The sequence below is a fragment of the Natrix helvetica genome (assembly GCF_964273705.1).
Source record: "Natrix helvetica genome assembly, chromosome: 9".
Taxonomy (NCBI): domain Eukaryota; kingdom Metazoa; phylum Chordata; class Lepidosauria; order Squamata; family Natricidae; genus Natrix; species Natrix helvetica.
Window position 1 is genome coordinate 5,050,955 of NC_138560.1, and position 143,538 is coordinate 5,194,492.

The 143,538-nt window shown below is 44.2% G+C and overlaps 5 protein-coding genes across 7 annotated transcripts; all 5 read left to right on the forward strand.

Moving 5' to 3' along the window:
* Positions 1 to 1,298: 1,298 nt before the first annotated feature.
* On the forward strand, positions 1,299 to 59,098 carry LOC309396865 (guanylate-binding protein 1-like). 3 transcript variants are annotated; one of them, XM_081962371.1, is made up of 11 exons: positions 1,299 to 1,503; positions 3,323 to 3,450; positions 3,921 to 4,030; positions 5,465 to 5,661; positions 6,346 to 6,588; positions 7,808 to 8,088; positions 9,170 to 9,382; positions 9,548 to 9,650; positions 11,040 to 11,233; positions 12,368 to 12,538; positions 58,900 to 59,098. In XM_081962371.1, the coding sequence occupies exons 1-11, from the start codon at positions 1,332 to 1,334 to the stop codon at positions 58,975 to 58,977; spliced, it is 1,890 nt and encodes a 629-aa protein (XP_081818497.1). In that variant the 5' UTR covers positions 1,299 to 1,331; the 3' UTR covers positions 58,978 to 59,098. The 3 variants fall into 3 exon arrangements, with proteins under 3 accessions (XP_081818497.1, XP_081818498.1, XP_081818499.1); XM_081962372.1 differs by lacking the exon at positions 58,900 to 59,098 and adding an exon at positions 13,245 to 13,443; XM_081962373.1 differs by lacking the exons at positions 12,368 to 12,538; positions 58,900 to 59,098 and adding an exon at positions 57,701 to 58,374.
* LOC309396866 (guanylate-binding protein 1-like) lies at positions 16,721 to 29,211 on the forward strand. Its single transcript, XM_081962374.1, has 11 exons — positions 16,721 to 16,737; positions 17,406 to 17,602; positions 18,808 to 18,935; positions 19,447 to 19,556; positions 20,116 to 20,312; positions 21,648 to 21,890; positions 23,190 to 23,470; positions 24,305 to 24,517; positions 26,018 to 26,120; positions 27,083 to 27,276; positions 28,525 to 29,211. The coding sequence occupies exons 2-11, from the start codon at positions 17,431 to 17,433 to the stop codon at positions 28,759 to 28,761; spliced, it is 1,878 nt and encodes a 625-aa protein (XP_081818500.1). The 5' UTR covers positions 16,721 to 16,737; positions 17,406 to 17,430; the 3' UTR covers positions 28,762 to 29,211.
* Positions 31,353 to 34,686, forward strand: LOC309396472 (guanylate-binding protein 3-like; the record flags this gene model as incomplete). The annotated part of the gene is made up of 4 exons (XM_081961632.1): positions 31,353 to 31,434; positions 32,224 to 32,420; positions 33,904 to 34,031; positions 34,558 to 34,686. Exons 1-4 carry the CDS (start codon positions 31,415 to 31,417, stop codon positions 34,684 to 34,686), a joined length of 474 nt encoding a protein of 157 aa, XP_081817758.1. The 5' UTR covers positions 31,353 to 31,414.
* A 6,258-nt stretch (positions 59,099 to 65,356) lies between the features above and the next one.
* Positions 65,357 to 68,504, forward strand: LOC309396497 (adenosine receptor A1-like; the record flags this gene model as incomplete). Its single annotated transcript, XM_081961657.1, has 2 exons — positions 65,357 to 65,676; positions 67,751 to 68,504. 2 exons carry the CDS (start codon positions 65,357 to 65,359, stop codon positions 68,502 to 68,504), a joined length of 1,074 nt encoding a protein of 357 aa, XP_081817783.1.
* A 4,861-nt stretch (positions 68,505 to 73,365) lies between these two features.
* Positions 73,366 to 84,011, forward strand: RPS19 (ribosomal protein S19). Its single transcript, XM_081962584.1, has 6 exons — positions 73,366 to 73,452; positions 75,083 to 75,153; positions 76,700 to 76,800; positions 79,833 to 80,016; positions 80,769 to 80,823; positions 83,947 to 84,011. The coding sequence occupies exons 2-6, from the start codon at positions 75,083 to 75,085 to the stop codon at positions 83,971 to 83,973; spliced, it is 438 nt and encodes a 145-aa protein (XP_081818710.1). The 5' UTR covers positions 73,366 to 73,452; the 3' UTR covers positions 83,974 to 84,011.
* Positions 84,012 to 143,538: the final 59,527 nt, after the last annotated feature.

Here is a 143,538-nt window from a genome sequence, read left to right on the forward strand (position 1 = left end):
AGTTTTAATGATTATCTATTTTAATGATAGTCTTAGATAAAATATGCCTATGTCAATGGAGACTCTCAGTCATCCAGGTCATGGTGGTACTTTTTTTTCAGGTTAAAATACCTATAAATCCTTCCATTTCCCCACCATCCAGCCAGAGCTGAAGAAGTTTCTTGGGATGAGAAGCGAAACGTCTTTCAAGGAAAATACCAGAAAGACCAGTTACCTGTTGGAAAAAAAAAACACCTATGCAGGGGTGTCCAAACTTGGGAACTTTAAAACTTGTGGACTTCAACTCCCAGAATTCCCCAGCTGGGGAATTCTGGGAGTTGAAGTCCACAAGTCTTAAAGTTCCCAAGTTTGGACACCCCTGACCTATGGGATATGGGAGCCCATGCATCCCTCCGTCAAGTGCTCCTGTCGATTATATTCGCACAAAATAAAGGGATGGCAATTCTGTAGAAGCCCGGACTCCCCTCGGCATGCAAAGCACAGAGCTAAAAAAATCGGATTCGGGGTTGCCAAGATATCTCCATCCTGCAGCTTGCCGGTGGCCCATCCTGGCAGGGAATCCCCCCTTCGGAGATGCTTAACTGCCGAGAAATAAGCCCATTTCGGGGAAGCGAAGGGAGCCGCCACGGCCAGCCTTTGCTTTCGCTTTCGGTGGCTGCTTCATAAAAAACTTCCCAGGCGAGCCCAGGAGCGGAGAGAGACCGCTGCAGGCTGCGAAGAGAATCGGAGGGCGACCCCCTGATTTCCTTTTCGAAGACGGTAAAGTGGGGGGAGTGGGCGACGCTTTTCCCCAGCTTCCCTTCCCTTCCCCTGCCGTAGCGGGGCTTTCTGGACTTGGGGGTCCCCCTTGCTGGCTCTAGCCGAGCAGTGACAGGAGATCCAAGAAGCAGAGACGCCCCCCCCCCCGAAACTGGGGTGGGTTGGTGGGAGGGTCTGTTGTGGTCCAGAAGAGGTTTTTTGCCATCGGACAAGGACGGGCAAGAAGGTTGGGGGGCTTCTGAGCAGAAATGCTTCTGGGAAAACTGCGGGGTAGGTGGTCCTCTTTGGCCCATCCCTGCCTTCTGACAGGTGTGCCACCAGAGGCTGGGTTGGGTCTGGAGACCCCCTTTCCCTTCGGCTGAGTGGCTTCTGGAGGTCTGGGAGGAAGGGACGGCTTGAGAAAGGATCTGGGATTACAAAGCCCATGTGCTCATTGACCTGGGATGGGCTTGATGTCACTGTGATGAACATGGGGGGCGGGGAGGAGGGTCTTTTATAGTTCTTCTTTGGGAAGAAAGTTCCTGAAGCTGCCACATCTTCTCTGCAGCTGCATCTTCTCCTCCAAAGCCAGGATGGAGGCTCCCGTGTGCCTGATTGAGAACAGGAGAAATCGTCTCCATGTTTCTCCGGAGGCCCTTCGGTTGCTCTCGGAAATCCGGAATCCGGTGGTGGTGGTGTCCATCGTGGGACTGTATCGCACGGGCAAGTCCTACCTGATGAACAAGCTGGCTGGCAAAAATTCAGGTGAGAAGGACTGAGATGAGCCAGGGCGATATCCACAAGGTGAAACCCCTGGGTGATAATAGGAACACCCTCAATTCCGGGGTTTTCTGCTCTGATGGGCAAGTGTGGAGTCCAGGACTGTAACTTTCCCAAATGGTCACTATGAATGATGATCATCTGGTGACAAGGAACTCTTTGGACCAATGTTAATTTGCAAAGTCTTATCATAGTTTTTAAGATTACTATTGGCTCCATGGGGGAAACCGGACCAGAAACCCAATCTGCTAATCTACTGTATTGTAAAGCTGCCTTGACAGAATCTTGCCGGTATGAAAGTACAATTCTTCACTCTTCTTCTTTACCGCTGGAGAAACTGGGGAGGGTCTCTTCTGAGCCTCTTGCTTCTCCCACTATCCATCTGCAGGTCGAGCTGCCTCTTATTCAACCATTTTTTAGGCGGTGCCTCCAGACCTAGATGCCCAAGGCCTTTCCCACATACCGTTACACAAACTTTAAAATGGAGATTTAATCAATGCATATTCATACTTTTGCTCCTGAGGGGTTGAGTTTTTTTTAGCTTCTGAGAAATGTAGTCTCTTCCCCCTTTCTTTGAGCATTCTTTCTTTGAGCATTTCCACTCAAGCCAGTAATACTATTATCAAATTTAGAGGTGATACATCAGTGGTGAGACTCCTCTCTGGGGGAGCGGGGGATGAGTCTGCCTATCAAGATGAGATGGATCAGTTGCTTTCATAGTGTGGAGACAATAACTTGGTCCTTAACGCCAATAAGACTAAGGAGATTATAGTGGAGTATAGAAGGAATAGGGACGCTGTGGCTCAGTGGCTAAGACACTGCACTTGTCAATCAGAAAGGTTGGCATTTCGGCGGTTTGATTCCCTAGTGCTGCATAATGGAGTGAGCTCCCGCGACTTGTCCCAGCTTCTGCCAACCTAGCAGTTCGAAAGCATGTAAAAAATGCAAGTAGAAAAATAGAAACTATATAAAATAGGTAAAAGCGTTTCCTGCTCCTTCAGTGTTTAGTCATGTCGGTCACATGACCACGGAAATGTCTCCTGGCAGCGCTGGCTCTTCGGCTTTGAAACAGAATTGAGCACCGTCCCCTAGAGTCGGGAACAACTAGCACATATGTGCAAGGGGAACCTTTACCTTTACCTATAGAAGGAATACATCAGGCATCCAGCCCTTGCTTATGGTTTGCCAATTGCACAGTGGCAGATGGGACAGCGCTCCAGAGGGTCAACGTCATTGCCCAGAGGATCATGGGTTGCCCTCTCCCCTCTTTGGAAGAGGGTTGTAGCCCCCACTGCCTTAAGAAAGTTCAAAACATTCTTAAAGATCCATCTCATCCTGGACACCCTTATTTTGAACTATTACCATCTGGCAGACGGTACAGGACAATAAAAACAATGACAAATAGGCTGAAAAACAGCTTCTATCCCAGGGCAGTAACTGTATTGAATTTTACTGTATGGTGCAATATTAATGCAATATCAGAGGTTTTCAATTCAATTGTTTAGAATGTGAAGGATGTGTGTTTTGTCTTATTTTTTATGTATATTGTACACTGAAGATGGCATTTAACTTCGTTGTATGAGTGCAATGATAATAAAGTAACTGAACTAACTAAACTTCTGTTCAACGTGATATATATTGGATTATTTTCATCTGGGAAACCGCACCCTTGCATAACTTCCTGCTTCAAGGAGTAAAGACAATGAACAACCAGAAAAATTAGTGCTGAAAACCTGTATCTTATTATTAACTGTTGCTCACATATTACAAGATCTAAACCGTATCAATTTTTTTCCATTTGTAGGTTTCTGTTTGGGCTCCACAGTGGAAGCAAAAACAAAAGGAATCTGGATGTGGTGCGTTCCTTATCCGGACAGGCCTAAACAAACCCTTGTCCTGCTGGATACCGAAGGGTTAGGTGATGTGCAAAAGGTGAGTTTGTGTTTGTGTATTCCCTTTTACAAAAGAATGACATTACATGTATTAATCGTCCACCTGTGGCCTTACTCGCAAGTCCACCCCTATTCTTTAGCTGTTCCCTAAAGGGTGTGGCTTGCTGAGCATGGTGTGGCTTGCTGAGCATGGCATGGTGGGCATGGCAGGGGAAGGATACTGCAAAATCCCCATTTCCTCCTGATCAGCTGGTACTCGGGAGGCAGAGAATAGATGGGGTGAGGCCAGTCAGAGGTGGTATTTGCCGGTTCTCCAAACTACTCAAAATTTCCGCTACTGGTTCTCCAGAACTGGTCAGAACCTGCTGAATACCACCTCTGGTATAAGGTTTCCTGCTTGAGCAGGGGGTTAGACTAGAAGATCTCCAAGGTCCCTTCCAACTCCGTTATTTTGCCATATACTCACAAGAAGTCAGAAACGGATGATAACTTTTTTTTGTCCCTCTTTAGGGCAGTCCTCAAAATGATACCGAGATCTTCACTTTGGCCGTGTTGCTAAGCAGCACCCTCGTCTACAACAGTATTGGGACCATTGATCAGACTGCCCTGGACAAGCTTCAGTATCCTTCTCAAGAATAGCTCTGTTGTTCTATGCCAGAAGTGGGGAAGTGTAGCTGGCCCAGGAATTCTGGAAGTTGAAGTCCACAAGTCATAAAAGGGCCACAGTGACTCACCCGTTTTTTTCAAAATTATTATTATATAAAATATAAAATCCAGGAAGGAAAAGAAAAGAAAAAAAATAAGGACGTGAAAGGGAACAGAAAAAGGGGGTGGGGAATACAAGGGGGAAGAGAAAGAGAAAGAAAAGGGGATATGAACTTCCAACTCTTCCTAGCTTAGTACAAGACAAACATACTCTGACCTCAACTTTTTGCTTTTACTCATTAATATATAATTAGCCATTTCTATAACACCAAATCTTTCTAATCAACAAAACCACGATCAAAGTTTTTTTTTCTTCAAGAGCACAAATCCCAGTAGTGGCATCCAGATAAGAACATATTTTCCTCTTTAAATAAAATAATCAAGTTAACCATTCCTGTTTATCTTCCTTGCTATGGAAATAACGTATATTTCTATTTGCACCTAGTAATCTTTATAAACTCTCACCATTTTTTCACAAAGTTTATTATATTCTTTCAAATTCTTTGGCCTAAAAAAAAAGGGGGGGGGCGGGAGGAATCTTTTTTCCCCCCTCTCCCTTTTACCCGCTTTTTTTCCTTCAAGGTCGTAAACTTTTTTTAAAGTAAAAAAGACACTTTTTTTTCTTTTAAGTCAAAACTTTCTAATACAACTTATTGTTTAACTTTAACATAAACTTTAAACTTCAATGTTATATTTAGCTCCCTACCTCCAAACTAGCCTTATAGAATAATTATTTTTTTCTTTATAAATATCCTTTTTAACATACAGAGTTTTTCTTTAAACTGACATTAATACAGGTACTCTCAAATACATTTTCACTAGCTTTTGCCAACTTTAAGAGTGGTTTAACATTATATCTATATCTATATCTATCTGTCTATCTATCTATCTATCTATCTATCTATCTATCTATCTATCTATCTATCTATCTATCTATCATCTATCATCTATATAAAATAATATAACTCTGAAATTCCCCATCCCTATTCTATGCAATCAGATTTGGAGTGAGGCAGCTTTCAGGAACATTCTTGCCTAAGTCATTTCCAAATTCATCTGCTTGCATTTTCCCAACATGCTAAACTTGATTGATTGAATGAATGTTGACTGGTTTGGGATATTGTGTAGAGGCAGAAAATGGGTTGAGGCAACGAATAAGCAAAGCCTGTTATTAGAACCGCATTGCTCTTCAACTGGGATAATTTCACTTTCATTTTGAGAGCTATATAATGTTGTTTCATTTATTTGACAATTGCCTGGGTAGCAGATCTTCTGTTTACCCTTCCAGGCCACCCTCTTTATTCACTGCACTTTATATACATGTATGGATTCCTAAACTGGCCCAACAGTTTTGTGACAGAGCTGTCTGAACATATCAAGACCAAGTCTTCCTCCATTCCTGGAGATACAAATGATACCTCTGAATTCGTTGGCTTCTTCCCAACGTTTGTCTGGACGGTGCGAGATTTCACACTGCAGCTGGAACAGAATGGGAAACCCATCACGGAGGATGAATATCTCGAACATGCTCTGGAATTAAAAAAAGGTACCGATGACAGATGCATTGTGAAGATCTCCGTGGTCGTTTGGATAAGGGATAGGAGCCATTGGGCCTAAATTTTCCTTCTTCAGGGAGAAACAAAATGGTCCTCGGTTATTAGTGAAAAGAGTCTCTTGAGCCAGTTTCATTTTTCTCTTTGATCTCTCTCTTTGAAGTCACCAGGATAGAAACCAGGAGATGGTGAGTTCTAGTCCCACTTTAGTCATGAAACCTGGCTGGTTGATTTTGGCCAATCACCAGAAGACTGTGAGTTCTAGTCCCACATTAGCCATTAAAGCTGGCTGGGTGACTTTGGGTCAATCACCAGGAGACTGTGAGTTCTAGTCCCACCTTAGCCATGAAAGTTGGCTGGGTGACTTTGGGCCAATTACCAGGCGATGGTGAGTTCTAGTCCCACCTTAGCTTTGAAAGCTGATTGGGTGACTTTGGGCCAATTACCAGGAGATGGTGAGTTCTAGTCCCACCTTAGCTTTGAAAGCTGATTGGGTGACTTTGGGCCAATTACCAGGAGATGGTGAGTTCTAGTCCTACCTTAGCCATGGAAGTTAGCTGGGTGACTTTGGGCCAATCCCCGAGAGACTGTGAGTTCTAGTCCCGCCTTCTCCAATGAAATGTCCACTAGCAGATGCAATTCAAACTCACCTTGAAGATGGACATGTTGTTTTCTAGGGAACACCGAAACGGAGCAGACATTCAATCTGCCACGCAAATGCATCCGTTTTTTCTTCCCCACCCGGAAGTGTTTCATCTTTGATTGTCCTACTACAAGGAAGAAGTTACCTTTCCTAGAACAGATGGAGGACAGTGAGCTGGACCCTGAATTTGTGGAACAAGCGAAGATGTTCTGTCATTACGTCTATTGGAGTTCTCGAGAGAAGACCCTTCCAGGCGGGCACGTTGTCACTGGCAACTGTAAGTGCCTCTAGTTCTACTTTTACTACAGATAGTCCTCCACCGATTGAGCCCAGAATTTCCATTTCTAAGTGAGACCTTTGTTAAGTGAGCTTTGCTCCATTTTATGACCTTCCTTGCCACGGTTCTTAAGTGAATCGCTGCAGTATAGTGAATTTGGCTTTCCCACTGACTATAGAATAGAATAGAATAACAGATTTGGAAGGGACCTTGGAGGTCTTCTAGTCCAACGCCCTGCTCAGGCAGGAAACCCTAGACCACTTCAGACAAAGGGTTATCCAACATCTTCTTAAAAACTTCCAGTGTTGGGGCATTCCAACTTCTGGTGGAGGCAAGCTGTTCCACTGATTAATTGTTCTAACTGTCAGGAAATTTCTCCTTTGTTCTAAATTGCTTCTCTCCTTGATTAGTTTCCACCCATTGTTTCTTTCCTGCCTTCAGGTGCCTTGGAGAATAGTTTGACTCCCTCTTCTTTGTGGCAGCCCCTGAGATATTGGAACACTGCTATCATGTCTCCCCTGGTCCTTCTTTTCATTAAACTAGACATACCCAGTTCCTGCAACCGTTCTTCATATGTTTTAGCCTCCAGTCCCCTAATCATCATTGTTGCTTTTCTCTGCACTCTTTCTAGAGTCTCCAAATCTTTTTTACATTTTACATCTTTTTACTCTTTGCTTGTCAGAAGGTCACAAAAAGATGATTACATGACCCTGGGACTCTGCAACCGTCATGAAAACATGCCAGTTGCCAAGCATTTACTCACTATAAACCAGACTCAAGAAACTAAGGCATTCTACTGCAGGTTGCTTGGATGGATGGTGACTGCCATATTTTCCGAACCTGAGTGGCTTTCTGGAGGATGCTTCATTCAAGAGAATGAGGGATAAGGAGTTCAAATCTTCCAACTGTCCCTGACTAATAATAATAACAATAACAACAACAACAATACAAGTCGTTCTCAATTTCCACCATTTATTTAGCGACCTTCTCACAATGGGGAAGCCAGATTCACTTAGCAACCGTGTTATTAACTTAACAACTCCAATGATTCACTTAGCAACCAAGACAAGACAGATCATAAATTGGGGCAAACCACTCACTTAACCAGCGTTTTGCTTAGCAACAGAATTTTTGCACTCAATTGTGGTTGTAAGTCTAGACTATCTACACCCATATACGCAGCTGATGCTCCAATAATCTATTATGTTTGTCTATGCAGTGTTGGCAAAGTTAGCCAAGGGCTATGTGGATACTATCTCTAGTGGGAACGTTCCCTGCCTGGAGAATGAAGTCTTGGCCTTGGCTGAGATTGAGAACAGGGCAGCCGTGCAGGAAGCTGTTGCTCACTATGCGCAACTGATGGAGCAAAGGGTGGAGCTACCCACTGAGACTCTCCAGGAACTTCTGGATGTACACAAAAAATGTGAGGAACAAGCCCTCAAGAAGTTCATGGCTCGTGCTTTTAAGGATGATACACATAAATTCCAGGCTGAATTCATGGTAGGTAATAATAAGACACCAACCTTCATAGAGGATGTTTCTTTATTTGTCTCAGAAGCATCACAATTAAAATAAGGCATACTATACCACATATAAATTAAAAAATACGATACAAGATTAAAATATGTGCAAATTAAATAGAACTTGCCCAGAAACTAGCAACATGTTCTGTCACACTGCCGTGAGGTCCTGAAGTGTATACTGATGAGGACACTAAGGGCAGGTATACATCTGTGTGGCTGTCTGCATGTCACCACAATCGCAAAGGGCAAAGGCCAATGGATAGCCCCATTTGTCCAGAGTGTTTCTGGATCTTGTTGGATCTGTGTGAAGTTTATTTCAGATTTCCATCCTGCTCAACTTTCTCCAGACCCAGGTGCCAGATCCAACCATCCTTTGTTGGTTCTTTGTAGCTTTCCATAGGTCCTCTATTCATAGACAGTACTTAAAGCTTATGGGTCCTTGGGATCTGGTATCCTGGCCTCCATATCTTCTGTATAAGAATGGGTATGTAGACAGTATTTAAGGCCCGTGGCTCCTGATGGTTGGCCTCCAGTAGTTTCTCTATTTATATGAATGCAGAGCATAGTATTCTTGTTATAGTTTCAGACAGATTGTGTACATTTTCTTCATCAATTGGAGGATGGCTGCCCCAAGATATTTTTAGAAACATTCTTGATTGCCCAGAAAGATACAAGATGGATGCGGTTAGAAACAGCCAGTAAGATTGACAGGATGTCAAGCAATGTCATCATTAAGCCTTTATGGACAATTATGTTCCTTCTCTAAGGATTAAATATCCTTTTGTTCAGTGTTTCTCAACCTTGGGGGCTTTAAGATCAATGGACTTTAATTCCCAGAATTCTGGCTGGGAAATTCTGGGAGTTGAAGTCCACACATCTTAAAGCTCCCAAGGTTGAGAAACACTGTTCTAGTTAAATTGAAGGACGAGAATGAGTCATTTCAAATTGTGATGAAGCTCTGTTTAATCACGGGAGATCACTCAAATTTAGACAGTGTACAAACATGGATTTCTTTGTCAAGTCTCAGCTCTTGCTTTGTTTTGTTTTATTCCTAACAGAAAACTGTGGTTAGCAAAAAGGAAGAGTACTGCAGCAAAAATGAGCTGAAATCTTCTGAAATCTGTTCAGCTTTATTGCACTCACTCTCTGAGAATCTGGAGCAGAACATCAAGAACGGAAGCTACTCCCGACCTGGTGGCCACCAGGAATTTGTAAATGACCTCCAAAAAGTGGAGAAACAATTCTTGGAGACACCTAAGAAAGGAATAATGGTACAAAATGATGAGGGTGCTAAATTAATACTCATTTTGTGGTCCACTTCAGAGCCATGTTATTTTCCAGGGAGATTGTTCAGTGGTTTACTTTGGCAAAGCTTCTTTCTCATTGTTGGCAATTCTATATAACTCTAGATTATTCTCTTTTCCCCCTTCAATCAGGCAAGGAAAATCCTGAAAGAATTCCTCCACAGCAAGGAAAACATCAGCAAAACCATCCTTCAAAGTGATGTGAGCCTTCAAGAGAAGGAGAAGGAAATAGCAGGTAAAGGTGTGAACAAGTTGTCAAATGATGCTGGGATATTGGTTCTGCTTTGAAGGTGGGAAAAGACCTGTTTATCCTTAAACCCATCACTAATTGGGAAAATGCTTTCCTCTCCATTTAACTTGGTGATAGAGAGGTTTTCTTTTTCTGCCTTATTATCCAATATTTGCAAATATACTCATATTCTCAGGTAGTCCTCAATTTACAACCATTATTTGGAAATCATTCAAAGTTACAACAACACTGAAAAAAGTGATTTGCAACTGTTGTTCCTCTCACTTAAGACTGTCTTAGCACCTTCACAGTCATGTGATCAAAATTGGCAACTGGCATGTATTTATGACTGTTGCATCAACCTGAGTTGTCATGAGCCGTGGTGGCGCAGTGGTTAAAGTGCAGTACTGCAGGCTATTTCTGCTGCCTGCTGGCTGCCTGCAATTTGACAGTTCAAATCTCACCAGGCTCAAGGTTAACTCAGCCTTCCATCCTTCCAAGCTGGGTAAAATGAGGAATTGTTAGGGGCAATAGGCTGACTCTGTAAACCACTTAAAGAGGGCTGTAAAGCACTGTAAAGCAGTATATAAGTCTAAGTGCTAGTGCTATCTCAATTTGTGACTGTCCCAACTGGCTTCCAACAAGCAAAGTCAAAAGGGGAATCTGGATTCACCTAACAACTGGGATGATTCACTCAACAACCACGTCAGAAAAGGTCAGGTGGTCAGGTGATCACCATCTGTGATCTTCAATACTGGCTTCCAACAAGCAAAGTCAATGGGGAAGCCTATAGGAGGTTTCAAGTGGGGATTATGTGACATCATACCTAATGATGGAACTCTGTAGAGATTCTCAGTCATTCCAAGTCATGGTTTTCCCCAAAGGTGCTTTTTTCAGGAAGCAACTGGACTTTCTTGTTTTTTTCTTTTGAAGACGTTTCGCTTCTCATCCAAGAAGCTTTTTTAGCTCTCGACAGGATAGTGGGGAATGGAAGGATTTATATTCCTTGCAGATTCAGGGGGATGTGCTGTGAAGCAGCAAGGAAGAACAAAACTAGACACTACAGTTCTGCATCCATTCAGAGGGTTGTTGAAGCCCTTGGAGGTTTATCTGTGTCCTGAGGGTCACCAGAGTAGTGTTCCTGGTTCTTGGAGTCAAAGGGTGTTCATCCCAAATTGTATAGCTAAAGTACCTAATGATGTGATGCCAGAACTGGTGTCGATAAGCATCCCAGTCACATGATGCTGTGGCTTATTCCGGTCTCAATTACTACAGTTGAGCAAGGACTGCCTGTATGCCAAATCTATTCACTTATCACAGTATTTGCATACTACCAAATCCAGCCACCTTGCACACCACCTGCAGATGTTTGTCCTTCTTTTATTCCTGGTTTAGATGAAAAAATGAAGGCCAAAGCCAAAGAACTAGAGGATGAGGTCCTGAAGCAGGAAATGAAAATGCTCCAACAGAAAATGGAGGATCAGAAACAGAGCGAGGAGATGAACCTTCAGAAGCTAAAGGAGAAGATGGAGGAAGAAAGGAAACAGATGAAGGAAGAGTATGAGAGGATGGCCCAAAGCAAACTTAAGGTAGCACTATTATCTCAGCAGTGGTTTGTTGTAATTAGGCAGTTGGGTATAAACAGATATGTAGACTTTCAAAACAGAAAAGCAATGGATTTAGAACAAGTTTGTGTATCACAAGTGCTTCTTCCTTTTTTTGTCACATTCTCTTCACTTTATGTCATTTTGATCACATTGGAATACATTTATTTGCATGGGGTACATTTTAAAAGCCAGTGGGACCATATTAAAGAAAGGAAATTGTACAATCAGTGGAAGAGGGAGCATCCAAAAGCTTTCCAGTGCTCAGGGGGATGTGCTGTGAAAAAGCAAAGAAGAACAAAACTAGTCACTACAGTTCATAGCACGTACAGAGTTACACTAGTAGTAAAGAAAGTCAAGGAACAGAAAGTCAAGGAAATGTTGAGCTCAATTATGATCGTAAGTCGAGGACTAATTGTATTGACGGTGAAGATATTGAAGCGGTGCATAGCTTCTGCCTTTTAGGGATCAACCATCAACAATAAAAAACCCCAGCAATCAAGAAACATGCCGTAATGCAGGGGTGTCAAACTTAATGTCATTAATGGCTGCATCAGAGCTGTGGTTGACCTCTGGGGGCCGGGCGGGTATGGCTCAATGGGTGGGCATGGCCAGCTTGGTGCCACTCACTGGGTGTGGCTGACTGGGTGGGCATCACCACTCCCTAAACTGCTGGCAAATTTCCTCTTTGCGTTGGGTAGACTGGACCGAAGCCATGCTGGCCTGATCTTTCCTCTTTGCATTGGGTTGATCAGGCCGAAGGGAGGCGGGTTGGCTCCTTCCATTTTCCAGGACGACCCTGTGGGCCAAATCTGACCACATCGCAGGCCAAATCTGGCCTGCAGGCCTTGTATTTGACACCCCTGCCATAATGGGTCAGCACATGGAAGGGGAACAGCAAAGACCTTGGAAAATATGTGTCTGTACCTACAAAATTCAAAATTGTGTATTTAGTTTCATTTGATGCCTAATTTCCATTGACCTCACACAGGCCTCTAAAGGACTGGATGTGGCCCAGGGGGGAGGTGGGTAAAATGGCCAAGTCTATTGTTGAACTGGTCTGCAAAGCTAGTTGCATGTCTCCTTTCACTCTAATAATGATGCTTGCTCTGCCTGCAGGAACAGAAGGCTTTATTGGAAGAGGGTTTCTGCAAGGAAGCGAACCAACTGACCAAGGAAATTGAGCAGCTCAAAACCAGAAAGGAAGCTGTGGAAGGACCAAGTTGGATCGACTCAGCTCTTGACTTATTTAAAACGGCACTCAATATTGCAGGGCCCATACTTGCTACGGTATTTTTAAAATCGACTAAGCGTTTCTAATCCAGAACTTCTGCATAGATTTTTAAAAAAGATGTCCCCGCTTTAAAAGTTGGATAACCTTTCAGGGGTCGGGGTTTTTTTTTAAAAAGAAGTGAGAAACTCAAAGTGGTCTGGAAGAAGAAAAACAAGATAATTAGGACAATAAATAGTTATTTTGTAAATCGATTTTCTAATCCAGATAATTTTATTTCAAGTGAAATTTCTCTCCCAGGAAGTGCCTCTACTTCCTAGAAAGGACCTGGCTGCACTCATGCGACAGTTATTTTAGATTCATTACGTAGATTTAAATTCATGGCGTGCAAAATCATTCTCGGACCCTTAGGGATTTCTTTAAGAAGCCTGAGATTTGATTTCAAAGCGTCATGAATGGTTTCATAAGTTGAATTCAGGCTTCATGTTTAATCTCCTCTTACGATCTTGATCGAATCAAGATGCCACTTTATATTGCCCTGGTAAGGCCACACTTGGAATACGGCATCCAGTTTTGGTCGCCACACTGTAAAAAAGGTGTTGAGACTCTGGAAAGAGTGCAGAGAAGAGCAACAAAGAGGATTAGGGGAGTGGAGGCTAAAGCATACAAAGATCAGCGCCTTGAATTGGGTATGTGTCAACTCTGAAACTGGCCTGGCCAAAGCCATGTTGGAGCTTCAGGGTGCTGTCACACTTGTGAACCAAGGTCCTTCTCACACCTGACCCCAAAAAAGAGGAGTCTGGTCGCAAGGCAACTGGACAACATGATGATTGGACCCTGTGACAGGTTGTTTGGGGTGGAGAGAAAATGTTGACTTTTAATTAGGTGAAAAACCGCAGGAAACTTCAGGGCTGTTTTTCACCAGGTCTGTGCCAATATGATATATCCAATAAAGCTACTCTTTGAGGAATTCATCTGCCTCGGAGTTTTGCTTGGTACAGGTCTATTACTTGGAACTCTGACAGTATGTCTACTTAACGTAAAGAAGGAGTAGAGCAGGAGTGGGTTCCGGCAGGCATTACTGCCGGTTCGCTCATGTCCATGCTACATGCGCGTACGCATGCTCAGTGCAATTAAAATTGCTCTGCACATGCGCAGAACTGAAAAGCAAGATGGCGGCACCGTAGGCGCTGCTTGAGAACTGGTCACTGCTGGTGCCAGCAACCCAGGTCGCCAGACTACTACCGGTTCAGTCAAACCAGTCCAAACCGGTAGGACTGGACCACTGGAGTAGAGGTGACATGATAGCAGTGTTCCAATATCTTGGGGGTTGCCACAAAGAAGAGGGGTTGACTATTCTCCAAAGCACCTGAGGGCAGGACAAGAAACAATGGATGGAAACTAATGAAGGAGAGAAGCAACCTAGAACTAAGGTGAAAATACCTGACAGTTAGAACAATTAATCAGTGGAACAACTTGTCTCCAGAAGTTGTAAATGCTCTGTTGAGTGAGAAGCCTATTTACACTAGTTCACGATGGATGAATGGCTGCTAAAGTTGATAGAGTTAGCAGAGATGGCTAAACTGACTGTTTTGGTCAAAGAAAAAAATACAAATACTTTTATGTCTACTTGGAAACCACTTCTGGACTTTGTGCTTGAGATGGGGAAAAAATGAAACTTTGATCTTGGGTTTTGCCGATTAGCTAGATTCGTAGTTATAGAAATAGGTAGTTTATTATGTAAAGGTAAAAAGTTGAGGTTTGATGTTAATGCCTTATTCGACTGCACCAAAGGGAGTCGGAAATCAATGCCTTCTTTTTCTTATTTCCCCTTGCTTTCCCCCCACTTTTTTCTTCCCCTTCCCTAACTTTTGTATTTTCTTTGTATGCTATATTATAAAGGAATAAAATATTATTTTAAAAAACCAGTTCCCATGTTGGTTAAACCATAAATTGACTCAGTCAAATGCCCGATTTGTTGTTTCCTGATGTGAGGTAGCCAATTATCACACAAGGGAGGAAACTGCAACCTGTCCATTCTGTACATGGCAAAGAGCTTGCTGTCGGGATTAAATCACAAAAACGAGAGAGCCCCAATTGGCATAGCTTTAAACCCTTTTTTTAAAGTGGTACTTTAAATCACTAAAAACCAAGGAACGTGATCATTAGCAAGCAAGTGGCAACAAGCAATAAAGTATTGTCATATTGAGGGTGACCCTCCCAAAAGTGGGGTCAATATTAAAATTTTACAGCCCTTGCTCTCTACAGTGTGAAGTCCACCTAAGTTGGTTTCCTTAGTTTTTAAATTCCTGCTCTGCATTATGGAGCAGGGTGGAAGGAAAACACCCATTTCAAAAGTGATTCAGTTATTTATCAAAGCAAGCCAGGCTTTTTCAGGCTTCTGCATGGAATTTTTTTAAAAAAGATATCCCCTCTTTAAGAGTTGTATAACCTTTCAGGAGTCAGGTTTTTTTAAAAAAAAACAAATCAGAAACTCAAAGTGGGCTGGCAAAGCAAAACAAGATAATTAGGACAAAGTCCCAGAGATTTGCAATAAACTCATAAATCATCTTGGGTTGGGTTGCCCAAGACTCATTTAGAATATAGATAAGAGATAGAACATGCTCCGATGATGATTGAGCCCCAGATTCCCCCCCCCCAAAGAGGTTTATATTTTCTGGCCATAACTCTGAATCAAGTTGTTCCTTTTAGCAGAGGTGGGAAGCCTCCAGATTTGGGGGTCACCAACATGTAGCGGTTCATTTCTTGGAGGCTGGGTGGGGAATATTATATTTATAATGAATAACTATATTATCGATATTGAGAGAGTGGAATTTGCTCCTTGTTTATATACTAGTGGCTGGCTTTGTCAGTGATGGTGGCTCCACTCCTTTCTAACACGGATGCTGTTACCTAGTTGGGTAATGAAACGTCTGCAAGAAAATCAAGCTTGGAGAGCACCAAGGACCACACAAGTGGTAGATTGTTGGTGCGAACCCCATTGAGCTCCTGGCTTTCAACGAGAACAGAACACTGTACCAATGACACACTTAAAACATCTAATGAGGTTCAATAAGTCAAATCATCTCCTTTCCTCCAAGTTATGGGGTGACAAGCAAGTGGCACCTGCTGGCCAACTCTCAGAAAAAAATTAAAGCATTATATTTATTCACATACTTATCGGCTTTTCACCCACGTAAACTAGGGAGTGACCCTAACAGTTTGAGAACATGTATATTCTTAACAGGGATGTTATTATCCACTATTAATGTCCGTACTATTTTTTTAATATTATGACCGTAATAAAATTCTATTCTATTCTATTCAAGATTCTTTATTCTATTCTATTCCATTCCATTTTCTATTCTATTCTATTCTGTTCTATTCTATTCAAGATTCTTTATTCTGTTCTGTTCTATTCTATTCAAGATTCTCTATTCTATTCTATTCTATTCTATTCTATTCTATTCAAGATTCTCCTATTCTATTCTATTCTATTCTATTCTATTCTATTCTATTCTATTCTATTCTATTCTATTCTATTCTATTCTATTCTGCTCTACTCTACTCCATTCCATTCCATTTTCTGTTCTGTTCTATTCTATTCAATATTCTTTATTCTATTCTATTCTATTCTATTCCAACTCTCAGAAAATGTCAGGTTGGTGCTGCTGAACCCACCTTCCCTCCTTGCGGCTTCAAGCTGTGCCCCTTTGAAAAGTATAGACGGCTTAGGTGCAATATTGGAGGGGATCCCTAAAATATCTGGTGCAAGTAATGCACGACGAAGCAACGCAAGCGACTCCATGCATCTCTCTCTCTCTCTCTCTCTCTCTCTCTCTCTCTCCCTCCCTCCCTCCCTCCCTCCCTCCCTCCCTCCCCCCCTCTCTCAAATTGCTCGTGTCTATTATATTCACACATACGAATGGCACAGGCATGCATGCAAACCCCCCATAAAAACCCCTAGCCGTGCAAACCAGAGTGAGAAAAAAAAGATGACGGGGTTGGGGACGGAGAGGTCTTCAGCCGACCCTCCCCCTCCTCTCTGCACCCTTCCCCTCCCCAGCCGGAACTCTCTCGCCGTAGTTCGCACGCGGAGAGGTTTTCGGGCTGGGTCCCGCCTGCCCCTTTGACCCGCCTGCCCGAGAAAGCGGCTGCTTTTGATTTCGGCCGCCGCTTCTTGAGAAGAGCGCCGAAGCGAGCGCAGGTGGAGCGAAGAGAGCCGGCGGGCGATCCTCGGATTTCCTTTGCAAAGGCGGTATAAAAGGGGGGGGCAGGCAGGGAGGAGAGGGGGAGACGCTTTCCCCCTCCCAGCTCCAGTCCTTCGCCCAGCGCTTTCTGGCTTTGCGGGTCTTCCGGAGGGGCTGCGAGGGTCCCCCTTGCTGGTTTCTAGCCGATCAATTGCGGGGGATCCAGGAAATAAGGACGCCCCCTGGAAATTGGGGTGGGGGGAGTGAAGGGCTGGTGGGAGGGTCCGTTGGGGGCCAGAAGGTTGCTGTCCATTAGGGGAGAAGGCGGTGGGGGGCTCCTGGGCAGAAATGCTTTTGGGAAGCTGCTAGGAAGGTGGTCCGGGGAGTTGGGGGACAGAGAGGGTTTCTACCCATCGGGCAGTCGGAGGCGGTGCGGGGCTCTCCGGGGAAGCTGGTCCCGTTTGCCCGTGGGAACCTGGGGACCCATCACTCCCTTCGGACAGGGTGTGCCGCCAGTATCTGCCTTGAAAACCCCTCTGCCCTTCAGCTGAGTGGCTTCTGGAGTTCTGGGGGGGGGGGGAGATGGCTTGAGAAGGGATCCAGGATTACAAAGCCCATGTGCTCACTGACCTGGGGTGGGCTTGATGTCACCTGGAGGCCCTGAACTTGGGGGAAGGGTCATTTATAGTTCTTCTTTGGGAAGAAAGTTCCTGCAGCTGCCACATCTTCTCTGCAGCTGCATCTCCTCCTCCAAAGCCAGGATGGAGGCTCCCTTGTGCCTGATTGAGAACAGGAGAAATCGCCTCCATGTTTCTCAGGAGGCCCTTCAGTTGCTCTCGGAAATCCGGAATCCAGTGGTGGTGGTGTCCATCGTGGGACTGTATCGCACGGGCAAGTCCTACCTGATGAACAGGCTGGCTGGCAAAAATTCAGGTGAGAAGGACTGAGATGAGCCAGGGCGATATCCACAAGGTGAAACCCCTGGGTGGGGAAAGGAACAGCCCCAATTCCGGGGTTCTCTGCTCCAGTAGAGAGGTTGTAGATGGAGCCCAGGACTTTCATTTTCCAAAATGCCCAATGTGAATGTTCCAGTGATAAGCAATCCCTTGGAATAATGTGATCTTGCAGAAGATTATCATCCTTTATGATATTAGGATTGACAGTAAGTAAGAAAGCACCAGAAGGCAAGGGGAGAAGCAATGGACGGGAACTAATCAAGGAGAGAAACTCTAAGGAGAAATTTCCTAATGTTGAAAACAATTAACCAGTGGAAACGTTTGCCTTCAGAGGTTGTGGCTCCTCCATCACTGGAGGCTTTTAAGAAAAGACTGGACAGCCACTTGTCTGGAATGATAGGGTCTCCTGCTTGAACAGGGGGTTAGACTAGAAGACCTCCAAGGTCCCTTTCAGCTCTGTTATTCTGTTTTGTTATTATTACATGATAGCAATAGCACTTAGACTTATGTATCATTTCATAGTGCTTTACAGCCCCCTCTAAGCGGTTTACAAAGTCATAATATTGCCCTCAACAATCTGGCTCCTCATTTTACCAACTTCAGACGGTTGGAAGGATGTTGGCCTCATGGAACAAACCAGTCAGAAAACATGACCCAATGAGTCCATTTTCTTTATTGTAAAGCTACCTTGACAGACTCTGAAAGTACAATTCCCCACTCATCCCCTTTGTCACCAGAGAAACTAGGGAGGGTCTGAGCCTCTTGCCCCTCCCACTATCCATTAGCAGGCTGTGCTGTCTCTTATCTGATCCTTTTCTAGGAAGTGACTCCTTGCCCTTCTCCCAAGGTCTTTCCCACACACCATTGCAGGTTTCGATTGCTGTTTTAATCAATGCATATTTATAGTTCTTCTTCTGGCTTTTTTTTAACTTCGTAGAATGTTCCGCCCCTTATCATTTGAGGGTTCTTTTTCTTTTTCTTATATTGCAAAATGAAATATTTTTGATAAACTTTTTCATCTGGGAAACGGCACCCTTGCATAACTTCCTGTTTCAAGGGGTAAAAGACAGTTTACCATAAAAACTGGCCGTGAAAACCTGTGTCTTATTATTAACCATAGCTCAGATATTACAAGATGACTGATTGGGATCTGAACCATAACACATTTTTTTCTATTTGTAGGTTTCTCTTTGGGCTCCACAGTGCAAGCAAAAACGAAAGGAATCTGGATGTGGTGCGTTCCCTATCCAGATAGGCCTAACCAAACTCTTGTCCTGCTGGATACTGAGGGATTAGGTGACGTGGAAAAGGTGATTTTGTGTTTGTATATTTCTTTGTATAAAATAATGCAATTACTTCTGTTTTCTCTTTGCTGGTTCTCATATGATTAGTCTGGCATTCTTGACTGTAAGATGTTGTTGCCATTTCTTAGCTATACTTGCTATCAATTCCTGATCATCTGCAAAGAGAAGTTCATTGGTATTATTTCCATTCTTGGGTTTTACTTCTTTGCTTATCCTGTCAATATTTGTGATAAAACAATAGTAGTGATAGTTTTACTCCAGATGTTATTGTGAAGGGTTGTGATGTTTCTTAGTTCTGTTTGGACTTCTGCAGTCAATATGTAAGCTTTTGCATAATCTAATAAGATGTTCTCTTACTTCTATTGAGTCAACATTTGCAATCAACTCTTCCAGTCAACTCTATCGAATGCTTTCTCTTGGTCTACAAATGTGAGAAAGAGATTCTTATTGTGTTCCATATTCTTTTCTATTAGTTGTTTAAGCACAAAAATTGCAATGTATTCTTGTCTCCCTTTAGGGTAGTTCTCAAAATGATACCTGGATCTTCGCTTTGGCTGTGTTGCTGAGCAGCACCCTAGTCTACAACAGTGTGGGGACCATTGATCAGACTGCTCTGGACAAGCTTCAGTATCCTTCTCAAGAATACCGCCTGCAATTTGGCAGTTCAAATCTCACCAGGCTCAAGGTTGACTCGGCCTTCCATCCTTCCGAGGTGGATAAAATAAGGACCCAAATTGTTGGGGGCAATATGCTGACTCTGTAAACTGCTTAGAGAGGGCTGTGAAAGCACTGTAAAGCAGTGTAAAGCATTTCCCCAGCATGCTAAACTTGATTAGATTGAACATTGACTGGCTTACATTTCAACATATTGTGGAGACATAGAAAGTGGGTTGAGGCAATGAATAGGCGAGGTCTGTTATTAGAACCACATTACTTTTCAATGGGGATAACTAAATATTAGACTAAAAATTAAGAAGAGAATGTTGGCAAATAAATATAAATATGAAAACTGTCATTTCAAATCAGTAGTTTTTAGGACCCAACCAATTGATGTGCTTCTCCTTACTTGATCGACCATGTCTGGCTCTGTTATAGAGGCAGAACTGGGCTTTTCACAGGTATGTTTTCAATCAATCAATCTTCTTTATTCACTGTACGTTGCTTGATTCCTAAACGAGGCCAACAGTTTTGTGACGGAGCTGTCTGAACATATCAAGGCAAAGGCTTCCTCCAGTCCTGAAGATACAGATGATTCTTCTGAATTTGTTGGCTTCTTCCCAACATTTGTCTGGTCCGTGCGAGATTTCTCACTGCAGCTGGAACGGGATGGGAAACCCATCACGGAGGATGAATATCTCGAACATGCTCTGGAATTAAAAAAAGGTACTGATGACAGATGCAGGGTGAACATCCAGATGGCTGTTTGGATAAGAAATAGGAGCCATTTTGCCTAAATTTTCCTTCTTTAGGGAGGCCCAGAATAGACCTCAAGAGATATAAAGAGTCACCCAAGCTAGTTTAGTATAGAGATGAAGACACCAGCATAAAAACCAGGAAATTATAGGTTCTACTAGGGTAATTTAGGCATGAAAGCCACCTGGGTGACAGAGAATTGTAAAATAAGACTCAGCTGATAGGACACAATAAAAATAATTGAACTTTGAAACAGGCTAAATAGACAACAAAAATACCCAATAGGAATTTGTTCTTCTTAGGAAACCCATTTCAGTACCAATAGTCATTGCACTGAAATAAAAACTGATTTGTCTTCCACAGTTGTTCCTTAACCACATTACCTGTTGGAAAATAAGCAACGGTATTATTTCTTCAATGCTCCGTTTTCTCAGTTAATTCAAATCAGGGTTGCAATTGCAGAAGGCACCGCTTGGAATTTCAGATGGCAATTTTCATATACGTCATTGGCTGAGTCAACACTTTAAAAGACTCAATCACCCTTAAATTTGTACATTGCCTTTCCACAAAATCCTTCTGGATAAATCACAGGGCAGTGTGATAAATAGAAATTATCCAAAATCATAGATTTGAGAACAAGGAAAACTCACTTTACAGGTAGTTCGTTTTGTGACCGTTTGAAGTTACAACATCACTGAAAAAAGGCGACTTATGGCCGTTTCACACTTACAACCATTGCAGCATACCCCATGGACATACGTATGACCAACATTTGGACGCTTGGCAACTGGCATGTATTTAGGATGATTGCAGCATCCTGGGGTCATGTGACCCCCTTTTGCGACCTTCTGATAAGCAAAATCAATAGGGAAGCCAGATTCATTTAACAACCATGTTAATAACTCAACAATTGCAGTGATTCATTTCACAAATGTGGCAAGAAAAGTCGTAAAATGGGGCAAAACTCATTTAAATGTGTCACTTAGCAACAGAAAGTTTGGGCTCAATTGTGGTCATAAGTCGAGGACTATCTGTATAGATTTGTGGCCTCTGTAAGAGAGGAAGGGTAGACAAAATAAGAGATGGACAAAGCAAGAGGAGACACCTGCAGTTTGCAAGGGCAACCATTAGATGGCACTAAATAATAGCTATGAGAAAGAGGAGATGGACAAAGTAAGAGGAGACACCTGCAATTGGTAAGGATAACAACTAGATGGCGCTAAATAATAGGTATGAGAACTTTCCCCAGTGAAATGCCCAGATGCAATTCAGACTTACCTGTACCATGGACATGTTGCTTTCTAGGTAACAGTAAGAAGAAGCAGATGTTCAATCTGCCCCGGAAATGCATCCGACTGTTCTTCCCCACCCGGAAGTGCTTTGTCTTTGATTGCCCTACTAAAAGTAGGAACTTACCCTACCTGGAAACGATGATGGATAATCAGCTGGAGCCTGAATTTGTGGAACAAGCAAAGAAATTCTGTTTTTATATCTTTGCGATGTCTCAAGAAAAGACTCTACCAGGCGGGCACGTTGTCACTGGCAACTGTGAGTCCTTCTAACTCTGTTGTTATTATTCTTATGTTTGGTTGTATACATATAGACCTCCACTTACAAAAAATCATGTAGTGACCATTCCAGGTTACAATGTTGTTGAAAAAAGTGACTTATAACCCTTTCCCCACACTTATGACCGTTGCAGCCTCCTTGTAGTCAGGAGATCAAAATTCAGACGCTTGGCAACTGGCTCATATTTATGATGTTTGCATGTGATCTCCTTCTGATAAGCAAAGTCAATGGGGAAGCCAAATTCACTTCACAATCGTGTTACCGACTTAACAACCGTAGCAAGAAAGGTTGTAAAATGGAGCAAAAGTCACTCAGTAGGTGTCTCACTTAGCAACAAAAAATAGGCTCCATGTGGTTGTAAGTCGAGGAATACCTGCACTCTGCCAGATGTTTACATTGGATTTGGCATTTTTGTACACCTATTGAGTCTTTCCTGAGAACCTGGGATAGGCAGATGTGCATATTTGATGATGTTAAAGATATTGTCACAGGATGTAAGCTGTTCCAAGCAAAGCTGCCTTTTGCAATTGACTGATGAAGATTTTGTCAATGCTGATGGTGCTCAAGTGGTGCTCCAGTTTTGAGTTTGCACCCCAGGTGCCTATTACTATTGGTTCCATCTTGGCTTTCTTTTGCTATAGTCATTCTATTTCTATTTACAGGTCTTTGTATTTTGTTATCTTTTCCAGTTCTTTCTCTTCTCTTCTGCTGCTTCCAGGTATTGCCTCATCCACTATTCAGACTTTTTAAAAAACTTTCTTATCAACAATTGTTAAGTTAATATTATAAGCCAGGGACAGCTGGAAGATCTGCATGCATTATGCCTCATTCTCTTGAATGAAGTGTCTTCCATAAAGCCACACAGGCTGGAATAATATGGCAGTGACCCTCCATCCCAGCTAGCAAGCATGTCCCAAAGGTGCTTTTGCAATTGAACTTTCTTGGTTTTTCCTTGAAGATATTTTGTTTCTTCCGTTCTAACTGAATAATGGGGAATGGAAGGATTTATATTCCTTGCCATCATCTGATCATTGGTACTCTTCCTGAGAGCTGTTGAGTCAGGACTGAAGAAGCTTCTTGGATGAGAAGTAAAAAAACAAGAAAGTCCAATTGCCTTTTGAAAAAGCACCTTTGGGACAACCTTGACCTGGATGGCTGAGAAGCTCCATAGATGGCAAGCAAATGCCTTACATTCTTGAGTCTGCTCCACAATGAGCAATGATAGCTGAAGATGTCTGTCTGACTGTCCAACAACCTGTATTATTTTTCTCTACGCAGTGTTGGCAAAGTTGGTTGAGACCTATGTGGATACTATTTCCAGTGGGAACGTTCCCTGCCTGGAGAACACAGTCTTGGCCTTGGCGGAGATTGAGAACAGGGCAGCCGTGCAGGAAGCTGTTGCTCGCTATGCACAACTGATGGAGCAAAGCTTGGAGCTACCCACTGATAGTTTCCAGGAACTTCTGGACATACACAAAAAATGTGAGGAACAAGCCCTCCAGATGTTCATGGCTCGTGCTTTCAAGGATGATACACGTCAGTTCCAGCTTGAACTCATGGTAGGTAATCTTGTATGATACTAGCCTACATAGACAATATTGAAAACTTGTGGTCCTCTGTTCTGGTACCTTATACTCCAGTATTTTCTGAATTTATAAGAATATAGAAAATATGGAATTGACGGAAATGGCAAAACGGTTTTAATTAAAGAGAAGGACTTTTCTCGTTTTGTTTCTACCTGGAAAATTCTTCTGGACTCTGGGCTCAAACTGAAAAAATAATGAAACTTTGCTTTCAAATGTTGATGATGAGGGCATTTGTGGTTTTCGAAATGGCTTGACATTTCTAGAAACGTGAAGCAAAAGATATTTTATTTATATTTTACTGCACTGAAAAAAATTGGAAGTCACTTTCTCTTTGCACTTTTCTCCTTTAACTTTTTAAACTTTGGCTTCTTTTTGCACTTTTACCTCATGATAAAGGTTAATCAACCTTAGATTGACAGGATGGCAAGGAATGTCATCATCTGCCTCTTTGGATAATTATGTGCCTGTTCTAAGAATTAATTATCCTCTACTTCAGTGTTTCTCAGACTTGGTGGCTTTAAGATGTGTGGACTTCAGCTCCCAAATTTCCATAGTCATCAATGATGGCTGGGGAATTCTGGGAGTTGAAATCCATACCTCTTAAAGTCCGATTGCCGTGAAGAAACACTGCTCTAGTTAAATTGAAGAAAGAGCACCTGCCATTTCAAATTGTGGTGAAGTTCTGTTTGATCATGAGAGACCACCTACATCTGTATATACAGTTTACAAACCACCTACATCTATACAGTGTACAAACATGCATTTATTTGTCAAATCTTTTGCTTTGTTATCTTTTATTGCTACCAGAAAACTGTGGAAAGCAAGAAGGAGGAGTACTGCCAGAAAAATAAGGAGATATCTTCTGAAATCTGTTCAGTTTTATTAGACAAACTATCTGAGGGCTTGGAGGAGAACATCAACAAAGGAAGCTACTCCCGAGCTGGTGGCCACCAGGAATTTCTTAATGACCTCCAAAAAGTGGAGAAACAATTCTTTGAGACACCCAAGAAAGGAATAATGGTACAAAATGATGAGGGTTGCTGAATGAATAATCGCGGAGGCTTTTGTAATTCTCTCAGGCCAGGATCTGTAACATTTGAGAGAGCTGTTGGGAGAATGAGGCCGGTAACATATAAGTGGGAGTGGTGGCTCAGTGGTTCAAAATGTCAGCTGGAAAAGTTTGAGACCTGCGCTCCGCACTACGGGTGAGCTCCCATTCCTTGCTCCAGCTCCTGTCCACCTAGCTGTTCGAAAGCATGTAATGCAAGCAGATAAATAGGTACCACTTAGGTGGGAAAATAACAGCCTTCCCTGCCCCTTGACTATATGATCATGAAAATGACAATGCTGGCTCCCTGGGTTAAGAAACGGAGATAAGCACTGCCCCCTAGAGTCAGACACTATTATTATTATTATTATTATTATTATTATTATTATTATTATTATTATTATTATTATTATTGCATCAACAGAATTGTATCACAGCGGCCAGTTGTTTCGCCGGATTTGGCATTAATTACTAGTCGGGCTCCACCCAGGGGCCTAGGTGGTCGTAACGTATTTTCGTAATATGTGTGTGGATCCAAGCAGTGCGGCCTTTTGCATTTGACTGATGGTGATTTTGTCAATTTTTAACTGTTTTAAATGTAATTCCAGTGCTTTTGGAATAGCACCCAGTGTGCCGATTACCACTGGAATTACCACTGCTGGTTTGTGCCATAATCGTTGGATTTCGATTTATTATTATTATTATTATTATTATTATTATTATTATTATTATTATTATTATTATTATGTTAATTTTGGTGAGATTCACAGCCTTTGGGGCTGGCTGGTAGCTCAACAGCGCGAGTCCTAACCAAGGACCTAGGAACTGTTAAGGTAACATTGAAGGATATTTTATTCATTAAACATGAAACTCAGTCAACTGAACATTTAAAAATGTATCACAAACACCACTGACTGGTGCTGATGCTGATGGTTGATATAGGTTGCTGCCAGCAATTTAGGTATCAACATTTAAGTATCTTCTTAAAATGTACAATGTTCCTAGTAGCACAGTCTTTTGCAGTTCCGCTGGTGTTATTGCCGGAAGCTGCAATTTCTTGATGTATTTTGTAAAATTCCTGGACGTGGTACCAAGTACCCCGATGACAATGGGTATCACTGTCACATGCTTCATCCATAATCACGTAGTTTCGACAGACGTTTACAATAAGATAACAGACGTTTGAAGAGAAGAAAATGTTTTTCTTTTTTTGGTGATTTTTGGTGAAATTCCCATCATTTGCACACCTCACTGGCACTAAGACTGAGCTTTTGCATTTCAAATGTCCTTTTGAAGAGCTCCAGAAAGCCAAATTTCCCCCATTCGGCGTGAGAGTTCACTTTGTCAACCATCTCACAGCTGTGGTATCGCCCTCCAGGGAGATCTTTCAGTGTCTTGCATTAACAAGGGTCCCACCTCATCACTGATGTCTCTGCATCGCTCCAGATCACTCTTTCTTTTCCTTCAACCAGGCATGGAGGATCCTGAGAGGATTCCACCGGGGCAAGGAAAGCATTAGCAAAACCATCCTTCAAAATGACGTAACCCTTCAAATGAAAGAGAAGGAAATAGCAGGTAAAAGTGTGAACAAGCTGTCGGATGATACTGGGATGTTGGTTCTGCTTTGAAGGTGGGAAAAGACTTGTTTATCCCTTAAAGCCATCCCTCATCGGGAAAAGGCTTTCGTCTTTATTTAAACACTTGATAATGAAAGAGAGAGAGGTTTCCTTTTTCTGCAGCATCATCCAATATTTGTAACTATATTCATTTATATTCCAATACATAGATTGCAAAATGCTGAGCAGAGAGCCCAGGACCTTAGGAAGGAGCTGATCCAAGGATATCACACCCATATTTGAAAGATTTTTTTTTTAGAAAAAAGGATTCTAGGGGAAATTATTCTCTTTCCTAAAATGTTCATGTACTGGTCATTCTTTTCGTGCCTCTTTGGACAATATTCTTGTAATTCCCCTATAGCAGTTTTTAGTCTTCTCTTGTCCAAATTCCGAACACTATGGTGAGGTTGGAAATGTATACAGATAGTCCTCGACTTAGAGCAGTTCCTTTAGTGACCGTTCAAAGTTACAATGGCACTGAAAAGGTGACTTATAACTGTTTTTTAAATTTATGACTATTGCAGCACCCCCCCCTGGTCACGAGATCAAAATTCAGACGCTTGGCAACTGATTCATACTTATGACGGTTGCAGCATTCCGGGGTCCTTTTGTGAGCTTCTGACAAACAAAGTCAATGGGGAAGCCAGACTCACTTAACAACTGCGTCACTAACTTGACAACTGCAGTGTTTCACTTAACACATATGTGCAAGAAAAGTCGTAAAATTGGGCAAAATTCACTTATCAAATGTCTCGCTTAGCAGCAGAAATCTGGGGCTCAATTGTGGTCATAAGTCTAGGACGACCTGCATTGTACTTTATGACTGAATGGCTTAGCGATGGACATTTCGACCCCAGTTGCCATCACTAAGCCAGGGTTGCCTGTCTTCAGGTGTTTGTCTCCCCCCCCCCCCCGGTTTAGATGAAAAGATGAAGGCCAAAGCCAAAGAATTAGAGAAGGAAGTTCAGAAGCAGGACAAAGAAATGTTGAAACAGAAGTTGGAGGACCACAGACAGAGTCAGGACATGAACCTTCAGAAGCTAAAGGAGAAGATGGTGGAAGAAAAGCAGCAGATGCTGGAAGAGTATGAGAAGATGATCGAAAGCAAACTCAGGGTAACGCTATAATCTCAGCAAGGGTTTGCTGTGGTTGGAGGGGGGGGGGTAGGGTGTTAACAAACGTGCAGACTTCCAAAACTGAAAAGCAATTAAGATTTAGGACAAGTGTACCATAAGCATCTCTTCCACGAACGAAGGCGAATACATGTGTCCCAGGATAATGCTGAAGGATGCAATCTGAGTTGGTCGCCAGGACCAGAGGTTTTGTCTTCCAAGCTTTTGGACTTGTGCTGGATCCCATCCTCAGGTAACTTCTCTCTAGCTAGAACTTCTCTCTTTTGGATTTGTGCTGGAGCCCATCCTCAGAGAATTTCTCTCTAGCTAGAACTTCTCTCTTTTGGACTCGTGCTGGAGCCCATCCTCAGGTAACTTCTCTCTAGCTAGAACTTCTCTCTTTTGGATTTGTGCTGGAGCCCATCCTCAGAGAATTTCTCTCTAGCTAGAACTTCTCTCTTTTGGATTCGTGCTGGAGTCCATCTTCAGGTAACTTCTCTTTAGCTAGAACTACGTATCTCTAGGTCTAGTTAGAGAGAATTTCCCTGAAGATGGGCTCCAGCATGAGTCCGAAACAGAGAAGTTCTAGCTAGAGAGAAGTTCACCATTTGCAACCTTCACTGCTGGCTTTCAACAAGTAAAGTCATTGGGGAAGCCAGCAGAACTTCGTTAGTTCTAGCTAGAGAGAACTTCCTTGAAGATGGGCTCCAGCATGAATCTGAAAGCTCGGTAGACAAAACCTCTCATCCCAGTGACCGACAAGTATCTCTTTCTTATTTTGTCACAGTAATAAGTGAGACAGCACATGACTATACTGTACTGACTTATGATATCAGCTTTGGCTGCAGTCTGTTAGCAGTAACAGAAGAAGAATTAAAAAGAGGATCTTCTCTACCCCCTTAAAGTGCAAATCATCTTCCATGATTTGGAGAATGAAGGTTTCTGACAAAAACAGCCTATAATTCCCATTTCCTATGCAACTTTATATGCCAACTGGTCCAGAAGCCACATGAACTGATCACTGTGGGACACAGAGTTTAACTGAGCTGAACTGCAGGGATCTAATGGGATGCAGTTGATATGAGGTGATTTCCTGCTTTTCCCCTTTACACAATTAGAGTTTGATAGGAATTATCCAAATAGATCTTGAATCTTCCTTCTTTATGGGGTACATTCTTGAACATGGTCTGCAACAACAATTATGTTATGTTGCTTTCAGTCTAATAATGTTGATGTTTGCTCTTCCTGCAGGAACAAAAGGCTTTATTGGAAGAGGGTTTCGAGAAGGAAGCGAGCCAGCTGAACGAGAAGATCGAGGAGCTCAGAAAGAAAAAAGACGAAATGGAAAAACCGAGTTGGTTTTCCTCAGCTTTGGAAAGCCTGAGAACTGCGATCTGTGAAAAATTAGCAATAATTCATGATGAGGTTGTTGAACCGGTTGTAGATGGGTTCAAAAATCTCATCAAGAATATAACTTCAAAGGCCTGAGTTTCCATCCTAAAAATGACCTGGCTGCATTCTTAGTAGAGTTATTTTAGATACGTTCTGTAAATTTAAATTCACAGCAGGCAAAATCATTCCCAGACTTTAGGGACATTATTAAAAGAAATTTGAGATTTAGCATTTCAAGGCTTTGTAGGCTTCATCGGGTGTCACAAATTTAGTTCAGGCCTTGGGTTAAACTCCTGTTGTTCTAATCTTGATATATCAAGTCATGTTTGGGAGGGTTTATAGATGACATGAAGGCCAATCACTTAAAAACTCTTTGCATAACTCTCTTTCCCATACTTGACAATATAGTTCAGTGTATCTCAACCTTGGTAACTTTAAGATATGTGGGCTTCAACTGCCAGAATTGCACGGATACAAATTTTTACATATTTTCTTTAGTAATAGTGTTTTTGTGTTGCCTGATGAGCCCATTTAAACTGCAGAAATTTCATAAACCAGAACTCTAAAAGTCTACTTCAGATTCAAAGTTCTATTTTTTTTCCGCTTTTAAAATTGGCCTTTTAACCTTGTTCTTAATTCTCCTTTGAACTTGTGCTTTTCTCACTCCCTCACTGGATAACCATATCCATTGTTTTTGCATTGCAAGCAAACCCCACAAAGAAAGAACCTGCTTTAGGACTACATTTCCATCACACATTTGAAAGACAAACGTGTTTGATCATCCATTTTGACATTTTCAACACCTGCTCAACATCCTGGTTTGCAGTCAGACAGAAAACGGAAAGGTGTACCCCACTGATTGAAGGGGATCATAATACCATAGAGGGACCTCCTTGTTGAAGTCAATAGCCCCCATGTTGGTCAAAACATGAACTGACCCAGCCAAATACTACCTTTGTTTTTTCCTGGTGTGATGTAACCAATTATTACCCAAGGATGAAATTGCATCCTGCTTATTCTGAACAGTGCAAAGAGCTGTGTCTTGGGATTAAATCACAAATTGAGAGAGCCCCCAATACACAAATTGGCATAACTTTTGGAAACTTAAGAAGCATGATCATTAGCAAGCAATTGACAACAAGTAATAATATATTAATATCCCTGATATAGAGTGGCCCTACCAGAAGTGAGTTGATTACTAAAATATTTCAGTATTCCAATATTGCTCTTTTGCCCTTAACTAATAAGGCTGGTAATTACAGTAAGTGTGCAGACCTTTCCAGCTAATTTAACTGCAACAATAGAAGGGGAAATGGGGAATTTCCATTGCTGTCTTTCTTCGTTTGGTAGATGGTTTTTTTTTTTTATTATAAGGCTACATAGCATGTGGTTTTCAAGTTATTTCAGGGTCAGGATGTAAGCTGCAAGATTCAGAGGCCCCAAAGAAAGAAAGGGAAAAAAACCTCTATAAAAATAGAAGTGAGCAACAAAATGGGTTTCTCTGGCTAAAACTAGTGACACCAGTCCTACAGTTAATCTCTTGACTGCTCTTCCAAAGAGATGTTTGTGATCAGCTGAAGCCCAGGATAGCTTACATCTACATTATCTATCATAATACCCAATGGGGACATTCAGAAAATGTGACTTATGGATGTTCAAATTTTATTTGAAGTTTAATGGAAGAGGGAGACATCTCCTCATTCTTTGGGCCCTGATGTCAAATGAGTGAATGACTGTGGTACCTTTGTTGGTGGTCCTGTCACTCAAACAATGATCCAACACTAAGCTGAGATGGACTTTCTGGATTGAGTGCTTTGAACCCCTTCACCCAGAAGCAGAGCTGAAGAAAGTTCTTGGGTAGAGGAGTGAAAAGTCTTCCTTGAGGAAAAAACATCCAGTTGCCTTTTGAAAAAGGGCCTTTGAGTCTTCGCCCAGAGAAATACTTTGGGCATCTTGATTCAGAAGGAGCCCTTTGCCTTATACAAAGGAGAACTCTGGCTTGACCTGGATAAACTGAGTGAGTTTTATTATCAAATGTGTGAAGAAACACTTTTGGGAGATCATGTACATAAACAGAACAAATCCCACTCAAACACTGATGATGTTACCTAATTTGGTAATGAAAAATCTGCAAGAAAACCACCAAGCTCAGAGAGCACCAAAGACCACAGTCTTCCTCCTCCTCCTCCCTTCTAGCACTGATGATGTTACCTAATTTGGTAATGAAAAATCTGCAAGAAAACCACCAAGCTCAGAGAACCCCAAGGCCCCGAGTGTCTGCAGAGTTTTAGTCCGAGCCCCATTTAGCCCATGGCTTTCCACAAGAGTACCACTAACAGGCTTAAACCTTCAATTCGCCTCCTTTCCAGCCTTTCTCCAAACTCTCGGAAAACCCCAGAAGTTGTTCCAGGCGGGTGGGTTTTAGGGCTTGGATTCACCTGTCGAGAAATTGGGCCGTTTTCCTGGAATCGAAGCGATGGCTTTCACTTTCGACCGCGGCTGCTGTATAAAAGCTCCCAGCCAGCGCCGGAAGGGCGAGATCGCGGGGGGCTGCGAAGAGAGCCGGCGGCCGATCCACTGATTTCTTTTGCAAAGACGGTAAAAGTGGGACGGCGGGCGAACGGAGCGACTGCTTTCCCCCAGCTTCCCCTCCGGTCCTTCCCCGTAACGGCAAGGAGTTTCTGGACTGGGGTGTGTGTGTGTGTGTCGTCCGGACGGGGCTGGGTCGGAGGGGATCCGGGAATCAGAGATGCCCCCCTCGAAAGCAAGGTGGGGGGGAATGACGGGGTGGCGGGAGGTTCCGTTATTAGGGGCCAGAGGGTCTCTCCCCATCGGACACGTACGGGCGGGGGTCGGAAGCTGTGCGGGGCTACTCGGGAGAATTTTTTTTCTGGCTGCGGGGAAGGTGGTCCCGTCCAACTAAGAAGTCTCTAGAGATTCTCGGTTTGTCCCAAAGACGCAACTTGGACTTGTTTTTTTCTTTTGAAAACTTTTCGCTTCTCATCCCAGAAGCTTCTGCAGCTCTGACTGGATGGAAGGATTTATCTTCCTTGCAGGCAGCTGGTCATTTGCATCCTTTTTAGAGGGTCTTAGAAGCCCCTGGAGGTTTATCTGTGTCCTCGGGGTCACCCGAGTGGTGCTCCTGGTTCAAGGAGCCTCTAAAAGGATTCCAATGACCAGCTGTCTGCAAGGAATCCCTTCCATTCCCCACCATCCTGTCAGAGCTGAAGAAGTTTCTCGGAAACGTCTTCAAAAGGAAAACAAAAAAAGTCCAGTTGCCAGGTGCTGAAAAAGCACCTTTGGGGCATCCCGTTTGGCTAGTCCCTCCCTTCAGACCGGATCTGCCACCTGGGGTTGGCTTGACTTGGAAGAGCCTCTGCCCTTCAGCTGGGTACCTTCTGGCGAGCCAGCTGAAGATGGCTAGAGAAGACATCGGTCTGGGATTACAAAGGCTGATATGGGTTTAATGTCACTTGGGAGTCGTGAACTTTTATAGCCCTCCTTTGGGAGGCCACTGTGAAGAAAGGGCTGCAGCTGCCACTTACTCTCTCTCCCCAGCTGCACAACTCCCTCCACAATGCTGATGGAGGCTCCGGTGTGCCTGGTTGAGAACAGAAGAAATCGCCTCCATGTTTCTACGGAGGCCCTTCAGTTGCTCTCGGAAATCCAGAATCCGGTGGTGGTGGTGTCCATTGTGGGACTCTACCGCACGGGCAAGTCCTACCTGATGAACAGGCTGGCTGGCAAAAATTCAGGTGAGAAGGACTGAGATGAGCCAGGGCGATATCCACAAGGTGAACATCTAGGTGGGAAAAGGAACATCCCCCAAGTCCAGGGTTTTCTACTCCGATGGAGGGGTTGTACATGGAGCCTAGGACTTTCATTTTCCAAAATGCCCATTATGAGTCATCCAGTGTATAGGGATCATTTTTTAAAAAGTTTTATTTATTTTTTATTCTCTTAGATACAGTTATAAGTATACGTTCACACAATTCTTCTTCTTCTTTCCATTTGTCATTCTTGTATATTTATTATTCCATTTAAAAGGTTATTATATACAATTTGGGTTGCTTTGTTTACCATTCCCTCCGCCTGTTTTAACACCACCTTATTTTCCCTTTCTTTTCTCCTCACTCCTTTCTCTACTTCCTTCCTTCCTCTCTCCTCTCCTTTCCCTTCCCTCTTCTCATATCTTCTCATTCCTACCCTCTCTCCTTCTCTTTCTCTCTTGTCCACCCTCCTCCCCTCAGTGTCAAGGAATCTTGGACTGATGCGATCTTGCAGAATTGTATCATAACTTTTATGTTAGTAAAATTACAAGATGGAAGCCTCATGGGGCAAACCAGTCAGGTAACATGACCACATGAGTTATTTTACTTTATTGTAAAGCTGCCTTGAAGAATGTTCCAAGTCTGAAAATGCAATTTTTCATCCATCTTTTAGGTAAAGGAGGATGAAGATTTGCACTTTCCATCTAAGCTTCTTGTCAATCCAGTATTGATCTGCGGGTTGCGGTGTCTCTCATTTTTTTAGGAAGTGCCTCTTTATTCAATCTCCCAAGGTCTTTTCCACAACCCATTACAATTTTTTTTTATCGATACATATTTATAACTCTTCTTCTGGTATTCTTTAGCTTCTCAGAAAGGTATGTGAGATAAAAACCCAATTATCAAATCCTCACAACACAGAGGCAAGTCTGGTTCACAATTCAAAAAGGTTTATTTACAGAAAAATCAAAAGCGTTTGCAAAGGTGGTCTCCTCCCAAGTGGATCGAGTACAAGGAGAGCAAAGAATATCATTCAAACAATACCTTTTATACATTCTACTCCTCAGAAACTCCCCCCCTTCCTGCGTATTCATTTACATCGTTTCTTTTGTCATCCCATATTGTAAAGGGTCAACTTGACATTTTCTTGAGAGGCCCCTATCTCTTATTTGGTTTTTTTGGTGCCTTTCGTTTGAGCAGATGGCTTCCTATCTAACTTGTATGTAGGCTTGGAATAACAAAGGTTATTTTGTTTGCTGTTTACTGAACACATTTTGTGGTTATCAAAAGCACAGTGACATTACACATTTTAGGCAAGAATATAATGGCTAACTTCCTGTTTCAAGGGGTAAATTCAGTAAACAACCAGAAAAACTGGTGGTAAGAACCTGTATCTAATTATTAATCGTAGCTGACATATTACAAGATGACCGTTTGGGATCTAAACCATAGCACATTTTCCCATTTGTAGGTTTCTCTTTGGGCTCCACAGTGGAAGCAAACACGAAAGGAATCTGGATGTGGTGCGTTCCCCATCCGGACAGGCCTAACAAAACCCTTGTCCTGCTGGATACTGAGGGATTAGGTGACACAGAAAAGGTGATTTTGTATTTGCGCATTTCTTTGTATAAAATATCACACCGATGAAACATCTTTTTACAGGTCGTCCTTGACTGACAGCTATCCATTTAGCGACTATTTGAAGCTACAGCAGCACTGAAAAAAGTGTTGCACTTGCAACCATCACAGCATCAGCATGGTCACGTGATAAAACTTTAGGAGCTTGGCAATTAGCATGTATATACGATAGTTGTAGAGTCCCAGGGACATTTACCATCTTCCTAGCCAGCTTTTGACAAGCGAAATAAATGGGGGAGACTTGCTTTTATGTAACACCCTGCAACTGTCATTTGAAGCTCCTACAATGCATGGCCTCAAAGTTTCCTAAACTACAACTCCCAGCACCATAGGGTTGTCTGAATAGATGAATGACTCAGTGAATGTATTCTGGGCTGGTGAATGAATGGTATCTTATTCTTATAAAATGTTGCCTTCGAATAGGCATAGATATACATACTCAGCAGAAATCAGAAACAGATCATAACTTATTCTTTTTCCTCTTTAGAGCCGTCCTGAAAATGATACCTGGATCTTCTCTTTGGCCGTGTTGTTGAGCAGCACCCTGGTCTACAACAGTGTGGGAACCATTGATCAGACTGCCCTGGACAGGCTTCAGTATCCTTTGCAAGGATAGCTCTGTTATGGCCTTCAGGAACATCCTGGCCTACATAATTTCAAAACTCACCCACTGCAATTTCCCACATGCTAAGCTTGATTACAATACAATAGAATAGAATAGTAGAGTCGGAAGGGACTTGGAGGTCTTCTAGTCCAACCCCCTGCCCAGCCAGGAAATGTGACTTCCAGTTTGCTCGGAGGGTCGTTTTAAGCGAAAAAATCATGTAAAAATGGGGGTGTGTGCCTGTTGTACGCGCATGCGCACTGGGGGGGTCGCACATTGCATTATGGGTGCGGCACGCCCGCACACGACTCCCCTGCACACACCCCACTTGTGGCACGCGAGCCAAAAAAGGTTCACCATCACTGCCCTATACTGTTTCAGACAAATGGCTATCCAACATCTTCTTAAAGACTTCCAGTGTTGGGGCATTCACAACTTCTGGAGGCAAGCTGTTCCACTGATTAATTGTTCTAACAATTAGAGGCGAGTCTTGAGAGACCATCCTGGGAAGAGTTTGACTCTGTTGCCATCGAAGATTTGGACAGGTTGCGTGGGCGACTACGAGCTACCACATTTTCGTTGGACCCGTGTCCCTCCTGGCTTGTACTGGCATCCTGGGAGGTTACACGAGACTGGCTCTTGGGACTAGTGAACGCTTCATTGGGTGAGGGGTTCTTACCGGCCGCCTTGAAAGAGGCGGTTGTGAGACCCTTACTCAAGGAGCCTTCCCTGGACCCAATGGAGCTAGCCAATTATCGTCCTGTCTCCAACCTTCCCTTTTTAGCGAAGGTTGTAGAGAGTGTGGTGGCCCAACAGTTCCCATGTCACCTGGAGGAAAATGATTATCTAGACCCGCGCCAGTCCGGCTTCCGACCCGGGCACAGCACAGAGACGGCCTTGGTCGCGTTGGTAGATGATCTCTGGAGGGCCAGGGATAGGGGTTGTTCCTCTATCCTGGTCCTATTAGATCTCTCAGCGGCTTTTGATACCATCGACCATGGTATCCTACTGCACCGGCTGGAGGGGCTGGGAGTAAGGGGCACCGTTTTACGGTGGTTCTGCTCCTACCTCTCCGACCGGACGCAACGTGTGTTGGCAGGGGAGCAGAGGTCGACCCTGAGGCCTCTCACTTGTGGGGTGCCGCAGGGGTCGGTCCTCTCGCCTCTCCTGTTCAACACATATATGAAGCCGCTGGGTGAGATCATTCGTGGTTTTGGGGTGGGATATCATCTGTACGATGATGATACGCAGCTGTACATCTCCACCCCGAACCACCCCAACGAGGCCGTCGAAATAATGTCCCGGTGTTTGGATGGGTGACAACAGACTCAAGCTCAACCCCTCCAAGACGGAGTGGCTGTGGCTTCCGGCCCCCCGGTTCAACCAGATGATTCCATCTCTGGCCATTGGGGGCGAGCAACTGGCCCCCATGGAGCAGGCGCGCAATTTTGGCGTCCTCCTGGATGCCCGGCTGTCCATGGATGATCATGTGGCAGCCGTGGCAAGGGGGGCGTTCCACCAGGTTCGCCTGGTGCGCCAAATGCGCCCCCTATTGGACTGGGATGCCCTTTGCACAGTCACTCATGCGCTGGTGACGTCCTGCCTAGACTACTGCAATGCTCTCTACATGGGGCTCCCCTTGAGATGCACCCGAAGACTACAGTTGGTCCAGAATGCGGCCGCGCGGGTGATTATGGGGAGTACTAGATACTCCCATATAACACCTCTCCTGCGCGAGCTGCACTGGCTCCCTGTGGTCTATCGGGTGCGTTTCAAGGTGTTGATTACCATCTTCAAAGAGCTCCATGGCACAGGACCTAGCTACTTGCGGGATCGCATCCTGCCCCATACATCCCTACTACCAATTCGCTCTCACAGAGAGGGACTTCTCTGGGTGCCGTCCACTAAGCAGTGCCAGAGGGCGGCGCCCAGGAGCAGGGCCTTCTCTGTGATGGGCCCAGCCCTCTGGAATGACCTTCCCCCCGACATTAGGATTACTACCGACCTCCGCTCCTTCCGTTCAAAACTCAAGACCCACCTTTTTCAACTAGCCGGCCTGGCTCAATTATAGTTCCATCTTTATCCTCCTGGCAATCTTTTAAATTTGTAATTTTATATTGGGGTATTTTAATTTTAAATTTATTATGACTATTCCTATGTATTGTACTATATGATTTTGACACCTCCTCCGTGAAATGTTTTAATTATATAATATGTGTTTTTATTTATTGTACGCCGCCCCGAGTCCCTTTGTGGAGAGGGAGCGGCTAACAAATCTAATAAATTCAAATTCAATAACTGTCAGGAAATTTCTCCTCAGTTCTAAGTTGCTTCTCTCCTTGATTAGTTTCCACTCATCGCTTCTTGTTCTGCCCTCAGGTGCCTTGGAGAATAGTTTGACTCCCTCTTCTTTGTGGCAACCCCTGAGATATTGGAACACTGCTATCATGTCTCCCTAGCCCTTCTTTCTATTAAACAAAACATATCCAGTTCCTGCAACCGTTCTTCATCTGTTTTAGTCTCCAGTCCCCTAATCATTTTTGTTGCTCTTCTCTGCACTCTTTCTAGAGTCTCCACATCTTTTCTACATCGTGGCGACCAAAACTGAATGCAGTATTCCAAGTGTGGCCTTACCAAGTCCTTATAAAGTGGTATTAACACTTCACGTGATCTTGATTCTATCCCTCTGTTTATGCAGCCTAGAACTGTGTTGGCTTTTTTGGCAGCTGCTGCACACGGCTGGCTCCTATTTAAATGGTTATCCACTAGGACTCCAAGATCCCTTTCACAGTTACTACTGTTGAGCAAGGTACCACCTATACTGTACCTGTGCATTTTGTTTTTGTTGCCTAAATGTAGAACCTTACTCTTTTCACCATTGAATTTTATTTTATTAGATAGTGCCCAATGTTCAAGTTTGTCAAGATCCTTCTGTATCTTTAGCCTATCTTCTGGAATGTTGGCTATTCCTGCCAGCTTAGTGTCATCTGCAAATTTGATGAGTTCCCCATTTATTCCCTCATCCAAATCATTGATGAAGATGTTGAAGAGTACTGGGCCCAAAACAGAGCCTTGGGTATTCCACTGCATACTTCCCTCCTTGAAGATGCAGTTCCATTGAGGACAACACGTTGAGTGCGGTTGGTCAAGCAGTTACGAATCCATCTGGTGGTGATGCTGTCTAACCCACATTCTTCTACTTTATCCAGTAGTAGGTTATGGTCTACCTTATCAAATGCCTTACTGAAGTCCAAGTAAACTATATTGACTGCAATCCTCTGGTCCACTAATTTTGTCACATTATCAAAGAATGTAATAAGATTAGTCTGGCATGATCTGTTTTTGACAAACCCATGTTGGCTTTTGGCTATTACTTTGTTTGCTTCTAGGTGTTCCGCTAATTCGTTGCTTGATTATCTTTTCCAGAATCTTTCCTGGTATTGAGGTCAGGCTGATAGGTCTGTAGTTTCCTGGATTTGTTTTTTTCCCCCTTTTTTGAAGATGGGGACCACATCAGCTCTTTTCCAGTCCTCTGGTAGTTCCCCGGTGTTCCAGGATCTCTGAAAGATATAGTTCAGTGGTTCTGAGATCTCATCTGCCAGTTCCTTCAGAACCCTGGGGTGTAATCCATCCGGTCCTGGTGATTTGAACTCGTCTAGGGTAGACAGGTGCTCACTTACCATTTTCTTCCCTTTTAGATTGAATGTTGACTGGCTTACATTTTGTGGTATTGTGCAGACACAGAGATGGATTGAGGCAAGGAATAAGTGAAGTCTGTTATTAGAATTTTGTTTTGTATTATTTTGGGTATAAGTTTTATTAAAGGTTTCAAGAAATGTTGTAAAAATTAAGAAAAAAATATAGAACAAGAAAAAGAAAGAGACAAAAAAGGAAGAACATTTTGTTTTGTTTTAAACAACTCAAGATGGTGAGTTAAAATGGTGTCTGCTCTCGTCAATCTATCCCAACCTTCTCATTGCAACTCAAATTAATCTGGCACTTTTGGATTCTTTCAGAAATCTTTTGTATTCTGAAATCGTATTCTGCCCCATACATCCCTGCGACCCCATACATCCCTGCGACCAATTCGCTCGCACAGAGAGGGGCTCCTCCAGGTGCCGTCCGCTAGACAATGTCATGGGGCGGCGCCTACGAGTAGAGCCTTCTCTGTGGCGGGCCCAGCCCTGTGGAATGACCTCTCTCCAGATATTAGGAATACCTCTGACCTCCGCTCCTTCCGTATTAAGCTTAAGACCCACCTATTCCAAGCAGCTGGCCTGGCTCAACTTTGATTTAACCATATCGCTCCTGACAGGTTTTTAACTGGGTATTTTAATTACATTTAATTTCTAGGGGTTTTAAATACAGTATTTTAATTGTTTTTATCAATCGATCTCCTCCTTATGTATGTATGTATGTTTTAGTGTACCTTTGTTATATGTTTGTTTTGTTTACATATTTATTTCGAATGTTTCGTTGTACGCCGCCCCGAGTCCTTCGGGAGAGGGTGCGGCTAAGAAATAAATATATTATTATTAGTAGTAGTAGTAGCACTGAGATGTATGGCACTTGGTCTCCTTAACAGTCGAGAAAAGAGAGAAATCTATGGGTAACCTTAGCTGTATGTTAATTATATTTTATCTATATACAATATCTTTTAATAAATAATGATTGAAGAGAAACTAGTTTTTTGGGGTGTTGTGCTGCATCATGAGTAGAATTAATAAGGAAAAGCAAATATTAAGAAAATAATTTTGGCAAATAAATATAAATACGGAAACTCATTTCAAATACAGTAAGTAGTTTTTAGGGACCAACCAACCCATGTGCTTCTCCTTACTCGATTGATCATGTCTGGGTCTGTGGTAGGGAAAGAACTGTATTATTGTATTTTCACAGACATGTTTTCTTTTGATGTCAGCACTATCAGGTTGACCAGAGTAAGAATCAGACACCATGTAGACCTAAAGTTACTTTTATTAGAATAGCTACAGTTATAGCATCTTGACAGTCTGATTGCGCTTCCTTTCCTCCCTCTTTTTTACTTCTCAAGAATTGAGATGGGGTCTATCTCAGGCGATTTTGCAATCTCCTTTTTTGCCTGATCTAAGTTTCATTTATTTGACGGTTCTTCTCTCCATCCTTCAAGACCATCCTCTTTATTCACTGTACAAGTATATTGTTTGATTCCTAAACGGGGCCAACAGTTTTATGACGGAGCTGTCTAAACATATCAAGGCCAAGTCTTCCTCCACTCTTGGAGATACAGATGACACTTCTGAATTTGTTGGCTTCTTCCCAACATTTGTCTGGGCTGTGCGAGATTTCGCACTGCAGCTGCAACTTCATGGGAAATCCATCACAGAGGATGAATATCTTGAAAATGCTCTGAAATTAAAAGAAGGTATGGATGACAAATTCGGTGTGAAGATCTATGTGGTCATAGGAGGAATGGAATAGGAGCCATTGGGCCTAAATTTTCCTTCTTTAGGGAGGCCCAGAATAGACCTCAAGAAGAAAAAGAGTCACCACCGTTGGTCTACAATGAAGGCACCAGACTAGAAATCAGGAAATTGTAGGTTGCACCAATGCCTCAGGCATGAAAATCATCTGGGTAACTTGGGGTAATTACTAGACACCCTGATAATAGAAAGCAATTATATTAAGAATTCTCTGTTGGAACGACTGGGATTGTGCTGACTCAACGATATAGCTATTGTGGGAATTAGAACTGTCTCCTTTAAGAAACTACCTCATGGGAAATGTAGTTTCCTTGTGGAAATGTAGGCAGAACTGCCTTATGGGAAATGTAGTTCCATGACATGTGACTTCATCTCTGTATCTGATTGGCCACAAGGGGATCTTGGTCCCTTGCAAAGTTGCCAGGCTGTAATCTCTGTGTTAACCAACCATGGCATGGCAACCGGTCATGCCTCCATCTCCTTGCCACCGGAGAAATAGAAAGCACAGTGAAATAGGAGGAAGCACAGTTTTTTTACACCACGCAATGGGACAGATCAAAGGAAAGTCGGAAGGATCTTATTAATGACCTGTAAGTTTTGCTATTAAGAATGCCTGATAATAAAGTTGATTTGAAATATGCCCCATGCGAGGAGTTGAAGCTGCCTGACTCAACAAACGCAGATGTTTGAGTCAGAACAGGGATGCTGCCATTCTACCTGATTAGATAAGAACAAAATAAAATCAGCAGATATAATAAGAATAATTGAATTAAAAAACCCTAAATAAACAAAATACCCAGTAGGAATCTGTTTTCCTTAGGAAATCCATTTCAATGTCAGTAGTCATGGGACTGAAATAAAAACTGATATAAAAATATAAACAACTTCCTCAGTTGTTCCCTGACCATATTATTTGTTGGAAAATAAGCAATGGTATTATTTCTTCAATGCTTTGTTTTCTCGATTAATTTAAATGAGGGTGGCAATTTCAGAAGGCACTGCATGGAATTTCAGGTTGCAACTTGCATATACTTTGTTGGCTGAGTTGACACTTTGAAAGACTAAATCACCCTTAATTTTTACATTGCTTTTCCATAAAAGTCTTCTGGGCAAATGACAGTGCAGTGTGTTAAATAGAGATTATCTAAAATCACTGACTTGGAAACAAGAAAAACTCACATTATAGATTTGTGGCCTCTATAAGAGAGGAAGGGTGGCCAAAGTAAGAGGAGATTCTTGTACTTGGTAAGGATAACAATTAAACAGTGCTAATTAATACGGATGGGGACTTTCCCCAGTGAAGTGCTCATTGGCAGATGCAATTCAGATTTACTTGCAAGATGGACATGTTGCTTTCTAGGTGACAACAAGGAGGTGCAGGCATTCAATCTGCCACGGAATTGCATCCGACAGTTCTTCCCCAGCCGGAAGTGCTTCACCTTTTATTGCCCAACTACACCTGAGAACTTATGCAATGTGGAACAGATGTCGGATGATCAGCTGCACAAAGGTTTTGTGGAACAAGCAAAGAAATTCTGTCATTATATCTATGAAAAATCTCCAGAAAAGACTCTTCCAGGCGGGCACATTGTCACTGGCAACTGTGAGTCCTTCTAGCTCTATGATAATTATGCTTGGTTGCATACTGAGCCAGATGTTTACATGGATTTGGCACTTTTCTCCACCTATCAAGTCCTCAAGGATCTGGGATAGGCAGATGTGCATGTTTGATAATGTTAAAGGTACCGTCTTGGGTTGTATGCTGGTCCGAGTAAAACTGCCATTTGCAGTTGTCTGATGGGGATTTTGTCAATGCTGATAGTGTTGAAGTGATGCTCCAGTTGTTTCGGATTTGCATCCCAGACGCCTATTACTATGGGTTCCACCTTTGCTTTCTTGTGCCCCAGTCTTTCTATTTACAAGTCTGGGAATTTTTTTATCTTCCCCAGTCCTTTCTTTTCTATTCTGCTGTCCTTATGTACTATCATATCTGCTATTCAGACTTTTTTGTCCCTTATTAAGTCTGGAAGATCTGCGCTCATTATGCCTCATTCTACTGAATGAAGTGTCCTCCAGAAAGCCATGCAGGTGGGAAAATATGGCAGTGACCCATCCATCCTAACTGGCAAGCATGTCCCTACAGTACTTTTTCAAAAGGCAACTGGACTTTCTTGGTTTTTCATTGAAGACATTTCGACCCTCATCCAAGAAGCTTCTTCAGTTCAGCTCAGTTCAGTGAACTGAAGAAGCTTCTTGGATGAGAGGAGAAACATCTTCAAGGACAAACCAAGAAAGTCCAGTTGCCTTTAGAAAAAGCACCTTTGGGACAATCATGACCTGGATGACTGAGAAGCTCCATAGATGATTGGCAAGCATGTTATGGCGCAATGCCTTAAATTCTTGAGTGGGACACAATGAGTAATGATGGTTGAAGATGTCTGGCTGATTGTCCAACAATCTGTACTATTTTTCTCCATGCAGTGTTGGCAAAGTTAGCCAAGGCCTATGTGGATACTATCTCCAGTGGGAACGTTCCCTGCCTGGAGAATGCAGTCTTGGCCTTGGCTGAGATTGAGAACACGGCAGCCGTGAAGGAAGCTGTTGCTTGCTATGCACAACTGATGGAGCAAAGTGTGGAGCTACCCACTGAGACTCTCCAGGAACTTCTGGACATACACAAAAAATGTGAGGAACAAGCCATCAAGAAGTTCATGGCTCGTGCTTTTAAGGATGATACACATAAATTCCAGGCTGAATTCATGGTAGGTAATCATAAGACACCAACCTTCATAGAGGATGTTTGTTTATTTGTGTCAGAAGCATCACAATTAAAATAAGGCAGGGGTGTCACACTCAAGGCCGGGGGGCCAGATTTGGCCTGTGAGGTTCTTAGATCTGGGCCACGGGATGCTTAGGTCTGCCTTACGCGGCCACCCTAGCAACAACAAAGGCCCAGCCCATTGTGCCTATGCCAGCGAAAACGGAGTTCATGAGCCCGATTTCCCTGGCCGAGTGCTCGGGCCACCACAGCCGCCCCCAACATGAGTGACGTCAAGCCGGCCACACACACCCTGCCCCCCCCATGTCAAACACACCCTGATGCAGCCCTCAATGACACTCCCGACATAAGGCATACTATGCCACACAAAATTTAAAATATCAGATTCATGATTAAAATATGTGCGAATTAAATAGATCTTGCCCAGAAACTAGCAACATTAATTGTGTTCTGTCACACTGCAGTGAGGTCCTGAAATGTGTACTGACGAGGACACGAAAGGCAGGTATACATCTGTGTGGCTGTCTGCATGTCACCACAATCACAAAGGGCAAAGGCCAATGGATAGCCACGTTTGTCCAGAGTGTCTCTGGATATTGTTGGATCCGTGTGCAGTTTATTCCAGATTTCCATCCTGCTCAACTTTCTCCAGAGCCAGGTGCCAGATCCGACCATCTTGTGTTGGTTCTTTGTAGCTTTCCATAGATCTTCTATTCATAGACAGTATTTAAGGCTTATGGGTCCTTGGGATCTGCTATCCTCCATATCTTCTGTATAAGAATGGGTATGTAGACAATATTTAAGGCCACTGGCTCCTGATGGTTGGCCTCCAGTAGATTCTCTATTTATATGAATACAGAGCATAGTATTCTTGTTATAGTTTCACACAGATTGTGTAGATTTTCTTCATCAAATGGAGGATGGCTGCCCCCAGATATTTTGTTTAAAAACATTCTTGATTGCCCAGAAAGATAAAAGATGGATGCGGTTAGGAACAGCCAGTAAAATTGACAGGATGTCAAGCAATGTCATCATCAAGCCTTTATGGACAATTATGTTCCTTCTCTAAGGATTATATATCCTTTTGTTCAGTGTTTCTCAACCTTGGGGGCTTTAAGATGTATGGACTTCAACTCCCAGAATTCTGGCTGGGGAATTCTGGGAGTTGATGTCCACACATCTGAAAGCCTCCAAGGTTGAGAAACACTGCTGTAGATAAATTGAAGGAAGAGCACGAGTCATTTCAAATTGTGATGAAGCTCTGCTTAATCACGGGAGATCACTCAAATTTAGACAGTGTACAAACATGGATTTCTTTGTCAAATCTCAGCTCTTGCTTTGTTTTGTTTTATTCCTAACAGAAAACTGTGGTTAGCAAAAAGGAAGAGTACTGCAGCAAAAATGAGCTGAAATCTTCTGAAATCTGTTCAGCTTTATTGCACTCACTCTCTGAGAATCTGGAGCAGAACATCAAGAACGGAAGCTACTCCCGAGCTGGTGGCCACCAGGAATTTGTAAATGACCTCCAAAAAGTGGAGAAACAATTCTTGGAGACACCTAAGAAAGGAATAATGGTACAAAATGATGAGAGTTGCTAAATTAATGCTCATTTTGTCGCTCTCATTTTGAGAGCCAGGCCATCCTCCACAGAGATTGTTGGTTTACTTTGGATTGGTTTACTTTGGCAAAACTTCTTTCTCATTCTATACCGCTCCAGATTATTTTCTTTTCCCCTTTCAATCAGGCAGGGGAAATCCTGAAAGAATTCCTCCAGAGCAAGGAAAACATCAGAAAAACCATCCTTAAAAGTGACGTGAGCCTTCAAGAGAAAGATAAGGAAATAGCAGGTAAAGGTGTGAACAAGCTGTCGGATGATGCTGGGATGTTGGTTCTGCTTTGAAGGTGGGAAAAGAAGGTGGGAAAACCTGATAAAGGTGGGTTTATCTTTAAACCCATCACTCATCGGGAAAAGGCTTTCCTCTCCATTTAACTTGATAATAGAGAGGCTTTCTTTTTCTGCCATATTATCCAACATTTGTAAATGTACTCATATACTCAGGTAGTCCTCACTTAAAAATCCCTCGTTCAAAGACCGTTCAAACGTGTGACAGTTCTGAATGAATAGACTGTATAAATGGTCTTACAATTAAGGACCATAAAAGTGTCCAATGTCAGGTGATCATCATTTGCAACCTTCACTGCTGTCTTCCAACAAGCAAAGTCATTGGGGAAGCCAGCTAGAAGTTGCTACCAGGGAATAACTGATGTGTGCTCAGTGAGGGTTTAAGTTTAAGTTTATTTGATTTATAGACCGCCCCCTCTCCCCGAAGGGACTCGGGGCGGTGTACAGGAACCATATTAAAAAACCATATACATAATAAATATTCTTAAAACCAGATTAAACCTAGAGCCCTGTACAAGTTATTAAAAATTAAGACACGACCTAAAACCAGCCCATGAAGTTTAAAAATACAGGCATGGGGTGGGAAGCTGGAATTGGGCCAGGCCGGCTAAATTGAACAGGTGGGTTTTTAGCTTCTTGCGGAAGGAGCGGAGATCTGTAGTTGTTCTGATATCAGGGGGAAGGTCATTCCAGAGGGTTGGGCCCATCACAGAGAAGGCCCTTCCCCTGGGCGTCGCCCGCTGGCATAGCCTAGTGGACGGCACCCGGAGAAGTCCCTCTCTGTGTGAGCGGATCGGCCAAAGGGATGTATGGGGCAGGATGCGATCCCGCAAATACCTAGGTCCTGTGCCTTTAAAGATAATAATAATAATAATAAATATTTATTTCTTAGCCGCACCCTCTCCCGAAGGACTCGGGGCGGCGTACAACAAAACATAGGAAATAAATATATCGACATACATATAACAAAACATATACCAAGACATATATACGACATATACAAGGAGGATGTGAACTGATAGATAAAAACAAGTAAAAACACAATGTTTAAAAACCCCTAAATAAATTGAATGCAATTAAAATACCCCAAATAAAAAACCCGTCAGGAGCGATATAGTTGGATCAAAGTTGAGCCAGGCCAGCAACTTGAAAAAGGTGGGTCTTGAGCTTTACACGAAAGGAGCGGAGGTCAGAGGTATTCCTAATATCCAGGGGGAGGTCATTCCACAGGGCTGGGCCCGCCACAGAGAAGGCTCTACTCCTTGAAACGCACCCGGAAGGCAACAGGTAGCCAGTGCAGCCCGCGCAGGAGATGTGTTACATGGGAGTACCTAGCGGCTCCCAAAACTGCCCGTGCAGCCGCATTCTGGACAAGTTGCAGCCTTCGGGTACATCTCAAGGGGTGCCCCATGTAGAGAGTGTTACAGTAGTCCAGCCGGGACGTCACAAGCCCATGGGTGACTGTGCGAAGGGCAGCCCGGTCCAATAGGGGACGCAGTTGGCGCACCAGGCGAACCTGGTGAAACGCCCCCCTTGCCACGGCTGTCACATGGTCGTCCATTGACAGCCGGGCATCTAGGAGGACGCCCAAATTGCGCACCCGATCCACGGGGGCCAGATGTTCGCCCCCAATGGCCAGTGATGGAATCAACTGGTTGAACCGGGGTGCCGGTAGCCACAGCCACTCCGTCTTGGATGGGTTGAGCTTGAGTCTGTTACTTCCCATCCAGATCCGTACGGCTTCCAGACACCGGGACATCACTTCGACGGCATCGTTAGGGTGGTTCGGGGTAGAGATGTACAGCTGGGTGTCATCTGCGTACAGATGGTAATCTACCCCGAATCCACGAATGATCTCACCCAGCGGCTTCATGTATGTGTTGAACAGGAGAGGCGAGAGGACCGATCCCTGCGGCACCCCACAAGTGAGTGGCTTCAAGGTCGACCTCTGCTCCCCTGCCAACACAAATTGTGCTCAGCCAGAGAGGTAGGAGGAGAACCACGGCAGAATGGTGCCCCTCACTCCCAACCCCTCCAGTCGATGCAATAGGATACCATGGTCAATGGTATCAAAAGCTGCCGAGAGGTCTAATAGGACCAAGATGGAGGAACAACCCCCATCTCTGGCCCTCCAGAGATCATCTACCAACGCGACCAAAGCCGTCTCCGTGCTATGGCCCGGCCGGAAGCCGGACTCGCGCGGGTCCAGATAATCAATCTCCTCCAGGTGGCGTGGGAACTGTTGTGCCACCATACTCTCTACAACCTTCGCCAAAAAGCAAAGGTTGGAGACAGGACGATAGTTTGCTAACATAGCTGGGTCCAGGGAAGGCTTAATAATAATAATAATAATAATAATAATAATAATAATAATAATAATAATAATAATAATAATAATAATAATAATAATAATAATAATAATAATAATAATAATAATAATAATAATAATTTTATTTGCTTAGCCGCAACCCTCTCCCGAAGGACTCGGGGCGGCGTACAATCAAAGCAAATAAGATAAAGACAACATACATACATAAGAAACAAAGACATATACATGTGCATGGAGGAGGTAGATTAATAAGTGAAGACAATTAAAAAACACAATTTAAAATCCCATTAAATAAAATTACCAATTAAAAAACCCGTCAGGAGCGTAATGAAGTTATGGTTGAGCCAGGCCAGCTATTTGGAATAGGTGGGTCTTGAGCTTTATACGGAAGGAGCGGAGGTCAGTGGTGGTCCTAATATCCGGAGGGAGGACATTCCACAGGGCTGGGCCCGCCACAGAGAAGGCTCTGCTCCTAGGCGTTGCCCCTCGGCACTGTCTGGTGGACGGCACCTGGAGAAGTCCCTCTCTGTGCGAGCGGATGGGTCGTAGGGATGTATGGGGCAGAATACGATCCCGCAGGTAACTAGGTCCTGAGCCATGGAGCGCTTTAAAGATCGTAATCAAGACCTTGAAATGCACCCGATAGACCACAGGAAGCCAGTGCAGCTCGTGCAGGAGAGGTGTCACATGGGAGTACCTAGTACTCCCCATAATCACCCGCGCGGCTGCATTCTGGACCAACTGCAGTCTCCGAGTGCATTTCAAGGGAAGCCCCATGTAGAGAGCGTTGCAGTAGTCCAGGCGAGACGTCACCAGCGCATGGATGACTGTACGTAGGGGGTCCCGGTCCAATAGGGGGCGCAATTGGAGCACCAGGCGAACCTGGTGGAACGCCCCCCTGGCCACGGCTGTCACATGGTCGTCCATTGACAGCCGGGCATCTAGGAGGACGCCCAAATTGTGCGCCCGCTCCACGGGGGCGAGTTGAATGCCCCCAATGGCCAGAGATGGAATTAACTGGTTGAACCGAGGGGCCGGAACCCACAGCCACTCCGTCTTGGAAGGGTTGAGCTTGAGTCGGTTGTCATCCATCCAGACCCGTACGGCTTCCACACACCGGGACATCATTTCGACGGCCTCGTTGGGGTGGTTCGGGGTGGAAATGTACAGCTGAGTATCATCAGCGTACAGATGATATCCCACCCCGAAACCACGGATGATCTCGCCCAGCGGCTTCATGTATGTGTTGAACAGGAGTGGCGAGAGGACCGACCCCTGTGGCACCCCACAAGTAAGGGGGCTTAGGGTCGACCTCTGCTCCCCTGCCAACACACGTTGCGTCCGGTCGGAGAGGTAGGAGCCGAACCACCGCAAGACGGTGCCCCGGACCCCCAACCCCTCCAGTCGGTGCAACAGGATACCATGGTCGATGGTATCAAAAGCCGCCGAGAGGTCTAATAGGACCAGGATAGAGGAACAACCCCTATCTCTGGCCCTCCAGAGATCATCAACCAACGCGACCAAGGCCGTCTCTGTGCTGTGCCCGGGGCGAAAGCCGGACTGGCGCGGATCTAGATAATCATTCTCCTCCAGATGTCGTGGAAACTGAGAAGCCACCACACTCTCTACAACCTTCGCCAGAAAGGGAAGGTTGGAGACAGGACGATAATTGGCCAGCTCCGTGGGGTCCAGGGAAGGCTTCTTGAGCAAGGGCTCACCACCGCCTCTTTCAAGGCGGCCGGAAGAGACCCCTCACCCATCGAAGCGTTCACTAGGCCCAGGAGCCAGTCGCGTGTGACCTCCCAGGATGCCAGTACAAGCCAGGAGGGACACGGGTCCAGTAAACATGTGGTAGGTCGCAGTCGTCCACGCAATCTGTCCAAATCCTCGATGACAACCAAGTCAAACTCCTCCCAGAAAGGTTTCTCAAGACTCGCCACGGACGTCTCGACTGGGCCACTGAAGGGGACCCAATCCTTCCGGATTTGAGCGACTTTATCCTGCAGATATTTCCAAAATTCCTCTGCCCTACCCTGTAAAGGGGCCTCCCGCGGCCTCTGAAACAAGAGGTGGTGAGTAGGGGTTTCACCACCGCCTCTTTCAGGGCGGTCGGCAAGAGCCCCTCTCTCAAAGAAGCGTTGACTAACTCCTGGAGCCAGCCTCGTGTGACCTCCCAGGATGCCAGTATAAGCCAGGAGGGACACAGGTCCAATAAACATGTGGTGGCTCGCAGTCGCCCGCGCAACCTGTCCATATCGTCGGAAGTAACAGAGTCAAACTCCTCCCAGAATGGTACCTCAAGACCCACCTCCGACGTCTCTTCTAAACCACTGGAGGGGACCCACTCGCTGCGAATCTGAGCGATTTTGTCCTGCAGATACTCCCCAAATTCCTCTGCTCTACCCTGCAGAGGGGCTTCCCGCGGCCTCTGTTGAAGGAGGGAGCGGGTCACCCTAAACAGGGCGGCAGGGCGGTTATCTGCGGACGCAATAAGAGTGGCACAATACTGACGCTTGGCCACTCTTGAAGCCACAAGGTAAGTCCGCAAATAGGCTCTCACCTGTGCTCGGTCAGATTCAAAGCGTGATGATCTCCATCTGCTCTCTAGGCGTCTCTTGTGGCGCTTCATCACCCTCAGCTCCTCAGTGAACCAAGGAGCCTGGGCGGATCGCTGCCGCAAGAGAGGCCGCAAGGGCGCAACCCGGTCCAAGGCCCCGGCGGCCGCATTATTCCATGCAGCCACTAGGTCCTCCATCCGGGTGCGGGTCAGGGCTACAGGAAATGGCCCAAGCTCCATCTGGAACCTATCAGGTTCCATCAGGTGTCTGGGGCGGAACCATCTAGGACATTCTGGTTCCGCCTCCCTGCGATGGGGAGTAGCGGCTGGGAAGTCGAGCCGGAGAAGTGAGTGGTCTGACCAAGACAGGGGAGTAATGACTAAATCCCCTATTCCTAGATCACTCCTCCACTGGCCAGAGACAAAAATAAGATCCAGTGTGTGACCACCCTCGTGTGTGGGGCCCTGAATTATTTGGGTCAGGTCCATGGCTTTCATGGAAGCCATGAACTCCCGGGCTGCCTCGGATGTTTCCTCTACCGATGGCAAGTTAAAGTCCCCCATGACCACCAGCCTGGGGGTTTCAACCGCCATCTCGGCGATCACCTCGAGGAGCTCGGGCAGGGCTGCTGATGCATAGCGAGGAGCCAAGTATACAATCAGCAAGCCCGACTGACTCCCTGGGCCCCACTTCACGCACAGGGACTCACAACCAGTTATCTGTGGTACAGTGGACTCTCTCGGCTTAAGGCCTTCCCTTACAATGACCGCTACCCCACCACCCCTGCCAAGGGCCCGAGGCTGATGAAATGCGCGGTAACCTGGCGGGCACATTTCCATGAGGGGGAAACCTCCCTCGTGGCCCAGCCAGGTCTCCGTTATCCCTGCCAGGTCCGGCTCCCCCTCTGAGACCAGGTCGTTAATGAGGGGGGCCTTATTGGCAACGGACCTGGCATTGCATAGCATCAGTCTCAGGCCCTGGCTCTGTAAGTCCTGACCACCTAGATTGCGGGGGTTGGGACATATGACCGGCCGTAGCCAATGACCACGGTCTCCCAACCGGTTATAGGATCTCAGTCTACCCTCGCACCTACCCCTCCCCACGACTGTTGAGATAGAAAGACCCTCTTCTGGAGTGTCGCTACTCCCCCCCATCTTAACAGATCCGCTCACTCCCTTGCTAGCCCCACCTGTCAGCCTGGCACTGGTCCCTCCCTCAGCCTGACTAATCCCACCCCCCACCCTGGAACCCTCTAAAAAACGGATAAAAAATTTAATTAAAACCCCCCTGAGGCTACACTTCGTCCACCTCTCTGGATTAATAAATCCCTCATCAAGGTGGGCCCTCGAAAGGGCGGAGGGCCATACTTGTGAGAGGGGGGACTCCCGCAGTAGGATCAGGTCTGCCCTCGAGTATATGATGGAACCCATTACCAGCAAGGCATCGATTGAACATAGGGATGTTACAGGGCGTGGTTTTCGCTTAATGAAAGCAACCAGAAATGCTGTGACTACTGTTGCTAAGTGGCACAGTCAGGCCTGGAAGCCGTCTTCTGCATTGGACCTTCAGGCCTGCCACATTTACTACTGTGGGAAACTGGGGTGAGGGATTGTGTGGAGCAGGGGTAATAAATAGTCATAATAACATTCCTTTCTCAGAGAGTCAAGGTCATCTTGCCCTGCACCTGGAGGGCTGGAACTGGTAGGCATTATCCAGTTGGGATGTTTCTTTGGTTGGACCATGTGATGGAGATGTGGGTGCTGGGCAGGGACTTCTCGGAGTCCTCTTTAGTTGGGGGTGTTACTTGGAACCCTGACATAAACTCGAATCTCTTTTAAAAAATTCAACCAGCTCTCCTGAACTCCAGGGTGCTGTTGGGGGTTCTGAGTCCTGACTGTGGACCCGAAACCAGGCAGCACGAAGACTCAGGGAAGATGGAGGAAGACAAGAAAGCCACGGAGGGAGGCACAAGAGCTGGTTCAGCAATTTATGTTGAGACCATGTACTCCCTTTCCCAAGCCATGGTGGAAGAAGAAGAAGACGCGGAGAAGGAGTGCCCGCTAGGTGCCTGGCCCAAAAAGATGGCATCTGAGCGAGTCACACAACCAGACTGGACCCTGTGGGATAAAGCTGTGGGAGCCACGCCATTCCAGGAGATGGTGGCCGGGGCAGTGTTGTCGGAACCAGAGATGAGTGGAAGTCGAGCGGAACAGATCCCAACCCTCAAATGGAGAACACCGGGGCAAATGTACTATGAGCATTTCCCACTACCGCCATGGAGCCAGCGGCCAGTCGGTCTCCTGGAGCAGTTTGGCCAGCTCTGTGTGAGTATCCTTGCTTGAGACCGAGCAGCCCAGATGGACCCTCGCTCAGCCTACGTTCACCTTCCCGGACCAGGAAGCTGCAGCGCCACTGACCAGGATGTCTACCTCCTTTCATTCAGCACGGAGTGGTTTGTTCCCTAGCCTCACACATTGGGCCCAACCTGCTGGAATGACGGTCACATGGGATTGGGGATGACTCAGCAACAAAGCTTTCTCAACCAGCCCACCCAGGTGCTAGTGAGGCCACAGCAAGGACTCTGGGGACCAAGTACTCCACCCCAGTAACTGGACTTCAGACTACCTCCAGCATACCAGATCCCTCCTGGATGGGCATTGTACCCCGGCCAAGGGTGGGTGCAATATCAATGGACGCCTGCACCGATTCTGCAGCCGACACCCATCCATCAACTGGTCACTTCCAGCCGCCAGTTATAGCTCCGCAACCGGTACCAGCCCAGCCACCACTGCAGCTTCAATCACCGGTCGTGGCCCCACAATAGATTCCAGCCCAACAGCTGGTGCCAGCCCAGCGTGACAGCAACCCGCACAGGCCCAGCAACCGGTCCTGCCAGCCACTCCCTCAGAGTGACATTTGACGAGATTCAAGGGAAGCTAGCCAATTTCCTCAACTGAGTCTGGTTTACATCGACTAATATGGAAATCAATATCCATCGAATCGGAAATTGATTTCCGTGATGACAGATAGCATGAAGGAAGTTGAGGCAGCAGAGTGGATAGCAGAACTTCATGACGAGGAAGCCCCTGAGCTGGAAGATGCCAATGAATTCATCCAATTGATGCGGGGCTGGTTTGAAGTCATGGCCCACCGAATGGAAGCTGAGGCCCAGATTAAGGCGCTGAAGCAAGCTGGCAGCCCCCCCTCCCCCCCAAGGAACTAATTTGGGAGTTTGAAGACTAGCTGGGAAGCTGTGGGACTGGCCGGAATGCCTCCTCATCCACCACTTCAAGGAGGCTCTCAGCCCAGACCTTAGGCAAGCCTGTGGTATCAGAGGGGTACCAGAACCCAGTCAAGTATGGTACAGCACGGTTGTGGCCATGGATCTGGAAATCCACCCACATAGAAAACCATTGATGGGACACTAATTGGTGGGGGGCCTGCCACACTAGTCCCCGAACGTGTCAGACTGGAACCGGATCATCACAGAGAATAAAAATTGTTTTGCACAGAACTGATAGTAATGCCGGTAGCAGCCCACCCTGATGTGGGTGCTGGGCAGGGACTTGGACTTTCTTTTGGGTGGGGAAAACCTGGAAGCTTTGAGATTCAGGTTTTCCCAGATGTGCCAACATGACATCTCTAATAAAATAGAACTTTGAAGAATGCCTAGCCTTGGAGTCTTCTTTCATTGGGGGTGTTACTTGGGAGCCTGACACTACCGTGGCTAAGTGGCACAGTCACGTGACATTCTGTTTTACGACCATGTCACTTAGTGATGGAAAATCTGCACCCAATTGCCATAATTAAGCAGGGACTGCCTATATGCCAAATCGACTTATTTATCTAGTTATTATCCACTTATCCTGTGGTCAGGTGATCACCATCTGCGATCTTCACTGCAGGCTTCCAACAAGCAAAGTCAATGGGGAAGCCAGTAGGAAGTGGCAAGTGGGGATTATGTGACTTCCTACCTAATGATGGAACTCTGTAGAGATTCTCAGTCATCCGGGTCAGTGGTGAAATTCAAAATTTGTATTCTGTGGGTGTGGTTTTGTGAGAATGGCTTGGTGGGTGTGGCAGGGGAAGGATATTGGGAAATCTCCATTCCCACCCCACCCTGGGGGCAGCCAGAGGTGGCATTTGCTGGTTCTCCAAATTACCCAAAATTTCCACTACCGGTTCTCCAGAACCTCAGAACCTGCTGGATTTCACCCCTGATCCAGGTCATGGTTTTTCCCTAAGGTGCTTTTTCAGGAGGCAACTGGACTTTCTTGTTTTTTCCTTTTGAAGATGTTTTGCTTCTGATCCAAGAAGCTTCTTCAGCTCTGACAGGAGAGTGGGGAATGGAAAGACTTATATTCCTTGCAGACAGGGTCGTTGAAGCCCTTGGAGGTTTATCTGTGTCCTGAGGGTCACCAGAGTAGTGTTCCTGGTCCTTGGAGTCAAAGGGTGTTCATCCCAAATTGTATAGCTAAAGTACCTAATGATGTGATGCCAGAACTGGTGTCGATAAGCATCCCAGTCACATGATGCTGTGGCTTATTCCGGTCTCAATTACTACAGTTGAGCAAGGACTGCCTGTATGCCAAATCTATTCACTTATCACAGTATTTGCATACTACCAAATCTAGCCACCTTGCAGATGTTTGTCCTTTTTTTATTCCTGGTTTAGATGAAAAAATGAAGGCCAAAGCCAAAGAACTAGAGGATGAGGTCCTGAAGAAGAACATAAAAATGCTGCAACAGAAATTGGAGGATCAAAAACAGAGCGAGGAGATGAACGTTCAGAACCTAAAGGAGAAGATGGAGGAACAAGGGAAACAGATGAAGGAAGAGTATGATATGATGATCCAAAGCAAACTCAGGGTAATGCTACAATCTCAGCAGTGGTTTGTTGTAATTAGGCAGTTGGGTATAAACAGATATGCAGACTTTCAAAACGGAAAAGCAATGGATTTAGAACAAGTTTGTGTATCACAAGTGCTTCTTCCTTTTTTTGTCACATTCTCTTCACTTTATGTCATTTTGATCACATTGGAATACATTTATTTGCATGGGGTACATTTTTTTTAAACAAAGTTTTATTGGTTTTTTTAATATTTTACAAAGGAAAAAGGTAAGGGGTAAGTTACAAATTTTGGCAACTGCAGTGTGCGATAGGTGCGCCCCCCCCTCCATACTCCTAGTATACATTTGCACATAGTTCATTATTAGGTAGTAACATAATAACATATAGTCAGCATGTAAGTTCAGTTAATAATTTCGATCAGTTTATGTCAGGTGTATTTTCTTACTCATTTTTGTGATCTGAGCTTTCTTGATGTTGCCCCATCTCCCCCCGCCAACAGAGCTCCGGCCCCTCCCGTGTCCTGTGCATCTGGTGGAGGATCATCAGGTTTTTCTAAGAGTAGTTTGTTTTTTTCCATAAAGGCCTGTGCCTCTATGGGTGTATTAATTCTAACTCTTGTCTCCTCCCAGAATATTAGCATACCTTCAGGCATCAGCCATCTAAACCACACCCCCTTCTGGTATAATTTATTCGCTAATTGCGAATAGCTTTTTCTTTTTTCTCTTATTTTCTTGGGGATCTGTTTCAGAATGATTATCTCCTTATCTTTGTATGTCAAAACTTGCCCCCTTTGTATGCTCAGAATCTCATCTCTTGTGCTTTTTCTAAGGAATTTAATGTGTACCTCCCTGGGAACATTGTGTGTCCTAGCATAAGCTGAATTCACTCTATAAACCAGGTCTATTTCCCACCCCATCTGTTGTTTCTCTTTCTGGATGTAGTCAGCCAAAATGTTTGTCATGATGTCCCTTATATTTTCATCATCTGTCTCCATCACATTTTGAAATCTAAGATAAAAGGACATTCTCTCAAACTCTATTTTCATCTGCTGGGAATCAAGTTCTTTGTTTCCCTTCTGCATCCCTTCCATCCCTTCCCTCATCTCAGCTGCCCCACCCTCCAAAAGGTCCAATCTCTGTGAGTTCTTGTTAATTTTGGCCTGGTTCTGTTTAATTTCTTCTTTCATCTCCTGCAGTTGTTTCTTTATTTCCTCTTGTCCCTGTATAATTTGCTGAAACATTTGTTGAAACTCCATCTCCGGAGGTTTAGGTTGCATCAAAGCTGTTATCATTGATTGTGTACTAGGACTGGAGGTTGCAGATGTCGGGGCAGAGGCAGCAAAGCCAGGCTTTCCAGGAGGTGGTTTTTTAGGTGGCATTCTTTATACCATAAAAAGTTCAGTCAGTATAGAGAATGGTCAGTCAGAAAGGCAAGGCAGCTAGGAGAGTCCAAGAGACAGAAGGTCCAGGTAGAAGAGAATTTTTGTTTCCACTGGCCCTGGCAATAGAGCAAAATTTCCACTCCAGGGAGTTCAAAGAACAGCAATCCACAAGAGACTTGTCTAAGCAGCACGTAGACAAAGACCGGAAGCCTGAAGTTTCAAAGGTGGAGTCAGATTTCACATTTCATAAAGACAACGGAAGTGTGCCATCTTGCCCTGCCAGCTTCGGGTTTGGAGACAACAAATAAAGTTTTCAAAGTTTATTGTTCAAAGTTTCCAGATCATCATTGTTTTAAAGTTTAAATCCGAAAATTCACTTAGTAGGGGCGTGACATCATTGGTTGGCTCTCCCCCTCCTCCTCCTTTCCCTGGGGCTAAGAGCTAAATCGTTTCCAGCCGCCTGTCCAAGGGAGTGGGGGGAAATCCCCCTCCCTCCAGCCGCGCCTCTCCGATTCATGCCGAAAGTAGAGTTTAAACAGCTGACTTTTTTGTTAAAGTTGATAGAGTAGTTAAAAGGAATGGAGGAAGTTCACGCCCCACCGCACAGCAACCGCATCCTTCTAGTCTCTGTTTCTCCGGACGGCATCGTAGCGAAGACGCCGGAGCGTCTCCCCATCGTGCTCCCCGGTGCCTGGAGCGAGGCGGGGGACCTCCCGCCAGCCGCCGCCGATCCAGGGATCCCCCGCGGTGCCGCCCCTTCGGCAGGACGCCTCTACGGGGCGTCCTGTGCCCCCCAAGGAGTGGGAAGCCCACCGGGGGAGCGAGGGGCGAGCAAAGCTTGCTCGTCGCCGTCAGCCGCCGAAACCGGAAGTCGCATGGGGTACATTTTAAAGTCAGTGGGACCTTATTAAAGAAAGGAAATTGTACAGTGGAAGAGGGAGCATCCAAAAGCTTTCCAGTGCTCAGGGGGATGTGCTGTGAAAAAGCAAGGAAGAACAAAACTAGTCACTACAGTTCATAGCACGTACAGAGTTACACTGGTAGTAAAGAAAGTCAAGGAACAGAAAGTCAAGGAAATGTTGAGCTCAAATATGATCGTAAGTCGAGGACTAGTTGTATTGACGGTGAAGATATTGAAGTGGTGCATAGCTTCTGCCTTTTAGGGACCAAGTATCAACAATAAAAAAAACCGAGCAATCAAGAAACATGCCAGGTGTCAAACTTAATGTCATTAATGGCTGCATCAGAGCTGTGGGGCCGGGCAGGTATGGCTCAATGGGTGGGCATGGCCAGCTTGACACCACTCCCCAAACTGCTGGCAAATTTCCTCTTTGCATTGGGTAGACTGGACCGAAGCCACACTGGCCTGATCTTTCCTCTTTGCATTGGGTTGATCAGGCCGAAGGGAGGCGGGTTGGCTCCTTCCATTTTCCAGGATGACCCTGTGAGCCAAATCTGACCACATTGCAGGCCAAATCTGGCCTGCGGGCCTTGTATTTGACACCCCTGCCATAATGGATCAGCACATGGAAGAGGAACAGCAAAGACCTTGGAAAATATGTGTCTGTACCTACAAAATTCAGAATTGTGTATTTATTTTCATTTGATGCCTAATTTCCATTGACCTCACACAGGCCTCTAAAGGACTGGATGTGGCCCAGGGGGGAGGGGGTAAAATGGCCAAGTCTATTGTTGAACCTGGTCTGCAAAGCTAGTTGCATGTCTCCTTTCACTCTACTAATGATGCTTGCTCTGCCTGCAGGAACAGAAGGCTTTATTGGAAGAGGGTTTCTGCAAGGAAGCGAACCAACTGACCAAGGAAATCGAGCAGCTCAAAACCAAAAAGGAAGCTGTGGATTGGAGAGACTTATCTCTTGACGCATTTAGAATGGCACACACTATTGCAACAACAATAGATACTTTTCGTTTTCTAAATAAGCGTTTCTAGTCCACAACTACTGCATGTAGTTTTAAAAAACATCTTAAAGTCTTAAGAGTTGGATAACCTTTCAGGGGTCAAGTGTTTTTTTTTAAAGAAGTGAGAAACTCAAAAGTGGCCTGGAAGAAGAAAAACAAGATAATTAGGACAATAAATAGTATTTTTTAAATCTGCGCTCATGATACAGTTATTTTAGATTCATTACGTAGATTTAAACTCATGGCGTGCAAAATCTTTCTCAGACCCTTAGGGATTTCTTTAAGAAGCCTGGGATTCATGTCATTGGAGGATTTTTGAAATAGCTAATGAATGCCAGTAGGTGGTTGTGGCTTTAAGTACAAATGATTTGAGGTAAAAGCACGTTCAAATAATTGTAGTTAAATGAGAATTGTGGTACATTGATAGTAAGATATATAAAGATTTTTTATTTAAAGTGTATAATTTAATATGAACTATAAGAGATGACTGTGGAAGAAACGCACGAAAGTTATTTGTAACCAATCGACACGCTTTCTACAAGATGTAATGAAGGATGATTCTTTTTTGTGTGTGTTTTTGTTCAATTAAAATAATAAAAAACTTTTCAAAAAATAAAAAGCCTGAGATTTGATTTCAAAGCGTCATGAAAGGTTTCATAAGTTGAATTCAGGCTTCATGTTAATCTCCTCCTACAATCTTGATCGAATCAAGATCACGTCATGTGTTAATGCCACTTTATATTGCCCTGGTAAGGCCACACTTGGAATATTGCATCCAGTTTTGGTCGCCACAGTGTAAAAAAGGTGTTGAGACTCTGGAAAGAGTGCAGAGAAGAGCAACAAAGAGGATTAGGGGAGTGGAGGCTAAAGCATACAAAGATCAGCTCCTTGAATTGGGAATGTGTTAACTCTGAAACTGGCCTGGCCAAAGCCATGTTGGAGCTTCAGGGTGCTGTCACACTGGAGCTGCGGGTTAGGAAGGAGGGATTTGAGATAGCTTGGGTTTTTGTATCCATAATAAAATACTTTCTCTTGTGAACCAAGGTCCTTCTCACACCTGACCGAAAAAAAGAGGAGTCTGGTCGCAAGGCAACTGGACAACATGATGATTGGACCCTGTGACAGGTTGTTTGGGGTGGAGAGAAAACGTTGACTTTTAATTAGGTGAAAAACCGCAGGAAACTTCAGGGCTGTTTTTCACCAGGTCTGTGCCAATATGATATATCCAATAAAGCTACTCTTTGAGGAATTCATCTGCCTTGGAGTTTTGCTTGGTACAGGTCTATTACTTGGAACTCTGACAGTATGTCTACTTTAACGTAAAGAAGGAGTAGAGCAGGAGTGGGTTCCGGCAGGCATTACTGCCGGTTCGCTCATGTCCATGCTACATGCGCGCACGCATGCGCAGTGCAATTAAAATTGCCCTGCACATGCGCAGAACTGAAAAGCAAGATGGCGGCACCGTAGGACCTGCTTGAGAACTGGTCACTGCTGGTGCCAGCAACCCAGGTCGCCAGACTACTACCGGTTCAGTCTGCTGTTCTGTTATCCTGCTTGTTTGTTTTAATCTCCATGCTTTAAGTCATGTTTGGAGGGGTTTATATATGACACGAAGCCCAAATTAAGCCAATCACTTAAGTGCTGGTAGACCAGCTCTTTCAACACATACCAAACTTAGGTTATACATCTGAATGCCCTTTTGCATAATTTATTTTTACTTTCCCTGACAATATTGATCCGTGTTTTTCAACCTTGGCAACATTAAGATATGTGGACTTCAACTGCCAGAATTTCCCAGGCATCGATTCAGATTTTTAAACATTTTCTTTAATAACAGTGCTATTTTGTTGTCTGTTGAGTGAGAAGCCTATTTACACTAATTCACAATGGATGAATGGCTGCAAAAGTTGATGGAGTTAGCAGAGATGGCTAAACTGACTGTTTTGGTCAAAGGAAAAAATACAAATACTTTTATGTCTACTTGGAAACCACTTCTGGACTTTGTGCTTGAGGTGGGGAAAAAATGAAACTTTGATCTTGGGTTTTGCCGATTAGATAGATTGGTAGTTATAGAAATAGCTAGTTTATTCTATTATGTAAAGATAAAAAGTTGAGGTTTGATGTTAATGCCTTATTCTATGGTAGCAAAGGAAGTCAATGCCTTTTTTTCTTATTTCCCCTTGCTTTCCCCCACTTTTTTCTTCCCTTTTCCCTTCCCTAACTTTCGTATTTTCTTTGTATGCTATATTATAAAGGAATAAAATATTATTTAAAAAAAAACAGTTCCCATGTTGGTTAAACCATAAATTGACCCAGTCAAATGCCTGATTTGTTGTTTCCTGGTGTGAAGTAGCCAATTATCACACAAGGGAGGAAACTGCAACCTGTCCATTCTGTACATGGCAAAGAGCTTGCTGTCGGGATTAAATCACAAAAATGAGAGAGCCCCAATTGGCATAGCTTTAAACCCTTTTTTAAAGTGGCACTTTAAATCACTAAAAACCAAGGAACGTGATCATTAGCAAGCAAGTGGCAACAAGCAATGAAATATTGTCATATTGAGGGTGACCCTCCCAAAAGTGGGGTCAATATTAAAATTTTACAGCCCTTGCTCTCTACAGTGTGAAGTCCACCTAAGTTGGTTTCCTTAATTTTTAAATTCCTGCTTTGCATTACGGAACAGGGTAGAAGGAAAATGCCCATTTCAAAAGTGATTCAGTTATTTATCAAAGCAAGCCAGGCTTTTTTCAAGCTTCTGCATGGATTTTTTTTTAAAAAAGATATCCCCTCTTTAAGAGTTGTATAACCTTTCAGGAGTCAGGTTTAAAAAAACAAAAACAAATCAGAAAAAAACAATACATTTAAAATAAGTTAAAATTAAAATTAACAGGCCAGGCCGGCTTGCTGGAAAAGCCAACATTTTAGGGCGCGTCGGAAGGACCGGAGGTCAGGGATTATGCGGAGCTCCGGGGGCAGCTCATTCCAGAGGGAAGGCGCTCCCACAGAGAAGGCTCTCCCCCTGGGGGTCACCAGCTGACACTGCCTGGCCGACGGCACCCTGAGGAGGCCAACTCTGTGGGATCGTACTGAACGGTGGGAGGCTACTGGTGGCAGTAGGTGGTCTCGCAGGTACCCTGGGCCTAAGCCATGGAGCGCTTTAAAGGTCACAATTAATACCTTGAATTGCACCCGGAAAACAACCGCCAACCAGTGCAGGCCGCCTAAAAAAGGTGTAACATGGGAGCACCTAGGTACCCCCATGACAACCCGTGCGGCCGCATTCTGGACCAGCTGAAGCCTCCGGGTGCTCTTCAAGGGCAGCCCCATGTAGAGAGCATTGCAGTAGTCCAGGCGAGAAAGGACGAGGGCATGAGTGACTGTGCACAGAGCATCCCGATCCAGGAAGGGGCGCAACTGACGTACCAGGCGAACCTGGTAAAAGGCCCCCCTGGTCACGGCCGTTAGGTGTTCTTCTAAACTAAGCCGCGTATCCAGGAGGACTCCCAGATTGCGAGCCTTCTCTGAGGCTAAAATTTCTCCCCCTATCATCAAAGATGGAACAAGATGTACAAATCGGGATGACGGAAACCACAGCCACTCAGTCTTGGAGGGATTGAGCTTGAGTCTGTTCCTCCCCATCCAGATCCGCACAGCCTCCAGGCATCGGGACATCACGTCGAGGGCATCATTTAGGTGGTTTGGGGTAGAGATGAAAAGTTGGGTATCATCAGCATATTGATGATACCGTACCCCAAAACCACGGATGATCTCGCCCAGCGGTTTCATGTATATGTTGAACAGGAGGGGTGAGAGAACCGACCCCTGGGGCACCCCACAAGTGACGCGCCTGGGGGTCGATCTCTGCCCTCCAGTCAACACAAACTGCGACCGATCCGACAGGTAGGAGGAGAACCACCGTAAAATGGTGCCCCCCACTCCCAACCCCCCGAGTCATCGCAGTAGGATACCATTCTTGAGCCAGTCCCTCTCTCTCAGGCCCAGGAGGGAGGCAATGGCAAAGCACGTCCAAACAACCTTACAAGAAAACTGCAGGGCTTAGTTAGGGAAGTCACCAGGGGTCAACAATGATTCCAAGGGAGAGAAAAAATATATGAAATTGAAAACAGGCTCCAAAATTCCTGTCCTGCACTGCCCTCTGCTGGCTGCAGATCAGTTGCTAAGGATGACTATTGTATACCTAGACATAAAGTTCCGGTACTGTATAGTAGTTGTTTCAAAGATTGTTGTTATCTCTTTAAGGCAGCTTCCTCCCTATTGATACTCCCTGTGTGGCCTGGATTTCACTGCCAGTAAAAGTTGCAATCCAAAATCTCTCATGGGCAGAAAGTTGCCTGCAAGAAATATCCTATCGGGTGGGACACTCTATCCCCTGGCAGTTCCCCTGGAGGAGATTGTGGTTTTGGATCGTTACCTCTGGACCTGTTTGCAAATTTGTCCACCTTTTGAAGGAGGAGGCATAACCTTGATTGCATGTCAGGATACTCTGGGTGTTGAAACCCACCTTTCTGGAAGGTGCTCCGTTTGAGAAAGGGTGGTGTAAATCCTTAGACAGGCTCAACACAGTTTTTGACACAGCCTTCCTTAAAGTCCTGCGTGTCTCCAAAAGAGAACAATCAGAAAACCTGTAACAGCATGTGGGAAAGACCTTGGGGAAAAGAGCCAAGAAAACAATCAGATAAGGGACACCATAGCCCACAGCTGCATAGCGGACAGAGCAAATTGCTTAGAAGAGACCTTTCACAATTTTTTAGACTCTAAAGGGTTAGGACAATTGTACTTTCAGACTTGCAAGATTCTGTAGCTTTGCAATAAAGCAGAATTAGGACATCTGGTTATGTTTCCTGTCTGCTCTACCTAATAAGGCTGACAAACTCCCAGTGTTGTAGGTCACCAGTTGTGAGTCGATTCTGTTCCACTGCAGCCCTGTATATCCCAAGTACAATCATGCTGAAGAGAAGATGGTTATCTCTGATTTTCCCCTTTCCTGTCCTTTGAATGCATAGAAAGTCGACAGCCCAGGGGTTCGAGACCCGGGCACCATAAGATGGGATGAGCTCCCGTTACTTACCTCAGCTCCTATCCATCTAGCAATTTCAAAGCAAGCAAATCAGAGGTGGTATTCTGCCAGTTCGCATCAGTTCAGGCGAACCGGTAGTGGCGGCAGCACAAGGCTCCACCCTGACATCATCATGCACGCGTGCACTCCCGCTACCGAACCAGTAGCGAAGATAAGAGGATTTCATGCCTGATGCAAATGCAAATAGATAAATAGGTACCCCTTTGGTGGGAAGGTAACAGCGTTCCGTGCGCCTCAATATATAATGCTGGCCACTTGACCACAGAAATATCTTCAGATAACGTGGACTCCCTCGGCCAAGAAGTAGAGATGAGCACTGGCTCCTAGAGGTGGACACAACTGGACAGGGCAAACATTTACCTTTAAATTCATAGATGTTGTGCAGCCCATAATTCCTTGTCACTTTAGTGCTCTCTGCACAGCTCACAACTGAGAAAGTTAGCTCAGCCTTTTAAAGTCCCAGCCCTTCTCTACTGCAGGAAAAAGCAAACTGGAAGAGCTCCAGTCTGTTATAATTTCTCATCTGCAGTAAGCCACCAGTGACATGGAGATTATACACGTATATTTTTCCCTTATCCACGCAGCTTGCAAGGAAAGTCTCCCGAGAACTGCTGCTATTATTTGTAGAGCGTGCAAGGAGGCCTTTGCCATACTAAATCCTAACATATTAACGATGAAGCAATAGGGGATTATGGAGAAATACAACCCCCCCCCTTTTCTTTTTACTGCCAATTTTGGTTGTGGGATTATCCGGCTGATTCTAATCGGTCTCCTGTTTCACGAAAGGGCAGTTAGCAATCTGCACAGACCTGTCCACATCCAGGATCTTCCTAACGAGCTTGCCTTAGATTTCAGTGCACGTTTTCCCCGATGAGCTGTATTTTCCCTTCCATAATTAGGGAAAAGAGCCAGACTGCATGGGGTTTCCAATTTACGTAGGCACCCGATGTGGGGAACAGCCATTTAGGGACGTACGGAATTTATTCGTGGAATGGGAGGCTTGCAATTCAGGTTGTCCATTTCCGCAGTCTGTGTCTGTATACTAAAAATTAAGCAATTAACCTGAATCTGATGAGAGAAAAAAATAGAAACTCATTACACCTGGGGAGTGCCATTAAGCAACATGCTACGGTACAAATGAAAGGTGGGGGGTTGGGGTTGGGGGGGAGAACAGCTTTATCAGACAAGGAGCCCTCTAGACTGGCTTTTTCTCCCACAAGACCACAGCCAGTTGCTGATTTTGGATTTCCACATCTTTCTTTTGCAGAAGTTGATTTTTATTCAGTAGGAATGGGGTATTTGAGTTTAACGAAAAAAAGGAGGAGATGGGTGATAGTAATGAGATGAGAAGATTAATAGTAATGCAGCCTTAGTGAATAGTTTGACAGTGTTGAGGGAATTATTTGTTTAGCAGAGTGATGGCATCCGGGAAAAAACTCTAGTCTCTAGTTGCCTTGGTGCGCAGTGGCCTACAGCATTGTTTTGAGGGTAGGAGTTGAAACAATTTATGTCCGGGGTGTGAGGGGTCTGTAGATATTTTCCAGGCCTTCTTTTTGACTCGTGCAGTGTACAGGTCCTGAATGGAAGGCAGGTTGGTAGCCATTGCTTTTTCTGCAGTTCTAATTATCCTCTGAAGTCCCTGTCGGTCTTGTTGGGTTGCAAAACCAAACCAGACACTTATAGAGGTGCAGATGTTGGCTGCCATTTTGTCTTTTGGGACCCCTTCTTCCAGATATCCCTTGAGTGGAGGTCACCTATCCCTGCGTGGAAATAATATGCCATTTGAAGGTGGTAGCAAGTCAAATATTGTCAGGGATTTTAATTCCTTATATGCTTTTCCAATCTTGTTAACTGGACCACTGAACAAGGCACTTACCAAACAATTTTGTGTACACCCACACCCACAATTTAATTGTAATTTTACTCTATTTTTCTCTTTGGCTATCTTTGAAAGGTAGATGTTTAACGCAAGGGATGTTTTAATCTGAGAATTGGCATGATGATAACCTCTCCCTGCAAATTATATCCTTCAGTTCAGGTTGTTTTATTATCTCTAGCTCTGCCTACCCCAATTCACTTAAGCTCTTACATTGATTGGTTTACTCTGGAAATACATCTTCTAATACATTGGACGTTAATGCACTACCTGACATAAAAAGTTATCTCGTGTCCATGACATGTCTGATCTATGGGTTGGCAATGCGCTAAGCAAACACAGATAGGTCCCTGTTATTGGTCACAGAGAGCAAGGAGCTGAGATTTCGCGCGGCAGAAGTCAGAGAAATAGATGGATCTTCAGGTGCCTTTGGGATTTCAGATGTTTGGATGGAAGAGATCAAGATTTTTTTCTGGAAGAAGAAGTGACTTTGCCGTCAGATGATTCCCCCAAGAACAAGAGCCGCCATGGATATTGGTTTTGTGGTCCTTGAGACCATCCTGGCCATGGCCATCATCACAATCAACCTGCTAGTGTGTGTCACCATCTACCTGCACAAGGAACTGAGGTGCATCACCAACTACCTGATTGTCTCCTTGGCAGTGGCTGACTTTGGCGTGGGCGCTCTAGCCATCCCCTTCTCCATGGTGCTCAGCATGGAGTACACCTTGTATTTCTACACCTGTCTCTTCCTCACTTGCTTCCCACTGGTTACCACCCAGTTCTCCATCCTCCTCTTGTTGGTGATCGCCATCCATACCCACCTGAAGGTCAAGCTACCCAACAGGCAAGTCATGTTCTTGGATTGTAATCCAGTGTGTGAAGCTTGAATATGTGTGTGTGTGTGAGAGAGATTATCCATTGTCACAGCCATCTGGGTGGTATTCAGAAGTTCTGCAGATGTCTGTGGGACATATTTCAATCAATCAATCAAAATAGAAGGGACCTTGGAGGTCTTCTAGTCCGACACCTTGCTCAAGCAGGAGATCCCATACCATTCCAGATAAGTGGCTGTCCAGGCTCTTTTTAAAAACCTCCAAAGATGGAGCTCTCACGATTTCTGGAGGGAAGCTGTTCCACTGGTTAATTGTCCTCACTTGTAGGAAATTTCTCTTTAGTTCTATGTTGCTTCTCTCCTTGATTAGTTTCCATCCATTGTTTCTTGCCTTCTAGCGCTTTGGAAAATAAGTTGACCCCCTGTTCTTCTTTACTTGAACCAACGTTCAAGTAAAGAAGACAGAAAAACAGCCACTTGGAGATATTTGACGCTTCTGCAGATTAGAGTACAGGTAGTCCCCAATTTACAGTGATTCATTTAGGGACCCTAGTTACAACAGCACTGTAAAAAAATGACTTACGACCAGTTTCAAACACTTATGACCATTGCAGCATCCCCAATCTTCTGACCAGCAAAGTCAGTGGGAAAGCCGGGTTCACTTAACAACCGTGTTACTAACTTAACAACTGCAGTGAATCACATAGCGACTGTGGCAAGAAAAGTTGCAAAATGTGGCAAAGTTCACTTAACAACTGTCTTGCTTAGGAATGGTAATTTTGAGCTCAATTGCGGTTCTAAGTTGTATATATATATATGTATGTATATATTCATTATAATTGTGAAATGTATGTATGTATGTATGTATGTATGTATGTATGTATGTATGTATGTATGTGTGTTACAACCCCTGGTATGCCCAAATATAATAACACAAATACATACCTATTTCCCTGGCTCAGCTGATAAGGAAGAGAGTCTGTGGCTTAGTGGCTAATACATCTGTCTAATATGTAATACAGCCCAGGTTCGAATCCCAGTAAGGGTATGGCTAGCTGATGAGAGCTAAATAGCTTGAAATAGATCTATACTAGTCTCCCTTTATTTATTTATCAGCACAAATACAACACACACACATGTATATATATATTCACAATTATAATGAATCACTTCTCTCTTCCTGTTTAGAGAATTAAGGGCAGTTTGTAGTGCTGGTGGACAATTCATCTTTGTTTGGTTGCTTCGCACCTAATATTGTGCAATGAAAGAAGAATGGGTGTACACAAAGAATATCTGGCCTCAAATCAGCTCTCTCTTTAATCGTGCCACTTCTATATTTTATCATCTTGTATTTGGGGGGCAATAACAAGATTGCCTTTTTTTCAGGATGAGCTGTCTTGAGGTTGGGAAAAAGCTCTTATCCACCCAGAAAACATTATCTGTTTTTCAGCCGGTTAAATTGCTCGCTAGCTATTTGATCAGGTACCTGCCTGGTTTGTAATTGCAGAGGAAAGCTAATGGCGTACAACAGTGATAAAAACCTACAAAAGCTCGTCTTCTAAGTGGCTCTCCTTTGGACAACCATGTTCTTGTTTTAATTTAAGAGAAAGCAAGAAGTGAACTAATTCATCAGCAGCGATTCAGACCTTACATTGTCTGACCAAGGTTTATTAACTGCTAGCTGATAACCCGGCGTGGCCCGGGGTATTTATCCCAATCCTGTGTTAGAGATAGCCCTCTTGTGGAGTACTGCGAAGCCGTTACCCTTGGCAACAACACTGTGCTGTACAGTAGAAGCCATTTTAAGGCACAACAGGCTGTATTTTAACACAACTTGAATCCAAAATTCAAGGGGGGGTGGACACATGCAGGGGGGGAAAGGTCACATACACGGGGGCGCTTGCATTGCATTTTGGGGGTTCGTGCATGCTTTGGGCACTCGGCACCAAAAAGGTTCGCCATCACTAGTGTAGGGTTTCCTGCTTGAGCAGGGGGTTGGACTAGATGACCTTTAAGGTCCTTTCCAAGTCTGTTACTCTACTTTCTCTCCATCCAAAGAGACTAATGAATGTCTTTCATTGGGCAGCTACCCTCTGCGTGTGAAAAAACGCTGGGTGATGTTCACCGTGGCTTCCTGCTGGTTGCTTTCCCTGTTGATCGGCCTCTCCCCTATGATGGGATGGAACCGATTCCAGCAATATGGAGAGACCAGGAACAAGTCGAGGGGGATCAGCTTCCAGAGAGCCGTCTTCGTTTTCGTAATCCGGGATAAACCGCCCAGGGACCTCCTCACTCAAGCCTATCAAGATCCAGAGGCTCTGAGCTCCAGTCACGGCCCAGTCGAACATCTGGGCCGCTGTTCCTTCACCTCCATCTTTAGCCCCGAGTTTCTGGTTTATTTCATTTTCTTAATCTGCACTTTACTGCCCTTGGCGGCCATGCTGGGTATTTACGGCGATATCTTTCGCGTCGTCCGTGACCATTTCCGCTCACAGCCGCTTTGGCCGGCCAAGAGGAAGGAAATGCAGATGGCTTGCACCCTTCTTCTCCTGGTGGGTGTCTTCTTCATTTGCTGGATGCCTTTGCATATGATCTACTGCATCCAGCTGCTGTGTCCCAGCTGTGAACAGTACGAGTCTCTGGAACATCTGGCGGTGCTGCTCTCTCATCTGAACTCTTTGGCCAACCCGCTGGTCTATGCTTTGAGGAAGAGAAACTTAGGACTGGCCCTCCGGTCTGTGTTCCTCTATCGAGTCTTGCGCTGGCCTTCCATGAAGACCTGCTGTGGTTCTAGTCCCAAAATCCATCCTCAGGCGGAAGTGAGAAAGCATCCTTCTTAAATGACTCTTCACGGATGAACAGACAGCTTGGTTCTACAGTGAAACAAGAAGAGAGTTACTGGAAGACTCTGGAGAGGTCCAGGCCTACCTGCCAAAACAGATAAAACAAAGCTAATTTGGTTGAGTGGTGGCCTAGAAACCAGGAGACTATGAGTTCTAGTCCTGCCTTAGGCATCAAAGCTGGCTGGGTGACTTTGGGCCAATTATCAGGAGACTGAGAGTTCTAGTCCCACTTTAGGAATGAAAGTCCCATTGGACGACTTTGGGCCAATCACCAGGAGACTGTGAGTTCTAGTCCCACCTTAGGAATGAGGTGACTTTGTGCCAATACTCCCGAATTGGCCCTTGTTCCTTAACTGTTTCCTTCTCCTGGCAGCTCTGTGCATGGGCACATCGGGAACAGGCTCCAGTTGTTCTTCTGCCCCACTGCTCTATAATTCCGAAGGCAGCTGATAACTGTCGGGCAGCCCTGGCCCCCTCTCTGCCTCCGACACAGAGCCCTCATCAGAGCCTTCCCCAGACTCCAGGACTGGCCCATGTTCCTCCCCAACCTCCTCACCGTCTGAGTCTACCGCCAGATCTGCTGGCAGGTCAGAATAATCAGAACCTTTTTCAATCTACAATTGGAGCCCACCATGCCAGAAAGGGCAAATGTGAAATAGTGGGAGATTGAAATAATTACATTCATTCTGGTTTTCCCCATCCTTCTCACTCATTGGCAGCATCTGATGGGAACAGAGAGACTCAGGGCGTAATACTCAACTCCAATTTGTTTTACAACGTATTGCTGAGCAGAAATAAGGACGGGATGTACAACAGCCTAAAATATTTGCAGCATTCAACGATAATTGAAAAGAGACAAATCAGCAATCCCCGTGAAAGCCCAATTAAGCCTGAAAAATATTTATTTGTTTCATTCATTAGAAACAATTACATTGACCAATTAACTAAATGAAAACGAATAACAATAAGGTACATCAAATCCAAATCGTTTTTGCTTATATGGTATAATATCTCTTAACTCTTCCTAGCCAGATGAATTCTGACCTTATTTCTTTGGGGGTTAAGCTATAAATTACGTTAAATATGTGGTCGCTGTGTGGCTAGCTAGCAGATAGACCCATTGGACTAATACAAATATTGCCTGTTCTTCTCTTGAAGAAAAAAAGGGAGATTTATAAGCAATAGATCAATCTAGTGCTGATTAAATTTTTGTTTGGAAAGTCTTGCTCTCTGCCTCTTGACCCTAGGATGGCCTTGCCCAGCAAAAGAGGTCATGGTAAGTGATTGGTTCTTCTCCTAATTCCTAGGGAAGCAAGTTCAGGTAGTCCTCAACTTATGACCGATTGCTGAATGACTGACCGAAGTTACAACAACCCCCCCAAAAAGTTGATTGCAACCCACTATTGAAATTTGAATAGCTGGTTCCTCCCACCCACCCATGGTCCTATGCAAGGGTAGGATTGAAAAATGTAAGTAACCGGTTCTCTGCCCGTTTGCTGGGTGGCGTGACCATGGGGGGCGTGGCCTAGGCTGATTTCGCCCTCCCCAGCCTCTGGAGGCTTTCTTTGAGCCTCCGGGAGAGTGAAAACGGCCTCCCCCAGCCTTCGGAGGCCCTCTGGAGGCAGGAAACACTCTCCCAGAGCCTCCGTGCGGGCCCTGCACTTACCTCGCATCCAAAATGGGCCGCTTGGGGACTACTGTCACATGACTGTATCTGGGGTGCAGCCTGCATGTATGGTCATTTGTGGTGTCCAGTGGTCCTTTGACTGCAATTTATAATATTCCCCCCCCTCCCCCCGAAACTGGAGTTTACTTCCGGGAAAAATCTCCCCAGAGTGACAAATGGGTTTGCTTAAGGTCTGTGGCCTTTGCTTAATGATCAGGGCATTTGCGTCAACTTGTTGACTTAATGACAGTGACAAAAAGTGTAAAATTGGGCACAAGCACATGATGACTCACTCACTTAATGATTGTCACAATTTAGGACTATAACTTCGGGCTCAATTACGGTTGTAATTTGAAGCCAACTTGTAAATAGAGCAACAGCAAAAAACGAAGAGAATGCACATTGCTCGAAATTTCCTGACATTGCCAACAATTAACCAGTGGAACAGCTTGCCTTCAGAAATTATGGGTGCTCCAACACTGGAGGATTTGAAGAAGAGATTGGACAGTCACTTGTTTGTAATGATATAGGGTTTCCTGCTCGAGCAGGGGGTTGGACTAGAAGACCTCCAAGGTCCCTTCTGTTATTCGATTATTCTGAATAGCCTGAGGCTGATGCCCATTGATGCTAGCTCTGAATAAGCTAATGGGGACAAAATAGTCCCACTTTTCTAATAGTGCAGAAAGGATAATTTGGCTACCCCTCCTTTTCTCATTTCTATCTGTGTGCTTTGTCTGCTTCTGGATGTCGTCAGGTGAATGCAATAGACCGAGGCCCACTTAAGACAGCAACAGGAAAATCACTTCCACCCACAAAGCAATTATTGAAAACGAGGGAGTTGAACTGCACAAAGCTATTGAATATTGCGACATTAAGGCACATAATGGGCATCAGTGAATGTCGATAAGCCCATTATTTAAACAAAGGTGGTAGCTTGGCCCCTATTTTTAAACCCTTAAATAAAGAGATGAAATTGATTTGGTTTAAAATTCAGTGCAATAAATCTTATTGTTATCTTGGGGAGGTAAAAAGGAAGGGAGGGAGGAAGGGAGGAAGAAAAGAAGGAGGGAAAGAAGGAAGGAAGGGGAAATGAGTGCCAGAAAACGTGGGTTTGAGTTATTGATCTCTGGTTCTTAAAATGCTCGGAATACCCAACAGCTTTCATTTTACAGATAATTTACCTCCAGGGTTCTTGGCTTGTGATGTTCTTCTCCCTATTAACGTTCTGCCAACAGAGGCTGTGTGCCCTCCCCCAGGGCTGACTAGCCAGCGTAAATCAATAATGGAACTTTAGCTGGCAAGATTTGCCTATTGGTTTCCATCTGTTGCAGCCGTCCTTAATAAAGCTGGTTCCAGGCAGTTGCTAGGAAAAGCCATCAATCCTCAGTACTTCCATTTCAGCTTCAATAGCATGGTCGCAGGTAATTCATCAGCTCTTTTAGAAAACTCAACCACTCCAATTTCTAACTTTCCAATCTTGCAACAGGGTATTTACATATGATGGGGCAGCTTACTCCGAGATCTTCTGCTTCGTAAAACAGCCCAAATGTGGCTCTCAGCCTCTCTCCACCCCACTAAAGTTAATATCGACTGCACTGTTCAGCCATCATTGCCTACCTTCATGTGTACAGGTAGTCCTCAACTTACAACAGTTCAGAGTTACAACAGCACTGAAAAAGAGTGTCTTCTGACCGTTTTTCAGTTACAACCTTTGCAGCATCCCTATGGTTGTGTGACCTAAATCCAGATTTTTGGCAACTGGTTCATACTTATGACCGTTACCGTGTTCCCAAGGTCTCATGAGCAGCTTTCGAGACCTTCTGACAAGCCAAGTCAATGGGGAAAAAAAACCCTTGGAAAGATTGAAAATGGCAATCACGTGTCCTCGGGAGGCTGCAACCTTCACAAATGCATGCTGGTTGCTAAGTATGCACATTTTAATCATGTGGTGCATACTGCTAGAATGGTGATAATTCACTTCTTTCAGTGTCATCATAAACTTCAGTTGTTAAACAAATGGATGTAAGTCAAGGACTACCTGTATCTCATCGAACCCTTAGAAGGCATGACACTCCATGGTTTAGGAGGGATCAGATTTCACACCCAAAGGCATGGCAATTGAATCATAATCCTCTGCCCTCCCCAATCTGTACCTTAAGGCAAGGGTCTCACTCTGAACCATGGACGGTCTGGCCAAGTTTTGAACTGACATCCTCATTCCCCAAATATTGGTAGAGTAAGAACATTAGGGACACGGTGGCTCAGTGGCTAAGACGCTGAGCTTGTCGATCAGAAAGGTCAGCAGTTCGGTGGTTCGAATCCCTAGCGCCGCATAACAGAGTGAGCTCCCGTTATTTGTCCCAGCTTCTGCCAACCTAGCAGTTCGAAAGCATGTAAAAATGCCAGTAGAAAATAGGAGCCACCTTTGGTGGGAAGGTAACAGCGTTCTGTGCACCTTTGGCGTTTACTCATGCCGGCACATGACCACGGAGACGTCTTCGGACAGCGCTGGCTCTTCGGCTTTGAAATGGAGGTGAGAGTCGGGAACGACTAGCACAGATGTGCAAGGAGAACCTTAAGAACATCTTTTCTTGCACCAATTGTACTTTGGCAGCTGCAAAGAAATACTATTAATTTTTTTTTAAATTAAGCAATCGGGAACTTGGGGAGACCTTTAATATTTATTACAGAACTTCAGCAATAAGAGATACCACTGCTTAGAAAAGGAAGATCAAGAGAATGCCAATGCAGTGAACAAACAGAATCAAGAAACTTATTATAGAATAGTATAACAGAGTTTGAAGGGACCTTGGAAGTCTTCTAGTCCAACCCCATGCTTAGGCAGGAAACCCTAGATAAATACCAGATTTGAAGACGTTTCTTCTTTTTTAAGAAGTTTAAAGAAAAAAAACAAAGGAATTCCTATTGCCTCCTGAAAAAGCACCTTTGGGACAACCACGACCTGGATGACTGAGAATCTCTATATATACCATTATCATGGTTAGGAAAACAAGAAAAAAAAAAGTGAACGACTTCCGCCCTTCGATGGGCGAATTGCCTCCTCAGCTTCCGGCTTGGCAAACCGTTCTCGTCGTATGGCGCGGAAATCGCGCGATGCCTTGCCTCTTCCCTCCCTCCGGGTAGCGATTGGGCGAGGTCTAGATCTCGCGAACGGCCATTGGTTGAGACAAACCTCGCGACGCTTGGAGCCCTGCGAGGAGCGGGTGGGGAGCCCCGTGCGTTCTTTTCCCTGCCCGGTAGCGCTGAGGCGGCAACACGGTGAGCGAGGTGGCGGCTCGTGGGGAGGCAGGCCGGGAGCCCGGCTGACCCCGGCGGGGCCGTCTTCGGCTTCCCTAAGTTTCCTCGGTGCTCTGGCCTAGCCTCCCTTAGCTCTGGCTTGCCGGGCGAGGCCAGGCCATGTGGCGGCTTGGGAGGGAAGCGGCTCTCGTGGAATAAGCGGGTGGAAAGGAAGAAAATGTATGCAGGGAGACAAGAATTTTTAAAAAAACCCACCATTCTTCGACTGGATTTATTGTACCTCAGTTATAGTTTATTAAAATAAAATACTGTATTTTAAAATATAGTATATTTAAAATGTAATACTATATAATATAATATAATACTATAAAACTGCAGTTATCGTTTCAGCGTAACTGCAAGGAAAATGCATATTCATATTTTTATATATTAGAAAATTTAATATACTCTTAAAAAATGCGAAGCTTAACATCTTAAATTCCACCATTGTTCCTATTGGTTATTTTTTTAAAATATTTTTATTTTTATTTTTACTATATAAAGAAAGAGCAACAGTTTCAAAATCTATATAAACAGCTTGTTGGTTATTTCTTTGAAGCATTTGCTTAGAAGAAAAATATATCCATTTATAGTAGCATTAGATGCCTGGATCCTTAAAAAGCTGGCAAAATAAGGGTCCCTCCATGAAGCAGAGCTGGTAGGCAGAGGCTGTGAAGACAAAAATTATTATTAAAACCCGATCTTAGTGTCTTATAAAACATCCCTAAGGGATCTGTGAAGTTTATATTTCTGATCAAAAGGTTGTAGAAGAGATACTTACAGAAATTGAAACCAGAAATTGAGGGACTTGGAGAATCTGTAACAATCACCAACATATTTTATAGAATAGGATATAATTCTATTTTTTATATATTTTATTTATTTAGAATTATATTTTTATGGTGCAGTACTTGGCTTTTCTTTGGGAAAGAACAGGATTAGATAGGATTTTTGATAGTGGCGACTATGATCTGCTATGGAGTAAAGAAAAAAGATCCTATATTTCTATAGAAATTCTACGGATACTAAATACTGATAGAAGATATTAATACTCAAATATTCTCCATTATTACAGATATTAAAATTCACATTGACCCTTGCCTGTAAGCTCACAGTGTAATAGAAGTTCATATAAATAACTGTTCTACTTATTCATTCCAGTAATAACAATTGTAAGATTCAGGATTACAAACAAGTATTGCAATCCTTGGTCACCTGTCCAAAATATTTGTCCCTTTTCCTCTGAAGACAGTTGCCTCAGAGTGGTGTTTCTGGGAAAAGCAAACTTAGATTCCTTTTCTGGATCTCAGATGGGACAATATGTATTTTCTCCTGCCATGGAATCTGCTGGCGATGGAGCTGTCTATCTTTGCTTGACTCCTCCAATAGTTATTACCTGTATATTATATTGTTTATTGGGCGTGCTGCCGGGGGTCCTTAGGAATTGTAATGATAATATTAATAAACAGGTAATAAACAAATGAATAAATATTGTGAAGAGAGGGGTGGTCTCCTGGCCTCTCCGTGGCAGTGGTGGTTCAACTCCCAGAAGTATGAAACTATGATTAATTTTTCTAAATTGGTGAGATTGCGTATTTTCCCCCATCTGCAGATGCCTGGAGTAACTGTAAAAGACGTCAACCAGCAGGAGTTTGTACGGGCCCTTGCAGCCTTTCTCAAAAAGTAAGCTGTGTGAAATATTAATTAGCACATACAAATTGGACTTTTGAAGTTGTGAGTTGTATTTTCCCAAAAGGTAGCACTCTTTTCTGAGTCTATACTAATCTATAAAGCATTCTTGATTAGCATATTTTAATGGTTTTGACGGAAAGTAGACTTAAATAAAAGACAGAAATTTTCTTTGCAGTAGTAATATTTCAAGAAGTAAAGGTGGGTGTTTAAAACTATGATTCCTGTAAATCCAGGCAGGAAATGAATAGGAACATATTATTTTGGTTGCTTAGTTATAAGATAAATAGTTTGAAGTATATTTCTTCTCACTGGAATCGCCTTTATTAGTGGTTAAAAGTATACTTCCATGCAACTAATCATGCCAGAATGGAGTTGGTGTGCAAGTGCGAATTTGTGTCCCATTAAGATGCTGTGGGGTTTACACCTGTTATTACCAAATAAATTAGTTTTTATAAATTTGATTTGCTAAACAAAAACATTGTTAAGGGATTGTGTAGGAATGTGTCCAATATGGAAATTCTTCCTCGTAACTCCCAACATGACATATCCTTCCCTTCTCAACCACATTGCTAATATCCTAAAATGACATATCTTAACAGTCAAAAATCTATTCAGTTCCTTCCCTCTGCTCAGCGGCTGCTGTCAGTTCTCAGCACAGCATAGTCTATTAATCTACCTCCTCCCCTTCCCCCAATCTTCCTGGTTCCTCTCTTCCTTGCTTCTCCTTAATTGCCATTGCTGATGTTCCTGGCATTTTCTTGCCCTTTCTCTCCCATCAGCACCTTTTCCCAGAAACAGTTCATGTTTTAGACTAGAAACTGAATTGAGTCGTTTCATTTATGTTTCTGGACCAAACACACATGCTTCATTTACCTGTTCTATGTGTGGAATATTTCACATTTCATGTGTAGAATAGTTCATGCACAAACTCTTTTGCTCTGCTCTCATATACTGATAACTGCCTTAAGTACTTTCTGGATAATTACATGGGGTACGAATTGCATATATGTGTGTAAATCAATTATTTGAGTGTTTAATAAATAGTAAGATTTATAGTTAAACAGGCATTTAAACCAAAGCATCATCTTTTTTTTAAAAAAATGGGGGTACCTTGTGTGTGCTGACATTGGCATTTCAGACCACAAAGCATTGTTTATAACTGGGGTTTGATTGGTGAGGGTGGGCAGGTGCCCCACAAGTTGAGTAATATCAAATTCTCAAAAATCCCATCTTACAACAGGACTATTTTCTTCCAAATACTACTTTGTAGCTTTAGTGGATCTGTGCTTCAGCTATTTTCCCTTTGAATTATTTCATGGATATATTTGGATCAATTTAGTTGCCTAAATTTTAGGACACTTATTGTATCTCTGCAGTCCTTTAAAGCAGTACTCTGCAGTCACTTCCCAGAAAAGAGTCGGCAGCTTGAAAGAGTTACTCTGATGTATTTGTATCCCATCTGCTTTGAACCGCTTTTTTGGGAAAGACGAGGAAGCAATTCACAGTCCTCATAACTGATACTTGAATTGTTTTGCAGGTCAGGTAAACTAAAGGTACCTGAATGGGTGGACACAGTCAAGCTAGCCAAGCACAAAGAATTGGCTCCATATGATGAAAACTGGTTTTATACCAGAGCTGGTAAGGAATGAAATAATTTCAGTGCTATGCTAATTGTAATTTTTCTATAATGTGTTCTTTTGGTAAGAGGGGCCAACATGAATATTGTTTTATTGAAATTACCTCTAGGTAGATATTGCAATGTGCTTCTTGTTGGGCAATGCTGGCTCAGGAATTCTGGGAGTTGAAGTCCACAGGTCATAAAAGTTGCCCGCTCTGCATTAGTACCTATGGATGAAAATAAGTTAATCCTCCTAAGAAACTTACAGTGGGAGCGGAAGGACAGTAGAAGAAGAGATGAAAATAGGCAAATGTATTAAACATTCATGGCTTAGTTCAGTGTTTCCCAACCTTGGCAACTTGAAGATGTCTAGACTTCAACTCCCAGAATTCCCCAGCCAGCTGGCTGGGGAATTCTGGGAGTTGAAGTCCAGACATCTTCAAGTTGCCAAGGTTGGGAAACACTGGCTTAGTTGATTATCATGCAATAACAGGCCATACTGTAATTGGTTTGGCTTTGACTAAGGGTGGTATGCATATTGGGCATTGCAGATTTTAAAATAAGGTTGTTTCTTTAGCATTTTGTATGGACTGGAGTACAAAACTCTGAGGGAGATGGTTGTTTTCCAAATTTGATAAACAATAATGCCTGCCTTGTTTTGTATATGTGAAATGCCCTGTGTTTTATGTGGGTGGCTATAAATAAAATCAAAATAAACCATGATTGTGGTCAAAAGCATGGCTTACTGCAATTTAATACATCAGTTGTCCTATTAAAATGAACCAGTGCTACTCGCAGTATTGCCAGGAGAGAGTTGCTGAGGCTATTTGAAGGGTAATGCTCATTTTTGTATGTTCCAATCTTAACTCCTGGTAACTGTCTCGATGAATTCCTGCAATTCTCTGGGCAAAATTTTCAGACATAGTTTGCCATTGCCTTCTCTCTAGACCTGAGAGACAGTGACTGCCCAGGGTCACACAGCAGGCTTTGTGCCTAAGACAGGATTAGAACTCGAGATCTCCAGAATTCTACCCTGGTGCCTTAGTCATTATACCAAACTGGCTTTATAGTGTTAATTTTTATTTAAGCAACACCAACGATTTACATACTGTTGCTAGAATTAAGTCTATAGATGATGGGTTTTGAAGAAAATTTGCTGGACAGAATGCTGCAATTCCTACTTTTCTAACCCAGCCCCTGATATCCTTGGAAGTGTCATTTTTGCCTCTGCCTTCTGGTGACACTGCAGGGTTTAAAACAGCTCTTTACTTAGAAAGAAGGGTGTGACTTTTGGGACAACAGACAGTCCTCTATATCTGGGTCTCCAATCTTGGCAACTTGTGGACTTCGGTTCTGGAAATTGAAGTCCACAAGTCTTAAAGTTGCCAAGGTTGGAGACCCCTGCTCCATGTCACAACTGTCCTGGTCTGTGCGTGTCTTGGGAGGACACGAAAAGAACAGAAACCTTTCTCATTTCCCCAGGAAATAACCACCAGCAGCACAAGATACACATGAAGTAATGGCTGCAGCTTTACTATAAACTCTCTGGTTTGCTAGCAATTGGAGACTTTGCTAATGTTATCAATCAAGAAGATAATTGACTTCTCTGCCCATAATTATAAAGCATTTATATCTTGGGGACCAATCAGAAACACAGATGCTTTGTTCCCCAGCTCTTTAATATGACGTCTCATTAAAAGCCTCAGTTAATTCTAAAATATCTTTTGTGGCTTGTTTTTCTGTCAGCCCTCTAATCTATTACAAATCGCCGCTTGATGCTTTGGACAATCACCATCCGTGTCGAGTGGGCAGCGCTCCTGGCCAGTATGGAAATCATTTTTTTCCAAACAGGCCTCAAACCCTTTTGCATTTGATTTGCCTGCCTATAAAACAGCGGATGCAAGCGACCACTTGGCTGTCTACCAACAATCTGTTCTTGTCTTGGGCTGCCTCCATCCCGCCCTGCGCAAGATGGCTTTATTCGTGACTTCAGATGGTTGGGGAGCCCTGGAGATGCTCTTCGTGGAGAGCTTGATCTATTATTTCACAGGGAAGTAAAAGGCCCTTCTCCCATCTGTTTGCATTCACAGTAAATGACAGCTAACCAGCATTCTTGCTTCTTCAAATGGGCCTCTGCTGCGGGAAGAGTTTTGTAGATGCCCTGCAGTCCGAACCCTGCTTTCCCCCTTCCGTGGCTGCTGTCAGGGTGGCTGTTCAGCCTGGTTAACTTGCTCTTGTCAGCTGCTCTAGTGAAATGTAAGGGAGGGAAGCAGGTTCCTGACTTGCAGGAGTATAGCCTCAGGGTTTCTCCTTTTGTCTGGGCCTGTGGAGGAGCCTCAAAGGAGAAGGCAGGAGCTGCGCAGAAAAGCTGCCCGACGATGAAATAACAGCTACTCACTTTCTGCAGAACTCCATTCCAGGTGAAAATGGAGGGTTTTAATGCAGTTTGCTTGTTTGTCTCCAAGCGATGCCGTGCTGACACTTCTTCAGTTGGAGGCGGCATCGGGCTGAAAGCAGTTGGAGGCACCGGGCTTGTTCATTTTAATTACTTTCATTGGGGCCTTTCGTTGAAGGAGAATAATTTACTTGGGCATGCAACATCTCGGCGTAAATTGAAAGTTCTTGTCTTTAGCAGTATGAGGAGATGGGCATGGCTGTTTTGAAGAGGTCGTTTTGGCATGGCGTGTTTCATGTTAATAGATTGCTCAGGGTCATTTTGGGGGTGGGGAGAAACCCTAAAAAGAAAAAGGCACTGGCAAATCACTTGTGAACTACTCTACTCACAAACAGTCAAGCTTGATTCTTTAAGGCAGGGGTCTCCAACCGTGGCAACTTTAAGACTTGTGGACTTCAACCGCCAGAACTCTGGGAGTTGAAGTCCACAATTCTTAAAGTTGCCAAGGTTGGAGACCCTTCCTGCTTTAAGGAAGAGGTAAGACACTTCCGAGTCCTATGAAAGTTTGGAAACGGTTCCGTCTTTCTCATGCCAGAAGTTTGCGGTTGAAGTGACCAGTTAGAAGTGTCATAAAACGATGGTTTCTTTTGTTTGCAGCATCCACGGCCCGCCACCTTTATCTTCGGGGTGGTGCTGGAGTCGGCTCCATGACCAAGATCTATGGGGGGCGCCAGCGCAATGGTGTGATGCCCAGTCACTTCAGCCGGGGTTCCAAAAGTGTTGCCAGGAGGGTGCTCCAGGCTTTGGAAGGGCTCAAAATGGTGGAGAAGGACCAGGATGGGTGAGTATAAAGACCATACTGGAAGCTCTGTGTTCAGAGGCAATGTGACCTGGAATATATATTGCTGGACAGTTATAGAAGTCTTTTGTCTCTGTGGCCTACATGAGAACTTCCAAAGATTGTTCAAACAATATTAGAATATTATGGCCAAGTTCAGCAATATCCTTCCCTGTGACATGAGAATGTTTTCCTGTGTAGCAGAGTGTCTTATTTGGATACCGATACTATTGCATTGCCTGTGGGTATCTTTGGACAACGGTGCTTCATTCAAATAGGCTCCATCTTAATGAAGAGGGGCAAGATCGTTGTGGGATTCTATGGTACTTCTGTATTGTTGAATTGTACCTTCCTATGTCCTTCAATCGCTAGCATTGCTGAAGGTTACAATTAAGCAACATCTACACAGCCCATATTTTCCCCAAGTAGCGTTAAAGCCTTGGGAAACTTCCAAGAATTCATACAGGTGATGTGAAAAAACAGTATTCCTTGAAGAATGGTTTTAATTTAGGATTGCGCGGAAATGGCGATGTGAAGACAAATCACATGTTTTGCAAAAAAAAAACTTCATACATCAGCTTCAAGATGTTCTTAGCGGATGTTGGATGCAAGACCACATGTTTTGAATCACATCTTCTCTTTCGAATTGTGAGCTTTGCACTGCTACATTGCTTGTAACCGAAACGAGGAATGATCAGTGAGTGTTAGTAGTTTAACTTTAGAAGAGGCTGATCTTTCTCACTGGTTTCTTTCAGGGGTCGCAAGCTTACTCCTCAGGGACAGAGGGACCTGGACAGGATTGCTGGACAGGTAAAATCTACAATTGCATAAGGAGAAATTTGACAAGGGGTTACTGCATCAGACCATTAATGCTAGAACCTTCTTGCCCCTTAATGCAGATTTAGAAGTGACAATAGCTTTTCTTGTGGCATTTTAAATGGCCACCCGGAAATTTAAACTAGCCATTTTTCCTTTCTCCCTCCTTAAAATCACAAATAGCCTAATCATTCATGGACAGACTGAATAAAAGATATCTATTCTTTGCAGAGAATGGGCTGACGGGGCATTCTCATTAACGACAATTATGCATTGATCGTATTCTACAAATGACTTCATTATGTAAATAATGTGAATTGTCATGGGTGAATACTCTCCAATTTAAGGGGCATTCATTAATAAGCATGCCTCCCGTTAATCTTTTCAAATGAGTTTTCACTTATATTAGAAGTACTGTTAGGTTAAATCAGTTGTGTTCGATGCGGTACATTTTAACTTAGGAAATGCCGCATTTAGGCACAGGTGTTGGGAGATTGTTTTTTTAAAAAGCGAGGGGAAAAAATGGACGCACAAGAAAAAAACAGCAAAGGGAAAAAGCGCAAAAACAACACAACTAGGATTGCATGAAGGCTCCTGATACACGTGCCCACCTGTAAATTGTTAAACTGCACTGTTAGTACAGGATAGCCATGTTTCATTGTAATCATCCATACATAAATCTGTTGTCTTAAAGCAACTCATTCATATGTTGCAAGAAACATCGGGCCTTCAGTCCATTAAATAACAGGCTATGGGTCTGGTTTAATGAAAAGAAGGACTAGGGCAGTGTTTCTCAACCTCAATTTACTAGGGGGTGACATGATAGTGTTCCAATGTCTATGAGGCTATCACAAAGAAGAGGGGGTCAATCTATTCTCCAAAGCACCTTGAGGGCAGGACAAGAAGAAGATGGAAACTAATCAAAGAGAGAAGCAACCTAGAACTAAGGAGGAATTTCCTGACAGTGAGAACAATGAATCAGTGAATAACTTGCCTCCAGAGGTTGTGAATGCTGCAAAACTGGAGGTTTTTAAGAAGTGATTGGACAACCACTTGTCTGAAATGCAACAGGGTTTCCTGCTTGAGCAGAGGGTTGGACTAGAAGACCTCCAAGGTCCCTCCCAAATCTGTTCTTACTTTGTTATTGTGATGATCTAATGTAAAATTGATCATTACATACATGCACCTAACACAAATACGTAAAAGTTTCAGATTTTGCATCATGACAAAAACTTGCTTTTAACCCTTGACCTGTTTTCTTCCTCTTCCCTTACCGCAGTGCTACACTCTCTTGTATATTTCAGGATGGGGTGAAACAGATCCCTGTACTTTTGATTTAGAGGAGGCAGGAGAAGAGGAAGAATTCTCGAAATTAACCTTGTTACATTTTCTCATTCACCTTGATTTAAAGCAGGGACTTCAGCTACTTGAGTATTCATCCGGTTTTGGGGTATATACATTCTATGTACACCAAAGATATATATTCCATCAGATAGGATGACTGGAACTCACAGGAAGTAAAAATCAATAACCCTTGAAAGGCAGCAGATTGCCTCTCCCCCCCCTCCCCCAAGGAAAGATCTTTACTTCCTAAAGAATTGGACAGCCTTGCTTTTAAAGCTTTGCAAGCAAAAGCAAAGTAGATAATAAATGAGAGTTAGAATCAGCAACTTGCAGGAGTATTTCCGAGCAGCCTTTTTGCTGGGGCCTTAAATGAACCCCTCAAGACCCCACTCTATGAATCTCATTAGGAAGAGCTGCATATTGCATCACCGTTTTGCTCTTAAAACTTGTACTTGATCATTTACACACACCCCATAAAACTGTTTTTTACAGCCCCCATCGCCGTTCAACAAAGTACTGAGGTGATTGCACTTTAACTAGCTCTGTACTGTACAATGTACCGTTGGCGAGTTATTTCTTAACAAATTATTCCCTTTACGATTGCACGGAGCCCGTCCAACAAAAACCAGAACAGAGATCGTGCATCTCTCACGCTTAACGGGTTTTCCTCACTGCTAACCATTGAGCTGAAATGTGAATCAAGTCAAATACCTTGGCGCTTTCTTGATCACTCCTGAAAATACCGATAGCAGCCCATTAAAGGAAATCTATTGTGGGTTCCTTTAGTGGACATGGTAAATATGTATTTGCAGGAAAGAAAGGATGCTGATGTGTCATAAGAAAGCTTGCCTTCTCTCCAGTAAGAAGTAACATAAAATTTCACAAGGGACTCCAAGGTTGACATGAGACCAACGTCAAATAAACAATACTCCAATCGTGGAATTGCCAAACAAATCAATGGCAAACAGCTCAACCAAAGAACCTTTAAGACCAAACCCATCAACATTGGCAGGGCAAGCCACTAGAATTTAACAGATTAACAGAGTTGGAAGGGACCTTGCAGGTCATCTAGCACAACCCCCTGCCCAAGCAGGAGTCCCTACATCTGCCTCTACCTAGGATCAAACTCACAACCTCCTGATTGTGAGGTGAGAGCTCCACTTCTAAGCCACAGCAGCAGGTTCTATATAAACAGAGACCAAACTCCACTCCTTACTAGCACTGATGATGTTACCTAGTTTGGGTAATGAAACGTCTGCAAGGAAACAGCTAAGTTCAGAGAGCACCAAGGGCCCCCTTCCAACACAAAGCCGGAATGTAGTTGGTTCAACAAAGAGCACGATTCAAATTCTTGCTTTGAACCAGGCGTCAGTTCAGTCAAATATGTAACCAGTATGCGTAATTAGACTCTTTTTTCCCCCTGTCTTGATAAATTGTGTTGGATGCTTGGTGGTGATGACCATGATTTAAGGAGGTGTTAGCCTGTGACAGCACATTTTTTCTATTTTCCCAGCAGTAAATTGCCTGAAATGCAGTGTTTGTGACCTTTTTGTCAAACTCTTAATCAAAAGCAAGGAGACATAAAAAAAAACAGATTGGAATTAAAGCATTCATGCTATAGGTGGATGGTATTTGAATTAAGGTGGTGTTCTTACTGGTGGAAATGGGCCTTTGAATACTGGGAAGTTGTGCACATGTTTTTATATTTGTTCACAAATCATTTGAATATGTAAATACACTTAGAATAGCTTTTTTCTCCCCCTTCTTTCCTAGGTGGCAGCTGCGAGCAAGAAACATTAAAATGGAGTTCAGTTCAATAAAGTTCTTTATTTACTGAAGCTGCGAGGTTTTTTTTTTTGTGTGTGTGAAAGACTATTTATCCTCATCCCTTACTAACCCTATCATTTTTTATATAATTAAGGTGTAATTATAAATGGCCTTCCTCTGTTCACATATTTATTTGGCACCACAAGGACAAGAAACTTCGAATTCAGACTATATGTTTGTTAGCTATGAATCCTCTGTATTTACACAAACAATTGTAGCTTTTTTTATGCGAGCGTTTTACTGCTCTTTTTAAAATAATTGCCTCTTTGGTAACCTGTGAGCTGAGCACACTTCTGTGCCGCAATCTTTAATTGGTAGATTAACAGATAAATTGTTTGCCAGGCAGTCTTAACCGGAGAGGGCAAAATCTAATTGGAACTCTCCGGCTTAAAAGATTTCTGTTTTTAAGGGCTACTTTCAGAAAGGCCTGGAAAATAAAACTAGTCTTTCTGCACTCAAAACAAGACAGGTCAATATTTTCCATCTTGCGGATCTTAACATCAATCAGGAATCAGAAGACTTGTTAGTGAAAACTTGTTATTTCTGAGCATTGTTTCTCAAACTCGACTGTTAAGATGCGTGGACTTCAACAGTTGAAGTCCACACATCTTAATATTGTTAAGGTTGAAAAACACTGTTTCGGGTGGTTCTGTACTTCGCTCTGTTTGGGGAACTGATACCTAAGCATCTTTATTAAATCATTATCAAATGGCATCTCTCCACCATGCAGTTTTCATTTTGTTTGCATAGTCTTTTTTGCTTCCGGGAAAAAAAACACAACCCTTTTGCCAACAGCTTTTTACATCACCCAGTGTGACAGCTACTTTTGAGTCCTCTGCCAATTTTATCATTTCTGTCTTTGCTTTCACCTGTTTGTCAGCTTTATTTTTTTCTTCAAAATGGGGGCAGAATGACGCTAAACGTCATCTTGTGCTTCCACAACTTCCCCTTGTGCTCTTAATTTCAGCCCCCTCTAAATGCAGCACATACGTATATTCTTAACATCAACTTGCCACTGGCTTGGAGAACACAATGGATAAGAGACTTGGAATTTAAAAAAAAAAATCAATTTCATTTTTCCTCAGTGGGCCTTCCAAAGAAAAATATCAGCTTTCGGTATCTGTTTTCATATCCCATCTTTACAGAACAGTTATGACACTGGCTCTTTCAAAAGAAATAAATTACCCTCCCTTGGAGACTTGCATGAGTGAGGGGCTAACCCCAGGGGTTTTGTGCCCCTCCTCCAGTTTATGAATGATTTAAGCGATCTGATTCTGGAATCAAATTCCCTCTTCAGCCTTAACTCTGCCCCCCCCTCTCGAGTGTTCTCCGTAGCTTGATGCTAATGCGTTCTTTCAGAAAATCTCTCAGGAGCTCAGCATTTTACAAACTCAATTAAGAATTTGTGCCACTCCTGGGGGGAGAAAAAACAGATCTCAAGATGCCGTGCAGTCGAGATGAGGACATAACGGAGAAATTGGGTCACGTACACAAAGCTTGCTCAACTTAACAACCGTTCGTTTAGTGACTGCTTGAAGTTAACACAACAATTTTTAAGGAAAACTACAGGGGACTGGAGTCTGCTGATGATCAAAACCACAACGTCCTGTAATCGAAAAAGGCAAGCGGATTTTATCGCTGGTTTTGTATACATCTACTCGCCATAACCATTTCCTTAGTGACTGTTCAAAGTCACAATGGCGCTGTAAAAAGTGACTTGCGACCGGTTTTCACACAACCATTGCAGCATCTCCATGGCCAATGAACAAAATTTAGATGCTTGGCAACTGGCATGTACTTATGACGGTTGCAGGATCCTGCGATTTTGTGACCACCATTTGTAACTTTCCCAGCTGACTTCTGACATGGAACACTTCCCACCCAAAGATGGTTCCTATTTTTCTACTTGCATTTTTTTTACGTGCTTTTGAACTGCTATGTTGGCAGAAACTGGGACAAGCAATGGGAGCTCACTCTGTTATGTGGCACTAGGGATTTGAACTGCTGAACTGCCGACCTTTCTGATCAACAAGCTCAGTGCCTTAGCCACTGAGCTACCATGTCCCTAGCCAATGGTTGGTAGACTTGGCCTATTAGATATTCCTTTCTTTGAACTCGATGGGAAAGGAGAAGATATTTCTTACCCACTTGGCATTCTTCTGACTTCCTACAGAGAACAAAGTCTGTACATCCGTGCTTACTTGACTACAAGTTGGTGGTCATAACTTCAACCACAAGAGTAGGTGGGTAACCTGTCTCTCTTAGCATTGCTAAAAGACCCAACCCTCTGGAACGACCTCCCCCCCGACATTAGAACCACTACTGACCTCCGCTCCTTCCGACAGAAACTGAAGACACACCTGTTCCGACTGGCTGGTTTGGCATAATTTATAACGTCTACCTCCTGGCATACACATTCTTACTGGTTTTTAGAGGGATAGTGTTTTAAATTTAATCTGATATTTTAAACTTTTGTATTGACTTATTTATTAGCAGTACAGTTTGGCATATTTTATCCTCCTCATATACATGTATTTCTGTAGTTATTTCTATGTTTTAATCTGTTGCATTTTAATGCGGACTGTACACCGCCCCAAGTCCCTTTCGGGAGAGGGGGCGGTATATAAACGCTAATAATAAATAAAATAAATAAATAAATTGCTGATTTTGAAAAAGCTAAGCAGAGTCAGCTGTGGTTCATAGTTGTGTGGGTCCCCCCCCTTGCCCCTCACCATTTGGAATTACATTTTTTTAAAAAACCTCCAATTAATTGATCAGAGCAATGCCTTTCAACCTTAGCAACATGAAGACAATTGAATTTCTAGGGGTTAAGATACTTTCACATTCCTTCAAAGTTGCTAAGGTAATGAAACATTGGATCAGAAGGATGAGTAAGCATCTTCCAGACGATTGGGATACACTTTGTGTATAAAATATTGAAGAGGGACTGCTGGCATGTTTAGGAGCACAGGTGAGGCATGGCGTGAGGATCTCAATTAATGGCAGAGCTCACGAGCCACCATAATTATAACTGTTTAGTAATGAATGCCACTGTTTTCAGTCATTTTGGGTCACAGGGTAACCGGGCAAAACATTCCTCGGAATTTGGGGAAAACATTGGAGGAGAAACCGTATCTACTAAGTAATTAACACACAGCTAGTAGGTTAACTCCCCATTTAACATTTACAAAGTACAATTTAGGAATAACCTCTGGAGGTCCTATGAGATTACAATAGGCTTTTCTGGTGACATTGGGTCTTGGCTTTTGCACCTTTATTCAATTGGATAGGATTGTGAGCTACAGCAATTAGGTGCTTGCAAGGGAAAAATGTTTTAATAAGGTTGGGTAAGGTTATTTACCAACAATGGCACATCTAGGAATTACATGTATGGAATTAGAAAAGAGCTGAGCATAATTTCACATTAATGGAATTTTTTAATAGAGAATCTGAGTTCCAGATATGGGAATATAGGCTGCAGAGATGTTTTCGTGTTGGTGACCTTGCTCTTTAACATTTCTTACCCTTTCAAAGCCAAAACAATTTTGGGGGGAAAAAATGCAAAGAGCCTCAGACTTTCACATTGTCCCTCAGTAGAATAACTCTCGGTTGGGTTTTGGGTGGTAAGAGAAGTCAGAAAAAAAAAATCAGGTTCAGAAATGGATCCTGACAGACTGAAGTGGGGAAAAAATTTCCCAAATTCTACCAACAAATTCCTGCGGAGGAATTCCTGGACATGCAGCATATTAATTGCCCTTCCTGACACCTGCACGGGGTCCACAGGAAATGTTTTTTCTTGATACCTTAGGAGAGGAACATCTTAAATTAGGGAAAATTCAGGGCAGTTAGATGGAACTGAGCATTTACTGACCAGATGCCCTTCCTGACACCTACACAGAGTCCACAGCAAATGTTTTTTTCTTGTTGTCCTAGGAGAGAAACATGTGGTGCCACCTAGGATTGAACTCTCAACCTTCTGAGTGGGAGGGGAGCATCTTCAACACTAGGCCACCACGCCGTTAGAGCAGAGCCACGATTAAAGAGTGGAAAAAATTCCCACGGTTGGGTTCTGCAACTTTCCTGATTCGGTTTGGCTCCTACTCTTTGGCTAAAAAGGATTCCCTTGTTTGTCTTCAAGGAAGCCACTAAAACTTTTTTGGGCGAACTGTAGCTGACAAGCGGGGCAGAAGGAACCCGAAATGGCAGGAAATTTGCGTGCATAAGAGCCTGCAGCTTTGCAGCAAAACCGACTTTAGCAAAGCGTCGAGAAGAGGAGGAAGGAAACGAGCTCCTTGTTATTAGAAGGTGTTTGTCATTTGTTTCCGTCAAAGACCGCTGAAGATAGACTTCCAATCTTGACATAGCTAATGAGTAGAGCTCCGGCGAAGCCAGGGTTTAGCCACCTCCTGGCTTAAAGAGTTCTACGTAAAAAGCACTTTGGGTTCCATGAAAAATTGGCTCTCAGAAACCTGGACAAGACCTGCTTGTTAAACGCCGAGCGGGATCTGTCGGCAAGCCAGTGTGAAGGCGTCTGTGCACGGGAGTGAGGGGAAATTGTGTGGAACGGGTTCTTTTTTCTTTTTTAATATGCTGCAGCCTCTCCTCAGCCACCTTTGGAGAGAGAAGCCCTCCTGGAAATAATTAGAGCTGCTAAGAATGGTTAATTCAATATACCTAACGGTGGGGGGGGCGATAGGCCTTCCCCCCCCCAGACAGCGCTCCTTTGCAAGCCATAAAAAGGCATGAAAATGGGGAGATTTACAGCCTTCAGCATAGGGAGGAGCATTGCAAATGTTTTTTAAAATGGCGCCTTCCTCCAGCCACGGCAGCCAAGCCATGCCTTGCGAATACAGTTGCGGGGAATCTGGAAAGGGACGCAGCAGCTGTTGTTTACCACTGCACGGCTTGTGAGAGGGGGACGACGACACACGACTGTTGTGGGTGAGATTTATGTGGAGAGGCAAAACAGTTCTGCAGGGGGCTTTGGGGTGCTGCCTTTTATGATACCCTATAACTCTGGGGTGAGCCCTGCGTTGACAAGGTGGCCGGCCCTTTGCCTCCCATTTAAATCAGACCTGGGCATTTTATGGCCCTCTGGCCTTTTGGCTCTTCCTGTCCACATCATGCGAGGTCCGTCAGAAACTAGAAATCAATTGTTAATACAGGTAGTCCTCAACTTACAAGAGTTCATTTAGTGACCAAAGTTACAACGGCACTGAAAAAAAGTGACTTATAAACTATTTTTTTCACACTTAACGACCACTGTAGTATTCCCCAGGGTCAGGCGATCAAAATTCAGATATTTGGCAACTGACTCCTATTTATGACGGTTGCGGTGTCTTCGTGGTTGCGTGATCCCCTTTTGCGACCGTCTGGCAAGCAAAGTCAATGGGGAAGCCCAGATTCATTTAACAACCACGTTACTAACTTAACAACTGCAGTGATTCACTTTACAACTGTGGCAAGGAAGATCGTAAAATGGAGGAGGATGGACTTAGCAAATGTCTTCTCACATAGCAAGAGAAATGTTGGGCTGAATTTTGGTCGTAAGCCGAGGACTACCTGTAAGCGTACGCCACGCAGGCAATACAACTGCATTGCTTTTAATTGGCAAGTGACTGCTCTCCCCCCCCCCAATTCACGTGTGTGCCTGTATGCGTGCCATGAACCTTCACAACCCTCCAGATTTCGCCCTGTACAACAGTGCCAGTTTTTGATGTGGCCCCTTGGGAAAATTAATTGCCCACCCCTGATTTAAATAATTAGAGCTGGAAAGAAGAAACGAGGAAACAGGGATAAATCTTCGTCAACAAGGCAGGATCATGATTCATTCCGTAGTTGTAGCCATCATCAACACAGGGCATGATTGAGTAAATGGCTCCGATGATGTTTTGAACATCATTACGGTTTCCTAGGGATTAGTCTGGCTTAAATACCAAGGTGGGAAGGATGCAGGAGAGATTTCAAATGAGCAGATCTTCTTGCCAATGGAGCTTGGGCAAAACCCGGAGATGCTTCCTGCATTTGGAATTGGGGAAAATGCTCACTTCCCAGTTTTAAAATATCACCGGGTTGAAAAGTTTGGCTCCTCGTGATTAGAAACTCACTGCTCAGCCAAAGGACGACATGTTCCTCCGCTCGAAAAAGACATGGTTTTTTAATTTGACTTTCAAATTGTCATGTTCAAGGCCCAAATCCGTGCCTGCTTGAACCTACGGGCTTCTGATTTCCGATGAAGCTGAAATTTAATAAGAGTGAGCATGACAAGTGTAGAGTTGGTGTACAAGCTGGCTTGTGAAAGCATCGTTGGTTTTCAAGACAATTCCCTCTGCAGAGATTGAAGACTGTGGGGCTTGATGGGATCCACCAGGTGGCACTCGAGTGAATCTTTTCGGGTCTGCTTACCCCAAAAAAGGAGATTTTATCCCCCAGGGTTTAGGGCACTTCTTCCGGCTGTGTGGAATATTTCTGTCCCCACAATAACGTCTGTTGCTTGGTATCTAGCGACGAGAAAGAACCTCCCATCAAGAAGGAGATTTGGCTGAGAGCAAGGCTTTAGGAAGATGTCACTCCTTGGAAGTCATCATCTGAGTAAAAATGATCCCGGGACTTTCGTCACTTGAGGCTGAGTTTAGGGGGGTGGGGGAGACTCAGAAAATTGACATTTAGTAGGGTTGAACTCAGCTAGGGAGAAACTGGAGGCTGTGCACAGCCATGAATGATGGAGACTTGAGGGTTGTTCAGGCAGATGAATTCACCTTAGTCATAAAATGGGGCAAAACTCCCTTAATGACTGTCTTGCTTGGCAAAGGTAATTTTGGATTCAGTTTTGAGCATGTTGTTGTTAGTTGCGAAGTCGTGTCCGACCCATTGTCCCCATGGACAGTGTTCCTCCAGGCCTTCTTGTCCTCCACCATCTCCCAGTCTATTTAAGTTAACGCTGACTGCTTTAGTGACTCCATCTAGCCACCTCATTCTCTGTCATCCTCTTCTTCTTTTGCCCTCCATTTTCCCAGCATGAGGCTCTTCTCCAGGGAGTCCTTCCTTCTCATTAGGTGGCCAATGTATTTGGGTTTCAGAAGATGATAGATAGATACATAGATAGATACTGTAGATAGATAGATAGATAGATAGATAGATAGATAGATAGATAGATAGATAGATAGATAGATAGATAGATAGATAGATAGATATAGATAGATATAGATAGATAGATATAGATAGATAGATATAGATAGATAGATAGATAGATAGATAGATAGATAGATAGATATAGATAGATATAGATAGATAGATAGAGATAGATAGATAGATAGATAGATAGATAGATAGATAGATAGATAGATAGATAGATAGATTCGGTGACTCCATCCATCCACCTCGTTCTCTGTCGTCTCCTCCTTCTTTTGCCCCCCATCTTTCCCAGCATGAGGCTCTTCTCCAGGGAGTCCTTCTTCCTTCTCATTAGGTGGCCAAAGTCTTTGAGTTTCCTCTTCAGGATCTGGCTTCTCAAGAGCAATCAGGGTTGACCTCCTCTAGGACTGACCGGTTTGATCGCCTTGCAGTCCAAGGGACTCGCAGGAGCCTTCTACAGCACCATACTCAAAATAAAATTAATGAAATAACATTTATAAATGAAATAAAACTTAGTTGCTTTAGTCCACCTTGCTGTTGTGTTTGGCATGGACAATGGAACCTGTCCTTGGCCCACAAAATTTCTTCAGCCAGCTCATTCAGACATTCACATTCATGAACTAATTGTAATCTTTACTATATCCCCAGGAGATAAATCTGTAATATTATCTCCTCTATGGTAGAGACACTCATTTGTATTAATATATGCATGCTTTGTTTAATTATTCTTGAGAGGGGTTTTTTTTTTGCCATGGTAGTTAGACCTCATTTTTGAATATGTATAATTTATTCAAAGACTGCTGTATGAATTTCTGTTTTCAATTGATCGCTTAGAGGATTCCCCCGGGGATGGAGCCAAAATGATATTCATAGTTAATAAATATTAATTAATACATTTAATATTAAATAATAATAATATTATTAGTTGGTATTTTTGGAGAACTAGTTTCTCCTCCTTTCTGGAGGGGGTTGCCTTTCCCCTTCCATTTGTTATATACATTTTAAGAATTATTTATTAACTGGGATTCTTCAGCAACTTTGAAAACTAAATACACTTCTCTGTTGCGAACGGGTGATGTTTGTGTTGAGTGTGTCATCAGTCACACAGCCGACAGAAGGATACTTTGCTTCTCTTTTTCCTTTTGTTTAGCGATTTCTCCTTATAGATACCTTTGTTAATAAAGGTGACATTTTTCCTCTATTTTTTTCTCAGTGGAGTGAGGGAACACGTCAGGCTAATTTTTTTCAAAAGCATTTTTCTATTCATTGCCGCCCTTCCATGAATAGACAGTTTGATATCCTGAATGTACAGTCTTTAAATCTGGAAAAAGCGAGATAATAATGGCGCTTCTCACAAGCACTTTTGTAGATTTGAAACCCTGAAATTAGGCCTTGTAAGAGCTGTGATAGTCACGGTCGTATCTTTAAAAGGAGAGGGAAAAACCCCACCACTGGATACTGCTTAAGGGTTTTAGATGCTTCTAACTGCCTCAATATTATGCATTTAATGCAGTCCCTGCCGTAGAATATTTTAAAATGTATGTCCACAACTTGGGGAAAGACTTGGGTTTTGAGAGAAGCCCTTTCTTCTTAATTTAATTTATTCTTGTTGGCTGCTGGAGTGTAATTTTAAAGATGCACATGCCGTAGATTAAAATCGCTACCGGTTCGGTGACCCAGTCGCAATTTTCACTACCGGTTCGCCTGAACCCGTGCAAACTGGTAGCAACCCACCAGGGGTTGGGCTCCAGCAGGCACTACTGCTAGTTCACTCGTGGGCACGGTGTGCAGGCAGGCTTGATGCACGCTGTGTGCGCATACGCAGTGCAATAAAAACTTGCAACGACGCAGGCTGCCAAACCACTTTTAGTTCGGCCGAACTGGTCCGAACCGGTAGGAACCCATTGCTGCAACCCATCTGTGTGACAGAGGATTGGGCTTTTCTCTGATTTGACTTTAGTGCAGAATAGACTGCATGGGGTGAGGGGGGTGGGTGGGTGGGTTCTTGGCATGACCTCTGCATTTTGTATTTTCAGTTTTGCATTTTGGCAGAGGGAGGTCTGGGGTTGTTTGCCTTTCGTACCCCGTCGTGGGGCCTGATTGGTTCTTCTGCCTGCCGACTGTGTGCGGATTGGTGGAAATTGGGAATTTCAATTCATGGAAGAGAGCGTGACGCAGGGAACAAAATAATAATAAAGGGAACTGTCCCCGCACACACACACACACACACACACACACACACACACACACACACACAAACACAACGCGACGAACTAATATCTTCACGCTCTCGGTTTACATCTGTTTTTATTTGTTTGGCTGGCACGAGCGCACTCTCCGTGCTGCTTGGGGTGGATTAATGATCTTGTAAGCACACAGACTCTTCAGTTCTTACAACTGGCGCGGTTAAAGAGTGCTAAAATAAATGCTACTCTTCCCACCCACTTCCTGAATTTACGCTTTATGCCTGCATGCTAATCCTCCGAGATGCTTTGGAATTGAATTATACTAGCCTAAACTGTGTAGGCCAGGGGTGTCCAAACTTGGGAACTTTAAGACTTGTGGACTTCAACTCCCAGAATTTCCCAGCCAGCCAGGTATTTTGCCAGGAAATGTACATAAGGCCGGCTCAAAAGGCATGACCCCTCCTAACCATACCGATGGGCTCCGAATCCAATGGCGATGTCTGTTTTGCTCTGCGGATTCATGGAGAGCTAACCCTAACCCTAAGTGTAATTTTCCCCAATGGGATTTTCTCATGTATTTTGCCAGGAAATGTACATAAGGCCGGCTCAAAAGGCATGACCCCTCCTAACCATACCGATGAGCTCCGAATCCAATGGCGATGTCTGTTTTGCTCTGCGGATTCATGGAGAGCTAACCCTAACCCTAAGTGGAATTTTCCCCAATGGGATTTTCTCATGTATTTTGCCAGGAAATGTACATAAGGCCGGCTCAAAAGGCATGACCCCTCCTAACCATACCGATGGGCTCCGAATCCAATGGCGATGTCTGTTTTGCTCTGCGGATTCATGGAGAGCTAACCCTAACCCTAAGTGGAATTTTCCCCAATGGGATTTTCTCATGTATTTTGCCAGGAAATGTACATAAGGCGGCCTTATGTACATTTCCTGGCAAAATACATGAGAAAATCCCATTGGGGAAAATTCCACTTATGAGGCCGGCTCAAAAGGCATGATCCCTCCTAACCATACCGATGGGCTCCGAATCCAATGGCGATGTCTGTTTTGCTCTGCGGATTCATGGAGAGCTAACCCTAACCCTAAGTGGAATTTTCCCCAATGGGATTTTCTCATGTATTTTGCCAGGAAATGTACATAAGGCCGGCTCAAAAGGCATGACCCCTCCTAACCATACCGATGGGCTCCGAATCCAATGGCGATGTCTGTTTTGCTCTGCGGATTCATGGAGAGCTAACCCTAACCCTAAGTGTAATTTTCCCCAATGGGATTTTCTCATGTATTTTGCCAGGAAATGTACATAAGGCCGGCTCAAAAGGCATGACCCCTCCTAACCATACTGATGGGCTCCGAATCCAATGGCGATGTCTGTTTTGCTCTGCGGATTCATGGAGAGCTAACCCTAACCCTAAGTGGAATTTTCCCCAATGGGATTTTCTCATGTATTTTGCCAGGAAATGTACATAAGGCCGGCTCAAAAGGCATGACCCCTCCTAACCATACTGATGGGCTCTGAATCCAATGGCGATGTCTGTTTTGCTCTGCGGATTCATGGAGAGCTAACCCTAACCCTAAGTGTAATTTTCCCCAATGGGATTTTCTCATGTATTTTGCCAGGAAATGTACATAAGGCCGGCTCAAAAGGCATGACCCCTCCTAACCATACCGATGGGCTCCGAATCCAATGGCGATGTCTGTTTTGCTCTGCGGATTCATGGAGAGCTAACCCTAACCCTAAGTGTAATTTTCCCCAATGGGATTTTCTCATGTATTTTGCCAGGAAATGTACATAAGGCCGGCTCAAAAGGCATGACCCCTCCTAACCATACCGATGGGCTCCGAATCCAATGGCGATGTCTGTTTTGCTCTGCGGATTCATGGAGAGCTAACCCTAACCCTAAGTGGAATTTTCCCCAATGGGATTTTCTCATGTATTTTGCCAGGAAATGTACATAAGGCCGGCTCAAAAGGCATGACCCCTCCTAACCATACCGATGGGCTCCGAATCCAATGGCGATGTCTGTTTTGCTCTGCGGATTCATGGAGAGCTAACCCTAACCCTAAGTGTAATTTTCCCCAATGGGATTTTCTCATGTATTTTGCCAGGAAATGTACATAAGGCCGGCTCAAAAGGCATGACCCCTCCTAACCATACTGATGGGCTCCGAATCCAATGGCGATGTCTGTTTTGCTCTGCGGATTCATGGAGAGCTAACCCTAACCCTAAGTGGAATTTTCCCCAATGGGATTTTCTCATGTATTTTGCCAGGAAATGTACATAAGGCCGGCTCAAAAGGCATGACCCCTCCTAACCATACTGATGGGCTCTGAATCCAATGGCGATGTCTGTTTTGCTCTGCGGATTCATGGAGAGCTAACCCTAACCCTAAGTGTAATTTTCCCCAATGGGATTTTCTCATGTATTTTGCCAGGAAATGTACATAAGGCCGGCTCAAAAGGCATGACCCCTCCTAACCATACCGATGGGCTCCGAATCCAATGGCGATGTCTGTTTTGCTCTGCGGATTCATGGAGAGCTAACCCTAACCCTAAGTGGAATTTTCCCCAATGGGATTTTCTCATGTATTTTGCCAGGAAATGTACATAAGGCCGGCTCAAAAGGCATGACCCCTCCTAACCATACCGATGGGCTCCGAATCCAATGGCGATGTCTGTTTTGCTCTGCGGATTCATGGAGAGCTAACCCTAACCCTAAGTGTAATTTTCCCCAATGGGATTTTCTCATGTATTTTGCCAGGAAATGTACATAAGGCCGGCTCAAAAGGCATGACCCCTCCTAACCATACCGATGGGCTCTGAATCCAATGGCGATGTCTGTTTTGCTCTGCGGATTCATGGAGAGCTAACCCTAACCCTAAGTGGAATTTTCCCCAATGGGATTTTCTCATGTATTTTGCCAGGAAATGTACATAAGGCCGGCTCAAAAGGCATGACCCCTCCTAACCATACCGATGGGCTCCGAATCCAATGGCGATGTCTGTTTTGCTCTGCGGATTCATGGAGAGCTAACCCTAACCCTAAGTGGAATTTTCCCCAATGGGATTTTCTCATGTATTTTGCCAGGAAATGTACATAAGGCCGGCTCAAAAGGCATGACCCCTCCTAACCATACCGATGGGCTCCGAATCCAATGGCGATGTCTGTTTTGCTCTGCGGATTCATGGAGAGCTAACCCTAACCCTAAGTGGAATTTTCCCCAATGGGATTTTCTCATGTATTTTGCCAGGAAATGTACATAAGGCCGGCTCAAAAGGCATGACCCCTCCTAACCATACCGATGGGCTCCGAATCCAATGGCGATGTCTGTTTTGCTCTGCGGATTCATGGAGAGCTAACCCTAACCCTAAGTGGAATTTTCCCCAATGGGATTTTCTCACGTATTTTGCCAGGAAATGTACATAAGGCCGGCTCAAAAGGCATGACCCCTCCTAACCATACCGATGGGCTCCGAATCCAATGGCGATGTCTGTTTTGCTCTGCGGATTCATGGAGAGCTAACCCTAACCCTAAGTGGAATTTTCCCCAATGGGATTTTCTCATGTATTTTGCCAGGAAATGTACATAAGGCCGGCTCAAAAGGCATGACCCCTCCTAACCATACTGATGGGCTCTGAATCCAATGGCGATGTCTGTTTTGCTCTGCGGATTCATGGAGAGCTAACCCTAACCCTAAGTGTAATTTTCCCCAATGGGATTTTCTCATGTATTTTGCCAGGAAATGTACATAAGGCCGGCTCAAAAGGCATGACCCCTCCTAACCATACCGATGGGCTCCGAATCCAATGGCGATGTCTGTTTTGCTCTGCGGATTCATGGAGAGCTAACCCTAACCCTAAGTGGAATTTTCCCCAATGGGATTTTCTCATGTATTTTGCCAGGAAATGTACATAAGGCCGGCTCAAAAGGCATGACCCCTCCTAACCATACCGATGGGCTCCGAATCCAATGGCGATGTCTGTTTTGCTCTGCGGATTCATGGAGAGCTAACCCTAACCCTAAGTGGAATTTTCCCCAATGGGATTTTCTCATGTATTTTGCCAGGAAATGTACATAAGGCGGCCTTATGTACATTTCCTGGCAAAATACATGAGAAAATCCCATTGGGGAAAATTCCACTTATGAGGCCGGCTCAAAAGGCATGATCCCTCCTAACCATACCGATGGGCTCCGAATCCAATGGCGATGTCTGTTTTGCTCTGCGGATTCATGGAGAGCTAACCCTAACCCTAAGTGGAATTTTCCCCAATGGGATTTTCTCATGTATTTTGCCAGGAAATGTACATAAGGCCGGCTCAAAAGGCATGACCCCTCCTAACCATACCGATGGGCTCCGAATCCAATGGCGATGTCTGTTTTGCTCTGCGGATTCATGGAGAGCTAACCCTAACCCTAAGTGGAATTTTCCCCAATGGGATTTTCTCATGTATTTTGCCAGGAAATGTACATAAGGCCGGCTCAAAAGGCATGACCCCTCCTAACCATACCGATGGGCTCCGAATCCAATGGCGATGTCTGTTTTGCTCTGCGGATTCATGGAGAGCTAACCCTAACCCTAAGTGTAATTTTCCCCAATGGGATTTTCTCATGTATTTTGCCAGGAAATGTACATAAGGCCGGCTCAAAAGGCATGACCCCTCCTAACCATACCGATGGGCTCCGAATCCAATGGCGATGTCTGTTTTGCTCTGCGGATTCATGGAGAGCTAACCCTAACCCTAAGTGGAATTTTCCCCAATGGGATTTTCTCATGTATTTTGCCAGGAAATGTACATAAGGCCGGCTCAAAAGGCATGACCCCTCCTAACCATACCGATGGGCTCCGAATCCAATGGCGATGTCTGTTTTGCTCTGCGGATTCATGGAGAGCTAACCCTAACCCTAAGTGGAATTTTCCCCAATGGGATTTTCTCATGTATTTTGCCAGGAAATGTACATAAGGCCGGCTCAAAAGGCATGACCCCTCCTAACCATACCGATGGGCTCCGAATCCAATGGCGATGTCTGTTTTGCTCTGCAGATTCATGGAGAGCTAACCCTAACCCTAAGTGGAATTTTCCCCAATGGGATTTTCTCATGTATTTTGCCAGGAAATGTACATAAGGCCGGCTCAAAAGGCATGACCCCTCCTAACCATACCGATGGGCTCCGAATCCAATGGCGATGTCTGTTTTGCTCTGCGGATTCATGGAGAGCTAACCCTAACCCTAAGTGGAATTTTCCCCAATGGGATTTTCTCACGTATTTTGCCAGGAAATGTACATAAGGCCGGCTCAAAAGGCATGACCCCTCCTAACCATACCGATGGGCTCCGAATCCAATGGCGATGTCTGTTTTGCTCTGCGGATTCATGGAGAGCTAACCCTAACCCTAAGTGGAATTTTCCCCAATGGGATTTTCTCATGTATTTTGCCAGGAAATGTACATAAGGCCGGCTCAAAAGGCATGACCCCTCCTAACCATACCGATGGGCTCCGAATCCAATGGCGATGTCTGTTTTGCTCTGCGGATTCATGGAGAGCTAACCCTAACCCTAAGTGTAATTTTCCCCAATGGGATTTTCTCATGTATTTTGCCAGGAAATGTACATAAGGCCGGCTCAAAAGGCATGACCCCTCCTAACCATACCGATGGGCTCCGAATCCAATGGCGATGTCTGTTTTGCTCTGCGGATTCATGGAGAGCTAACCCTAACCCTAAGTGTAATTTTCCCCAATGGGATTTTCTCATGTATTTTGCCAGGAAATGTACATAAGGCCGGCTCAAAAGGCATGACCCCTCCTAACCATACCGATGGGCTCCGAATCCAATGGCGATGTCTGTTTTGCTCTGCGGATTCATGGAGAGCTAACCCTAACCCTAAGTGTAATTTTCCCCAATGGGATTTTCTCATGTATTTTGCCAGGAAATGTACATAAGGCCGGCTCAAAAGGCATGACCCCTCCTAACCATACCGATGGGCTCCGAATCCAATGGCGATGTCTGTTTTGCTCTGCGGATTCATGGAGAGCTAACCCTAACCCTAAGTGTAATTTTCCCCAATGGGATTTTCTCATGTATTTTGCCAGGAAATGTACATAAGGCCGGCTCAAAAGGCATGACCCCTCCTAACCATACCGATGGGCTCCGAATCCAATCTTGATGTCTGTTTTGCTCTGCGGATTCATGGAGAGCTAACCCTAACCCTAAGTGGAATTTTCCCCAATGGGATTTTCTCATGTATTTTGCCAGGAAATGTACATAAGGCCGGCTCAAAAGGCATGACCCCTCCTAACCATACCGGTGGGCTCTGAATCCAATGGCGATGTCTGTTTTGCTCTGCGGATTCATGGAGAGCTAACCCTAACCCTAAGTGGAATTTTCCCCAATGGGATTTTCTCATGTATTTTGCCAGGAAATGTACATAAGGCCGGCTCAAAAGGCATGACCCCTCCTAACCATACCGATGGGCTCCGAATCCAATGGCGATGTCTGTTTTGCTCTGCGGATTCATGGAGAGCTAACCCTAACCCTAAGTGGAATTTTCCCCAATGGGATTTTCTCATGTATTTTGCCAGGAAATGTACATGCCTTTTGAGCCGGCCTTATGTACATTTCCTGGCAAAATACATGAGAAAATCCCATTGGGGAAAATTCCACTTAGGGTTAGGGTTAGCTCTCCATGAATCCGCAGAGCAAAACAGACATCGCCATTGGATTCGGAGCCCATCGGTATGGTTAGGAGGGGTCATGCCTTTTGAGCCGGCCTTATGTACATTTCCTGGCAAAATACATGAGAAAATCCCATTGGGGAAAATTCCACTTATGAGGCCGGCTCAAAAGGCATGACCCCTCCTAACCATACCGATGGGCTCCGAATCCAATGGCGATGTCTGTTTTGCTCTTCGGATTCATGGAGAGCTAACCCTAACCCTAAGTGGAATTTTCCCCAATGGGATTTTCTCATGTATTTTGCCAGGAAATGTACATAAGGCCAGCTCAAAAGGCATGACCCCTCCTAACCATACCGATGGGCTCCGAATCCAATGGCGATGTCTGTTTTGCTCTGCGGATTCATGGAGAGCTAACCCTAACCCTAAGTGGAATTTTCCCCAATGGGATTTTCTCATGTATTTTGCCAGGAAATGTACATAAGGCCAGCTCAAAAGGCATGACCCCTCCTAACCATACCGATGGGCTCCGAATCTAATGGCGATGTCTGTTTTGCTCTGCGGATTCATGGAGAGCTAACCCTAACCCTAAGTGGAATTTTCCCCAATGGGATTTTCTCATGTATTTTGCCAGGAAATGTACATAAGGCCGGCTCAAAAGGCATGACCCCTCCTAACCATACCGATGGGCTCCGAATCCAATGGCGATGTCTGTTTTGCTCTGCGGATTCATGGAGAGCTAACCCTAACCCTAAGTGGAATTTTCCCCAATGGGATTTTCTCATGTATTTTGCCAGGAAATGTACATAAGGCCGTCTCAAAAGGCATGACCCCTCCTAACCATACCGATGGGCTCCGAATCCAATGGCGATGTCTGTTTTGCTCTGCGGATTCATGGAGAGCTAACCCTAACCCTAAGTGTAATTTTCCCCAATGGGATTTTCTCATGTATTTTGCCAGGAAATGTACATAAGGCCGGCTCAAAAGGCATGACCCCTCCTAACCATACCGATGGGCTCCGAATCCAATGGCGATGTCTGTTTTGCTCTGCGGATTCATGGAGAGCTAACCCTAACCCTAAGTGGAATTTTCCCCAATGGGATTTTCTCATGTATTTTGCCAGGAAATGTACATAAGGCCGGCTCAAAAGGCATGACCCCTCCTAACCATACCGATGGGCTCCGAATCCAATGGCGATGTCTGTTTTGCTCTGCGGATTCATGGAGAGCTAACCCTAACCCTAAGTGGAATTTTCCCCAATGGGATTTTCTCATGTATTTTGCCAGGAAATGTACATAAGGCCGGCTCAAAAGGCATGACCCCTCCTAACCATACCGATGGGCTCCGAATCCAATGGCGATGTCTGTTTTGCTCTGCAGATTCATGGAGAGCTAACCCTAACCCTAAGTGGAATTTTCCCCAATGGGATTTTCTCATGTATTTTGCCAGGAAATGTACATAAGGCCGGCTCAAAAGGCATGACCCCTCCTAACCATACCGATGGGCTCCGAATCCAATGGCGATGTCTGTTTTGCTCTGCGGATTCATGGAGAGCTAACCCTAACCCTAAGTGGAATTTTCCCCAATGGGATTTTCTCATGTATTTTGCCAGGAAATGTACATGCCTTTTGAGCCGGCCTTATGTACATTTCCTGGCAAAATACATGAGAAAATCCCATTGGGGAAAATTCCACTTAGGGTTAGGGTTAGCTCTCCATGAATCCGCAGAACAAAACAGACATCGCCATTGGATTCGGAGCCCATCGGTATGGTTAGGAGGGGTCATGCCTTTTGAGCCGGCCTTATGTACATTTCCTGGCAAAATACATGAGAAAATCCCATTGGGGAAAATTCCACTTATGAGGCCGGCTCAAAAGGCATGACCCCTCCTAACCATACCGATGGGCTCCGAATCCAATGGCGATGTCTGTTTTGCTCTTCGGATTCATGGAGAGCTAACCCTAACCCTAAGTGGAATTTTCCCCAATGGGATTTTCTCATGTATTTTGCCAGGAAATGTACATAAGGCCAGCTCAAAAGGCATGACCCCTCCTAACCATACCGATGGGCTCCGAATCCAATGGCGATGTCTGTTTTGCTCTGCGGATTCATGGAGAGCTAACCCTAACCCTAAGTGGAATTTTCCCCAATGGGATTTTCTCATGTATTTTGCCAGGAAATGTACATAAGGCCAGCTCAAAAGGCATGACCCCTCCTAACCATACCGATGGGCTCCGAATCCAATGGCGATGTCTGTTTTGCTCTGCGGATTCATGGAGAGCTAACCCTAACCCTAAGTGTAATTTTCCCCAATGGGATTTTCTCATGTATTTTGCCAGGAAATGTACATAAGGCCGGCTCAAAAGGCATGACCCCTCCTAACCATACCGATGGGCTCCGAATCCAATGGCGATGTCTGTTTTGCTCTGCGGATTCATGGAGAGCTAACCCTAACCCTAAGTGGAATTTTCCCCAATGGGATTTTCTCATGTATTTTGCCAGGAAATGTACATAAGGCCGTCTCAAAAGGCATGACCCCTCCTAACCATACCGATGGGCTCCGAATCCAATGGCGATGTCTGTTTTGCTCTGTGGATTCATGGAGAGCTAACCCTAACCCTAAGTGTAATTTTCCCCAATGGGATTTTCTCATGTATTTTGCCAGGAAATGTACATAAGGCCGGCTCAAAAGGCATGACCCCTCCTAACCATACCGATGGGCTCCGAATCCAATGGCGATGTCTGTTTTGCTCTGCGGATTCATGGAGAGCTAACCCTAACCCTAAGTGGAATTTTCCCCAATGGGATTTTCTCATGTATTTTGCCAGGAAATGTACATAAGGCCGGCTCAAAAGGCATGACCCCTCCTAACCATACCGATGGGCTCCGAATCCAATGGCGATGTCTGTTTTGCTCTGCGGATTCATGGAGAGCTAACCCTAACCCTAAGTGGAATTTTCCCCAATGGGATTTTCTCATGTATTTTGCCAGGAAATGTACATAAGGCCGGCTCAAAAGGCATGACCCCTCCTAACCATACCGATGGGCTCCGAATCCAATGGCGATGTCTGTTTTGCTCTGCAGATTCATGGAGAGCTAACCCTAACCCTAAGTGGAATTTTCCCCAATGGGATTTTCTCATGTATTTTGCCAGGAAATGTACATAAGGCCGGCTCAAAAGGCATGACCCCTCCTAACCATACCGATGGGCTCCGAATCCAATGGCGATGTCTGTTTTGCTCTGCGGATTCATGGAGAGCTAACCCTAACCCTAAGTGGAATTTTCCCCAATGGGATTTTCTCATGTATTTTGCCAGGAAATGTACATAAGGCCGGCTCAAAAGGCATGACCCCTCCTAACCATACCGATGGGCTCCGAATCCAATGGCGATGTCTGTTTTGCTCTGCGGATTCATGGAGAGCTAACCCTAACCCTAAGTGGAATTTTCCCCAATGGGGTTTTCTCATGTATTTTGCCAGGAAATGTACATAAGGCCCGCTCAAAAGGCATGACCCCTCCTAACCATACCGATGGGCTCCGAATCCAATGGCGATGTCTGTTTTGCTCTGCAGATTCATGGAGAGCTAACCCTAACCCTGTGGAATTTTCCCTGCTCTTTGTCATGCAACTCTTGGTGCAGGGTTGCAACAAGAACGTAAAAATATTTAGGGCGAAAATGGATACGTGGTTAGAAAAAATGTTAAGACAGCATATAAATTTTAAGCCAGGATTATTTTTGTTAGGCATAATACCAGAAAAATATGATAAAGAGAATTTTTTAATTGGTACTACATATGCTTTAATTGTGGCAGGAATTGTATTTGTGCAACACCGGAAAAGTGAGTTAACAGTTACGGAAGGAGATGTCATTAAAAAAACATTGGACTGTGCAGAAATGGACAGGTTAACACTGAAGATAAAAGAAAAGGAAGACACAGAATACTTTCAAACTTGGGACCTATTTTATCAATGGTTGGAAAACAGACGGAGAAATTTGGAACTTATGATGTAAAGGAATTGGCCCAGTGCCAAATACCACTCACTTATCATGAAATCTCCAGAACTGTAAATCCTACAAATTTGGCACGTATATTCCTCTTCTAGGTCCTCGCTAAGAAAGGTTTTTTCGAAATGACCATCTGATCATTAGTATTTCTTTTACAGTAGTATATTAACACACTCTGATGCTATGGCGTTAGACGTTCTACTCCCTCTCCCCACCTGAAAAGAACTTCATTCCAACTACCAGTTGCCTTTATATTAACATGGTCTGATTAACACAGTGTTCGCTCAACCAGGAGTGGGCGTGGCCAGTGTGCGACTCATCCAGGCTGGGAGTTTAGACATTCTACTCCCCCCCCCCCCAATATGAACAGACCTCTGCTCCAATCGAGCTCAATCACATAGTTTCTTAGCAAAGCACGGGTATCCAGCTATATTGTATGTAAAGAAAAAAAACCAATAAAATCTCTCTCTCTCCCTCTCTCCCACTCTCTCTCTCTCTCCCTTCCTCTCTCCCTCCCCTCTCCCCCTCTCTCCCTTCCTCTCTCTCTCCCCCTCCCTCCCTCCCCCCTCTCCCTCTGTCATCCCTGTGACCACCTGTCAATTATCAGGTCTCCAGGACAGGGTGACCTCTGGCGTGGTTGCCAAGGGCGGCCATTAGGACGGTTGGCAAGTTGATTTCACAAAATGGCCGTCCTCTCGGCAACCCCGGGGATCTTTCCCCAGCCCTGAGATCTCACTTGGCCCTTCGGTTTGTCTGGAGCGCAGTGTGTCATCCACGCTCTGTGCTGGCCTGGAGGAGATTTAAGACTCTCATTTGCAATTAGAGGCATTGAACCTATACTCAATAGAGAGGACAAACTTTGCTCTCCTAATGGCTTTCTAAATAGGCTTTCATATCGAGAAAGCCACTGCTTATGTGCCAGGAAATGAGGTCCCCAGCGTGCTGTGCATATGGCTGGAGATGGCTCCGGCGAGAAGCTGACGACAGACCTCGTAAAAGGATCAGAACGGTGGTGGATTCCAGCTTTTGGAATATCTTTCTAAAAAGAGCTTTATATGTTCATTCGTTACCCCTGGAAAAAGCCTTCTAAAATCCTTTCTCAAGGATAAAGGCAGTCTGTTACAATATCGCCTGTATTCCTTACCGATGGAAAGTGGAAGCGAACAGACCCTGGGATTGCAGGTTGTCCTCAATTTACGACCGAGATGGAGCTCAACGTTTCTATTGCGAGACAGTTGTTAAGCTACACTTGCCCCATTTTATGGCTTTTTCCTGCCACGGTTGTTAAGTGAACCGTTGCAGTTGTTAATTTAGTTAACACGGGTTGTTAAGCAAATTTGGCATCCCCGTTGACTGTGGGGATGACCCTGGGACACTGCAACCGTCATAAATACGAACCAGTTGCCAAGCATCTGAATGTAAATCAGGTGACCATTCGGATGTTGCAATAGTTAAAAGGACTAGGGATGACAAGATAGCACTCTTCCAATATTTGAGAGGATGCTACAAAGAAGAGGGGGAGGTCAACCTATTCTCCAAAGCACCAGAGGGCAGGACAAGAAACAATGGATGGACACTAATCCAGGAGAGAAGCAACCTGGAATGAAGGAGAAACTTCCTGACAGTGAGGACAATTAACCAGTGGAACAGCTTGCCACCAGAAGTCATGGTTGCTTCATCACTGGAGGTTTTTAAGAAGAGACTAGACACTGGACATCCACCTGTCTGAAATGGTATAGGGCAGTGATGGTTAACGTTTTTCATAATGCATTATACACTCATAATGCAATGCGCCCTGTCCCCCTGTGCATGGGCTCACAACCCCCCCGTGCTCCCCCTGCGCATGTGCGCGACTCCCCCCCATTTTGGGCTTAGCAGCCTCCCTGCAGCCTTCTGAAACCAAAAATGGGGCAGGAGGGGGCACCCCCCTCGCGCATGCGTGCACCAACCCCTGCCCCTCCCGTGCATGCACAGCAGAGATCCGAAAAATCAGCTGGCCAGTAGGAGGCATGGGCGCATGTGCAATGGAGCTGTTGGCCTCGACGTGCCACCTGTGCCATATGTTTGTCATCACAGGTATAGGGTCTCCTGCTTGAGCAGGGGGTTGGACTAGAAGACCTCCAAGGTCCCTTCCAGTTCTATTCTGATGGATTGTAATGGAAAACCTAGGGAGCTTCAGAAAGGATTGGAAGGACCCCAGCTGTAAAAAAAAAAAGATCAAAGCCAGTGAAATAAATGGAAAACTAGCTTTCCGACCACGTTTGGGGGAAGAAAACAAGGCTACTTACAAGTAGCCAAGTGAAAATTAAGTTCCGCAGAGTCGAAAATCGTAGCGAGGGAGTCCGGATGACCTTGCTCCAGCCCTGTCAATGCATCCTGCACCGAGTCCAAGCTCAGCTGAAGGAAAATAGCAGATCTTCCCGACTTTTAATTTATAAATATAGGAGCATACCTGCAAATAGGACTCTTCTGATGCCAAGTCATATAGCTGGAGGCTTCTATTTTCCCCTCTAATTATACACTGATGGAGTTCTTCGCCATCTGTTCTATTTATTTATTCTTCAAGAGGCAGTGCGGCAGTTTTTACAACTAGGTGGGATGCGTACTCTTTCACTTAAAGTTTATGCTGGAGGAGGAAAATAAATAAATAAATAAATAAAACACGATTCCTCGACAGCAAACTAATCAAGAGCCGACACGGCAGCTCAATTTCCTACGCAGGAACAAGGAGCGTATTTTTAACCAGTAGCGCCGCCAACTAGCTCCTCATACACAGCAAGCCATGGCTTGTTTAGCATGGATTCAAAAGCATCCAGTTGGCTGGATTTATCTGGCTTGCCTTGGGTTTGTAAACGGGAAACAGCCGGAGTCCCAAAGGTGCTTTTTAAAAAATAATAATAATAAAAAGGTACCAGGCCTTTCTTGTTTGCTTTTTTTTCCTTGGAGAGGTTTCGCTTCTCATCCAGGAGGCTTCTTCTGTTCTGACTGAATGGTGGCGAATGGAAGGGGGTTTATATACCTTGCAGTCATCTGGTCGTTAGTCCTCTTTCTGAGAGTCACTGAGTCAGAACTGAAGAAGCTTCTTGGGTGAGTGAAGCGAAATGTTCTCAAGGGAAAAAACCAAGATGAGGGCATCTCAGGCTGAGGAATGGTTTATCTCTCGAGAGCTACACACCTCATCGACACAACTGTGTGATTAACTTAGCTGGTCTAGATACAGGCAGTTCTCAACTCATGTCCATAATTGAACCATAATTGAGTTCTAATCCTGCCTTAGCCATGAAAGCCGCCTGGTTGACTTTGGACCAGTGACAAGGAGACTGTAAGTTCTAATCCCGCTTTAGCCGTGAAAGTCAGCTGGGTGACTTTTGGACCAATCACAGGGAGACTGTAAGTTCTAGTCCCGCCCTAGCCATGAAAGTCAGCTGGGTGATTTTGGACCAATCACAGGGAGACTGTAAATTCTAATCCCGCCTTGGCCATGAAAGTCAACTGGGTGACTTTTGGGCCAATCACAGGGAGATTGTAAATTCTAGTCCCGCCTTGGCCATGAAAGTCAACTGGGTGATTTTGGACCAATCACAGGGAGACTGTAAATTCTAATCCCGCGTTGGCCATGAAAGTCAATTTGGTAACTTTCATTCTCTCTCATTTCAACCCATCTCACAGGGTTGTTGTATTGGGGAAAATAGGAGAAGGAAGGTGTGTTGGACACGTTCGCTGCCTTGAGTTATTTGTAAAAATAACAAAGGAAGGGATACAAATTAATTAAACAAATACACAGAGACATATATACATACGTACATTCGGAACTACAAATACCTGCCTATACATGTCCTATCCTACATGTCAGCTGATGTGCTTCATGTGACCCCATCTAAGCGCTAACATTCTGCACCCAGAGTCCTGATTCTGATTCTAATACCAAGGTTCTCGTTTTGGTTAAAAGATAAAACAACACAAGGTAATTGGCTTCAGGCTCCACGCAGTTCAGAAATACACTTCAAAAGGAAAAGTGCATTAATCCTTCAGCGTCACAATCCATCTTCTTTGTATAATAGAAACTCCAAGCAGCATTTCCTGAATGCCACTCGGTGGGCAGGAGGCTTCCCACTCAGTACTTACCAGACCCCAACCTGATTAAGATGGCCAACCAATCACGTGTCATTTCGCACAAGGCCTGGGGTTGCGGTTGAAATGGCAAACTCTGTCACGGTCTTCGCGAGCATTTAATTTGATAGAGATTTAATTCTAAAGGCCTCGGAGAAGAAGCTTAATCCTCAGTGGCGGCACGGATGTTTTGTACCGTTACATTTTCGAAAGGCATAAAAAAAAAAAGAGATTTTTTTTAAAAAAAAGAATAATGTAAAAGTGCAACCTAGGAGCATGTTTGTCTAAAGCAGTGGTTCTCAACCTGTGGGTCGGGACCCCTCTGGGGTCGAACGATCCTTTCACAGGGGTTGCCTAAGACCATCGGAAAACACATATTTTCGATGGACTTAGGAACCGAGACACCAATTTTATGGTTGGGGGTCACCACAACATGAGGAACTGTATTAAAGGGTCGCGGCATTGGGAAGGTTGAGAACCACTGGTCTAAAGGTAGTTTGTAGCATCCTTTAACCAGAGTGCTATTATTAGTTTATTGGCAGTTTTTGGCTGGAGACGTATGGCCATAGAAATAGCCCAAAAAGCAAAATCAATAATGCTAGGAAGATTTATAGTAGGAATGTCATCCCTACTTAGCAACTTTAAAGCCTGTGGACTTCAACTCCCATAATTCCCAAGCCACCCATGCTAGCTGGGGAATTCTGGGAATTGAAGTCCACAAGTCTTAAAATCACTTAGATTCCCCTGATTTCCAGTAAACGAATTAGCAAACCCATCTCAAATTTTTCAATGCATTATAAATATGTGCTTAGTTTTGGGGAACTATCTTTTTTTTTCCTAAAGCTAGGACACAATACAGGTCGTCCTTGTTTAGCGACTATCTTGTTTAGCCACCATTCAATTAGGACCACGGTGACAAAATAGCTTCGCAACCAATCCTCCCATTTATGACTTTCGCAGATCCATAAAGCAATGGGAAGCTCAAGTCTGATTGTAAAAAGATGAGTGGTTTCACTTCGCGACCGCTTTGCCTAATGACCAAGTTACCGCTGGCGGCTGCTAAACAAGGCTTACCTGTATGTGGTTTTAATCTGGTCTTCTGGACCAGATATCTTACAAAGTAAAAAATAGAACATTTGATTCGTTCGTGTAAATCACCAGATTAAAAGTTTTCTTTTCAGCTTTGCTTTGAGGGCAACTGGACAAGCAGGGGTGGGGTCCAGCCAGTTTGCACTTATTCGGGAGGACCAGTTGTTAACTTTCTAAGCAGTTTGGAGAACCAGTTGTTGGAAGAAATCTCCTTTTGTTTCCCCCCCCCCCCACTTTACTGGTGTTGTTTCCAGCTTAATCTTTATTGCCCTGCTTACAGAAACTGCCTCTCCGGTTAACCCTTATTACATTGTCACAGCTAAGACGAAGCGCCCATCGACGTGAGTGATGTTGAGTTGGCCACGCCCACCCAGTCACATGACCACCGAGCCACACCTACCCAGCTGGTCCTTAGGACAAAGAACCGGTTGTTAAATTATTTGAATCCCACCACTGTGGACAAGGTATCATTATCAATCAAGGGTGTTCATTTCCAATAGAAAGCAAATCTGAACTGATCTCAGCTGCAAAGATGTGACAACAACCTTACCTCCTTTTTGGCAGTAGTGTCAGTGTTTCACACTCTTGCGTTCACACCCAAAGAAAGGTTATTGTTGTGGAAATTTAGCATCAAACACCCTTCAGTGACCCAGGGAGACCCATTCAGTGTATAAACTTCTTCTTGTGAGAAACATGGGACAATTGTCCTATGACAATTCATTTAATGGCCATTTGAAGTTACGACAACACTGGAAAAAGCAATTTATGCCCGGTCCTCTCACTTATGACCATCACAATGTCCCTGCAGTCATGTGATCAAAATTCAGGTGCTTGGCAATTGGCATATATTTACGATGGCTGCAGCATTCCTGAATCACATGATTTTCATTTGTGATCTTCCCAGCTGGCTTTAGACAAGCAAAAGCCATGGGAGGAAAGGTGGATTTGCTTAACAACCACGTGATTCACTTAACAACCACAGTGAAAACTGTAAAATCATCCATAACGACGGAAGTTCCAATCCTAATTATGGCCGTAAGTCAAAAAGATTAAAAGTAAAGGTTCCCCTCGCACATACGTGCTAGTCGTTCCCGACTCTAGGGGGCGGTGCTCATCTCCATTTCAAAGCCGAAGAGCCAGCGCTATCCGAAGTCGTCTCCGTCGTCATGTGGCCGGCATAACAAAATGCCGAAAGCACACAGACCGCTGTTCCCTTCCCACCAAAGGTGGTCCCTATTTTTCTACTTGCATTTTTTACATGCTTTCGAACTGCTAGGTTAGCAGAAGCTGGGACAAGTAACGGGAGGTCACTCCGTTACGCGGATTCGAACCCCCAAACTGCCAACTTTTCTGATCGACAAGTCTTAGCTACCACGTCAAAAAGATTGCCTATATTTAAAAGTGCAGTGAATGTTTAAACTTTAATAAACCAGCAGCTCTTAATCTCCCTTCTCAATCAGGCTTGGGTCCCCCCACCCCCCCTCCGCAAACTTATACCTTCCACAAGAAAGAATGTGTTGAGAATTGCAGGGAGAAAAATGAGCATGTGAATCAGGTAGATTGTTTGGGGTTGAATTGGCAGGGTGTAGCCAAATAATTCCCAGGCCAGAATTAAAAATGGTCATGATAGCAGAGGTGACAGGATAGCAATTTCCCAATATTTGAGGGGCTTCCCCAAAGAAGAGAGGGCCAACTTATTCTCCAAAGCACCGGAAGGCAGGACAAGAAGCGATGGCTGGAAACGAATCAAGGAGAGAAACAAACTCGGATTAATTCATCCTGATAGTTAGGACAATTAATCAGTAGAACAACTTGCTTCCAGAAGTTGTGAATGCTCCTCCATCACTGGAGGTTTGGAAGAAAAGATTGGACAACCATTGGTCTGAAATGTACAGTGTTTCCTGCTTGAGCAGGGGGTTGGACTAGAAGACCTCCAAGGTCCCTTCCAACTCTGTTGTGCTATTATTCTGCCATCAAGGATCCCACAAACCAGCATTTTGCCACACCACTTACATGTGAATGTGTGCCGGCATGATGCTTGTAAGCCATGTCCTTACACCTGAGAACACATTCTCTGTTTCACCCATCCTCCCTTCGCAGTAATAAAAGCTTTCAGGCCACTGAACACAGCAGAGGGAGAGAAGAAAAATTAATATCTGGAACTTCAGCCAAGTGAATCTTATTGAATTCTTGTTACTGGGTTTATTGAAGACCGTTTGCAGGACTGACACAGTTGGTAATGCTGCAGCCTGCAAGAAGATGGATTGGAGTGTTGCTGAGCCAGTTGTGCGATTGGAGATCTATAGAAAAGTAGCAGGCAGCTGTGACCTAAAAGCCCAGGTGTGCCAAGATCCTGTTCATCTATTTAGGGCCGTAATATATTTTCCTGGGATCTGGCAATTCTGATATTTTTTATTGATTCATTTGCAGTCCACTTTTATTATGTTTACAAATATTTCAAGGCATAGAACACAGCCAACACACATTCCTCTCTAGGCAAGAAAAAAAACACATTTACAGGTATAGTGTATAGGTCAGGGGTCTCCAATCTTGGCAACTTCAAGCCTAGGGGACTTCAACTCCCAGAATTCCCCAGCCAACTGGGGATTGACCTTGAGATGCTACAAAGGTGGCCATGGGGACAGCAGAGTAAAGCGGAGGAAGTAAGGGAAGGGAAGTAAGAGTAGGAGAGAGGGTAAGAAGGAGAAGAAGAGAGGAGGAGTGAGAGAAAGGGAAGGGAAGAAGGAAAGAGGAAGGAGAGGAGGAAAGGAGAAGGCGGAGAAAGGAGGCTGAGAAGACGGAAGGAGTAAGGTTGTTGCAAAGATGGTTGGACATAGGGGGTGGCAAGAAAGTGACCACAACTGTGTTTTTTATATTTGTAAGAAGATTGTGATAAATGTCAATACTTAACAGATATATGTTAATAATATTTACAGGAATGTATGTTTGTGAATGTATATGAAAGGAAAAAATAAAACTTTATACAGCACAGCCAAAAAAAAGAACAGTGACTCTCCTTGTTATAGAAATTTCTCAATTTGGCAGCTTTAAGATGTCTGGACTTCAGAATCTCAGAATTCTCTAGCCATGCTTTATCTATCTTGTTTCATGTACTGCTTCAAGCCTGACTAATCGTGTGAGTGAAAATTGCACAAAATCAGCATCATAGCAGTAAATTCCCAATTCTTTCCTCCTCACTTTTAATTGAGGTTTACCACTGGCTTCCTGCAACATTTCAACCAGAATAAACCACTGGTTTGGCTTGCCATAGGAGCAGCATGACGGCGTCTCCATTCTGCAGTGACCGAGAGGGCGGCCATTTGGCGTTAAAGCGAATCAGTAACCTGGAAACCTCAATTAAAAACCTGGGAATAGCAGCTAAACGGGCATCTATTCTGCACATATGCTGAAGGCATCACCATGCAAACTTAGTCAAGGAGGACTTCAATTTGCTGTTATATTGAGCTATAAATCCACTTGCCCTTCATGAATTTAGCCATAAGAGGATCAGCGTCTAGTGGGGAAGGTGCTGGCCTAGAAACCAGGAGACAGTGAATTCTAGTCCCACATTACACATGAAAGCCAGCTGGGGGACTTTGGGCCAATCACCAGGAGATGGTGAGTTCTAGTGCCGCCTTAGGTATGAAAGCTGGCTAGGTGACTTTGGGCCAACCACAAGGAGACAGTGAGTTCTAGTCCCGCCTTAGGCATGAAAGCCGGCTGGGTGACTTTGGCCCAATCACCAGGAGACGGTGAGTTCTAGTCTTGCCTTAGGCATGAAAGTTAACTGGGTGACTTTGGGCCAATCAACAGGAAACTCTGAGTTCTAGTCCTGCCTTAGGCATGAAAGCCAGCTGGGTGACTTTGGGCCAGTCATCCTCTCAACCCAACCTATCTCACAGGGTTGTTGTTGTGGGGCAAATATGAGGAGAATATTAGGTATGTTCACTGCCTTGAGTTGCTTATACAAAGTCATAAACGTAGGATAAACATCTAATAAATAATCAAACAAACAATTCATGAACAATAACAGCACTTAGCTGAATGGAGAACTGCCACGAAGAGTGTAAGGTCTTTTTTTTTACACTGTTGTGGTGATAAAACAAATAATTTTCAAACTGTGGAGAGAGAACAGAGACTGTAAGAATGAGTGACGTTTGAGGCCGCCAGGGACATCAAACTAACTGGTACCCACCTGGTACATAATAATTAGCACAGTCATTAGCGGACTAGGAGCATATTGTGAAAAGAATTTCCCCTTGTACAGATGTAGAAACCAAAGATGGGTGAGATGAGGCATATTCTCAGTTCTCTTGACCATAAATCAATCAAGCTTTGAATTTGTTTTCTTGCAAATCCAATTCTGACAGAGTCACGTGGTCGCCATCTTGACTTTTTTGACCTCTTCTCTGTGGACCCTGCTTGGGAGGGAAACTGTGTGATGGGAATTGATGCCCATCAATTGATGCCAGCCCTGATCTCGGTTCACCATTTAATTCCCAAAAGAGGTGAAACAGTTTCTTCAAAACATTTTTTTTGGGGGGGTCCCTCCTCTGCTTGCTGTCCGGAGGGGACAAAATTAGTATGTTCCCCTTGACAGTAGAATCCCAAGAAGAAAATTTACCTCAGACTGACAATCTTCCCCTTGGAGCTCGTCTTCTTTCCCCTTCCTCGGCGGGAGCTGTGCAGTCAAGGAGCGAAGAAAATATTTAAGTGAAGTTTTATGAGGGATCCCCTCCTGCGCATTCGCTTAATTTGGTATGGAATGGCAGTCTGCAAAGATACACATTACCAGTTGGCATCTGCTTTTATGCGGCTGAATGTTTCTCGCTAGGCTGGTTTGCCTGTTTTACAGTCGGAGAGCAAATCAAGAGGAAAATCAGAATAACAGAGTTGGAAGGGACCCTGGAGGTCTTCTAGTCCAACCCCCCCGTTCAAAACCCTACACCACTTCAGACAAATGGTTATCCAACCTCTTCTTAAAAACCTCAAGTGTTGGAGAACCCACAACTTCTGGAAGCAAGTCGTTCCACTGATTCATGGTTGTGTGACTGTCAGGAAGTTTCTCCTCAGTTCTAAGTTGCTTCTCTCCTTGATTAGTTTCCACCCATTGCTTCTTGTTCTACCCTCAGGTGCCTTGGAGAATAGCTTGACTCCCTCTTCTTTGTGGCAACCCCTGAGATATTGGAACCCTGCTATCATGTCTCCCCTACTCTTTCCCCCCCCCCCCATTAAACTAGACATACCCAATTCTAGCCAGTGTTGTTTATATGTTTTATCCTCCAGTCCCCTAATCATATTCATTGCTCTTCTCTGCACTCTTTCTAGAGTCTCAACATTTTTTTTACACCGTGGCGACCAAAACTGGATGCAAAATCCCAAGCGTGGCCTTACCAAGGCATTATAAAGTGGTACTCACACTTCACGTGATTTTGATTCTTTCCCCTAGAATATCTTAGCCGGGGTGCTTAAATTGGGGTGTTGCTGTTTTATGACTTTTTGGGGAAGGGGGTGCACATGATTTTGCTTCGGGATCAAGAAGGGAATGGAGGAATATTTTAGCTAAAGGGAGAATCCCAACTTCCCTAAAGAACCCAACGGGTTGTAAATGTAACCGCAGTTGGACATACTCAGGGACCTTGGCATGGAGTAAGATCAATAGAGTCCTAACCACAGCTCGGCATTATAAGTTAATTATTCCAAGCGAATAATAACTTTAGAAGTTTCCAGTTTGTCTTTGGTTGTAGTTCAAGAGACTCAGTTGTGGCTTGAAGATGCAGTAAATTAAGATTTTAATTCCTCATCTCGGATCATCTACAGCAGGATGATCAAGGCCCGTAAGGTGTTTAGATCTGGCCTGCAAGGTTGCCCTGGAAATAGCGAAGGATCGATCCACGGTGCCTCTGCCAGCAGAAATGGAGCTCAGGAGGGCAGCCCTCCCAAGCTCCATTTTCGCTGGAAGAGTTGCAGGAGGCCGTCACAGCCAAAAAAGGAGCTCGGGAGCCCATTTTCTCTGGCAGAGAACTCGGGCCATCACAGGGACCCCCGATACGAGTGACGTCAAGCTGGCCAAGGCCAACCCGGCCCTTCGAGGTCAAACACAACCCTGATGTGTCCCTCAATGAAATTGAGTTTGACCCCCCTGATCTACAGCATTGGCCCCCAATCTTTTGGGCATCAGGGATCAGTTCCGTGCAGAGAGTTTTTTCACGTGGGCCAGAGGGGACGTGGTTTGCACGCTGCCTGCATCCCACGGATGGGGTTTCGCTTGTTTGCACAGCCTGGTTTCTGGCATGCCATGGACCGGTTCTGCTCCATGGACCAGGGTCTGGGAACCCCTAATCTACAGAGGTCTTTCTTCAGCATTTTGGCAACCTGAGATGGATATCTCGGAAAAACCCTCCTAAGAATTCATCCTTATATAAGCCCTGTCTTAATCTGGCAAGCCTTGCCATTTACATCTGTTTTAATGTTTTTGCACGATCAGGCAAAAAACCCTTTTACAGTCAGTGGGTTTTTTTTTTTTTGCAACTTCAATCTCTACTCCCCTATATTCTGCAATGCTTTAATGTTGCTTTTTTAAAAACCTGCTGGTATGTTTAAAGGTTCCTTTGATCGGCTGTACCTTTGTATGATTTTTTTTTTCCTCCCCTGTTTTCTAACGGGCTGCTTGACTGAATTATTCCCTGTGATAGTCAACTGGTTTTATTTTCTTTACGTTGGTTGCAGGGCAATAATGACTGGACTGGTCCTGAGTTAAAAAAAGCAAACAAAAAACTAATGCCATTTATTTTTCCTGACGAGAAAAGACGTATAGGGTGTAGAGGCGATGGAAGGAAAGAGGGGCGGGTAAGGGGTCCAGGAGTAACCTGCTTAATTTTTTTGAAGTTGCTTCAGGATCTGAAGACCCCCCTCTTTTAGAAGCCCCCTAAAATGTCTGCGTCGTGTGTTTTCTGCTCAGGATGCAAAAAATAACCAAGATTAGTCCTGAAACACCAGGGGTTCGTGCTTTGCATCTTAAAGGTTCACATTATGTGGACTTTAGAGGCCACAGTGGCTCGTTTTAAGAGTCTAGAATTGAGAGAGATGTTGGCAGGAGACGAAGCCTTTCTGAATCTCCTATTGACAGAAGTCACCCCCCCCCACCTCCCCAGCCTTCTGCACCCCCGTTTCAGCTCTTTTCAGCACCATTGCCTTGGATAATTTTAGGAAAACAGAAACACTCTGAGAACAGTGCTTAGAATTAAGTCCCAATTCCTTGCTTCCTCCTTTTCTTTTTGAAGCAGAATTTTTTTATTGTTTTTTCCTTCCATAACACCTTACAATCATTACATCAACGTCGTTATGTCATCATACCTGTACATATCGATCTTATTTCACTTCTATATTTATATACATTTATCTACAGTTCTATACATCTCTATTGTTTCTCGGCTGAATTAATGTTATTCCTGTTTTGCAACCATTTGTACCAATTATCCCAAATTTCACAATATTCAGACTCTTCTTTGTCCTTTCATTTTAGTGTTAACCTGTTCATTTCTTCCCAATCTGAAATTTTCTGAATCACGAATTCTTCTGGGGGAATATTACTTTGTTTCCAGCACTAGGCAAACGCTACTCTAGCTGTAGTCAGGAGATGTATTAGTATATTTCCCTTAGATTATTCCCAGCAGAAAGAGTTCGGGTTTGATTTCTATTTGTTCCTCTGTAATTTGTTCCAAATTTTCATCCAATATTTTTGAGTTTCCGGGCAGGTCTACCATATATGATAGAAAGTCCCTTGGTTTTTGTGTGTGTGTGTATGTGTTTTTGCACTTCCAGCAAGTCGGATTCATGTTTGGGTACATTTTGACTAATCCTTGCTTCCTCCTTCGGCTCTCCTCACCTCTATGAGGCAGCCTGATGCGCTCTTTCAGCTACTTCACCTTAACCTCTCCACACGAGACACACACACACACACACACACACACACCAGTGTTGTTCTTTTCTAAGGCATTGAGTGCATTAATTAGCCGCTTGCCAGAAAAAAATATATATTAAGAGCTGGTTACTCCCTGCTTTTTTTGTCTGCAACTCCAGGAATGTATGGAGGGCTTTGGGTAGCCCAGCCTAACCTGATATAATGCATTAGTTCTGATGATATATAGGATCAGGATTCTTTAAAAATTGATGTACCTTTGATTTACAGCCACGGTTGTGGGTTCCCCCCCACCCGCCCACCCCCGCGCACGCACTCTCTTTGTCCTGTGCTAGGATTATGCTCCTTGATGGATGAGAATATGCAAGACTGATGCATTTCGCTCTCATGAAGGGGATGACAAAGAAGGATAGATAAAAACACGTGTTCCTTATCCCACAAATAGCTCTGTTTTTCAGCTTTCCTCTGAAAAAAGGAGGATGCGGTTTTTCTCCTCCCTCCTGCACTACCTCTTCTAGACCACCCAGCCCATGGCTCTTTCACCCACAGCTGCCTTTGCAGAGAGTGTGTAACCTCCAAGTAATGAACAAGAAACTTGCAAACGACCCTGGTTATGCTGAGCGGGTGACAAGGACAGTAACTTGTGTATTTATATTTTACTTGTATGGCATCTATTCCTGGAAGCTCTGGGCATCTCAGCATAAAATATAGTAATATCTCCAAAGACCCCCTCTACCAAAAAGTAACGAAGAGGTGATCCTATAAAAATGGAGAATAATGAGTGTCCCCAATGGAATGTAGGACTGTGGTGGTATATTAGCATATTTTGTACATTTGGCTTTGCTGTGGGGGGCTAGAAACTGTAGGCTTGTTTGGGGGCACACATCTTAAGTGCCCCCACCCATTCAATTTCAACTAACAGCTGGAGAGCAACGAGCATATTTTGCTTCCAACGAGGGTGTAGTGACTCCATCAAATTAATTGGAATATTTAGGAAGGAATGCCCTGGCTTGAACGAAGGCTGTAGAATATTGGTCCAATTATCGTAGGATTGTTTTATCATCCTGTTTTTCCACATCCTCAAATTAATGTCTCCTCCAGCGCTACCTGAAGATGCTCTGGGAAATGAACCTTGTTCCACGCAAACAAATACTTCCCTTTCTGATTCATTTTGGTTCAATGCTCTGGAACAAAATGAATATTTACCATAATCCTTATGTCACCAGATCAGTGAAAGATGAGGATGGCTAGTTACTGAGGTGGGAAAAAGAGAAGGATGAAATAGAAATGGTCCAGAAATGCAGGAGCTTCTTAGATCAATAAGCCCAAGATGCACAGCCTGTTTTATTTTGGGGTAGGTTTTCCCAGTTGCAATGGATGGTCGTGAAAGTTGGACCATAAGGAAGGCTGAGCGCTAAAGGCCTTTGAAAGGCCTTTGAAATATGGTGCTGGAGAAGACCCCTGCGGGTCGCTTGGACTGCAAGGCAATCCAACTGGTCAGTCCTAGAGGAGATCAACCCTGACGGCTCTTTGGAAGGCCAGATTCTGAAGAGGAAACTCAAAGACTTTGGCCACCAAATGAGAAGGAAGGACTCCCTGGAGAAGAGCCTCCTGCTGGGAAAGACAGAGGGCAAAAGAAGAAGGGGACAACAGAGAATGAGATGGCTGGAGTCACTGAAGCAGTCGGTGTGAGCTTAAATGGACTCCAGAGGATGGTAGGGGACAGGAAGGCCTAGAGCAGTGGTTCTCAACCTGTGGGTCGGGACCCCTTTGGGGGTTGAATGACCCTTTCACAGGGGTCGCCTAAGACCATCGGAAAACACATATTTTCTATGGTCTTAGGATCCGAGACACCAATTTTATGGTTGGGGGTCACCACAACATGAGGAACTGTATTAAAGGGTCGCGGCATTGGGAAGGTTGAGAGCCACTGGCCTAGAGGAACATTGTCCATGGGGTCGCAATGGGTCGGACTTCGCAGCTAAAAGAACAAAGGAATATTTCTTCAGCATCTTGTGTCAGACCTGCAAATTCGGAGCTGCCCCATCCCTCCTCTGGCTAGGAGTGGAGAGGAAAAGGTAGGTTGCCCTTCGTTGCAATTCACATGGTGTGGAAGAGAATCAGTCTCATGAATGTCCCCACAGAAATGGGTCTATGTGGGAGGCAGAACCTGACCATGAGTTCATTCCTGCCTGCCTTTGACATCGATATTTGTAAACTTGAAAAATATAATCAAGTAGGGTTTCCCTGCCCTTGTTTTGCTTACTTCTGATTTTTTATGACCTTAAAAATTCAGGAGGGTTAGAGTCTTCCCTATGAAATTCTGTGGATTTTAGAAATCCATCTGCCATTTTGAAGTTCTTGTGGATCAAGGAATATGCAGCCCATTCTACATTTGAAGCCTGACTTTAACTATCAAGAATAACTCCTTTCTACAATCCTCCGAATTCCCTTAATTTAGGGAAGATTCAGGGCTGTTAGATGGAACTGAGTGTTTACTGATCAGATGCCCTTCCTGACACCTACATGGAGTTCATAGTAGATTTTTTTTTTGTTTGCGCCCTGGGAGAGAAATATCTGCCGCTACCTAGGATTGAACTCTCAGCCTTCTGGATGGGAGGAGAGCGTCTTCACTGCTAGGCCACCACACCTCTCATTTTACTTATCAAGAATATGTGTCTAGAAACACGGTTGTCTCAGCGCTGGAGATTGGGCTGGGTGAATATTAGGGGTTTTAAAACACTCTGGGATGAGAATTCCGTTACTTACTGTGCCAAACTATGATTATTATTGTAATTTCATCAATGTCTGTATTTTGAAAATTGTCCAGCAACTTCAATCTATTACTCGCTGATGCCTTTATGTAGTTACGACTGATGAAGTTTGATTTTATGGCCAAATAGCTTTATGGGCTCCAATTTTGTATACTGAGGCTACTGTTCATGACTACTTTTCAAATAGACGCCTTCTCATTTCTTCTTTAGTTGTATAATAAAGTTGGCATATTAATGTGCACAGATTGATAGAAGTGCAGTGTTCATGCCCATAAAAAGAAACCAGGGTTGTTATCTCCTAGGTTTCAATTTTGACACCCTTCATTTGAATTTGCATAGGTTTCTCTAAAATATTTGCCAGTTGCTGAGCACCAAAACATGGAGTTGGGTAGGATGGAGATGTTGTGGCCAGCCAGCGGCCAGCAGAACTGGCAGCAGATTCGGACAGTGAGGAGGTTGGGGAGGAACCTGGGCCAGTCCTGGAGTCTGGGGAAGGCTCGGATGAGGGCTCTATGTTGGAGGCAGAGAGGGGGACAGAGCCGTATGCCAGTTATCAGCTGCCTTCAGAGTCAGACATCAGTGAGGCAGACGAGCCTGTTCAGTGAGCCTGTTCCCAGTGTGCACCTGCGCAGAGTTGCCAGACAAAGGGAACAGCTGAAGAACAGGAGCTGACTTGGGAGTGAAGGTGGACGATGAATGGCCCCTCCCAGAGGAAATAAAAGAGGAGCGAAAGGGGAGTGGAGTTTGCAGGAGGCAATTAGTTCACTTAATTGGTTTGTGACTCTCCAAGACTCCTTGCCAAGTTCTGCAGATATCGGCCTGCTAGCCCTCCAAGCCAGATAAGATGTTTGACCATAAATCCTCCTTTGAAAGACGTTTTCAGCTGTGAATGAGCAGAATTCCCTGTAAATTAATAAAATGGTCTTTTTTCCCAGGACAAAGAGTTTGCTTCATGTTCTTGGGAAGTCTTGGTCAGAAGAGAAGAAGATGGTGCAAGAGGAGCATGGCAGATTTGGTAGGGCAATCTTGCCAAGCTGGTATTTTTCAGGTATGTTGGTTTTCAATCTCTAATTAGGACCAAGTTAGCTGAGAATAATAAATAAGAAAAACGGTAGGCATCCTATCTGGACCCACCATGTTGGAGAAGCAGTTTTATTTTGAGGGGTGCTTTCTGATCTTGCTTGTTTTATTCCAGACATTTCATTACCAAACTGGGTAACACCATCAGTTCTAGAAGGAAGTGGCATTTGCTCTCATTTTATATACTATTGACTTGCATTATCAATATTGATGGCAGTGGTCTTGGTGGTTCTTTGATTCGGCTGTTGTTTATTGTTAACTTGTTTGTCTGAGTTGATAGTTGCTTTATTGGGGTATTGTTTATTTTTTTGATGGTTGGTCTCATGTTATCTTGGTTCATTTTGATTGCTGGTGAGGAGGTGATTTGGTCGTTTTCTTTCCTTTTTGGATTTTCGGTTATCTCTTTTGAATGGTGTGTAGATGTTGTTTATCTTTGTGTGTCTGTCGATGGCCAATTTGTCTGAGTGTCAGGCTTCCAGGTATTCTGTTTTTTGGACCTGGCGTGGTTGAGGATGCTTACAGCTTCCCATTTGAAACTAGGGTTGAGTCTGCCCGTGTGTTGCGAAATTTCGTTTCATTTTGCACCACGCAGATGTGGATTTAAAGGCTTGCTCAGCCTCAAAGACGGATGACAGGACACTTTACGAGATCAAAATCTCTACAGCTAAGCTCTGATGCAGAACTTCATAGTGGTGTTAGCTAAAAGGAGAAGTTTCTCAGTTCAATGATTCAGACCATCCTATTGTCCTTCTACGCATCCCATTGAGCCGTACTCACATAGATGGTACAGCGGACTGTACCAATTCATGTTACAGAGGTGGGGAACACATGCCTTTTAAAGAAATTCTGCAGTATAAACGTCTTTTTAAAAAAAAGCAAATATAAAAAAGTAGACAAGAGGAGGCAGCTGAATGACACATTTCCTGCCTATAGGGCTGCATTGCTGTGTGCAAGGAAAGGATGCCCCTCCACCTGCAGTTTGAGTGAGGATTCTGCTCCTTTCTTCGCTTGATGCATAGATGCAACCTCACCCCTCTTCAGGGAGATACCAAGGGATGTAATGTCCGGGAACTGGCTCTAAAGGTATAATAGGATGTTTTTCCCCCCCATTGCCATTTGCCACAGAGACTGAAATCCTGAAATCTGAAGTGTTGTTTCCTTTCCTCTGTAAAACACACACACACACACACACACACACACACACACACACGGAGGGAGAGAGAGGGAGGGAGAGGGAGATGGAGAGGGAGAGATGGAGAGAGAGGGGGAGAGTCTTCTCCCTCCACCCTCCCTCTCCCCTCCCTCCCTCTCTCCCCTCCTTCCTCTTCCCTCCCTCCTTCCTCCTCCCCCCTCCCCTCCCCCTCCTTCTCCTCACTCTCTCCCTCCTCCTCACTCTCTCCCTCCTCCTCCCTCTCCCCTCCTCCTCCCTCCCACCCTGCTCTCCTCCCTCTCTTCCTTCTCTCCCGTCCTCCTCCCTCCCTCTCTCCCCTCCCTCCTCTCCCCTCCCTTCCCCCTCCCCTTCCCCTCCTCCTCCCTCTCCCCCTCCTCCCTCTCTCCCCTCTCCCTCCCTCCCACCCTGCTCTCCTCCCTCTCTTCCTTCTCCCCATCCTCCTCCCTCCCTCTCACCTCCATTCCTCTCTCCCCTCCCTTCCTCCTCCCCCTCCCCTTCCCCTCCTCCTCCCTCTCCCCCTCCTCCCTGTCTCCCCTCCCTCCCACCCTCCCTTCCCCTCCCCTCTTACTCCTCCTCCTGCTGTTATCTTTCCTTTAAAAACTCCGGGTGGGGGGAAACGTATTTTAAAATAATATGAAGGGCCCTTTTGCAAAGGCCTCTCTGAAGCCTCTCTTCCCTTCCGCCCCCCCCCCCCGCCCCCTGCACCACCTTTTCTTCCAACTGCATCTGTGCCTTTGCCTCTGGGCAACTGTTGATTTCTTTTCCCTGCTGCTTGGCCTGTAGAAATGTGGCTTCCTGCCTTGTTTACTGTTTATTTGTGCTCCAGAGTGATTTATGGAGTCGGCATAGCGGTCAGCTTTAGGGAAGCCGATGGCCTGGGCAAGAAGTGGCGAGCTCTGGGCTCTGCTAAATGTGCACGTTTCCTGGTGAGGCTCTTTCTTGGAGAGGATGGGGGGGGCTTTATTTTCCTCCCAAGCCCCCCTCCCTTGTTGCTTTTTTCTTCCTTTCCCACCTCTTCTCAAACCTGCAGGAACCGGCCTTTGAATCAAGCGTTGAACAAGCAGAGATTGAACAAGCAGAGAGTCAATTATCTCAGCAGGCTCCTCAGCCATCCGTGATGAGTTGGAAGGGACTCTTCTCTGTGGTCAGTTTAGAAGACCAAAGACCTTTCAGCTTCCTTCTCCTTTCAGCTCTTGGCCGATTCATGTCTGAAGGGCTTATAACAACCACAGGGACTAATGTGCCTCCTGCGTTTATGCTCTTACATCTGCCCAGGCCTTTGGTTTCCCAGATAACTGCTGCGCCTGACCACCAAGACTGCACAGTGAAACTGCAAAGATGAAAGGGAAGGGAAAGAGAAAAAAAACAGGGGTTGAAGAAGGTAGGAAAGAGCCGGAGGAAAAGAAAGACGAAGAAAAGAAGTCAGCAGGTACCAATTATACTTTTAAGGCTACCTCTTCTTTTCAGGTATCTTTGCGATACAGGAAACGTCTCTTCTGCAGGAGCCTTCTGGTAGGAGTGTTGATGGACTCTAATTGTCTCTTGTCAATTGAGGCCACTTGAACACAGTACTGGTATCCCCAAACCTTCAGAAGCAGAATGGAGGCTTCTGACTCGAAATCGGGAGCGTAAGGAACCAGCAACACAACTTAGGCAAATCCTGCTGAGGGTGACCCCAAGTCATCCTTCTAGCATCTGGAAGGGAGGGAGGGAGGGAAGGAAGGAAGGGAAGCAAAGGAAGGAAGAGAAGGAAGAGGGAGGGGAAGAAGGAGAAGAAGGAAGAGGAAGAAATAATGAGGAAGAAGGAGAATACATTTTTTTTTTGCTAATTTACAAGCCCTAGTTCCCTGTTGAAGATCCTTTTTTCATTCCTCCCTGGCTGGGCTATTGAAGGGAAATTCCATGTCTTTTGGACTTATAGAATTTGTTAGTAGAAAAGAGTTTGAGATTTGGAGAGCACTTGAAAGATGGGTTCCTTCCAATGGGTAGTGTAAAAGTCACAGAACAATTACCTAGAAGAAGTTTCAGGTACATCACAGCTAAACTGGAAATAGATTGGCTTGGATCTCCAGCATGGTTGATATTATGGGTACAGAGAAGTGATTTCCTATTGGCGTAAAATTCTCCTTTGGAAATTACTTGATTGTGGACTATGACATGAGACTCGGGCATGAATTCAGAGTTCTCTTTATCAGGATTTATGATGATGAAAGAATGATGGCACAAGACTTCTAGGAAGGGAACTAGTTTTCTGTTTAGAACCAATCTAAAGGTTCCCTTCGCACATATGGCATGTCATTCCCGACTCTAGAGGGTGATGCTCATCTCTGTTTCAAAGCTGAGGATCCAGCGCTGTCCACAGACGTCTCCGTTGTCATGTGGCCGCCATGATTCAATGCCGAAGGTGCATGGAGCACCGTTACCTTCCCACCAAAGGTGGTTCCTATTTTTCTACTTGTATTTTTACATGCTTTCGAACTGCTAGGTTGGCAGAAGCTGGGACAAGTAACGGGCGTTCACTCCATTACGCGGCGCGAGGGATTCGAACCGCTGAACTGGTGACTTTTCTGATTGACAAGCTCAGCATCTTAGCCACTGAGCCATTGCGTCCCTTACCAATCTACTTCAGTACATAATAAGGTGTAGACTTTCTGAATCTTTTTCTCCCAGTTTTAAGTTACATCAATGGATTCTGTTTGGGAGGTCTACAGCTGGTGGTTTACTTAAAGCAGGGGTGTCCAAACTTGGGAACTTTAAGACTTGTGGACTTCAACTCCCAGAATTCCCCAGCCAGCATAATTTAGAGGAAGACATTGACTGGTCCAGGATTCATTCCAATGATCCTGAAGTTTATTTTCCCAGAGATGGGCGAACCAGAGCCCGAGTATCGAGAACTGTATTCCTTCACCAACCACACTTGCAAGGTTATGGGAAAAGGAACTGTTTACATTGAAGAGCTCGATACACACATCCCTGATGTTTATTACATACCTTCAGCAACCAGTAATTTGCTTAGTCAAAGTCACTTGTCTAGAGAGTTAAAGTTCCAGGTTCACCACCTCGAAAAAGCAAGTTACTTAGTTAAAGATGGTGATATTGTTGCTGAAACCATCCTCTGCTACCAAGTTGTCAGGGGAAAAAACACCCTGTTAGAGACCGATGGACCGTGGCTGATTCCCTTCTGCATATCTTTTGAGATATTTAGAAAAATAAGTCTTTAAAAGTATTCTAATTGAAGACACCTGAAGGAATTTGTTGTTCCTGAAGCACGTTTTGATCTTGCTTCTCTGTGTCCGAGGGAGCCTCCTTGTCAGAGGAAGCTGATCCATCTGTGCTCGCCCCATCTTTCTTTTTCTTTTTTTTCTTTTTCTCCGACATTGCTAATTAGGCTTAGTCGGTTATCTTTAGATAGCATGAAGGGAAAATACAGCCATAAATTGTAGTCATCTCAGCTTGTATCATCAAAAAAGCCAAAACTCTGCTACTCTGCCAGAGCCACTCCATTCCCAGACCCTCGCAGATTATCAAACGATTGATGAATGGCAACTGCCGGCACAGAAAATATCCTCCCACGCAGAAAGCAGATTTTATAACATCTCCCCAGATGAGCAAGAAATGCAAAGCTATCTATATCAAATAGAACGTTTAGAAAGATATGTTAAGGAGGCGAGAGTGTGTTTTGAAGAGATAAGGCGAAGTAGAAGAAGCTCCCCCACTCCCAAAATGTCTGAGGACGCCATCTTGTCTTCTTCAAAACAACAGCCTAAGACACACCCCACAGAGTTGTCCCAGAGAGAGAAAGCGTTACTGTGCCAAAGGCTCCTAAAGCCAACAAACAAAGAAAACAGAAACAGATTGCTCAGAGTAAGCCCACAAGTCTTAAAGTTCCCAAGTTTGGACACCCCTGACTTAAAGGTATCAGGAATCAGAGTACCAGATCTTACAGGTCCTTTTTTCCCAACCTATTGGGAAAGCATCTCATGTTCAGGCCACTTTTGCAGCCAGTGCAGATTCTGCCTCCTGCCAAAAGCTAGACGAGTAGCAGAATTTGGCCACCGCTTCAAAAAGTCCCACCTTGATCCCACTACATGATCTTGCTGCAGCTGACCCACACCTGGCGAGGGCGAATGATTTGAATCAAACACACCGCCTCGCTATTTCATGAAGCAAAAGATAACAGAATTGGAAGCGACCTCAGACTTGGAGGAAGTCGATGCTGCTCGGAATTAAGCCGGTTTTCTTTTGCTAAGGGCGGTTTGTGCTCTGACTCACAGTAAAAGTTGGAGCTGTGAAAAAAAGAAAAAGAAAAGAAAAAGAAAGCAGCGCCAAATGTTTTGCCAATTGCCAATGGCCGTCCGTAGCGAGGGAAAAAAGCAATGGCGGTATTTCATATTCATTGATCAGAAGACCCAGTCAGCAGCTCCAGCCCCAAACGGGATTGCAATACAGCGATTGCCCATGGCGGCTGAAGGGTTTCGTTATCTATGTGCTCCAGAAAGAAATTAACAACAACAGGTGGTATGATTTAATAACTCCTGTGTAATAACATCTGTCAAAAAAAAAGGGAGGTTGAACGTATTTGGCCAACGTTGTGAAGTACTGCTTTAATACTGCTTTACAGTTGGCAAGAGCAGCCAGGATTTCCAGCTCTGAATTTCAGGGAGAACATTATTTTGTTTGCTAGAGCAAGAACAGCAGAACAGCTGTCCAGATGTAGAGAGGTTCATCTTTTTGAATTACTGGCAGAGCTGGAAGAGATAGAAGGACGTTGGAGAGCTCTAAGTGAAAAAGCTTGCTAAAATTTGGCTTTTTCTCCCCAGCTTCTTGTGCCTTTGTGAAATGGTTGGCTTCAAAAAATCTTTCTTTGAAGAAAATGGGGAAAGGGAGGAGGCAGAATAACAGAGCAGGATAACAGAGTTGGAAGGGACCTCGGAGGTCTTCTAGTCCAACCCTCTGCTCAAAGCCCGGGCCTATACCATTTATTGCTGTCTCACTCTTTGTAAGAATAGAATGGAATGGAATAGAATAGAATAGTTGGAAGGGACCTTGGAGGTCTTCTAGTCCAACCCCCTGCTTAGGCAGGAAACCCCTACACCACTTCAGACAAATGGTTATCCAATCTCTTCTTAAAAACTTCCAGTGGTGGAGCATTCACAACTTCTGGAGGCAAGTTGTTCCACTGATTAATGGTTCTAACTGTCAGAAAATTTCTCCTTATTTCTAAGTTGCTTCTCTCCTTGATTAGTTTCCATCCGTTGCTTCTTGTCCTGCCTTCAGGTGCCTTGGAGAATAGTTTGACTCCCTCTTCTTTGTGGCAACCCCTGAGATATTGGAACACTGCTATCATGTCTCCCCTAGTCCTTCTTTTCATTAAACTAGACATACCCAGTTCCTGCAACTGTTCTTCATAAGTTTTAGCCTCCAGTCCCCTAATCATCTTTGTTGCTCTTCTCTGCACTCTTTCTAGAGTCTCAACATCTTTTTTACATCGTGGCAACCAAAACTGGATGTCATATTCCAAGTGTGGCCTTACTAAGGGATTATAAAGTGGTATTAACACTTCACGTGATCTTGATTTTATCCCTCCGTTGATGCGGCCTTTCAGGCAAATGGTTATCCAATCTCTTCTTAAAAGCCTCCAGTGACGAAGCATCCACAACTTCTGGAGGAAAGCCGTTCCACTGGTTAATTGTTCTCACTGTCAGGAAATTCCTCCTTAGTTCTAGCTTGCTTCTCTCCTTAATTAGTTTCGCATGGATTTTCATCTTGGATTCAAAGCACCACATTAACGAGCAGGTTTGCATATCACGGTGAGCCATGTTTTGGTGTAACTAAGATTTGCTCAAGCCGAAATGTCTCGTTCACTGATAATAAGCCATAAATCATAGCTAACAAAACTGCAAGAACTGGATCCACACACAGCATTCAACTCAAACCAGGCAAAGTCCTGGACAGCTTTGGAGTTTGGACTCGCTGCCCTCCAGCGCATGCCAGCTCCGAGTTTTAATCATGCTGAAATATCTACCTTTATTGTAATGAAAATTCATGAGTTGTTTGCTCCTGAATGGGATTGTCCAAGCTGTAATCCGACAGATGTCCAAAAGATGGTCAAAGCCAGATCATTTCTGCCTGGAGACATTTTTCCAAACGATTGTGACAAATGTGATCTTTTGTGGGATTTTCTCCCTCTATTACAAAGTGAACATTTCTGCTTTAGCTGTTTCTTCTTCTTTTTCTGAAATAGTTTTAAATCAATCAATTCTGTCCTCATATGGCCCATTCTTCCACTGAAGCATGAAGAGCTAATATTTCCCAGTCCTTCTAAACTCCACCGTGCCTTCCAATTCTTATTTTGCAATATTTTTGGGGGGGATGTTACTATTGTTTGGAATAATCTGTTTATGAGCTACTTGAGCTATCCTATCTGCAATGCAAAAACCTGATCAGCCACTGGAGGGCAGCAAAAGGAGTTCTACAAAAAGCCTGGCTTTGCTGCCCTCTAGCTGTCTCCCAGAATTTTACACTCTTTGTATAATAGCCGTAGCAGAAATTATGTGGGTTAATTCGTCTTTTATCCTCTACAAATATTTATTTTACAAACAAAATATGTCTGTTGGCACTGTCAGAGTTGTTGAGTTAATAATATGCATCCCTTGATTGAAGAAAAGTGTGCAGTATAGGAGGGTGTACCAAAAGCTTGTGAAAAAATCTTACGATTTGTGTGAAAGAGAACGAAAGTGTATATGAGCCAATGATATTGAGATCAATGGAACCCAGTTCCACTGAGATAGCTGGAATACTGCAGGCATAAAAAGTCAATTTGATGTGTGTGTGCGCGCTTTTGGAATGTGTGGCTCCCTTGACAGGTGGTCACGTACAGGTAGTCCTTGACTTACGACCACAATCGAGCCCAGATTTTATGTTGCTAAGTGAGAAATTTGTTATGTGAATTTTGCCCCACTTTACAACTTCTCTTGCCACATTTTTTAAACAAATCACTGCAGTTGTTAAACTAGTACCCCGGTTGTTAAGCGAATCTGGCTTCCCCTTTGAATTTGCTTGTCAGAAGGTCGCAAAAGGGGATCGCATGACTCCAGGACACCGCAACTGTCATAAATATGAGCCAGTTGCCAAGCGTCCGAATTTTGAACACATGGCTGTGGGGATGCTGCAACACTTGTAAGCGTGAAAAACAGTCATAAGTCACCTTTTTCCAGGGCCATTGTAACATTGAACAGTCACTAAACAAATAGTTGTAATTCGAGGACAACGTGCATTTCTTTTGTTTAGCTCATTTGTCAATTCTAGGGGGGTAAAAGGTAAAGGTAAAGGTTCCCCTTGCACATCTGTGCTAGTCGTTCCCGACTCTAGTGGGCAGTGCTCATCTCCATTTCAAAGCCGAAGAGCCAGCGCTGTCCGAAGATGTCTCCATGGTCATGTGGCCGGCATGACTAAACGCCAAAGGTGCACGGAACGCTGTTACCTTCCCACCAAAGGTGGCTTCTATTTTTCTACTTGCATTTTTACATGCTTTCGAACTGCTAGGTTGGCAGAAGCTGGGACAAGTCACGGGAGCTCACTCTGTTATGCGGCGCTAGGGATTCGAACCGTCGAAATGCCGACCTTCCTGATCAACAAGCTCAGCATCTTAGCCACTGAGCCACTGCGTCCCTAAAAAAAAAATACTCCCTTTTAAATACAGGGAAGAGAAATCTGGCAGGTGTCACTGAAGAAGTCAGCTTGGTGCCTTTATAACTACCTCCCCTCCCTGGTAGCCGGAGAAGGAAAGGGCAGGGGTGATCAAGATGGCAACCGCCTGGCACATTTGCTGCCTCAGACGAGGTAAATGGAGTGAGGCCGTCAGAAGCGCTGGCGGCGTGAATCTATTTTACAGCGAGTGGTTGCAGAGATGGTCATTAGTACCCATTATCTGCCTGCCTGGATGTTCTACCTTTGGAGCAGCTCTGGCGAACCAGCGGGAGTTCTGCTTCAGTGCCATGCACAGGCTGGCATTTCTGATGGAGAAAGAGGGCAAAAAATAAAATAAAAATAAAACTCCAGCGCTAAACCATCCTGAATCCCCATCTCTCGAGCTGCCCGGAAGGCATCACTCTGGCAGAGAAACAGACTTGATCAAAAATTGTCTTTTTTTCTTTTCTTTTTTGCTTCCTGTGAAACATATTAACGTGAACTTCAGCTTGTCCTTTTTGATTAAAGGGCTGCGTGAAGGCCAATAGACAGCTGAGTCATCCAGATAAGAAGGAGATGTAACAGAATAATAAGAATAGAATAGAATAAAATAGAATAACAGAATTGGAAAGGACCTTGGAGGTCTTCTAGTCCAATCCTCTGGTTAGGCAGGAAACCCTACACCACTTCAGGCAAAATATTCCACAGGTTATTTGTTCTCACTGTCAGGAAATTTCTCCTTAGTTCTAGGTTGTTTCTCTCCTTGATTACTTTCTATTGGAGAATAGGTTGACTCCCTCTTTTCTGTGCCAGCCCCACAAATATAAGAAGACTGCTATCATATCCCCCCTAGTCCTTCTCTTTGTTAGATTAGACATACCCAATTCCTGCAACCATTCATCATATGTTTCAGCCTCCATATGGATAGGAGTGGTGCCGTGGCTTAGAGGTAGAGCTCTTGCCTCACAATGAGGAGGCCATGAGTTCAATCCTAGGTAGAGGCAGATATTTCTCTCTCTGGGCACAATGAGAATATATCTGCTGGACAAAACTCCATACTGGCAACAGGAAGGGTATCTGGCCAGTAAATACTCATCTAAAAATACGCTCCATTCAGTTGCCCAGATTCCACCCCGCAAGGGATTATGGGGTCATTAAAAGATGATGATGATGATGATGATGATGATGATGGATTGTGTTTCAGATGAATGGAGTTTGGAGTGGATCAAACTTTCCTTGGAGGATCAGACCCATCAATTTTATGGAGACCCTCTAGATTCATCTTCAGAATGATGGATCCTTTCATCTGCCTCAAGTTCTCAGCTCTCCTGTACAAAGTGCTTTCTTAGAAAGTGTGGTCTAGCATCTATTGCATCTCTTTTTGGCATCTGAGATTGGCTCTCAAAACAATTCACAGCGTTTTGACCCTATATCGTACTGTGTTTTAGTCACACTGTTTTTTTACCCTTGGAATAATTTCAAAAAAGATACATTATTTGCTACTCTCTTTCATTTGTCTTTAGCTTTCCTCTCTGTTCCGTTGGGGTATTTTTAGGGCTCTTTCGTTGTCTGGAAGAGGAGGATAAAACTGCCTGCTGTAAATAAACTGTTTCCAAAAGCAGCAAATTTTCAGGAAAGTGTTGCTTGAAGATCAGGGGCTGACATGTGTTTTATAAATGTCTGTATCTAGAAGGGTCAATCTGGGTAGGCAGAACGACGTTAATGACTTTTTAAAGGGTATGAATCATTTTAAAGAATCACAGCATTGCAAAACAAATGCGAGCAAACTGTTAAGCTGTCGTGAATGCAAAAAAAAAAGCAAATGAGCAAAAAAAAAGTTCTAACCCCAAACCTACCCCTAAAACAAAAGATATCGTAAGCAATCTAGCATTTCTTTCCTTAAAAATAGATTTAAAATACCAGTTTTTTAAAAATAGATTGTAATAGGTGATAACCTACACACGTAGTCCTTGACTTAGGAGTCAATAAGAGCCAATAGGATAGGAGTCAAACTATTCTCCAAAGCACCTGAGGGCAGGAGAAGAAGCAATGGGTGGAAACTAATCAAGGAGAGAAGCAACTTAGGCAGGGGTGGGTTGCTGATTTGCTTTGTACATCATTTGCCTCCCTTACATTAATCTTATTACCCAACAAAAACAACAAGAACAAGCATCAACACAAACATAATTTATACATAAAATGTTGTTAGGCGTGAGATCGGCCAACTCTTTCCAACTTCCAGTGTCAAAATTTGGCCTAGGTACAATTCTGTTGAAGCTCCCTCATCCTTCTTTAAGGACAACAGACATATAGGTAGTTTTAGACCTACAACCATTCCTTTAGTGACAGCTCCAAGTTGCAACGGCATTGAAAGAATAACCGGTCCTCACACTTATAACAGTTGAAGCATCCTTACGGTCACATGATCAAAAGTTGGGTGCTTGGCATGACGATTGCAGCATCCTGGGGTCATGTGGTCACTTTTCGCAACCTTCCCAGCTGGGTCCTAACAAGCAAAGTCAATGAGGGAAGCTGGATCCACTTAATCATAACAGAATAATAGAATAACAGAATTGGAAGGGACGTTGGAGGTCTTCTAGTCCTTTCCTGGAGCAGGAGATCCTATACAATTTCAGACCAATGGTTGTCCAATCTCTTCTTAAAAACTCCCAGGGTTGGAGCATTCACAACTTCTGGTGGCAAGCTGTTCCACTGGTTAATTATTCTCACTGTCAGGAAATTTTTCCTCAATTCTAGTTTGCTTTTCTCCTTGATAAACTTCCACCCATTGCTTCCATCCTGCCTTCAGGTGCTTTGGAGAATACCTTGACTCCCTCTTCTTTGTGGCAACCCCTGAGATATTGGAACACTGCTATCATGTCACCCCAATGTGCAGTTGTTAATCATGACAACTGCAGTGATTCGTTAACAACCCTGGCCAAAAAAACCAAAACAAGGTCATAACATTGTTCAGGACTCACTTAACCATGGAAAGCTTGGTTCCAATGGTGGCCATAAAATTGAGGAATGCCTGTATACTGAAGTCTGAATATCCTTCCCGACTTTACAAACTTGCGTTTCCTGTGAACATTTCTTCCCCTCCAACTTCCTGTGACTTTTAATGTTCTCACTGGAGGCTGCTGCATCTTCACGAGGAGTTGTAATAATGCTCGCTTGAGCACTGGGGACCATACAGACAGAGATATGGCCTTGTTAACTTGGTTGTTATTCTTTCTTTCTGTAGAGGTTTTCAACCATAGGAACATTTCTGGACAGTCATTAAAAAGTCTACTGTGTCGTGAGTTGTGCCCTACTCACGGGGCGGCCCCTCTTGAACCATCGCTGGATGTGTGCGTCCTTTTCACAAGCTCCTGTCACACACAAACACACACACACACGCACACACACCTCCCAGTTGAATTGAAGTGCCTTGGCTACCAGCTTAGAAAACATAACTCTCAAACATAACCCCATCCGATGTGTTGCTAAATATTTAAAGCATTAATAGGCTGCCTTATTTCATGGCACGTCAGCACGATCAAAGAAGCAGTCAATTATAATAAATACGTACGAGTCTAACAAGGAATGTCAGAGTCTGAAAGATTGAAGAGGTTTTTTGGGGAAAAAAACCTGTTAAAAGGTGAATTTAAAAAAATTGCTTCCTTGTACAAAAAGCTGCAGACTTCAACATGCAGCTTGTCCTTGTCTTACAGGCGTTCGTTTAATGACTGTTTAAAGTTACCAGGACGCTGAAAACGGCGACTTACCATCGGTCCTCACACTTACCAACTGCCACAGCATCCCCACAGTCAAAAATTGGGTGAATTGGCTGGCTGGGGAATTTGGGAGTTGAAATCCACACGTCTTATAAGTCGCCAAGGTTGAGAAATCATCTGCTCTAGAGACCCCTGAAGCCACCAGGGAGGAGTTGAAGGCAACGTCAGGGGGAGCCAGGAAAAAACCCAAAACATCTTGGTAGGATATATTTCTGCTTTGGTTTGGATGCAAGTGGTGATTTCGCTGAAGATAAACACCAGGATCTGTGGTTCCTTTATCAGGGTTTTGATTCTTGTTCCGCCTTAAGAAGACAGGTAGTTCTCGACTTACAACAATTCGTTTAGTGCAGGAGTTGGCAACCTGTGGCTCTGGAGCTACATGTGGCTCTTTTATCCTTCTGCTGCAGCTCCTTGTCGCCAGTTGGCTCCACAATTGATAGAGCTTTTGGTTAGGACAGGTAGAGGGAAAAGGAGACCGCACTAGGAGGAGACTCTATGGTGGGGGAACCGGATTTCCAGTCGGCTCCAGAATTGAATGTTGGGCTTATGGTTACAATTTGGCTTCAATTGTGGTTATAAGTCGAGGACTATTGTTGTGGCCCGTCAGGGGAGCTGGCAGCAGAGTTGGACAGTGGGGAGGTTGAGAAGGAACATGGGCCAGTTCTGGGGGCTGAGGAAAGCTCAGACGAGGGCTCTGCACGAGAGGCTGAGAGGGAGCTAGACAGCAGCGAGGCAGAGGAACAGCTGGAGCCTGTTCCCAGTGTGCGCATGCGCAGAGCTGCCAGAAGACAAGAACAACTAAAAAAGCAGGGTCGACTTGGGAGTAAAGTTACACCATGGAGGTGATTGGCCCCTCTCATAGGAAACAAAAGAAGAGTGAACAGGCTTTTGCAGGGAACAATTCATTCATCCGGTTGTTTGAATTACTATAAGAGACTCTGCGCCAAGTTTTGCCTTGCCCTGTGTTTGGAAACTAGTTATTTGGCAGCTCGTCAAGCGAGATAAGGTTCGTGTTGATAAACATTCCTCTGAAAGACTGTTTGCTAAGCCTTGCCGACTGTGAATGAAAGGAATCCACAGTCGTGTAAATAAAAGGGGTTTTGCTGGGACCCAGACTCCGCTACCTGCTGGTTAAGGAAGGTCAGAACACCTACCTCTACTTTGGAGGAGAATATTCCGTTTAATTTCTTATTTATCCTGCCACCAGAAGACATGGGACATTTTGGCTCCCCAGCTTTTTTCAACAAGGACCCCAAGTTCTCCATCAGGGAGGGGACTTCTACTATGACTTTCACCTTTCCTGAAATGGGTTTCCGAACCCCAGTTATGGGGCACTCGAGTGAAATGGACTCCTTCCATTCTCTCCTCTTACTGGCAATATACCTTTCCCCCCTTTTGCCCCTGCGTAACTATTAACTCAGCTGAATCCATTTAGATCTTGCTGACTATCTCAGACTTCCTATAACGGTGTGGACCATGATTAACGCGCCAACACCAGGGCATCACTCATGTTCGCTGCTTGCTTGCCTCTGGCTGGAAATCCTGCTGCTTCGGAGGAGACATCTGTTAGCTTTAATTTCACTCCAGTCCTGGGTTGCTAGTACATTCCTTCAGTTTTTGACAATTAGATAACAGGTTGCAAATACAGTAGGGATAGAAAACCTTCCTCCTTCACCTTGGAGAGAATCGAAAGAATTTATTAGAAGCTTAAGCATCTCCGATAGCAGCTTTTAAAAGAAAAAAAAATCCCTGACCTCCACGATTTTAGAAGTACAAAATAATAATAATAATAATCTGGTTGAAAATCTATATCAGTGCTTCTCAAGTTTGGCTGTTTTAATAGGGGTGGATTTCAACTCCTAGAATTTCTTAGCCAACATGGGAAAAGCCATAATCCAGACAAAGATTTGAGAAAGTAACTTTGAATGGACAATAAATGAATGGTCGTAAGTCGAGGATTATCTCGCTGTGGGGAGGGGAGAAGCCATGGTGAAAGGGAGACCCCCTAAAGCCCTTCAAGGCATTCTTGAGAAATAGCTAAAAGCCTATAGAGTCATATAAATCACGGTTGTCCCAAAGGTGCTTTTTTCAGGAGGCAACTGGACTTCCTTGTTTTTGTCAGGGTAATGACGATTTAATAGGTGACCAGCTGCTGTAAGGCTGTAAACCGAGATGATGACATGAGGATGAGTCAGCAGGGTTACTGCCACTTTAAGAAGCTGTATATATAAGGGAGGCCATGTGAGGGCGTATCTCTCTCCTTGCGTATCTATCTCCATTGTAGTTCTCTGCGTAGAGTTGAAGATTGATTGATTGCCTAGAATTTGCCTGACACGTGTAAGTATGTATATATAAGTCCTGTACATAAGCCACTGTTTGAAAGACAAAACCTCTGTGTACTGTATTTTGCTCCTGGGTTGTCTCAAAATAGTAGTCATACTGTGCACACTCTTGACATTTTTTCTTTGAAGATGTTTCACTTCTCATCCAAGAGTTCTTCTTCTGCTCTGACAGGACAACTGGATGGAATCCTTCCATTCCCCACTGTTCTGTCAGAGCTGAAGAAGCTTCTTGGATGAGAAGCGAAAGGTCTTCAAAAAACAAACAAACAAGAAAGTCCAGTTGCCTCCTGAAAAAAAAGCACCTTTGGGATTCCTGAGAAATATTTCCTGGCAGTTTATATATTTAAATCTTATTTTTGGCTACTTTAAAAAAAAGATCCTTTGCTTACCACTAGATCTGCAGAGGAAGAGATTAAGAAAAATACCCCAAACTTAAATCAGCCCCTTCACCAGTCAGAAGGATACAATTTCTAAGTTCTGTCAAATATTTAAATAAAGTAATATATATTTTTCCTCTGGCACATAAGAGGCTGTGGATGCAGCATGGGTGGCTCTCTGCCTGCGGGGTCTATATTTAGAATATGCCAATAACTCATCAGCTTCTTCTTTCAACTCCCAGGCCTTAATTCATCTCCGGAGTCTAATGTCCTTGGGGGGTTCCTCCCCCTCACCATCCTTTTCCATTTGATTTACCAGATATACATCTGACCTGCCAGAAGCAAAATTCTATTTGCAACCTGATTGCAGATTGCATCTGGCGGTTTCTTTTCTTTATAAGATTCAATCTTTTTACAAGATTCTTCTCTCTCTCTCTCTCTCTCGAGATTCAGTCGTTTTTTACTTGCCCAATCCAATCCTCTAAACCCAGGGTCTCCTGCCTTGGCAAGTTATCACTTGTGGACTTCAACTCCCAGAATTCCTCAGTCCTCTAAACCAGGGGCTGAGTGAGGAATTCTGGGAGTTGAAGTCCACCCCTCGTAACGTTGGAGACCCCATGCTCTAAATTTCATTGGGAAAAATCTGGGTGGCCTTAAACACGGCCACAATTTCCAAAGTGACCGACAGCTCTCTCCCTTTTCGTGCTTGAGTGTTTTTGGTCAGAAACACTACGGCGAGTTTTGTTTTTCTCCTTTTTTAAGAAAGAGCTGTGTCATTCCACCCCTCACCCTCCTTTGCCTCAAACCGGGTTAAGTTTTTGTCATGTTTTTTTTTTTAAAGTTTTTCTTCAAGGTTCTCTGACCATTTGGCAGTTGAAGAATGGAACTTAAAATTCCAGTAGAGTTCGACCTTGCATCACAGCCCTGCCTGTCATTTAGAAAAGGCTCTATCCATAAAGCTCTACTTCAGATGGAGGGTTGGGGTGGCAATAACTGTTAATTAAAAGAATAGAGCATATCTGATTTTTGGGGGACAGAACCCACCCAATAGTACTCAACTCGCCTATGTACGCCCCAGGCTGCATTGATTTTAAATTGAGGTAATTTTAAATAAAGTATTTCAATCGCCGAGGGGAAAAAAAAAAGGCCAATTTAAATAATTGATTCCAATCACATTTCCAGCTTCCTAATTCATTTGTTTACGGAGCAAGCCGGCTGATGAATTGGCTGTCGTCACATTTGAAACATACATGTCTGAAGCTCAGTGGGGTCTTCACGCTAATCGCATGGATATCTCCTCCCAGTTCCAGCTATGTAGAATCCATGCTTTTGGCGTGACAAATCTCAAAGTTGCTTATGAAAGCAGTTAGGATACAAATGATTTTTGCCTGAATGTATCTGCATGTGCAAACAAGGTCAGTGTCCTCACCCTTGGCAACTTTAAGATGGGAGTGTTATGGCCCGACAGACTCGGACGATGAGGTGGTTGGGGAAGAACCTGGGCCAGTTCTGGAGCCTGGGGAAAGCTCTGATAGATGTTCAGCGTCTGATGCAGAGCTAGAGCCAGGCATTTCCCAGCCAGAGAGGCAGCTGCCTTTGGAGTCAGAGATGAGTGAGGAGGAGGAGGAACAGCTGGGGCCTCTTCCGTATGCACTTATGCGCAGAGCAGATAGGAGAGGTGAACAACGGAGGACAATGAGCTGGCTCGGGAAGCAAAACAAAAATGGATGCTGAATGGTCCCCACCCTGGCTGGGGAATAAATAGGAGGAAAGGGGAGTGGTTTGGTTGTTGTAGGAGACAACAGTTCGCATTTCTGGAAAGTTTGCTCCTTGTGTGTTCCGAGGGACAAAGGCTGCCTTGCCAGAACTGAGGTTTGACTATTTTTCAGTTTGAACTGACTTAATTTGCAACCTTCTGTTGGTGAATGCAGTTAATTCCCAATGTGTAAATAAAGAGGGGGTTTTCTTTGCGGGGAGTCTGTTTCTTGCTTCTGCGAAGAACAGGGTGGACTTCAAGTCCCAGAATTCCCCAGCCAGCCCAAAGAATTCTGGGAGTTGAAGTCCACCCATCTTAAACTTGCTACGGTTAGGAAACACTGAACGAGGTAATTTCAGAAGCTAACTGCAGCAAAATTATTGCATTGTGTATGTACGCACAGTGATGGAAGAATAATGATATTCCCACCATGGGGGAATGGTTTTGAAAATGCCAGAATCTGCAGAAATGGTAAAATTGACCTGTTTGGTCAAAGAACGAACAACATTTTTTTTTTGAACGACTGCAAATCTTATACTGTATGGACTTTTTGCCGAAAGAAGAAGAAGAAAAATGAGTGGATAATTTATGGATTTGAAGACTGCGAAAGAGGAGAACTAAAGGAGGGGGTGATTGAATTTGCAAAATGTTTAAGAAAAAGGAATGACAATAGGATTTTAATTATCTGTTGAAAAGAAGGCTGGAAATCCATATGTATAAATACATATTTATGCAATTTATGCAAAATGTATGGATGTTATTTTATTTATATAAAATATCAATAGATAAAGGTAAAGATTTCCCTGCACATGGATGCTCGTTATTCCTAACTCTAGGGGGCGATGCTCATCTCTGTTTCAAAGCCAAAGAGCCAGCACTGTCCGAAGACGTCTCCGTGGTCATGTGGCCGGCATGACTAAACCCCGAAAGCGCACAGAGCACTGTTACCTTCCCACCAAAGGTGGTCCCGATTTTTCTACTTGCATTTTTTACATGCTTTTGAATTGCTATGTTGGCAGAAGCTGGGACAAGTCATGGGAGCTCACTCCGTTACGCGGCACTAGGGATTCGAACCGTCAAACTGCCGACCTTTCTGATCAACAAGCTCAGCATCTTAGCCACTGAGCCACCCTTAAATATAAACACATAATCTAAATATTGATAATTTAAAAGCCAGGGTTAATGGTAACCAAGCAGATCTATTTTCTCTACGATGAGGAAGTAAATCTACACAGGCATCAGTGGATATCTAAATATTCCTAATAGTAATATTCCTAATATTCCTAAATATTCTTAATTTTCACCCTAGGAAGCACCTAGGTTTGAATCAGCTCTATTTCTATTTGAAATCAGTGAGCTACGTTGTGTGTGTGTGTATATACACAGGTAGTCCTCAACTTACAGCTGTAATTGATGCTGCAATAGTTATAAGTGTGAAAAATGCTCATAAGTCACTTTTTCCATTGCTGTTGTAACTTCATAAGCTCACCAAATGAACTGTAAGTCGAGGACTACCTGTAGAGTAGCTAGCTAGTGCATAACCTGAGATTTATTAAACAGTCCGTGGATCTCCACCCCCACCTCCCTCTTAGGGAGAGATAATCTCTAAAACGGGAAACTTATTCTCCAGTTTTGCAGAAAGCGAACAATATTCAAATTGCAAAGCCGTTTGCATTTTCCACGCAGCCCAGATTAATTATTTAAAATAATCACTCTTCTTTTAAAAGGCAATAGAAGATAATTAAAAGCCGGGCGGATTTGCAAAACCATGACAGCTGAATTGCAGGGTCCAGGAAACTGCTTGTAGAAATACTTTCCAAACTGCCATTTTCTAAAGAAGACAATCTTTTTTATCCAGCTGCTCCTTTGAAAAATCCAGAGGTTTTAACCCCAGGTAGCTTTTAGATACCTTAGATCCCGAGTTGGCCAGGTCCCCACTGGATAAATCTGATATTCTTGGAGAGATGCAAATTCACACCTGCTGTTTCACCCGGAGCTGACTTTCTGCAATTGGTGTCTGGAGCAATGATCCATACTCTATTCCCAACTGCTCCCAATTTGTGTGTTGAGGCAAAAAGAACAGTTAATGTGCCCGGAGGATTACATGGATGAAAGCTGGGGCAGGCAATCTTGTGTCCGCCAGATGTTTTGGACTTTAAGCTCCCTTGCATCCTGACCGTTGGCCAATAGCTGGGGAATTCTGGGAATTTTAATCCCAAAGCATCTGGAAAGCACCACGTTGGGTCTGCTTGCCCTCTACTAAACCTATGTTAATGGGAGACGTATTTCTGAGTCGGAGTGATGGTTAAGGAGCCAGTGTTAATATCCTTGAGAAAAAAAAATATGTTTGTTTTGTAGAATCGCAACATTTTTTTTCCTGGACTAAACAAAGTGAAACTCGACCTGCCTTGATTGATGCTGGACTGGCCAAATTAAGGAGCAAGGATCCTGCTTTGCTTATGAGTCACAATATGAAAATGAAAGGTTAAAATATAGTTAATTCACACATAGACAATGAATGACGATGCCCTGTCTTGTAAAACAGGTTCTGACAATGCAACTAACTGAAGTGCGAACTGTTTGTGCTTCTGCACTGTTCCCCAGAAGCTTATTCAACAAGCCGTGACTTGTTGGTTATTCAGAACTCCTAGATTGGAGCTTCTCAACTTTAAGAACTTTGGACTTCCACTTCCAGAGTTCCCCAGCCAGCTCTGGGGAGTTGAGGTCCATACATCTTTAAAGTTGCACGGAACGCTGTTACCTTCCCACTAAAGGTGGTTCCTATTTTTCCACTTGCATTTTTACATGCTTTCGAATTGCTAGGTTGGCAGAAGCTGGGACAAGTAACGGGAGCTCGCTCCATTATGCGGCGCTAGGGATTTGAACCACTGAACTGCCGATCTTTCTGATCGACAAGCACAGCCTCTTAGCCTCTGAGCCACCATTCTAGATATAAAAGTTTTAGTAGCTAACAAGGCTCACTCTTTCCTGGAAATTAGATTGATTTCCCATCCATCCATCCATCCATCCATCCATCCATCCATCCATCCATCCATCCATCCCTCTCTTTCTCTCTCTCCTTTTCTGTTTGCACCTTGTTTATCCATGATACAGTTTTCCATTCCTGAACCAGAATAGCAGAATAACAATCCCTTGCCAGTAGCCCCATGATGACCCACAATCCTCTTCTTCTGACCTTGGGACCCTGGGCACGTTCTGACTCATTCTGCTCCAAATGGCCCCAGGTTGCCTTGGGCCTCCATACATTAAAAAAAGAAATAAATAAATTGCACCTGTCTGTTCATAAGACAGAAAACTAAGGCAGTGTCAACAAGGGAGAACTGCAGAGCCAACCAAGCTACCTTTCCTCTTTGGAAGATCTGTTTGGATAGCTGAATCCCTGGTAGTCAAAGACAAGAATCTCAGTAATTGGGGAAACCCTTCCGTGTAGCTGAGCCAGAAGCAAATCAGCTCTTGAACATCGTCGGTGTCAAGGAGATGAGTTTCCAACTCACGATAAATTGTGGCACAACGGTTCAGAGCAAGCGACCTATCTGGTGTACTTTTCATAAGCAAAGGGGGGGGGCAGGCGGTTATTAAAAGATCGCTTGGGTTTGAACCTTGCTTTCCATCAACGGTGAATTAATCTATAAATGGGGAAGAGAATCACTTGCCAGGGCCAGTTGGCCTACGAGACCAGCTTGGGCAGATCCTGCTTCGCGTAGCATTTGAAGGGAGGCCAAAAAGTCGTCACCCCTTAACCCTTGCCATTCCGGACAGCCGCTCTGCCAACCACAGAGTGCCCACCTCTGGGGAACAGTTGCGTTTTGCATTGCCCGGTTTCCATACATTTGCAGGTCAGCTGCCTGCTTCCTGCAACTGAAGGGCAGAGGGGAACAGCTGCAGCTGCCAGACTGCAAAGAAATATCTCTGGCCCTGCAGTTGAAAGGATGATCCTGCTACCGTTGTGCCTTCCAAGTTTCGCATTTTACTGTTTATTGGATGTCGAGGAGGAAGTTGATGGAGTATCTGGGTTGGTAAAGGTTTTAGTGGATTTTACTCCCCTTGGGATCCATGGTGGTTTTAAAAGCTCCTGTGATTTGTAGGTGAACAACCAGGTGGGTCATTTTGCTTTGTGCTGTTTTTTTTTTTTTAATGAGCATATTGGATTGTTGTGGTGTTATGCTTTATCCAGTGTTGTCCGTTCCCCTAAGGCCCAAGGGAATCTGTTTTATAAGGGAATTGATGAATCTAAATGTATAAATAAAAGTAGACAAATACATTAGAGCAGGGGCGGGCAACTGTGGACCCTTTACGACCTGTGGACTTCAACTCCCAGAATTCCTGAGCCGTGTTCCTTGGGCTTCATAACCATTTCCGGTTGCTAGAAATCTTAGAATTGTCATTATTTTGATGCATTCGGAGGACACTCTTATTTGGATGGATAATCGATGGATGGATAGACGGATGTAGGTTTTTTTTTTTAAAAAAAAAAAAGCTCTTAAAGGTAGTCTTGACTTAGGACCAGTCACTTAATGTAATTTAACAGCCATGGTGGCACAGTGGTTAGAATGCAGTACTGCAGGTTACTTCTGCTGCCTGCCGGCTGCCTGTAATTTGGCAGTTCGAATCTCGCCAGGCTCAAGATTGACTCAGCCTTCCCTCCTTCTGAGGTGGGTAAAATGAGGACCCAGATTGTCGGGGGCAATTATGCTGACTCTGTAAACCGCTTAGAGAGGGCTGTGAAAGCACTATAAAGCAGTATATAAGTCTAAGTGCTATTGCTAAAGTTATGACGGACTTCAAAAAAGTTACTTATGACTTGTCCTTGAAGATATGACTGCCACAGGCAAAGAGACACAGATTGTCACATGATTGTATTTTGGGTGCTTGGCAACTGGTTTACATTTATGACTAGTTGCAGCTTCCTGCCATCAAGTGAGCTTGATTATGACTCTTTTGCCCTTATCTTGCTAAAAACACCCATTGGATATGCTGGATTCATTAAACGATCACATGATTTTTTAAAAGAACATGGTGACTCACTTTACAACCGTCATAAAGACAGTTGTAAAATCAAATCCGATCATACAGCGCCTCAACTTATGACTACAGAGACTGACAGCCAAAATTCCAGGCTCCGTTGTCGTAAGTTGAGGACTAAACCGTATAGTCTTATCAGAGTTTTATCTTCTCTTCCCCTCTTCCTTCTCCACTGAATGCAGAAATACAATCAAGAATTCCGATCCCAGGAGAAAAACCTGGAGGAAATGGGCATGTTTGGTCTGGCGTAGTAGATATGTTGATTTTCTTTTTCGAGCGTTTCCCTGCATTTCCCTTGTGTGACTCAACAGCACACTCAAAGGTATTACACAAAATCCTCCGAAATATAGACAGAAGCTGCGGAGGACGTAAAGAGTTCCTCAGCGGGAAAATGTAGCAA

What these genes read in the sequence shown, in the direction of transcription:
- LOC309396865 (XM_081962371.1), top strand. Translation starts at nt 1,332, where the DNA reads ATGGAGGCTCCCGTGTGCCTGATTGAGAACAGGAGAAATCGTCTCCAT. An exon ending in GGTTAGGTGATGTGCAAAAG is followed by an intron (nt 3,451 to 3,920) that starts GTGAGTTTGTGT and finishes GTCCCTCTTTAG; the next exon opens with GGCAGTCCTCAAAATGATAC. An exon ending in AATTCCAGGCTGAATTCATG is followed by an intron (nt 8,089 to 9,169) that starts GTAGGTAATAAT and finishes TATTCCTAACAG; the next exon opens with AAAACTGTGGTTAGCAAAAA.
- LOC309396866 (XM_081962374.1), top strand. Translation starts at nt 17,431, where the DNA reads ATGGAGGCTCCCTTGTGCCTGATTGAGAACAGGAGAAATCGCCTCCAT. An exon ending in ACTGCTCTGGACAAGCTTCA is followed by an intron (nt 19,557 to 20,115) that starts GTATCCTTCTCA and finishes CGAGGCCAACAG; the next exon opens with TTTTGTGACGGAGCTGTCTG. An exon ending in CACCCAAGAAAGGAATAATG is followed by an intron (nt 24,518 to 26,017) that starts GTACAAAATGAT and finishes TCCTTCAACCAG; the next exon opens with GCATGGAGGATCCTGAGAGG.
- RPS19 (XM_081962584.1), top strand. Translation starts at nt 75,083, where the DNA reads ATGCCTGGAGTAACTGTAAAAGACGTCAACCAGCAGGAGTTTGTACGG. An exon ending in CTTGCAGCCTTTCTCAAAAA is followed by an intron (nt 75,154 to 76,699) that starts GTAAGCTGTGTG and finishes ATTGTTTTGCAG; the next exon opens with GTCAGGTAAACTAAAGGTAC. An exon ending in GTGGAGAAGGACCAGGATGG is followed by an intron (nt 80,017 to 80,768) that starts GTGAGTATAAAG and finishes GGTTTCTTTCAG; the next exon opens with GGGTCGCAAGCTTACTCCTC.